The 144,179-nt window shown below is 35.5% G+C and overlaps 1 protein-coding gene across 6 annotated transcripts; it reads right to left on the reverse strand.

Moving 5' to 3' along the window:
* Nucleotides 1-13,414: 13,414 nt before the first annotated feature.
* NRIP1 (nuclear receptor interacting protein 1) lies at nt 13,415-95,291 on the reverse strand. 6 transcript variants are annotated; one of them, XM_081300702.1, is made up of 6 exons: nt 95,074-95,283; nt 77,283-77,364; nt 73,199-73,269; nt 56,572-56,689; nt 27,734-27,938; nt 13,415-20,664 (listed from the first exon to the last, which is right to left on the reverse strand). In XM_081300702.1, exon 6 carries the CDS (start codon nt 20,320-20,322, stop codon nt 16,855-16,857), a length of 3,468 nt encoding a protein of 1,155 aa, XP_081156828.1. In that variant the 5' UTR covers nt 20,323-20,664; nt 27,734-27,938; nt 56,572-56,689; nt 73,199-73,269; nt 77,283-77,364; nt 95,074-95,283; the 3' UTR covers nt 13,415-16,854. The 6 variants fall into 6 exon arrangements, 4 of the variants coding, with proteins under 4 accessions (XP_081156828.1, XP_081156826.1, XP_081156827.1 ...); XM_081300700.1 differs by lacking the exon at nt 73,199-73,269; XM_081300701.1 differs by lacking the exon at nt 27,734-27,938.
* Nucleotides 95,292-144,179: the final 48,888 nt, after the last annotated feature.

The following is a 144,179-nucleotide window of genomic DNA, read 5'->3' on the forward strand; positions in this document are numbered from 1 at the left end:
TTCTTATGGGGTGGGTACTGGGGATTGAACCCAGGAATGATTTATTACTGAGATATACTCCCAGTTTTTGTTTTGTTTTGTTTGAGACAGGGTCTCACTAAATTGCTGAGGCTGGCCTTGATCTGGTGATCCTCCTCCCTCAGCCTCCTAAGGAGCTGAAATTGTAGGCATGTATCACCATGCCAAGTTTCCCTATTATCTGTAAACAAATCAGATTTTAAATTCTAAGAACATTTAGCAGATCTGTCTTATTCTTTGTTGTTCTAGAACCTTACACTATGCTGTTATAGAGTGGGTGCTAATAATTTTTTTTTTCTCCAAATGAATGAATATATGTATGAATTGCTTTTCCTCTAACTAGAATTTCTCTACATCACGGACCATGGCTGCTTTGTCTATGGTTTACAACATCATTTGTTTCATTTTGACTTATTTCATTCCTAGAGAACTTTTCATATGCTTTATTATTTATAATCACATTAATGATTTATTTCAGAATGTATTGAAGTATTAAAAATGATATATGCTAAATGAAATCTGGCAGGTTCCTCCCCCCCCACCCCCCACTTTTTTACACTCAGGAAGGAAATGGGAGTATCCACTTAAAATCCACCCTATGGTGATAGAATAACAACCTTAGAGTTGTGCTTCTTGTTTTGAATTCCCACACCGACAGAGCTGGTCATTTAAAGTGTCTTCTGGTTCTAAGCTTCAAGGGGGAGGTGCGGAGTAGATATTTTTTTTTGCTTCCAAATGAAGAGACACACAAAAACTACCAAAATCAAAGCTCTTTCCAAAGGAAATGAGGATGCCTTCATCTCTGAAGAGGCCTAACTGAAGTCTAAAGGCAAGGACAAGAGAGTATCTCGTCATGACCAGGCAGCAGAGGCTTCCCTTCATGCATATATCCACAGCAGTGCTGCCTCCGGTCTGATGTTTACATAAAGATGAGAGGCAACTGGATATTCTGGCTGCATGCTGGCCCAAGGCAGAGCTGACAGCAGCAGGTAACAGGCACCTGGACGGGGCTCCCCACGGGCCATCGGGGGTTCTAATCAGCTTCTCTTAGCTGGCAGATTTTGAACAGTGGGTATGTTCCAAATGTGTCAGGGCATATTTTTCAAACATCACTGCAGATTCATTCGTTATGTCTTGCCTTTTTTTAGACCTTGACAATAAAGGGACAGTTTTAACCAAAGAGGGGAAAGAGAAGCTAGTGCACACTGATGTTTTATGACATGCCAGGAGCCACAGTGAGATTAACCTATTTCTTTAGGATCTTTGGGACTCTCTTATCTGTGACTCCTTGTTATTTTCCATTCCATGACTACAATTATACCTCCAAAGCGGGGAGAGTCAAACTATACTTTCATGTGTATGTGCTCTGAATTCCTGCATATTTCAAAGTGCATTTCACAGGGAGGCTTTGGAGAAAATACAAGGCTCTGTACTCTGCTCCAGCTGTGGATGTAGATGTGTGTGTGTGTGTGTGTGTGTGTGTGTTTGTGTGTGAGAGAGAGAGAGTGTGTGTATGTGTGTGCATGGCATGTGTGCATATGTTCCAACGTAGAATATAAATACCTCAAGCACAATGATCTTATCTTTGCTTTATCATTCTCCACAGGACAGTAAACATTTGATACTTAACAAATTTTTACACACACATAAAAAAAGACAAAATGTGTCCAATATATTTTGTGTATATTTCCTAGAGCCTATACCTACCCTAGGAAGATATTTGGAGCATTAAAATGGACTCCTCTGTAGTTCATTTATTTTCTATGTAGTAGCAAGGAACATTTTAGCTTCCTAGGGCTCTTTAATACATCGCCACAAACAACAGAAATTTACCGTGGCTTAAAACAACAGAAACTCATTTTTACACTGTTCTAGAGAACAGACTTCCTCGGTTAGTTTCAGTTGGTCAAAATCAAGGTGTGAGCAGGGTTACACTCTTTGAGGGGCTCTAGGACACTCTGTCCCTTGCATCTTCAGTTTCTGTTGATTGCTGGCATAACTTCTCACTGCTTTTCTCTTTTTTTAAACATTTTTTATTCTAATTTGTTATATATGGCAGCAGAATGCATTGCACAGTTCATATTACACATATAGAGCACAATTTTTCATATCTCTGGTTCTATACTCACTGCTTTTTCCTTTACAAGACTTATGATTGCATTTGAATCTCCCCCAGCTAAAAATCCTAAATGTGATCGTATCTACTAGTTACCTTTTACCATCTAAGTAATATTCACAGGCTGCAGGGATTAGAAGATGGATGTCCACTTGGACCACAGTGAACCTTTGCCTTGACAGTCAACTGTGGATGGTGAAGGCCATGTGAAAGAAAACGTCTTCTGGAGTGCAGCAACTCAAAGGAAACCGAAGATGAGAGACACAAGCTATGCTAAAACGAATCATGCTCAATAAAAATCTCAGGCTGAAAAAAAAAAAAAATCTCAGGCTGAGCTTGTGATCCAGAAAGCAACGTGGAGAGCGTTCCTGGACTTGAAAAATAATTGTTCTAAATTTTATAAGTCAGTTGTTTCAAGTTTGGATTTTAGGTCCCTTTTCTAGAGAAACAATAATACTTAAGATGATTTTTACTCTAGAAAACTAAATGAAGCTCATTAAATGGAATTGAGGTACATAAATTGCTTACTTTTTAATTTTTTTTAATTTTTAATTTTTTTTTAGTTACGGCTGAACTCAATACCTTTATTTTACTTATTTTTATGTGGTGCTGAGGATCTAACCCAGTGCCTCACATGTGCCAGGCAAGAGCTCTACCACTGAGCAACAATCCCAGCCTAAAATCATTTACTTTTGTTTTCTAAGAATCTATTCTATGGGAATAATCAGAAGTGCCAAACTCAAAATGTGTGTGCAAAGATGTTTTTAGTAACATGTACCATAGCATAAAAGGTGACGGGAAGAAAGAACTTGAATATGCAACAACATTGACAATTTATGATATGTATGATGTTCCAACATATAAAATTGATGTAAAATTAAGGTTTTATTCTTTGTGTTTTTGGTAGATTATAATTATACATTATGGATTCATTATGCCATATTCATTCATGCACATAACATAATTTGATCAAGTGGTTGATATAAAATTACTAAAAACATGAAAAATGTACATATAGCACCTCAGTGAAGTAATAGAAATATCTGTTTTACTCATAAATCTGTAGTTTTGTCAGGGCTTGAGACACTCATTTCTACTAGAGTTGACATCACCTAAAGCAGCTTAAAGGCTAGAGTCATCTGAAGGCTAGCTCATTGAAATGTACAGCCTCTGATGCCAGTTGATGAGAACATCTACACACAGGGTCTCATTGTGACTGAGCTGTGACCAAGGCCATGTTCCCAGGGGTCAGTCTCCTAAAAGTGAGAGCCAGATAGGAGCCACATCACCTTTTATGACCTAGTTGGAGGAGACTGGCAATGTGACTTTTGCCTCATTCTGTTCATCAAGGCAATCACAAAGTCTGACCAGTTATATGTGGAGGGAAAAATAAGACCTGATTTGGTATGGAGAGGCAAAGTTCTGACACTAGCAATAGTGGCTGGCCATTTTTGTATAAATAGAATCTGCCACATAAAGATACAACTACATACAGACCATAATCCTGACAATGTTAAACACAAATGAATAATTGTTAGAATATTAGAAGAAAGTAGTAATAGCATTTTTTTTTAAAGAGAGAGTGAGAGAGGGGAGAGAGAGAGAGAGAGAGAATTTTTAGTATTTATTTTTTTTTTAGTTCTCGGCGGACACAACATCTTTGTTGGTATGTGGTGCTGAGGATCGAACCCGGGTCGCACGCATGCCAGGCGAGCGCGCTACCGCTTGAGCCACATCCCCAGCCCCAATAGCATTTTATATTAATAAACATAACTGAGCTGGGATTGTGGCTCAGTGGTACAGCACTTGCTTAGAGCATATGAGGCCCTGGGTTCGATCCTCATAAAATAAAATAAAGATATTGTGTCCAACTACAACTAAAAAATAAATATTGAAAAGGGGAGGGAGTAAAATTTTTTTTAAAAAATTAAAAAGTAGAACTATAGAACATTTTTATTCCCTTTTCTGTGTATTTTTCTGAATTTCCCATAAATTTTATGAGCAAATGTAGTTGTTGTGGTTTAAAAATCTAAACAAACTTTTTAGAAAAGAGATATATGAATAGTAGTTTATAAAACACTCTCATATTTAACCATCATGTGATCCCTGCCACAATCCAGTCAATGAGGGTATTGAACTCTCTTTTCAGACCAAGAACTGAGACTCAGACAAGCTCACATCTGATTTGTAGTGGATCTGGACCTTAAGTGCCAGGAGTTTGATTCCAACGTCTTGTTTTCTACTTTACTCAAGTTTCCATGGTTTCTCCTTAAAAATGGGTTGGAAACTGTGTGTCATGCTATATTGGACAATCTTTTCTGCCATCTTGTTCCTCATCCCACAGTCATAGAAAGAGGATTCCTCCTCAATTTTCATGCCACCTCTTTTTTTCCCCCAGAGGTAGGTGTTGAGAAGAGGAAGAATGAAAAACCCTGGAGACGCCTTTGAAAAGGCTCAAAGGAAAGACAGACAATAAGGAATACAGAAAGATGAGATAGGAACTTTGGAGAATTCTCATCAAGTAATATAAAGGAGTATCAGGACAATTCAGAGTCCTGCTGAGTACAGGCTCAAATAGTATTGGTAGGGTCTAGGTTGTTGACCACAGTGACACTAAGATAAGATAAATAATTAAAAAGGAAGCAAGAACAATTTTTCTCACAGTCAACAGTTTAAGCAAGGAAGTTTCTCGAGATGGACTATTCAAGAAGTGAATACCTAGTTCCAGAAACTGTTCATCCATAAATATAGAATTTTGAGAAGGTGGGATTTTCAGTCACGGAAATTATATTTGTTTATAAAATTTATGGGAAATTCAGAAAAGTATGTGAAGAAGAGAAATCTTGAAGAAAAAGTCTCCATTTAGTTTAAAAATGCAAGAGAAATTAAATGAATTAAAATGATCTCAACCAAAATTGTCTTCTGAGTTTTAATTTGCTTCAGCATATGTTTAGGTTCAAATGGAATATCCTGTTTTGGAAATAAAATTTAAAATAAATAATCAAATAAAGTAAAACAATAAAATCAATTAATAAAATGGATATATATAGTTACAATAGTCTTACACTGGAACCTAGATGAAAACAATTTATCCTCAGTCAGCGTCAGCAATGCCAAACCCTAGCAATCACTTAGACCTCCTGTTCATTTTCTTTCCAGTAACTCTATAGAGCTTACAAACTAAGCCTTTCCTTCTGGACTAGTAAATATCATTTGAATCAATAAGACTAGTTAATTTTAGATTCCAACCTATGGTCTATAGTCTGATGAGGGAGGGCAAATATTAAAATATAATCAAGTAACACTTGTATAACTTACTGATTAAAAGATCATCATTCTTTGTGCCTTAAAATCAGATACTACAAGAATCTAATACTAAATGCTATTCAATATTTTGGATTCTTCCTTTTCCATGTATACTCCATAATGACATTTCCATTGATTAATGTGATGTGAGAAATGTTAAGTCTTTCAAAATCCAGTGCTCTTTCCCCACTCGAATGATAAACATGTCCAGATACTGGGGTCTCCACCCTCTTGGATGACAGAGTGAGGATGAGGTGGACCAGATGGTCTCAAGATGGACAGGTCTGAGAATATAAAATAAACCTTGTTGTTCTCCCTGAGAGTTTACTGTGTGATACTGCAACATAACAGCCTATCCTGAGGGATGCAACCAAAGCAAGGTATGGGTTCGAAAATGATGGTTAAGCTTTTCTTGAGTAAAGGAGTGTTGGGAAGTCTAAATTATGGGGAAAAATGATAAAAACAAAGGGTAGAACACTTATATCCACACAAAGATCTGCACAATAATGTTTGTGGAAGCTTTATTCATAATAGCCCAAACTTGGAAGCAGCCAAGATGGCTTTCACTTGGTGAATGGGTTTCATAAATGGATTATTATTTAGCAATTAAAAAGAAGTGAGCTAGTAAGCCACAAAAAGACACAGGGAAACCTTAAATGCATATCACTAAGGGAAAGAAGTTCCTCCAAAAAGGCTGCATAGTGAACTGATGGAGTCTAATTATATAACACTCTGGAAAAGAAAAAAAAAAAAACTATGGTGACAGCAGAGTGAACAATGTTTGGCAGGTACTTGTGGTAGGTCAGAGCAGGGGTGGGTGGAACACAGGACTATGTGGCAGTGAAACTGTGCTCTATGATGCTCTAACAGTGGGCACACATCACACATTCCTCAGAATCCACACAAAGTATAATATAAAGAGAGAACCCCAATGTAGACAATGGACTTTAGTTAATAATATATTAATATATATTAATATGGACTCATCAGTTGTAACAAATACACCACACTAATCCAGATATTAATAATACAAGAGTAACTAAACAGTGTATGGGAGATTTTTGCTCTTTCTCCTCAGTTTTTCTATAAACTGGAAAAAAGAAAAAGAATGCTTTCACTGTACTAAATAACAAAGAACAATTTTCAAAGTGAATATGTAAATACCAGTAGGTTGTTGTATTGAGAGCTGATCTGGTGCATTCAGCTGTGGAATGTTTGATGAGCACAAAGAGTTATGAATCTGAATATTATCTAGGAGAGCAAATGAAAAGGTGAACAAAATGCTTGAGCAAAGGAGAACAGAAGATTCAGGGAACTAACACATAGTGATAAGATGGAGGAAGAATAGGCTTTAAAAGTAGCATGTGATTTAGATCAGAAAGCCAGAAATATGCCAGTCCATGGACAAAAATAATTCCAAATCACAACATTGCTTAAGCAGGTAGCCCTGGAGGAATGTGGCTTTGAGCATACACTTATTTGGTGATCAGCAATGAGACAAGCTGGGAAGATTCACTTCTGAAATTGGGAGTGTGAGGAGCCCAGCAAATCCATTCCAATGAGTAACAGGTAATTGATGAGAATTTAACAAAAATAAACACAACACTGAAAACACTTCCTAAGGACGGACAGCTACTGAAGAAACATTTTATCAGAAAAAAAATGTACTTCATTTTGGCAAAAAAAAAAAAAAAGAAAAAAGAAAAAGTGAGAGTCTATGGCACATTTTTGTCACAGCAATGGAAAGCTAAGAAAAGGTTTATGTTGGTTCATAGTTTGAGGTTTCAGCCCAGGAGCAGTCAGTCACATTGCTTTGGGTCTGGGGCAGCTCATCATGTGAAAGCATTTGGTGGACAAACCGTATACCTCATTTGTGCGGGGCGGGGGGTGGGGGGAGGAAGAGACTGGGGACCCAGTGTCTCCTTCAAGGGTATGACCCCAAGGACTTAAAGGCCCCTCATTAGGCCAAACCTCTTAAAGATTCTGCCACATCCAAATTGTTCCAACCTGTGACCAAACCATGCACGGGCCTTTGAACCCTTTCTAGATCTAAACTATAGCATTGAAGCCTGTTATTCCTATAGAGTCTGTGGTTTCACATCACAGTTCTGCAAGTCTGCCCCTTATCCAAGTGTGAAGAGATGCTGGAAGTAAATCTGATTTGAAATATTTAGGCTCACCACAAACTCCTTCTCGTCATTGTGAGACTCAACGTATGATTACCCTCTATGTAGTTAAGATTAGATCCTTCTTGGTTTTCTCAAGCTGGAAAGGTGCTTACAGAAATGTAATAGATTAGGAGTCCCTTTACCCTCAGCAAAAATAAAGACACTGTACTTCAAACTTCCCTGTCCTCTGAAATACATCTAGCTGTTTTCACAGACCCTCTAGTTAAATAAATACCCTCTTGAAAATGTCTGCTTTTTTTTTTTTTTTTTTTTTTTTTTTTTTTTTTTTTTTGTAGTGTTAGGGATTGAACCCAGGGCCTTAGTGAATGTAAGGCAAGCACTCTACCAACTGAGCTATATCCACAGACCAAAAATGTCTGCTTTTTGATAAAGTCAAGGCCCTAAATTCCTTTTTCCCCATAGCCTTATACCGGGTAGAAATCACAGTGAGTCATGTTTATCAGAACTACTCAGTTAGGGAAAGGACTATTTCATCCCCATTGTCAACCAATCTCCTTATCCTGAAAAGGCTCTAGATTTAAAATCTTCATTGCCATTTTAAAAGATTTAGAGTACAAGAGTGATTTCAACCAATCTCTTGGGTGATAGGGATAAGAAATGAGATTTTAGCTAGTTGTGGTGGTGCACACACCTGTAATCCCAGTGGCTCGGGAGGCTGAGACAGGAAGATCGTGAGTTCAAAGCCAGTCTCAACAAAAGCGAGGCACTAAGCAACTCAGTGAGACCCTGTCTCTAAATAAAATACAAAATAAAAAATAGGGTTCAGTGGGTGAGTGCTCCTGAGTTCAATCCTCCCCCCAAAAAAAGAAATGAGTTTTTTCCCTAGGTAAATAAAATGCAATAATTTAAATATCAAATGTTTATTGTGATTAATTGGTGGCATCAGAATAAAAGAAAATCATATCTATCAGCCCAGATAAGAAACAGATGAGCTTCCACTTTCAATCCATTTAATCACCAAAACCTGGTGATTTGGTCAAAGTAGGTAAGTTATACGTTCATAGCCCTGTAATGAATGAATGCTCACACTGGACACCTAGTTAATATTTGGCACTGGTTTCTTGGATTTCCATACCCTCAGGGACCTAGATTTTCTTCAGGGATCTGAAACAGCCTAATGTTAATTTCAACTTCTAACAATGGTTAGGGTCTTACTATCAGGAAATGAGTTTTACCAAGCTCACCAGGAAAGTATATTCTACCTGAATTTGATTCTTGATCATTTGAGAGACTGCAGTACAGCCAAACATGACATATTACTAAGCCAACTGTCAAGAGTGACCCTGAATTCTAACTTCAGGCCTCTCAGCACAATGGTGGTTGGAAAGGTTGGTATTTGCCTGCTGAGGGCAAATCATGCAAGATGTTCTTGCTATTGTTTGTAGAATGATACAGCAGGTAATTAGATATTTATGGACAAAATCTCCAAAGTTCCCATTCTTCTTTCAAGAACCAGCACCTCTCATCAGAAATGTTAAGTAAAGATTGCATTTCTGCAGGAGATTTGAGAAAGCAAGAGAATACCTGTGTTAACCCAGGTAGATTTGAAGGCCCAGGCTAGAGGCAGCTGGGGAGATTTGGTCTTGTTTCTAGAAAATGGGTGAATCCAGACCTTATAAGTTACTTTGATTCCTTTCGCAGACCAAGGAGAGTTTGGGAATTTTTTTTTTTTTTTAACTGAGTAGACAACACTTTTTCTTTATTCTCTGGACATCCATTTACAAACTGCTGTGAATCAAGACATGTACTAGGTTCTGAGTGTAAAGAGATTAAGAAGACATCCTTCTTACCTTTAGAAGGAATACCGTAATTGTTAGCCATTCTAATGAGTGTAATAAGAGTGGCTTCCACAAAGCATTATGGAACTCTGGACTGAGCAACGCACTGTGCTCTCCAGCAGTGAGCCATGAAGGACTTCTTTGAAGAGTTAATACCTGTCAGATTTTAAAAGTGAATAGAAGTTTACTAAGCCGAGAATGGGAACAGGGAAGGCAAAGGAAGGAGGCACTTCAGGCAAAGAACATTGCATGACTGAAGGCACCCTCGCCAAGAATGCAGGTGTACACAAAAACAGTGAGTTCCTATTCAAAGGTTCTTATTTGCATGATTGAGGATGATGGACAGAAGGGTATTAGAGGGTGGGAAATGAGATGAAAATGTGAACATGCAGGCAGAGCAAGAAGACCTTGGAGAACATGGAATTAAAGGCCTGAATTCAAATTAGACATCAGTAACATATCAGTGTTGTTGTTTTTTTAATTAGAATAATTTTAGCTCCTCTGTGTAGATCAATCATTTCCTACAGTTTTCCAAAAGAAGTATTACACATTTTACTACTTTATCAGGCTCGAAAGACATCTGAGTGTGAATTTCATAAGCAATGAAAAGTCACTGGAGAATTTGAGGCAGATTTGACAGACTCGTACTTTAGAATGATTATTCCAGCAATGGTGTCTATTACAACTGGGGAGGAGAAAGACAAAAGGCAGGCGGGCCAAGTAGATGTGGAGCAAGAACAGAGGTGAGGTACGATAAAGCTCTGAGTGAAGGCACAGATGAGCTGGAAATTTGCAACAGATGATTGTGGCTACCATAATAAAGTCTGCTGAGGACCAAAAATTTTTAGAAATGAATGCACCTTCCAACAAAGGGAACACAAAGTAAATTGGGAGGAGGAATGTGTACTAAATTCAAAATTAGGACAAGTTAAAATTCAGATATTGTAGTTGGACAGGATGAAAATTCACAAGTGGACAATTAAAAGGACACTTAGACAAATAGAAGGAATATGAGTTAAAGTATGGGGTGTGGGAAGACAGGCTAGTATTGCCAAAGATGTTGATGGAAAGAAGAGGGATCTGTAATAGCAGAACAGAGTTATGGTGAAAGAACCTGTTAGGAGACAATAGGAATGTAGCATTATGAATAGGACTCGAAGATATTGGGTGGTAAAAACCAAGGAGATCACATGTCTGTGACTTACCCAGGCCAGAAGGGAAGGTAGTAGCAGGACTTGCTCCAATTCTGACTCAGGTTTGCCCATTTTTTGAGCAATTCTAATTTCTAGTGATTGTTATATTCTTATTACATACCTTCCAGCAAAACACTAAGATAGGTCGGAAGTTTTAAGCACTGTTGAGCATCTCTACTCCCAAAATAGACACATCAGAGTGGACTACAGCAAGAAATTTTTCTTTCAGGGAGCCAGCTACTCTGGCAGGTGGACCTGACTTAATAGAAAGAGCTGGTTGAAGCAGTTCCACAGCCTCCCCTGCATGCTCATGTTGGAAGATCATGATGATTGTCTTTGTGAATAAATGGCCAGATTCTAATGGATGTATGGAAAGACCACTATACCTCTAAAGAAACACTTTATTGTAGAAGTGGGGCAGGAAAGGCATGAGATTGTGAGGGTAAATGTTTAATAGTAATAAGCACCCAATTAGAGAAAAGATGGAGGAAGGCCTTAGCTGGAAATCTAGAGCTTATTGATAAGTTGCTGTGTTCTTCCCACTGGTATTATTTCTTCAGTCCCAAAGGGCCCAGTTGAATTCACATTTAAATCCCAGCACTCTTTTTAAATGGATGACAATTCCCCCCAAAGAAAGGGAATTAAAAGGAAGAACATAGCTTAGAACAGAGGAAATGCTTACATTACACTTTGATTTTGAAGGGGATTATAAAGTTATGAAGAGGAAAAAGGATGTCTCCCACTTATTCCCTCAAGGTTTAGCTGAACACATTTACAGAGGTGACACTTGGGGATATAAAACAAGGTAGTAATAAAACTTACTAGATCAAGGTAGGGGCAAAATGGCAGGTAGGGCTGGCTAGCACACCCAATGGCTGGCCAAGGACTTCAGCTTGATTTGCTACAGAGGCAGCCCTTCAGTTGTGGGAGAAAATTGTAGTTTTCTAATTACAAGAAAATCGTCCTACTATTTCCCTTGTATTATCTTATCAATTAACTAAGGGAATATACAATCTCAGGCACTTCCTTTTCCACAAGCATTCTTAGAGGTGATCATTTTTCTGCAAAAATGAGCAAAACATAAGGTCCAAAGGGATTGTACACATTTTTCTCAAAGTTTGGAGCCCACGGTGATTAAGTTTGGCAAAATAAGAGGAAAAATAGCTTTAAAAACTAGGTCTTTTTGTCAATACAGAATCTGTAAAAATACTTTAAAATGGATCAAAAATCCTTTTCTATTGAACTATACTATTTTAGCTACTGATAGAAAGATTGGAGACACGCATGAGATGGCTTTAAAAGTACAACAGAATTTGTGGGGTTTAATTTCCAATTGTTCTTGCCACCAACTCAAGAGTACACTTTTTTTTTTTTTTAAAGCAGGGGTCTTAAACTTACCAAAGAGGGCATCTTGAAAATATGAAAATTACTGAACCAACCATTAAGAGAACTGGAGTATTAAATTAATGCTATTAATATTAATATTTAAAAGGTGAAGAATTGTTAGAAACCTTGTCTTAAAACTTTGTGCAGTAAACCACTCCTAAAAGTGAGCACTTCAAACCTATTTTCTGGAGTCAAACAGGTCAAGGTTTAGTGATCCCAAATAATAGAAGACAGTATTTGTTGATGAAATCCCCACATTGGATTGATGGGCTGCATAGCATGAGGAATTATCTGATTTGATTTTTAAAATTTCTGCATATTAAAGTCAATAACACTTTTATAGTCAAAAATTGCTGTTAATTCTTTCCTTAAAAATCCCTCAGAGGAAATGCATTACTTGATGCACTTGTCATGTTTTTCCTTATCATATAAATAAAAATATAGTTGTGCACCTCATTCTGATGGTGCATATGTACATATGAGGATCTAATTTTCCAACATGCTAATCATGTATCACAGTGGACTATATTTCTATTACTTGGACATTTTATTTTTTTGAGATCTTAGGGATCAAATCAAGGGTCTTGCACATGTAGGGCAAGTGCTTTCCCACCAAGCCATAGCCCCAGTGTATTTGATCATATTTTAGATGTGTATAAACCCGCTGAGAAAACCTGCATGGATTATATTTTAATGACTATTTTAATGCCAGGAAATGGAATTCATCTTTGGGACATCTTCCTCTTGTTATATTAAGGTCCTAAGCTATCAGAGCGTGTATACAGGCTTCCCCCCCCCCCCCCCTAAATAAAACAGTCTCCATTACTTATATATGTGTATGTATGTTCAGGCACGCACACACACACACATTCATTTTGGAAAACTATTACAGACTATTTCTCCTACTTAAAAAACTGTACACTCTGAAAATTAGATAAAAAGCCATCTGATAAAATCTTACCTTAAAACAAAGTATGTCTAACCAACTTTACTTTTAAATATTGTACAAATTATTTTCTGGTTAAAAATATCTAGTGATCATTCAGATATTGGATAATGGGAGGCTATAGGCTGATTGACTTTAAAAAAATGTTTTTTGTTTAGTTGTCAATGGACCTTTATTTTATTTATTGATACATGGTGCTGATAATTGAACCCAGTGACTCACATATACTAGGCAAGTGCTCTGCCACTGATACACAACCTCAGCCCCTGATTGTCATTTTGAGGTGTGCTTTAACTGTCCTGTTTCTAAATGCCCTAACCTCCCAGTCACTGTCTTCTTTCTCTACTTAGTTTTCTAAAAAGGGCAAAACATCTTTGAAGACCTACGGTCAGTTTCATGACCTGGAACTTTTCTGTATAGGGAAAAAGCTAAAATCCAGAGAAAGTCAACAGAATAACAATCATTTCAAATCAGAGACAATGCATTTTTTTCTCATTTATTCAAATTCACTGCAGGAGTAAACACTAAAAGATTAAAAAACAAAACAAAAAATTCACACTGCAGTATGTACAGTTTCATGACATCACATGAAGAAATTAAATTTCTAATAAAAATGACAAATTATATTACTGAGCAGGTTGCATCAAAGCTTGCTGTGTAAACCCCAGATTCTTACCATAAACGGTAATGTGCCTGTATTCCAGTATTAACAAACACTGGCAGACACCTGGTATAATATTATGTTTCCAATGGGATTTAAAAATTCATGAAAGTAGTTGCGTGAATTCTTTATGTTGAAAAGTGGTTGACTCGATTAAAAAAAAAAAATTAAGACCCTTGGATTCAAAGCACATTCTTTCACAAAGCTTAAGCCACAGAAGTCATGTCCAGAAATGGAATACTGTCATGTTAGGATGAACATCTGATCTGACTTGTTAAGACATTTTGCCAAATGCACAGATGCACAGGATCCCCCATGCACTTTTCATGCAGCAGGTAATCACAACTTAAATAAAAGATTTATTCTATACATTTGTCCAGACTTGCAACTGTATACATACATGCACAATTTTTAAACCTGTCTGATTATATTTACACTTATACATGGAATATACAGGAACCAAAGAGATTAAAAGGCTTTTCTGTTGCATTAGAACAATACAAAATATGTATTTTTCATTAAGGAAATCATTATTTACATCACCTTTAAAAACCAATTTTAACATCTTCATGTAACAAGTCAATATATATATATACATATTACATATATATATATATATATATAAAATATATACTCTCACCAGTTTACTCTTCTGTAAGATACAGTAGAGAATAAACAGGTAATGCTACCTTACTGATGTCAACGGGAGCTGTAGTACCCTTTCACAAATGACTTTATTAGGAAGAAACTGCCTCGATATCTAAAATAGTCCTTGAAAATGTGTATATGTGCATCCTTGTATCTATATATGCATAAATAAATTGAATTTATGGATGTATGCCCTTTCTTACTGCTCTTCTTTAAAATCATTCTAAACTTAAATTGGGGGACATTCTCTAGTAAATCAGAACAGTGTTCTTTGTGGTCATATTTATTTCTGTATTACATATTCTCATTCCTTTGTTAACAACAATAGAAACAACCAACCCATCAACCAACCAACTAAACAAAAAAACAAACAAAAACAGCAATGCTGGCTCTGGATGCTCTTGTCCCTGACCTAAAAGTCACTCCCTTGTAAAAAGTCCATTCTCCCTAACTAAGAGAGAATACTAACATTTTTTTCTGACATACACCTAATGTTCCAGACCTTTCACAATGCCTGAGAAAAATGACTTGCTGAAAAGTTTGTTTCTAAGTGTAGACAATGAGATTGTCACAGAACGGATACAGAACAGACTAACTATATTCACTAGCCAGTGGAATCTTCATGTCAGAATAAGCAGATGCCTTCATCTCCTTGTGATGCAGTATATTTGCTCCTATTACTGTATAATATATCCAGTAACTATTTACAAATCATTTTGAGAAAAAATAATCATTTTAGCATTTTAGAACATATTAGGAAATAACCTTTTTAATACAAAAATTTTAGAAACAATTTCAAGTAGAAGAAGTTCAAATATATTTCCTTCTAATTAATAGTTGTTATACAGTAATTTTTGATGGGTTAGTTGCTAACCTGGCTCACAACTGAAAACAAAAAATATTACCTGGTGAATGAACTGTGGATTATGAAAACTGAACTTAAAAAAAAATAAGACTTGTTTTAAGACTAACATCCCATTGGCTCAATTACATATTAAGTCCTTCCAAAACCCTTTGGATATCTGCTTTTAATTACTATTTATAACAAATAAATCCAATGGAGTTATTGTGTACATTTTCATGGATATGTGCCTTTTGTACTTTTTTGCTAATAAGTCAATCTGAGTTTAGTTCCTTTCTTGGGTTTGAACTAAATGTTTTAATCTTTGTCAGCACTGTTCTTAGGACAATGGTTTTAATAGAAGATAAGGATGTATTCAGGAGAAGTTTTCAAATCATCCTGGAATCACCTGAGTTTGGTAAGTGGCCCTGTTATTCCATCCCTAAGGCTAATTAAGTAGATGTTACTCATTAGAACACATAAATAATAGATTTTCCTGAGATGTTGAGCCAGATATGAAAGTTGTCCCCTCCACCCAATTTTTGTGTCATAAAAAGTATTCTGAACCCGATTTCCAAAGACATAACGGCAATATAGGAACTACAATATTGCAAATTTTGAGTTGACGTATGACTACTGGGGAAAATATAGGCATCAGATAGTTTCTTTACAGACTCATGTTCTGAGAAAAGTCATCAGCAATGGTTCTCAAACATCTAGGGAGCATGTTAAGATGCAGATGGAAGATCCCAAGTCCACTCAGCAGAGATCCTTGTTTTGTAGGTCCAAGATGCTGCCTATGGATCTGCGTTTTAAAACAAGTGCTCTAGATGATTCTAATGCAGGTGGTCTGAGTCCAGCTTTAAGAAATCCTGGTCATAAGACTCATAGGTACCACAGAAATGGTGAGAATCAACTTTTACAAGAGATGGCGAAAATTGTCCAAAGAAAAGCCATTTTTTGTTTCTGTTAAAAAAAATTTTTAAATAGTCAACTATTCAGGAAACCACCTGAAGATAGATGTTAACTTTCCTAATTCTGTAAAAGGAGTATTTATTTAGTAAAGTAGTTAAAATACAAAAAATGGAAATCTGCCTTTTTTTTTTAAAGGATCTATCAAACTTCCCTCAATTTTAATCAATTTTTACTAAATAGTACAAGGTTTAAAGAAATGTATATTGAAAAGGTCTGGGTGGGGGCAGACACAAAACCCTTTCTAAGTGTTTAAAAATAAATATGTTTTTTTAGCAAAAAGTGAAAAATGTAAGCATATTTTTTCTGACTTACTTTTGAATTGGATATGAGATGTGAATCATCACTATTTTTTTATTTAATAATTACCCTTTAAAGAGTTTGAACTTTAAAAACATGTGTTATGCAAGCTGACTTCTGAAATGCAAAATAAAGTACCCTAATGAAGGCAAAAGGCAGCAAAATGCATTAATCCACTATGGATGGAATTTTACATTTTAATGTATGCCTCTTATTTATGATTATAAAAGAATTTCATTCATAGGCTACTCACAGTTGTTATCTGGTGCATACAGAAGTGTTAAACAACCAGTTTGCTAGTTCAATAACTTCCTCATGACATCTAATGTTAAGCAAAAATTAGTATGCATATTTAAACATCACCAGTAACCAATACTTTTCAAAATGAAAAAAAGTTTCAATTATACCATGCTTTTCTCAAATCATGCTCTTATTTATACAGATCTCAAGTTCATACTAAGTAGTTTTAAAAAGATCCAAAGCTTGATGGCAGATTCATTTTATTCTGATTCCTTTTTTATTGTTACCACATTTCCCAGAAGTCCATACACCTCTCCATTTGCACTGTGTGGGTGAGAAGCATTATTTCCCATATGGCTATTGTAAGGGCTTCTTAAATTAAAGAAAGAAGCTTTAGTTTCTGCAGCAGGAAGTAACTCTTCTTTGATTGTAACCTGTGAGACACTTTCAGCAGACGAAGGTTCCCTCCAAATGTCCTTGTCCTGTGTTTCTCGGCTGGTAACAGAATTACCTCCTTTCTGGAGCATGTAATACAGTATTGGGTTAGTTTTGGTCAGTCTTGGAGAGTCTTTTTCATACTCATTCTTATCCGCATCTGTGATAACCCACTTAATGGGTCCCTTCTCACTGGGCATGGAACACCCATTCAAAAGCCCAGATTCTGGTCTAGACCCCACACAGCCCAAGTGCTCAGGGAAAGGAGGGCTCACAGGAGATTTTATCATTCCTGGATATGAAAATGTCCTGTTGTCCATGCAACTGTTGGGCTGAGAGGAACTGTACATCAGTCCATTTAAAGAAGAAAGGCTAAATTCAGGTTTGCTATTGGTCACATTGTTTTTGTGTCCTTTCTTTTTACTGTCAACAACAGAGTTACTCCTGTGTGGGGACAAGTCTCGAACACAGTTTTCTGAGAGAAGCAGCTGTTTCAGAACATTGAAGCTTTTACTCTCTCTGGCCCAACTCCTATGTTCACTTTCGTTGGCTGAACCATGACCAGCAGGATATTTAAATTCAAGATCATTTCTGCTAAATTTCAGCTCCTCCTGGTTAAGCAAGGATCCATAAAGTACTTCTGGAGCACTGTGATTATTTGCAGCATCAACAATGTTATTTTTCATCTTTTTAAATGGACTTTCTAATGGCTCAGTATAAAGCTTCCTTTTCTTAGGGACCATGCAAAGATTCTTTGATTCTAGTGGTGTCAGTTCACTATTTCTGTGACTCTTGTCCAAATCATCTGCCAGATAACTCTCTTGATTCTGTCTCAGCAATCGGCTTAACAGACCATTCTTTGAGAAAGAAAAATCCTGAGGTGAAACAGGCTCTGATTTAAAGTCCTCAGACACTGGTAAGGCAGCTGCGCTTCTCTGCGTGGTGGGATTCATACCTAAGAATGGGCTGCTCTTCGCATCATGGCTCAAGTGCACATTTGTATTATGTAAGTCATCACAAGGCTCAGATTTTATTTTCACCATCAATATCTGTTCACTTAAAGCTCTCTCTGTATGTTCCTGAGTACTTTCATCTCTTACAGGAATTTTTTCTTTCTTTTCACTCTTACCTTTGTTGGGATTTCCCAGAAGCAACTGGAGAACAGTACGTCTTTCTAGCAGATTTTCTATTTCAGAACCAGAAAGTCCTGGTTCCGAAACTGCTGGTTGATTACTGAATGCTATATTTTCCTCAACTGTATTTGTTTTATTTGACAGCAAAGGGCTATTTAATCTATCAATTATACCCACAGGTTTATCTGTGTTTACACTTAACAACTGTTTGCTGGGTCTCTGCTCTTCGGCTGCCATGGAAGACTGCATTCCACACTGTGCCAAATTCTGTAATAGTTTACTGGCACTGAAAGTTGTAGAATTTTGCGCACCTTCATTTTGAGCTGGTTTCTCTCCTTGTGATTCTTTGCTTTTTGTAAGGTCCATCAAGTGGTTAGATGTAGTATTTGCCATCTTTTCAGACTGAGTACTGCAGGCATATGGTGGAGAATTCCATTTGATGACCAGAGAGTGTTGAGAAAGATTGATGGGAGACTCTGCTTTGGCCGATGTAAGTAACGGTGGAGTACTCACTGGAGTAGTCCTGTTTGTACTGGGGCTTTCTATTACAGAAGTCCTTGTATAATTCTGAGTATTGAACTTTGCCACATCACTGTGTACTCCCTGAGGGCTGGTGATTTTTTCTACATTTTCTTCATTTTTATGGCCAAGTAGCAATTGAAGAAGTGTTACTTTCTGGTGTGAATTTAGCTTAGAATTATTTGAGGTATCATGATCCTCTTTGACGTCTACATCGGGGACTTTTGGATCCCAAGTGTTTAGCAAGGACTGAGTTAAATTATCAAGAGAAACAGGCTGGTCAGATTCTGGTTTTTCAATGCGGTGTTTGCAAGACAAGTCTATGGGAACACAGTTGGAATAAGAACTTTCATCACCGCTGCTGTCATCTGTAAAACTAGGATTGTTGTCTGAGTACTCATCAATAGTTGTGGGAGTACTCCCATCCTCAAAAATGCTTCCCCTCTCATTCTGATTATGTCCATTCATTGGCTTAGGTATGGTCTGGCTTTTAAGAAGATGTAAAAGCAAACTATTATTAGCAGCTTGTTTTATGTTGTTTCTTTCCAGTGAGTTCTTATAGCTTGGAGTTTTGGGAGAAGAAGGAACAACACCAATTGGATTTTGAAACGTTGTAGCGTTACTTTTGCTAGCCACTAATTTGCTTGATGTTCGTGCCTGACCATTGAGATGGCTTGACATTCCTTTTGAGATCTGGAAACTGCCTACATCCTTCTGGCCATTCTCTTGTAATCTGGCCATAGCAGCAAGTCTTTCACTTGCTGCTTGATTTGCATTTTGTGTTTTTAAAGCATGTTCCCGAGAATACTGCTGCAGGTGGGCTTCACTGGAGAGGAGTAATGCTAATTGGCTGCAGGCAACGCTAGGTTTAGGTGAGGTGGCAGGACTAGCTCTTTTTTCCACCATGCTTGCAACAGCCTGTAATCTTGCAGCACATGACAAGGGCTCACCCATGACCTTTGTTCCACTCTGTCCAATATGATGAGGCGACTCTACAAACCTGTCTCTGATGAGGTTTTTAGTTACATCAGGAAGATTGGTATCTGGCTTTTGATCTTTAGCTTTACTTTTTTTCAATAAAGTTTTTAAGTGACTTGATGCAACACCATAGCACCTTAAATCCTTTTCTACTTTTAAAGAATCATGACTGAGGGCATATCCTTGCTCCTTAAGGCTCTGCCTAATTTGTTGTGACAGGGCAACAGTCTGCAGCCTCGAGCTGAATGACTGAAGCAAAGAGGCCAGTAATGTGCTGTCCTGTTTGCCTTTAGGCACATTGTCAACCATGCCAGCTAGCAAAGCTTCCTTCTTTACGTTTAAATTTACGATGGAATCAGACAGCCTCTTCCGCTTTGCTGCATTCCAGTCCTCAGAAGACTGCAACAGTCTGGCTTTTTTGAGATGCAGCATGCCAGATCCCTGGTATGTGTGTGTATTGACAACTGGACCATTACTTTGACAGGTGGGAAATGCACTGCCAGAAATGTTAAAGTTCTGATCTTCTTCATTGTGCCCAGCAGACTTTTTGTCAACGGCAGTACCTGATCCCCCTGCAGCCTGATACATTAGTAATCCTTCTAGGTAAGTTAAAACAATAGAATCCTGATGCACATCAGAGCCAAGCTCTTCTCCATGAGTCATGTTCAATAGAAGTGTTCACAAGGGCTTGGTTTCTATTTACTTTAAAGGATGATTTTCTGTAGGTGAGTGAGATTCAACTTTAATAAGTGAGTATCAGTTTATCACCTTCCATAGCAATCAGGTAGAGAGGTACTGTTACATTCTGACCAAGATTTCTTCTGGCAATGACAAGATAAAAGGCAGGTAAATTCCAATGCAGTCTCTCCAGAGTTGATCAACTTCTAAGAAGCAGAATTCCTCAATACACAGGTCTATAGTAGCAAGCAAGCAGACAATTCTTAGTGAATATATTGCTTTTCCATCTTCATCTTTTGTTCTTCATTAAATGCAAATATCAGTAGTCTAAAAAAATAAAAATAAAAATCATTAAGTAGGGGCAAATATAAGGTCATGCTATAATACCTATAAGAAAAGAATATAGCATTTACAAGTTTATATGTGCACATATACATATATAATATGCACATATATGCATTATAGTTGCTTCTTTAGTAATTAATGCTTCAGTGTTTTATAACTGTCTTCTAAAGTCTACCAAGCTTTTGATTTTTCATACGCACCTTTCTGCAAAGTAATATGAATGCTAAGTTTCCTTTACAATTTTATACCTCCATTAGGGAGCTAGAATAGTTTCCTTACATTACTATGCACTTAGGAAGAAACAAAAGCAAATGTGCTAAAAACGAAAGAGATGTATGTGATATGGACTCATCTGATACGTCTGATGAGTGGCTGAGGCCAACAGAACACATTCACTTCTGATATTATTCCCCAAACACACCAGACAATGAATAACTTATTTTTAGAATTTTTCAAAAAAAGAAAAAAAGAAGGAAGCATTAAGAAGTTGAAGATTATTTTGTGGGCCTGTGCACTTATGACAGTCTTAATCATATACGTGAACATTGTAATATAATCACAAGTTTAAATACTTATAGTATTTACCATGACTTTAATATTAAAGAGAGTGATTCTTAAGAAGCTCATTCAGACATAACCAGTGAATGTCTGGGTCCAACAGATATTTTATTAATACTTAAGTCAATGTACAAATAATTTACATAATTATTTATACACAACCCCATAAATTTGTTCCAATTTTTAATAACAAAAAGCGTCTAGCTTTTCTGTTTCTTATTTTTATACTTTTGAAATTCAAAATACATTTCTTTTGAAAATGAGATCATAGTTTACATTGAAGAGAGGACAGACTTCTTTGTTCTGTAATTGCCAAATATTTTTCACTTTTAGATTTATGAACATCAATTACAGTGATAGATCCAAGAACTATTTTGTTTCCATATCACCTCTCTCTTTACAATCTTCTTTACACCTGCTGTCAGTACTTGTACTTATGAACAGATTCACTTAAATTTGGGTATTCAACATAAAGGATGAAATAATAATTTCATACATCATTCAAGTTAAAAAGGGCAATCAGGGTTGGGCATGGTGGCACACATCTATAATCCCAGCAACTGGGGAGTCTGAGGCAGGAGGATCATGAGTTCAAAGCCAGCCACAGGAACTTAGCAAGGCCCTAAGCAACTTAGTGAGACCCTATTCCTAAATAAAATATAAAAAGGGCTGGGGATGTAGCTCAGTGGTTAAGTACCCCTGGGTTCAAAACCAAACCAAAACAAAACAAAAAACCCAAAAAACAAACAAACAAAAAACCCTATACTGTTCTCTCACTAATTCTTGAATTGGAGAAAATCCATTTAGAATACTGTCATATGAAGATAACATGTAGCTATGCTGCTTATACAAGTCAATGGCAGTGTCATCATTCATGTCTACAGTGCTATTAGTCTCTTTGCATTCACCTTCTGTTGGAAACAGCTCCCCATGTCAAGTTTCTTCTCTAACATTCTGGACAGAAAACAAAAATTTGTGAATACTCAATTGTATTTAATAAAAACAAAATTCAGACTTCCTCCATATTATTTTTACATTCTTGAAAGTTGATGCAACATTGTAAAATATGCAAAAAGAACAGTGAAGATGGCATCAACGCGAGGACTTATTTCACTATTATGTCATCTTTGTAGACACTTCAATTATTTTTGTCTGTTTTAGGGCACTTGGAGATAAGTGATGGGCTGATTCCCAAAAAAGTAAAATGGCTTAAAGAGATAAGAAAAATAAGACCACTAAAATTCCATAAAGTTCCTCCAAATTATAAAATGTTCTGACATATATGGTAATAACAAGATACAATGTTTTATTCTATTAAAAACACATTCACTACAATTTTTCAAAAGAAAATAAGTCACATAATATGATCTTTCCTACCAGTTAGAAATGTTCTCTTTAAAAATTCTTAAAATCTCAAGGTCCAAAGAAACCCTGATAATTCATCTCTAAATACTTAACAATATGAAAATTATAAACTATATCCTTTTATTAGTTTTAAATTATAAGCATAAAAATCTTTTAAATTTGATAAAACTGATATTTTACTGATTTATTAGCATGAAGCATGTTTGGTGAGACATTTATTAAAGAAACCAAATAATAAAAAGAATTCTATGGAATCTTGACCATATATAGACAGATTCTAGGAAAATCTAAGTTCAATACACAGATTAGTTTAAAGAAATTAAATCTTAAATGTCCTGTAATAGGCTTGAATTACAAGAGTGTATTTTTCACAGGGGTGCTCTGTATGTCAGGGGGTATGTACTTGAACCATTCAATGACTAACCTACATCCCAAGTCCTTTTTATTTTTTTTGAGACAAGATATTATAAATTGCCTATCTTGCTTTGGACTTGTGATACTTCTTTCTTAGCCTCTGGAATGGCTGGGATTATAAGAATGCCAGCCACCCCACCCAGCTGCACTTTAAAATATGAAAAACATGCACTTGAAAAGTATGAAATTAGGTTGGAGTGTAAAAATTTTAAAAAACCCATAAATAATCTGCATATCAATAGTTTGTTGCCCTATGAGTCTTTAAACTAGTTCAACTATTTCCTATTTGGAAATATTTTATTAAGGAATGAGATTTTACTTAGATAAATGAAAGATGCATTTACTAGAATTACTGTATGTGGGATTGGTTTTGGTTGAGAATAGGTAAATAATAACAAAGGTTTTTCTCTAGTTGCTTTTGGATTCAATCTTACCTGCAATCAAATTCTCCCTTAAAAACACATTTAAATTATGTCACTTGGAATGTCTGAGGAATATCTCACGACTTCCAATTGTTTCCATGAAATCTTCCCCAATTTTTTTCTGCATTATCAGGTAATATCTCTTTGCATAATAAGTTTAAAGGGATTTCAGCAATGCAGCTTCAGGAGCATTTGGATTCTTAGTTTTAAAATACTAAAAACTCAGAAGGGTCACTTAATTGTGACACTCAATAGTAACTCCTATTGGGCAATATTACATATTATATGTGTGTGTATGCGGGGGGTAGGACTGGCATTAAACCTAGTACCCACCTATCACTGTGGATTATTTCATGGATGGCTTTTATATAATGCTTTTATATATAAGAAAGACACTGAGAGATTTCACTTAATATTAGTAGGAAAATATTAAAGTATAAAGAAGATTCCAAAGTCCTACCTATTGAACTTTTTATTTAAATAAATAATAGAGATCCAGGTAAAAACTTTAGAGAATGCTTAGCGTTCTCTAGTGTTGATGTTTTAAAATCTGAACAGGAAACACAAACTCAAGATTAATTTAACAGCAGGATATAACACCAAACATTTTACCCAAATGGAAGAATGAGCTTTCCAAACCAAACGACATGAAAAATTAGAATACCTAAAAAACAATACTTCAATTTCTTAGAAGAAAGGAAAAGTAACATTTTAGATAAAGACCCTGAAGCTTCTTTAAAAAGTGAAGACTGCCAGGAGCAGTGGCTCACGCCTGTAATCCCCACAGGAGGCTGAGACAGGATTGTGAATTCAAGGTTAGCCTTAGCAAAAAGCAAGGTGCTAAACAACTAAAGTGAGACACTGTCTCTAAATAAAATACAAAAAACAGGGCTGGGGATGTGGCTCTGTGGTCAAGTGCCCCTGAGTTCAATCCTTGTTTACCCCCACCCCCCAAAAGTGAAGACTACAGTGAATTCCTTATTCAACAGACTCACAACAGATGAGCAAAAGAATAAGACTGAAATTTCATTTATTAGAATATATTTCTAATTTCTTGAAAAAATAAATTAAAATTAGTATGTCTTTTGATAGAATTTGAATTACTCCAATGTATTAACTATCTTTGCAGTATTACCTTCATCAAAAGTAAAATGTGTGGTTTTACAGTTTAATAGGTACCATAAAAATGAATCTATTTAAAAATCTTCTGCTCAGGCTGGGGTTGTGGCTCAGTGGCCGGGCCTTTGCCTAGCATGTTCAAGGCCCTGGGTTCCAGCCTCAGCACCATATAAAAACAACTAAATAAATAAAATAAAGGTATTGTGGCCAACTAACTAATATATAAACATTCTGCTCAATTTAGGGTCTCAATATGAAATTAGACTTTGAAAGTTTCTTGCCCTCTCCCAGGGGCTCTCATTTTAGGTATATAAATACTCTGCAGAGAAGGTCACATGGAAACCACTGACTGATGCTGCAACAAGTAAGGCAGCCACACAATTGCTCTCCATCCCAACCTGAGGGACTTACATAATTTTGCCCTGGGGAAAATATGCTTCTAAATTCCAAGTCCATCAGCTTTAACTTGCTTATCAGCTGCTACCACAGGAGTAACACAGTGCCACTCACAACCTAGTAAAAAAGACAAGGAGACACTACTGCTTGACTGACTTAAGTGTTCAAAAAAGGGACAAAAACACATAAGGATCTCTTCAACTCCAAAATTTTATTCCCATGATTCCAATTTGGCAAACTGTAGTTATAAAAATGACAAGCATTTTAACCAGAAAGATGATATACTGTCAGAGTTGTGGAAAGAACCCTCGTCAATCTGTTTTGTTGTGTTCTTAGTGAATTCTAGAGGAAGCAACTGGTTTTGTAATAGCCATAGACCTTACCTGCCCAATCCTCCAAAAGTTACTTATCATCACTATTTTTTTAAAGTAGGTCATAAAATTTTAAGTACATGTTTATTTAAAAGCTAAATATGTACTTAAAGTCAAACTGGTACTTTTGCTTACTTCATAAGGACTGTATACTGAATAAAATACAAGGAAATAGTAAAGAATTAGGATCCTTAAGGACATAGATAAATGCAAAAGAAAGATGGAATAATTGTCCTGGTGAAAGAAACAAATATCCTTATAGTTGATATAGCAAAATAAAAGTGGAGAGGGCTTCTTTGTTCTGAATTAGTCTCAAAAGGCTTATGTACATACAACAAATTAAACAAATATATTATTTGCTTTATTCTGCCTTTATAGTTTCTTTAAAAGAATTAAATTAATTTTAACTATATTTTTTTAAATCCAGGAAAAAACTAATTTTTACAGAGAAATGAGATTCATCATTAGCATTAATGTCTATTCATTGTTTTCTTTTCTTAAACAATAGTTTCTCTTTCTATGAAGTTTCAAAATTATAGTATTTTCTAGTCTCTATTAAAATAAAAAATATAATGGAAAATGGTTCTTTCTTCTATTGGAATTGTTTTGAATGTTTATAGTATATACATACAGGGACATCCTTTGAATGGTAAATCCAATTAACCTCAACTATGGTTTCCCTATCCCTAAAATAGATTTTGACATACAGACAGAAGCCCAAGGTCAAGGTCACAGATCATCAAGAAAGATTACCAGCAGACTGATGTAACAGCTGGCATTTGATCAAAGCTCCTAGGGTTTTTAGTAAACTTAGCAGACACTCCTCATTTACTCATAGGGTACACTCTGTTTTAAAAAATACTCCACCCACCTTAAACGTTTTCATTGCTTTTTATTATAATGTGAGTTCTGCTAGTACGGAATCATAAACAAAGAAGAGACCTGTGTGTTTGTTAGAATTTTGAATTTTTATGTGTGTCTATGTATGTATGTATGCATGCTATGCATATGTGCATGCTATCCATATCTGCATATTTTAATAAATACTCTTGGCCATGTTGTAATTTTGAAATTAATGTAATTTATAGATCTGTAGAGGATATAGACCATACTCTCTCACATCTTCAAGCCTTTGCTCCAGTGGAGGTTGAAAGTAATAGTATGTTACAACTTCTTCCTAAACATACAGATTTAACTACAAAGTCCCGGTTCAACCAGAAAAGTTTTATGCTGTATCCATAGTCTTCCATGACAATTTCCAAACCATACACATAGGGGAAGAAACTTCAGTTATCATCAAGGGATCAAGAACAATAAGTGATTTTAACTGAGTATATTATTGAAGAATTCAATTAGCTAACAAAACCATGCCTTTATTGCAGTGTTCAAACAAGATAATGAATTTATTTTAAGTTGCACTGTATGATAATAGTTCTTGCTGAAGCATTCTGATCAAGACATCATTTCCTTTTTTTCTTTTCTTTTTCTTTTTCTCATGATTCTGGGGATAGGATCCAGTGTCTCACACATTCCAGGCAGATGCTCTATTACTGAGCTGCATCCCTTGATATAAAGAAACTATTTAAGGATTAATAATACTGTTGGGGCAAATTTATACTATAAAAGCTTTCCTTGTTTAACAACTATCACCTGCTATACTTTACGTAATTTGTAAATTACCTATGACACATGGACATATAAATGTTCTCAAAATAAAAAGGAAAATATCAAATCAAATTACCAAATTAAATATCATGAGAAAGAAACTTCCTTTACTATGCAGAAGTAGACTGTGGGTATACTGAAATTACGGAAAATGGATGATAATCTGTACATTAAACTTTGATCAGAAACTCCACTGACATTTTTTTTTGAAAACAAACAGAATTCTTTATAAAATAGACTATATTAAAGTTTTTTTTAGAGGAATCACTTATCAATTGACAAAAAATATTCTTTACTTGCTGCTATCTGGGTGAAAATGCTGATTTGCTATGAATGGACCATGTACTTTGATTTTCCAGAAATGATAAACATTATGTGACATCACTCTTGCCAGTACTGGCTCAGAACAGATTTTTAGATCAAAACTTTCGGCAGGATGTGGAAGATAAGTGTCTCTACAGACATAATCCATGGACAAATGGGCACAGCAACAATATCTGTAAAGGGAAAAATTCAATAAAAATGACAAGGTCCCACTACAGATAATTAATAAACAAAACCAAATAATCTTATACACACAAGTTCTGTATCTTTACATATTAGCAGATAACATTAAAATATGCTCTTCAATTAGGAAGATAAAGCTACTGGTATACCATCACTGGGCCATTACTTTAAATGGTTTCACATACATTTAAGAAATTTTCATGCACACTTTCCCCTGACCTCTCTTTTGCTCACCTGTATATATAACCAAGTGTTTGAAGTAATAAACTCAGTTTAACTGAAGAAGTAACTGTTAATCAGAGATCCAGCTTTGTTGTGTCCAGGTCTGACGTGTTCACTCCCTACTGCAGTGATGGCTTGCCACAGGTCTTGCCATGGCACCCACAACACAGAGATACAGACGAGGTAGTTGGGAGCTTAAGAGGAGGACTCCAGTGAACTGGAGGAGAAACAGGAATAGCAGAAGTCTAAGTAACATAGGGAAGGGCTTTTCTGACTTCACTGGACCAAAAATACTTCAGAACAACATTTTCTTGAACACTTAAAATCATCAAAAACAAATACTTAGTATCTATTATTCATATAATTTCATAAAGTTAAATCATTTTAATACAAAAGGACTATATACTTTAGCTTTAAAGAAATCTTGCATCGCTTTTCCAGGTTGGTTAGTTTTTTGAGATAGAATGATGGTGTGTGCAAGTATACATATACACTATACTGATCAATACACTGCTTAGCAGTTTAACTCAATATCAATTATTTAAATCCTTGTATCAATTTCTTTCTGTTTATACTTTGTTTTGCCGTTTGCTCTTTACTGTATTTTCAATTATAGCATTTATATAAAATGAATATCTAGATTTATATCTAGATATTTTAATGGTATAGGATGTAAGAAAGAAACAAGAGAGAAACAGGGTAATACAGATGAAGAAGTAGACTCATTTACTTACTGGCCTTCCTCCCATTTGTCCATCTAATCCCTATCATTATCATCATTTAATGAAATATATCAGAACAAAAAATGCTTAGAGAATGATTTAATATATCATGATTTGATATATTAAATCCCATTCACTTACAATCAAGCTAAGATACAGCCTTTTTGGTTTTTTATGTTATTGTTGTTGTTTTTTGGTACCGGGGATTGAACTCAGGGTCACTCAACCACTGAGCCACATCCTTAGCCCTATTCTGTATTTTATTTTAGAGATAGGGTCTCACTGAGTTGCTCAGCATCTTCACCATTGCTGAGGCTGGCTTTGAACTCACGCTTCTCTGGTCTCAGCCTCCTGAGCTGCTGGGTCTTTTTCATTTCTTAAGTCTTGGCTGAGGACACATCCCCTCTCCAGGAAGCCTTCCCCAAACTATAGACTAGGGGTAGATTGTCTGTGCCTCTATAGCATTCAGGGAATCTTTCAAATCATTCCACTTACAAAAGTGCATTTTGGTCTTTGTCTGCCTACCTCCTGACTACAGAGTAAACTCCTTATGGTCAAGAAATAAGTCTCTGTCATCTTTACAGCCCAGGACAGGTGACTGTAGCATTCCCAGTAGAACATGCAGGAATTCAACCTCTTGGAGCCTTAGTTTACAAAAGAGGTGTGGAGGGGAGGGGTTGTGATCCTAAGGTAGCTCAAGATTGTCTGTGTGTGTGGTATTGGGGATTGAACCCAGGGTTTTACACATGACAGGCAAGTGCTCTACCACTGAGCCCCTTTATTTTAAGACAGGGTCTCACTAAGCTGCCCAGGCTGGCCTCAAACCTGTGATCCTCTTGCCTCAGGGTGCAGCTGGGGTTATAGATATGTGCCACCACCTCTGACTTACCTCTGATATGATGTTATTTCTAATGTTTGGCTTTTAAACTGTAATTATCTTTTGAAGACTAAACCTGAAAGATTCAAGCCAAATTCAACAAAAACAAGTGTAATCCATGTAGGTCTGCCTTGAACACTAATATAGGACAAGTCAACATATCGCCATGCCTTTTGTACTACTTCTTACCATGCTGGCATGTTGCCATCAACAGAAATATAAAACCAGGGAAACCACTTCTTTGACCTGTATTAAAGATTAAAGTTCAGGTGCATTCTTAGTTTTTGTCATGGTATTAAACATTAGTGTTTCTCAGGTCTGAGAAAGCTAAGAAATCATATGGGTTTGGAAGAGATCTAACTTTTGATATGAATAAGACTGAGAAAACTCAGTTTTCTAAAATGTACAGCAAGACACTCTTTAATATGTATTAAAAACAAAACATTTCTTATTGTATTCCAGAAGCTATTTAGACATTTGTTTTAAGCATTTGGCTATCAAATCAATATTCTTTGACTATCATTATAAAATGGATTTGTAAGTACTTTATTCACTTGGATTAATAATTCATTTTTAAAGCTAAACAAACATCCCATCCTCCAGAATACTAGATAAACAACTTCGTAGGACTTGTATAAAATTTAAGAACAGCTATTTTTTTTTTTTTTTTTTTTTTTTTGGTACTGGGGATTGGATTCAGGGTACTCAGCTGATGAACCACATCCCCAGCCCTATTTTGTATTTTATTTAGAGACAGGGTCTCACTGAGTTGCTTAGTGCCTTGCTGTTGCTGAGGCTGACTTTGAACTTATGATTCTCCTGTTTCAGCCTCCCAAACCGATGGGATTACAGGTGGCCCACCATGCCCAGTAGAAGAGCTAATTCTTATGGAGTGAAATCTATTTTCCTCTAATGGGTCTATCGTCACCTATCATTTTCATAACATTATGGCTTACTAAATGATTCTCCAAGTATGACAAAAGCACACCATTTAAAGGTTAGATGAGAGGTAAAAGACAATCTCTTATTAATCAATTATCTCAAATGATGCTTTTTCCCCTTCATAACCTATCTGCTAACTCTGGTTGCCCAGTTTATTTCTGAAAACCTATAGTGACCATCAAGTGTCTTCTAAGGTGGTTATCTCTTGGGATAAAATGGTTCTGGGTTCAATTTCTGGCTCTTTCTATTATTGACTAAATCACTTTAACTTGGGCAAGTTAATCACTCTTAAAGTTTTTATCATCTATAAGCGCACAAAAATGAACACTTATTTCATACAACCATCTAGGGAATGTATATGACCATATTTATACAGCTTGGGCACAGGACAGTGCTAATAAGGGTTGTCCCTCGTTCAAAGAATTTGCTCTATATTTGTACAACTGTAACAATATAAAATTCTTTCTTGGACAGAACTACAATGTCTCTTTAGTCTGATTATTGGTCCTTTTGGGGAGTTAGGAGACAAGACAAATCCTTCAGTTGCCTTTCAAACATTATAACATAGGTGCTGTGTTCCACTAACTGGCTCTCACACCACCATAAGGTCTAGATAAGACAGTAAAACCCCATCGTTGAAAGCAGCCTAGCAAAGGGCAAACAAAAGAAGACAAATGTTCCTGGGTTAGTCTGTGGTAGGTGCTGCAAAGATATAAATTGTTGGTTATAAAACCTCTTGGGGGCTCTCTGCATAGACTACTTACTCCTACTAAATGTTCTATGCACTTAGAAAGCTCTGCCTTTTCATGGGTGCTTTAAACCTTAACCCTTCCTCAAATGAAATACCATGGTTATTTTTTTTTTTAATTCTCCTCATTACCAAACAAGGGCATTAACAGTCAGAACAATTAAGTGACTGGTTAATCATCCAGTAAGTAGCTGATCCAAAACCAAATCATGATCTTCTGAATTTCAGTCTTTCCTATTAAATTGCCACAGGCAATAATAAAAATGGATTTGAAAACATTTGATAGATCACACATGTTTGGAGAACTTTGAGAATTTTAGATTACTTTTCATACTCTAAAATTTTGTCTCTGCTATTTTAAGTCTCTTGTTTTTATTAGAAAGGCCACAAAGTACAGTAGTTACAAGAACATCCTCCGAATTCCTGACACTTCAATCACCAATGAATGATTTTGGTCAGTTTACTTATCCATTCTGGGACTCGATTTCTTTAGCTGTAAAAATGGCATAATAGTATCTACCCATAAACCTATTTTATTAAATGAAATGTATAATATCTAGCATTTTCTAAGCACTTAATGAAATTTAAGTATTCTGTTATTTATAGACATAGAACTAGATGGAAGAGTTTTCTTAACATTTTTCAGCTTGCTTGTCATCCTATATGTTCCTCGATGGTTAAGACTATTTTTGTCTTTGTATTCCTATGCATGATACTTTAAGTATTTAGTACACTCTGTGTATAATGTGAAAAACTTAAAAAAAAATTGGGGCATGTGAAATAATTTACTTAAACTATCTAAATCTTTAATTTTATAATCTTATAAGACAGAGAAACTTAAAGCATGGAATAACTTCAAAGAACCTGTTCACTGACCCTCAGGGGACTGTATCAACCTTGCGAACCTGACTGAAAAGGACCAGTCATCTCTGTGCCTTAGAACTGAAATTCTGAGAAAGACAGAAGACTTCATTAAGGGTGGCCATAATGAGACATTTCATAGGCAGGATAGAGAGGAATCAGTATACTGAGAGGAAAGAAGAAAGCAGGTGTGCAGTGAGAAGCAGAGATGAAGAGGGCAAATGAAAGAGAGAAGAGCAGCAAGTGATTGGCGAAGACTGCTTTCAAGGAGGTGCAGAGCAAGCCTGTCACTGGGTGCCTGTCACTGGGTTCCTGTCAAGCCTGTTAGGGACTGCTGCATGCCTCTATTATATCCCCTAGTATTTAAGCTTGCTTGTGGGGGCTTCTGACCATGTCATCACAACATCACTATGATTCTGTACTAACAATATGCATGCTAAACTGCACCTTTTATTCATGGTCCTAAAGAACTCTGTAAATATCAATGCTCTTTTTTCTAATTTTTCCTATACTAAACTTCATGTCATGGTTAAAGAGCAACATGTATCTCTGAATTTCAAAGGAGGTAGGCTAACACTCCAAGAGGTAAATAAAATGCCCAAGGTCATTCTTAAGTTTGTAGGGGCACTGCTGATAACAGAATTTCAGATTTCTTATTCCCAGGGGCCTGCACTAACCAATAAACCAGCTGCTTCCCTTGATGAAACTAAAGTATGCCAATTATCCAAACTGTGTAGGAAACATTGACCAAAACAGGGGTTAATTGGACATTGGTTGTTTTAATTCCATAATCAGCTCTTTCCCTGAGCTACCCTGGGAGTGAATAACATATCTTTTGCAGGAATGGGAAGGAGGCCAGCACAGGCCATCTGGCTGAACATGTCCTTTCGTCAAGTTATCCTTACAGCTGTGTGAAACTTACTGTGGACTTGTTGAAGAACTTTATGGTACTATTTTCCCTCTGTTCTATTAAATTTAAATGTAGATTAATTTTTATTTCCAATATTAGCCAGCAGTACCACTGATTATGAAGTTGTTACACATACATGAACAGAAATGGTCTGAGCATGGGTGCATGTTTGCACATAGGGAAGAGTGGGTGCTGGGGAGATGAAGTCTGAAAAAAAAAATTTTTTTTTTTTTTTTAAATTGAACTCAGGGGCATTTGACCACGAGCCATATCCCCAGACCTATTTTGTATTTTATTTAGAAACAGGGTCTCTCTCAGTTGCTTAGTGCCTCACTTTAGCTGAGGCTGGCTTTGAATGTGCCATCCTCCTGCCTCAGTCTCCTGAGCAGCTGGGATTACAAGCTTGTGACACTGCACCTGGCTGAAATGTTAAAAAAAAAAAAAGTTGCATATTCAAAAGGAGGGCAATTCAGATGACGGCCAATAGAAAAGAAACAAACCAATTCTTTACACATGGGATCTACAACAAAATAATGGTCTTCCTGTTAATCAAGGGAAAAAATACGCTGTGAAGCAGCACAGGTACCTTATTTCTTTACTTCTCCCACTTTGTAATTTTGCTAATTGACTACTAAGGGACTACTAAATTCAAGAATACTTCTTAATACATCAGAATCAGATGCACATCTATAACATGATTTTAGTGCCACTAGCCTAAGAGCCACTCCAGCCCATAAGTGCTATTTTTTCCCTACTATTCCTTCTTGCTTCCTGATTTCTTCCTCTTCTTTTTTCCATTTTTTAATTCTTCAGGCTTAAATTATTTCTACCTCTCTTACTTATGAACACTTCAGGTATTCAGAACTACAAAGGATCCTGACTGTCAAGAAGGCCAAATTCTTTATGTTGGGAATGGTACAGTGGAGTGAGATGGTGTGACTGCACTTAAACAATACAACTATAAATGCCTAACTGTGAGTCAGAGCTGATTGATCATACAGCTATAGATTGTACAGCTCTGAACAGGGTTCAAGAGAACCTTGAGCATGAATGGATGAAAGAAAAGCAAACTCAGAGAGAACGCCTTCACTCAATATACAACCTCAGTACTGTGTCAACCAATTAGAAGAAAAGGGTCTATGAGAGGAAGCAACAGCAAGAACCATACAAGAGGTGATTGCATCTTAAGGGTGATGTCAGTATTTATGCCAGTATGTGAGCAGTTATCGGAAATGAATTACTAAGTGGGTTGGGTGAATGCTGAAGTTGGCCAGCAAACAAAGACAGGATGGTACTTTCTCAGAGGGCTAGACTGCAAAATATTAGATAAGTGGATCTTGATTCAGCTAACTTCTACCATCCCTAGCCCCTAATTCTAGCAGAAAATGAGCATAGCATCTAATAGTAAGCAGCCTGCCATCAGAGTAGAATCCAAGTTTTCAGTGCGGTTGAGGAGATTACCCTGGGTCAGGAGAGGTCAGCTGTACCCAGCCCTCTAGTGCTTCTATTGTTTCTTTTCATGTTGTAAATCACTGCGTTTTCACATCTCCAATTCTTCTTAAACTCTGGCCATCGTGGTCCTACATTATAGCCCTAGCCCAAAATGTTTGAACAACTGCCTAAAGGAAGGAGTCAGAAATACTAATTATTCTATGGTGGAATAATCAAGAAAAAAAGGCAGGCGTTTCTATTCCTGTAGTTCTACAACTACTTCTCACTCAGTTCCTTCCTCTTGTCATTAACAGGATGGGGATGGGATCAACAGAGGAAAGATGAAATCTGGCCATGCGGTCCAACTCTTGGCACTCTGAAGGTGTGAGGGATTTTTAAGAAGAAGAAAAAAAAAGCATGTGATTTTCTATTTGTGCCTTACTCTACTCATTTGAATGCACACGTCCCAGCAAGATCCTCATTAAGATTCTGCTGCATGATCCTGGGCTCCAGTAATTTTACCTCCATATTATAGTTATTTTACCACCATATTATAAAGACCTTATTGAGAATATTCCTAGTACAGCTAAACCTAATCACTCTGCCTTTCTTTGCTCTACCTTTTAGGACTGATGCTCTTTTCAGGACTAAAGTATGTATCCCCTCTGTAGATGGACTTAAATGTCTTATTTCAACTTCCTTCTTCTCTACAAAAAGAAAGACATTTTCAAGTGTCACTCCAGATTCGTTTGCATTTGTTTTTTTACCATGGGTAATGAAAAGAAATTAATTAAAATATATGCATTAAATCAATCACATTTTCAAAAAGTGAACAGGATATAAAAGTAATATACTTTTCTATGGAAAGGAGAAAATTAAAGGAGACAAGGGGTTCACCATTGTATTTACCCACCCTACAACATCCCAAGAGCTCAGATATGACAAAGATTCACAAAGATAACCCCCAATATGAAACTGGAAGATGACTATAAAAATATTGTCCATTTACATTTAAGATGGTAAGAAACCACATCTAGGATTAAAAACAGTTGTTTTCCCTTCAATAACTTTTTTCTTTTTTCCCTTCTTTGACTATATTTTCTCCTCTATTCTGAAGGTCTTACAGAGCCTAAAGGAGGCCCATTTTTTTTAAATAAACTACAGAGGTAAGGATATCATTTAAACAACATAACCATAAATTCAGTTTGAGTGTGGTTTATAATCGATTGCTTGAAATGGTTGATAAGTTTCTGCCTTCCACTTACATAAAAGAGTATCATTCAAATTTTTACAATCAAAAGCTAACTATTTTCTAAAACAACAATAAAAATATCCCAGTAATAATCATGGGTTTGCCACAAAATAATTAGCAAAGTTGATTTATCAAGAAGGGTGCCTTCCCTCGAAAAAAGTATGTGTATTACAGGAAGCATGACACAAAGGGGAGAAAAAACTACTACCTGATGTTAAAAACATCTACAGTATATACTAAAAAGAAGTACCTAAATTTGGCAATATTTTTCTTTCACATTATATTTAATAGCATAAACATTATGAAGTAGAACTAGTTGGAACCTTTGTTCAGAATAAAAGGCTTAAGTGGAGTTCTATGTAATCAGAAAAAAAGGAAGAACAAAAATGAGATCAGAACACACATAAATTAAAATTTGCCTTGGATCTCTACTTTTAACTATATAATTTTTTAAAAAGGGCCAGCAGATAGCCGATACTTGCCAAAACTTGGCAAAATTTTAATTGAGAAGAGTAAAACAAAAATGGTTAACTATCCTTAAAAAAACAAACAAACAAAAAACTCTGTTCAACAATCAATTTTTAGTTATTATAAAACTGTTGGTATGAAAAACACTTATGCAATTCCAGAGGGGAATTCTGTATTTGGCACTGTTAAGTATTTATATCTTTATGTTATCAGTGATGAGCCTGGAGACAAAAGATTAGAAATAACAAAATCAAGACCAGTATTAACAACAAAAAAAATGGGGCTGAGAAAACTCTTACACTTGACTTCATAAAACTATTTTACTGTATTGGTTACTCACAGGACTAGATATCACTATAATCCACCAATTGTCAATCTGAACAATTTTTTTTAATCTTAACAATTTAAAATTGAAATCTAACAATTCAGATTCTCCGTGATTCACTTTTGAAATAGCTTCATTTTATACTCTCCAACAATGTTCACTATAAAAAAATTCTCACATTTTCATTTCTAAAAGATACAAGAGCTTAAAAACCTAACAATGGGACTTACCCCCTGCTTTGTGACTGGGTGAATCTGTCTGAACCTCAGTTTAGTATGTACAATATCAACTTGCCTAATAGAGAAGTTGTAAAAATAAAAGATGAAATGTATATTCAACATCCAATACAGTGGTCCTTGAAAAATAGTTCACTTTTTTGCCTCATTTTGCTACTTATATCTGTGATAGATATTTATTTAATTGTTTTAATTTGATATCTAAATTAGAACCATGTTATATATTTTATTATCCCTTGGTAGTTTCTTATAAATAAATATCCATGATGAAGTTTAATTTATAAATTAGGCACTATAAATAATAACTTATTTATAATAAGTTATTTATAATAATAACTTACCATGGATCTTAGCAACCTCAGGATGATTTTTTCCTTTCCTTATTAAAATCAATGACTTCCAATTTTATACTTAAAGGAAGCACTTTAAGTCTTCTTTGGCATACCCAAATTGCTAGCATCACTGTGCTTTGAGGACACTATTAAGCAAAATAAGGATTACTTGGACCCAAACACTGTGACACAATGACAATATGATAAATAAGATGGCTATTAAATAAATAACAGGAGGATAGGGTATGCAATGTGGACACACTGAACAAAGAAACAATTTGTGTCCCACTTGGGAAGGAATAAGATTTTATTATACTATTAAGAAGAATAAGCAATCTAAACTTATGAAGTATTCTGGAATTTTACACTTAGCATTTCCAGAACATAAGTGACCTTGGGTAACTGAAAACACAGAAAGCAAAACTGTGGATTGGGGTGTACTACTGTAATCCAAAACCTTGTATCATCACAGAGTAGTGTAATTAACAACAACGACAACAAAAAACGAAGACTTAACAGTTATTCCAATTTTAAATTAAGTGGTGGTACTATAAATACAGCCTCTGATCCAAATAAACAAATGGCAAATTTAAGTCGCACTCATGCATACAGATACATACATTCATACTATATGAAACGCATTCAGATAAGCAGAAATCCTAATATATACTTGAACGATTTGAGTTTTAGCATAGGGTCTATCAGTACTTAAAATATTTACTGTGGTACCTTAGCTTAAGTACTCTAAAAGTCTCAAAGTTTTTTTTGTTTTGTGTTTCCATAAAACATAAAAATAAACCCTATTGCAGAGAAGAGTTGGAAGGATTAGCTGGGCTATATGACAAAGTTTCTTTAACAACAAAATACCAAATAATTACTTGAACCAAGCCATTAAAAACTGTTGCAGTTTGTCAAAACTCTTAAATTAAATCTTTAAAGTTATAAATGATTTTTAAAGTATTACTATTTCCATGAAATATAGTGTTCTAGATGGTTGGCAGAGATTTCATGTTTTATAAGAATTTTAATATTTCATGAATATGATAAAAGATAATTCTTACATATATATAAACCCAAACCAACGCATATACCCATGGCTTATGAAATTCTATCAAAAAAGACAGACTACTTTATCTGACAACTGCTGTGATCACTCATTTAGCTGTGTCTATATTTTTATTGTACCAATTTCCTAACTGGCTCCCCTCCAACACAGTCTCCAAATTGTAGCCAATGCTACTTGTAATGGTGAACCCCTTGATTAAAAACTCATAATGGTTTCCCTTTTCACTTAGAATCGAGTCTGAATTCCTCTCTAGCCTAAGGTCTAGAAGGCATGGCATTAAATGTCTCCAGTAAATCTGACCAACCTTATCTCATGCATCCAGTCTCTTGCTTATTACACCTTTCTAGTCAGGCAATGCCCAGCAGAAATGCAATGAAATACCTACGTTCAATTTTAAATATTTAGTAGCAACACTTAAAAAAATTAAGAAGGTAAAATTAAAGTATATTTTGTTTAACCCAATTTATCCAAAATGTGATGGTATCAATATAAAATTTTCATGATAATTTATATTTCTCTTGTACACTGGCATGTATTCATTTTACCCTTCTGTGTAGCTCAGGTAGGGAAAGCCACATGTGGCCAGTGGCTTTTGTCCTGAATGGCACAGCTCTAGCTACCTAGATTTCCTTTGATCCCAGAACATGGATGGAGCTTTTGTGCTCTCAGGCCTATGTATATACTTGGCTCTTCCTGTGACTGACTCCTTTGCCTCTTTCCATAACTCAATTTAAATGTCACTTACGACAAACCTTTCCCAATGGTCTTTAATAAACCAGTCTCCTGTTTATTCTTTGCAGAGCACCCAGAGAACACAAAACTTCTCTCGTTCAGTAATTATTTTTTCTTGTTTACCTGCTTTTCTTTCCTTTTTTTTAAAAAAACATATTTATCACCTATCTTCCACCAATAGACTGTAATACCTATTACATGAGGACAAGGACTACTTTTATTCTGTTCACTATGAGCATGATTGAGCCATTAACTTTTTGCTCAATAACACGTCTAATCATGTTCCTTGTCTGACCACTTATTTATATACATAATTCTGGGAAACAAGTGGCAGACAGGCATACACACACACATACAATTCATATATATAAATTATGTAAACCAAATAAAAATGCTTATATGGTATAACTGAAAATCCTTATATTTAAGAAATATGTCTTATAAATATCAAAAGAAATGAGTACTTCGTTTAAAATTATAAGTGTTATCTAATGAAAAAGTTAAAACATTGTTTAAACTCAATTCAAATCATAAGGTATGTTGAATATCCCTCCTCTGCTTTTCAGAGAAGATTATCATGCTGTTACTCCATTTGACATTTTCTCCTGTGAAGTCAGGTTACCCCAGTATCCTAAAGATTTACAAAAAATAAATAATAATAATAATAAAAATAATTGCAAGAAATTTCTACAATTAAAGGGAAAAAGCAAAATATGGAAACAACTAGTGACACTTGAAGAAAGCTAAAAAAGTTTAGCTAAAATTTAAACAAATTAAAATTTACCCTATCTGCTCTGGCCTCTCATTTTCCAAATCAATTACTATATTCTAAAGAAGGAGTCATGATTCATTTAGACATTTTACCCTTTCAGGTGAAAAGGTGAACAACGAAAATTATGCAGAGTCAGGTACAGGGACATGTTTCTGTAATTCCAGTGAATCAGGAGGCTAGGGAAAGAGGATCACAAGTTCAACCGGAGCCTGGGTGACTTTCAGATAATTGTCTCATATTAAAAGTTTAAAAATGATGGGATGCAACGCAGAGGTCGAGTGCCTCTGGGTTCAATCCCCAGTAATGCAAACAAAACAGAACAAAAATTTTTTAAAAAATTATGCAGTTTGATACATATTTTTATAATCAATACAAATAAATTCAATATTAATAAAAATTAAATAACTAACCAAGATAGTACATACTAAGGGAGAGGAAATCATATTATTAACCACAGAACATTTGTTAAGTTAAAACTTGTGAATAAATTAATAGGTTCAAAACAGGAGTAAGAATTTTATTTACCATGCTATAATAAATATAAGATGGAAAGAATGTATCAATAATTCTGAAATGCCAAAACACCTCTAGTACATCATATTATAGTGACTTAGTCAAATCCTCTATTATTAATAAAAGGAAAAATAACACATCAGAAGAGGGAGATGGCTACCTTATACTCAGACACATGAACCCACAAAAAATTGTCATATAGATCTAGGTACTACATGTGTCCTCTCAGAAACCTGAAGAGGTAGATATAGCAGTCATCCTTATTTTGAATATGGAGAAACTGCACTGTAGAGATGTTAATTTGCTTGTAAACTGTGTCCACTATTGAACTAAAGGGTCAGGGCTAGAGATATCTTTTTCACTAATGGGGTAGAAAGGGCTAGAAACAGTTTTAACTGCCATCCCTATGACCTGTAAGCTTATAAACTTAGTTGTGAACATGAGACAAGCTCCACCTGTAACCCACACTTCAATGTTCACTAGTTTCCCCACAGCCTCCATGTTTGCTCGGTTTGGTTTTTTAAGAGGATCCCTAGCTCCTTATTCATTTCTTCCCTGGAAATAAAATCTAGTCATAATTTCAGCCCAGGTGGATGAAGGCTTGACCCACTCAACTAGTTTTGTCAGCCCTTGAACTGGGCACTAGATTTCTGGATCAACTTCCTTGGATACCTATATGAAATGTTCTGCTGGGACATACTTACAAGTACCACTCTACCCTCTGAAGTCTAATCTCTCTGAGCAATCTGAATATTTCTTGAATTTCACAATTCAGCATTTAATTATCTTTGAAAGAGGTCAAGCCCAGTTGGTATCCCCCGGGGGGAGGTCCCCATGGTTAGCTGCTTCCTTCTTTAGTCTAGTCATGACTAAACTAATAAAGAGAATATTGCCCTAAGATATAAGTATCTAAAGTAGTTATTTGTGACTGCATTACTCATAAATTTATTTTAGACAATGTAATTCTATATAAAAATCTTTTGAATTTTTATATTATCCAATATTTTGTCACTCATTCTTGGCACAAAAGAATACTGAGCCCACATCCACAGGAAACAATCCACAACTCTGTGTGTGTGTATAATAAATTCTACAGGTGTTCTGGTTGAGTAATGTTAACATAATGTTATTTTAGAAGTTTTAAATGAAATAAAGTTGATACTATGAGGGAAAAATAATCTTCTTTGTTTCCCTAAAACCAGGAAGTTTCTGTTTTGGCTCTGGCTCAGATACTAACCAGCTTTATAAAAGTGGCTAAGTATCAACCTATATAGTGTTCTCATCAGTTAAATGAGCTATTGATACTGATTTTCAAGGTTCCTACTGCTCAAAGGATCCCAGTTTAAGCCTAACTAATGTGGAATAACAAACAATGAAAAGTTTGCTTGTTAAGTGGGCTTAAAAAGTGACACCCACATACAGTTGTTATCTATGGGTAACTTTAACTTCATGGATTACTAGTCGCCAACGTATCAAATATTTGTTTTATCTCTCCAAGACTCAATCTACCTAGATCTTTCTAACTAATGTTAACATACAATTTTCTCGAATGGTTCTAGTAACTGCTGATATTGATTTGTTAGCATAATGGATCGAACGTCACAAAATGAAAATGTAAGAAACAGATTTCATAGCTTTAAAAAAAAAACTCAGCATCACAGATCAGCATCTGAGCAAAAAGAATGGAGGCAACTGAAAGTGAAGAACTCTTAAGGTACACTTTTGGAGGAAAAACAATTTCAAGCTCAGTCACTTAACTATTCTGGAAAATAAAGTCTATATACCCGGTTCTCAGGTTGGTTTTAAAAAAATGAATTCTTGTTCCATCAATGCCCATAACTCACTTAAATGCACACAGCACAAGCTGAAGTTATAAATGGGGAAAGAAATGTGGGGAAAGGGGTGAGCATCTGTTATTCACTCTTTTGACAAACATTTACTGAGCAACTATTATATGCCAGGTATAGGGTCAAGCATTGTAGGTAATTTGGTAAACAAAATAAAGTCCTTGTCTTGTCTGTTAAAAACATCTCCCATTGCACCCACAAAATTTTTTTAAAAAGCCAGAAAAAAATATAAATTTTTCTCCTTTATTTTCTCTAGTTAATTTACCCCTCACACACACAAATATACACACAAAATACACATGCCAAGTATTTCTTTTGAAAGGTTGAAAGAGCCTAAGGTTTTCAAAATTTTAGGGTAACTTTAAAAATTAAAAATTAAACAAATGGAAAGATTTTAATAATTTTTATTTATAAAATAAATATTTTGATTCTTAGTTCTATGGTTTATTTTCCTCCACATTTTCTGAAACTTTTTCCCCAATAAGGAAAAAAACCTCATAAAACTAGTTATCTAAACATTACTAATAAATTTATATCTATATTCAATATGAAACACTGGAATTCAAAAGTTCTTTGAAACACCCAGATCCTTTATAGATAACATGACCTGAAATAGTTAATTATAATCACTGCTTTATGTCAGGGTTGGCATATTTGTATTTGTTATTAATCAATGTTTAAATTGCTCCTCTATTTGCCCATTTTCTACAAAAGTTATCTATGAGTAAGTCTAGATCAATGTCCATAACTTATGTGAAACCTGTATCCTATCTTTATAATTACTCTATAACGAATAGTCATGTGCATGCTTAAATGAAAGCAAAATCTAATCTAAGCAATTTACAGTTATGTATTAATTTAAATATAAAAATAAACAATGGAAAACAACTTTAATTCCATCAATATATTAATATGAGCTATTTTGCTCTTTCTCTTAAATCAAGTGTTCTGATTGTAATCAAAGGATGGGGACAGGCAGCAACGGGCACCTGCAGTTCACATGTGGTAGGAGGCTTGCTTGGACAAGAGGAATTTCTTTCTCTCCTCACAGCACAGAGATACTTGCAACCTAAAAAGTGTTGCTACAATTACCTTTCAAGAAATCCTAAAAATGGTAAAGAGTCTAACTCCAACAACGGGTATTTTAATTATTGTGTAAAATGTTAAAATATTTATTCAATTCATAATAGGCAATCCCAAACTGTACATGATTGAAAAACATCCACAGAATTAAAAAAACAAACAAAAACTACATGAAAAAAAAGAATGCAATTTCTTTCACTGCAACAGAATCAAATATATAGGGTTTATACAAATCAAAATAGCCAACAAATAAAGTAAACAACACATTTATTAATTTTCTTAATATAGTTTAAAGTAGTACACTGGCCGCCTCTATTCTTTTTTTAATGAAAATCTCTTCTTTCTCTGTACCACATAGGACCTTTAAAAATACGACAAAAATAATTTGAAATGATTTCCTAAACTAATTATATCCATAACCACCTCCACGACATCTCCCATTTTGTAGTTTAGATCTTACACTAATAGCATGAATTTCATCTCTGTTTGACACATTTCAAGCAGGGAAGCAGATTAGTGCCTCAGAACACTTTATAGGGTTTCGTTATCAATCAGGTTATGTTCCCAGTGACGCCTTCAGCAAAATTATCTTATTCAAATGAACTCATGAACTAAAGTAAACAAAGCTGTAGCCCACAGCTGACATACTTTTCATTCATTTATTTCCTTTTTCTTTACTTAGAGTTAGAGCACGTGCCATAGAAAAAGTGCACCTTAAATATTCCTGGAGTGTCACAATATGTAATACAATAAAACAGATTACAGCCCTACCTTTCTTTCACAGCAGTGGTGCCAAGCACAGGTACACCGGAGCAATCAATTTGTTCTGCAGACAGTAAGGCTTTCATAGAATACTAATGCAAAAGCTCTTTTCTCTCTCCTTTGCCTTGACTCCCCAATGCCCAGGTCCCGACCAATACAAGGAGGAGGGCGGTGTGTCTTCTGCTGAGATAACCACAACTACTAATCAAGTATACGTGTACAAGGGCACAGGATTAAACCTCCACCAAGCTTGAGTCTTGAGAGCAGCTAAACACATGCACAGCATGGTCAAAATTAAACAGGCACACACACATACATACGCATGCCATGAAAATACAGATGTGTCTACTTCAGTGAACTAATTCATCATACTTTACTACTCCTCGTTTTTTATCTCAGAAGCATAAAATTACCTCCTGCTGAACTAAAGACTTAGATCCAACAGTACTCAACAACAATTGTTTTTCCAAAAATGAGAATCATGATTCTTTGAATTAAACATTCACTATTTTTAAAACAAGACATTTGTATCAATTGTAATATTCAATACAGTTCTTATAGACTTATGCTTTCAAGTATGAATATAGGGTTAATAGACTCAGCATGTATTCTTATGACTTCACGTGTAAAAATGTATTATAAAAGCTTCAGTCTACTTCAAGAAAAGCACGCTCATTACTACTAATAAAAAAATACACAAAGGTTTCCATTTATCTTGAAGTTTTTACATTAAGTGTAATTTTATGCTATTTAAAAAAATTTTTCAGGTCTTAAAATGATCTTAAAAGCATCTTTAACACTTTATAATTAGGGTAACAATGGTATATTTGATCTAATAAATCTAGAGATTCCTTTCAACTAGATATTTCACTTGGCTTATTTTTCTTCCATTCAAAATATGAAAAGGTATGTCAATCATTAGGTAGTGTGATGAGAAAAGTTAAATATTTTTTTGACATCACACATTATCTCATTTTTGGAAATTAAGACAGGCAAATTAAAAACTATTGAAAAGTACTGATAGTTAAAAGGTTGCAAACTAAGCAATAATTTTAAAACATTCTAACTGAAGAAACTTATTAGGAGGCTTCCTAGACCAACTCTATTTTCATGTAAACAACTGCTTTCCACTGTTAAAATAACACATCTCATTCTGCACTCTTCCTTTTTCTAAAAAAAAAAAAAAAAAAACCCAAAAAATAGAATCGGTTAGAACAATTAAGAAATACTAGGAAATTCAATGAAGTATTGCAATAATGTTTAATCGATACTGATGTATTTGTCCTTGACACACTGACCATGTCATCAGGCTACTGTCATGTGATATCATGTCATTTCTCCACCTGGCTCATGACCTTGTCCTCTAAATGACCTAAAGCTTCCCTCAAGTAGCAGGAGGCCCCTCCCCGCTGTCTCAGCAAGGTCGAATGGGTCAGCGTGTCCTCATCTGTAATCCACCACCATTTGTCAGCAGGGAGGCTGGAGGAGGCAGGCTTGCTACAAGGGGAGAATGCCCAATTAGGCAGCTGTCACACAAAGCATAGGCTGCAAAATTATCCCCTGTCAAAAGAAAGAGCAGCTGCGGGTGCCAATTACAGCAACCTTTCAACCCTTTAGGTACTGGAAACTACACAGAAGTAAATGAAGAACAATTAGTGATAACAAATCGATGAATTAGGACAGTAAATTAGAAATTACTAGCAGGTGAGCTTGGGTCATACATGACATTTAGGGCATACCAGACTCCAGGCAAGGGCAAGATGTACTGAATCACACTAACCATTTTCTTGCATATAGATTTGCCCTTCAACATTTCCTTTCTGCAAATCTGAAAACCTTTAAAATACCTATATCTAAAAGTATATATCTTAATGTATGCATCCTTTTTCTTTCCATGTATCTAAAGAAATTGTTTCTTGACAAGAGGAAAATCCCTCCTAATAAGTCTAGTAAACCATTCTTAGACAATCCATCATGTTATCATCTCAGACTTAAATTTTTAAAATATGGCTCATGAATTTAAAATATCAAATAATCAAACTTAAAATACTACACATCTTTACAAAGTACTTGACCCACTTGTACTTTAATAACATTTTCAGAAAATATCTACTTGAAAAAACAACTAGGTATGAATTCTGAGAAAATTTTTCGGCTAGTATCATAATGTTGAGGTAAAATTTATCTACATGATGTGATTCTGTGTATAAAGAAATAAGTGCAGTGTGTTTTTACATATAATTTATATAAAGAAAATATAAACCATAAAGTTAGCTCTCAGATTATTCAGCTCCAGTCCTACAGAGGTGATATGCATTATGTCTCAAGCATAGAAAGCCAGTTCACTTGGATTGTATCCAACTGATGTATTTGGCAGTTAGCACTAGCAGGCAACAAGAGGAACAACATGCCCCACAGCACAGTGAGCCCACAAGGCTATCCAGTGTTTATGGACATGTTTCATCATGCCTAAGAAAGTCACACATGTTCAGAAACAACTTTCTTAAAAGTTTATTTTAAATTAAAATGGCTTTTTTTCCCCTTGGAAAAAAGCTTTGTCTTCTATACCAATTCTTTGAAAACTCAGAAACCTGAATGATATGTGATGTAATTTCTAATGAAGCTGGGCCAAACAGCTCTACTAGACATCTCCAACTGGTTAAAGTGAAGAAGAGGAGATAAAGAAGAACTTTACTCATCACCCCCCCACACACACACACACACATTATAAATAAATCACAGTTGCCAGGGGGAAAATGTGTCTGTAATTCCTAGTTCCTAAGTCAATTCTAAATTTCCAGGAGATAAATGTTATGGGGAGAAAACTTCTCCATTAAGTTTATCTGAGAATTCGATTTATAAATTATGTTTCACCCTGGTAAAAACTGGGCATTTGTAAAAATTGTCTTAAGCTTTCAATGCCACCCTTTAAAGTCAGACATAAATACATGAAATAAATGGCAAGCAGACAGGAATGAAGGAGTTAATGCCTTTAGAATTCAGTTTCCATCATACATGGGTGACTATCTCTTTAAATAATTTAAATCCTCTCCATCAACTACAAAGCTGTTTTGAAGCCATTTAGCTTTGTTCTTTACATGTGTTCTAATTAAGAAATGACCTTGTCATCACACACACCAGAAATCCGGGATTATTTCCTACAGCAAAAATGCACAAAGCCCCCAAAAAAAGAAAAAGAGGGAAGGGGGAAAAAAGACTTTTTCCTCAGTTCCTCACTAAGGGAAGTTGTTGGTTGGCTGAACCGCTGAAGCAGTTTCACTGCATAATTTTTTTTGTTGTTGAATGTCACAGGGCGGGTTAGTGTGACCTTGAGCTGCATCAGCAGCACAGCAAGGGTCGAGATGCCTGCAGGCGCCCTTGTACTGGATTTGCAAGACAAAAACCTTCAAACTGGCTGAAGGACATCTTAAATCTCTTCAAAGGTTTTCCGAACTAATCTGGGCTGCTCTTAGCAGGATCTGTGCCAGTGTGAGAAGCAAAATTAAAAACAAGGTCTTTGACAGGATGTTGTCTCCTCTTAACCCTTCCCAAGCAGAACAGAACAAATTACAAGCATTTGGGGGAGATGGTTTACCTAGAAGCATTCTTTCATAACAAATTATGTAAGCAAGCAATCACAAAGGATGAGGCAGCTATTAGTTCTCAAAAGTAAACAACCCTTCCATTATGCTTATTAAAGAATTCAGGTTGAATTTGTTTCTTAACCATATTTTAGAGTAGTGAATGTGAAACTTAGAGCTCTATTTGTATCTTTTAGATCTGTAGCAAAGTGACAGGTTAAGACTAAGGAAATACTCCTATAAACATTAATTTCTAGAATTCATTTTAAAAAATAAGCTTTTAGTTGGTAAAATCATGAATTTCCTACATATTGCATATAATTTACTAAAATCACAAGTAAAATTATATCACATAATTACTAAATTTCCTATTCTTGATGAGATGGATATATAAGATTGATAAAGGGAAAAAATGATCATAATATCAAAAGTGGACAGAAGCTCCACAGAGTAAAGAACCTCAGTCTTATTATTTAAAAAATCAGAATGAAATTTCCTTATTATGTTTTTATAGTTCCAACCCATGGGCCAAGAGAAAGTATTACTGCCAGAATAAAGTTGTCATGGTTTGAATGTGTTTTCCCAAAATTCACCAGTCAGAAACTTAATCTCAAATTTACATGTTAATGGTATTTGCAGGTGGGGCCTTAGAGAGATAATTTGGATTAGATAAAGTCAGGAGAGTGAGGCCCCCATAATGGCATTAGTTGCTTCCTAAGAAGAGCAACCGGCTAGCAAGCTTGTTTTGCCACCTGATTCCCTCTACCATGTTATAATGCTGCAAGAGGCCCTCAGCAGATACTGAATAAATACCAGCACCATGCTTCTACATTTTGGTCTCTAGAATCATGAGTAAATAAACTTCTATTATTTATAAATTACCCAGCACGAGGCATTTTGTTATAATAACAGAAAATAGACAAGGGTGTTTGATTCTTCCCTTGCAAGCCCTCAAAAATTAACTTAGTAGCTACAGTTGGGAAGTTTTAAAATAAAACAGTCCTAACTCTCAGAAATAGTCCAGTGAAACAAACAGTTCTAATACTTAATATGCAATATTCTAAAATCAGCGCATCTCCATCTGTAATATTAGTTTGCTACCATCAGAGGCAAAGTATATCATGAGTAGTTCTAAAGAGTAGTTAGTGTAAGATATGGAGTTTATTAAGGTTCAATGGGTTACAAAATATTCCCCTTTAAAAAATAGAACAAATAAAGATTATGTTGAGTTTCAATCACTTTCACACACTTGAATTTATTTGGACATATTTTCCCAAATGGCACAGGAAAAGGGGTAGCATGATAAATACGTAGTGACTACATAATACATGAGCATGCATAGTTCATGTGATCTCTTCTTTAGTCACCAAGTAAAAGGACAAGAAGTATATATTGTGCTAACTGCTATGAATGGAGTATTTAAAAAGTGCTCTAGGAACACAGTAGGCTATAACTAGGTTTTAGTTCATGTATGTATGTTCAGGTGGCAGTAAGTGATGGTTGAAGAGTGAGGGCTGGCCAGGCAGGAGAGAATGGCAGCTATTCTAAGCTATAGAAATAGCACTTACAGGACAGAAAAGAGCTGGAGTGATGAAGGAAGGCTGTCCAATGTGACTGCAGATTAGGTTGGAAATACTACTGGAACCAAGGACTTTGAGTCAGGGCCATGCCGAGGAGCTGATCTTTATCTGGTGGGCATTGAACGACTTATAAGTAATGATATGATTAAATGCATATTAAAAATAAAAACAGAAGCTGTGGGGTTGTTGATGGCTTAGAGAGGAGAAGAAACTGTGAACCAGTTAATACAGAGAAGAAATCACATTTGAAATAAGGCAAGGGAAGGAAAGTTGAAGAAAAAGCTCTGAAACAAAGAAGGCTTGTTTGAATACTTATGAAGCAATTTGTTGGTGCTATTAAATGAGGTGTTATTTAACAAGGAAAGATGAAAATTATTAAAACAATTACCTCAAGTCTATGTGTAAAACATGGTTAAAATAATTTAATACAAAATTTTAAGAAAAATAATATTACTGTAGACGTACTTAACAGAGACAGAGTCATGTCCCATTTAAAATCTGAATTCTGTACATCCTAAGTATCAATATTCATTAAGTATTAAGTGAGAGTTTTCTTAATATGACAGCAACATTTACCTTTTCAGAATAGTATGAGGGCTATTTCCTTGGGCTATAACAGCAAGATGCCTGGCTTATGTTATAATATAGTCACTAGAGACAAGAGTTTTATCCAATGCTAATGAGAAAAAATTAATTCAGCAAACATTTACTGAGCGCCTACTATGTTTAGGACACAGAATTAAATTATAAAAACTCCCAACATTCTGTGAGCACCAGGCTGCTAGATTATCACTTATAATGATACTAAGTCCTGAAATTCCAGCTCACACCATGACATCATCATATGATAAAAAGACAACGAATAAAAAGAGCTGTTAGTAAATCAAGTCTGACTAGCAGCCATCTTGGTTTTCCCATCCCGCTGACAGGTACACAATGCATTCCCAGAACTCTCAGGAAAGACCCAGTACCCATGTAATTTGAAGAGTCATTAAATACCCTAGAGACTGACTGTCCTGCTAAGACCTCACAAAGAATTTAACAGAGTATCAGCCAAGGTAAAAGGGTAGAGAGTGACAAAGAACTGGAGTCACTAGGGCCAAGTAAATATCTGCCAGAGAGCAGACTGTACTCTCAGAAAAGGAGTGCCAGCATTGGGGATCAGGTTGAGGCAAGTGGAGGGGAAGGTCACACAAAGGAGAGAAGACTTGAAGGCAGACTTGAAGGGAAGCCTGTCATGCCCCCAAAAGAAAATATCAACTTCATTATGTAAAATCATTACAAAAATAACCAAAGCTCCAAAACCTCTGGAGTAAGGAGTCTCATCACAAAAGAATGATTTAGAGCTCCTAAGTCATAAAAAGGGCTAGCACTTGAAAGGTAGGGTTACTGACAGAGCATAACTAGGAATGACCTTACGAGTATCCACAAATAAAATGACTTCTCCTTGAGTAAGCAAAACCAACACTAGTAATAAGTTCCAGTACATTCTATGTATAGACATTAATAGAAAAGTGGGTAATAAGATAAGGCTTGAAGATGTTAAAAAATATTACTAATCTACATACATAAAAGCTAGATTATTGAAATAAAAATATAGAAGATTCTGCTGACAATTAGAAAAAATGAATTCCTATAAAACAGCAAGTCTCAAAGTAAGGTCCTGGGACCCCCAAAATTCCCACAATCCATTCAGGAGGCATAGGAGGTCAACAATAGAATATTAGAATACTAAAATGTTATCTGCTCTTTTGGTATCTTTCTCTCATGAGGGTACAGTGCAGTCATTCGGAGGTTATAAATGTGTCACTGCTTTGATGGCTAATGAAATGCATCCTTGTGCATTGTTGAATTTTTAAAAGTTTTTTCTCAGTTTAAATTTCTAAAACAATGTCAGGTAATGATTCTCATAAACAAACACGCTCTTGGATCCTCCATGATTTAAGAATAAAACCTGAGCTATATCCCCAGACCTTTTTAAAATTTTTGCTAATTTGCTAAAGCTGGCATAGAACTTGGCAATCCTCCTGCTTCAGCCTCTGGGTTGCTGGAATCACATTGCTCTGTCACTTCACTGGGCTATATTACCTTCTATATGAAAGTTGGAACAAGAAAGTAAACATAACTACAGTTTAAGAATTGCTCTTGGTCTATTTAATAATCAAGAACTATAATTTTGTTTGTCTTTAAACAATTGTCAATTTCATGAATTTCTACTATAACTATGCAAGATAATAAATGCTCTTAATACAGAAAAGTCCCCCAGATCCAGCTGAGGAAAGATTTTTTTTTTTTTTTTTTTTTTTGGTAATGGGGATTGAACCTGGGGGCTCTTTACCATCAAGGTTACCTCCCCACTCTCTGACATAATCTTGCTCAATTGTTGAGGGTCTTGGAGTTCCCTAATTTGCTGAGGCTGGCCGCAAACTTGCAATCCTCCTGCCTCAGCCTTCTGAGTCACTGCTATTAAAGGCATGTGCCACCATGCCCAACTAACCTTTCAAAAAGATTAGGTGGGTAAGGACGACTTGAAATAGCTTTCATTTTTGCACAGTCACTATTCTGAATTTACCATACAAGAAATAACAAATCTACAAATTTGTTAAAAGAAGCAGCTACAAGGATAAGTGATAAACTAGCGTTTATTGGGTTTAATAATATTGTCAGGAAAAAATACAATCAACAACATAGTGAGATACTTCTTAAGCCAAGACATGAACAAAATGAAGAAAGCAAATGAAGCACAAATTTTTTAGGAAAAAACATCAGGAGACAAGGCAGAAAACTGTTTTTAACGTATATACTGTACAGAGGTGGCATGTGAATTGACTGGAGGAACAATCAAGGTTTCACCAATTGAAAAAGAAGCTTTAGCATTCATTGGGGAATAATAAGAGGAGCATCACTCTAAAAAAGGAAGCATGGCAGCATAGTTTGCTACTGAAACTTTATATCTCACAGGACTAAAATTTTCAGGAATTAGAAACTTTTATGGAATGTGACAAAGTAATTTGATGTCTGTTGAGTTTAATGAACAATTTGGACTTACATTCTATGTCTTTTGCTTAATTCCCAATCTGTCATAGATAGAGGCTTTTAAAAAGTACAGTAAAAGTGTACTTTTTAAAAGTTACTAAAAATAATGAGTTACTAAAATAATGAAATGAAATAAGAACATGCAAACAAAAATTGGACCTTCCTTTCAGATATTTTGAGATGCACTAACTTAGTCCGCAATACAGCAGGGAGGGTGCAGAGTGGGGTGGCAACAACAGGATGTTTCAAGGTAGAAGTTTGCCCTGGTGTAACTATGAACAGTCCTATACATAAATGCAAAAATGGACTTCATTGGGGGTTAAAAATTATCAATATTTTTATCTCTAATCCAGAAAGGGAAGATTCTAGTTACCTAAATAACATGCATAATAAGCTCTTCCATTAGAATCACACCAATTTCAGATGTGCAAACCACAGACCACATGGATGAAGGGCAAATGTACAGAGAGGAGAATATCAGGTTTACCACTGTTAATTTAAGTGAAAGACCAGGATCTATGTAAGAAGTGAAAGTGAATAGTCAGTTTGATCAGCAAATTTTTAATTATTTAAATTATTGAATTTGAAACCATTCATGAAAGAGAAAAAAACATGAGTTGATAAGGAAGGTATAGTAAGGATTTTCTACCCAAAATAGTAGTTAGATTAATTTAAATATTAGGTAAAAGACTTAAGGAGAGTTCATTCTTTAAAGATACCAAATTGTGAAGAAATGCCAATCAGGTTAATGCTTTCCATTGTAACAGTAGGTTAGAATTGACTTAAGGAAGGCCTGTTGTCTATGTGCATTTTGCTATTGGAAGCATTACATCATTTTTGATTAGAGAAGTTACTCAAATAAATTGGACTTTCAGGAAGATCTGGTGGCTGTGAGAGATGTGGATAAGGACATCAGTTAAGAGGAAATCACAAGGCTGTGAAATAAGACAGTTGGCTGTGAGAAAGGGAATTAGGAGGGGATGGAAGCAATGTTGGAAATTGACAACACTTGGTTTCAGCCAAGCATCCAGATTTTCTTACCAAGGTTGTCTACGAAGCCAGGGAAACACCAATGAGACAGCCAACTTGGTTTATGGCAATTAATTCCAACTGAGGTGACTTAATAAGATTAAGGATTGATCTTGGTTTCTCTAGTACCATGGTCCCCCTGAAAACCTGAGTTAGAAGTTTAAACACTTACTAAAAAGTGCTATTTCTTAAACAAATAATTTTACACAGTCCAATTATCAGTGGTTTTCTTTCCACACTTTTATTCCCTTGTTAATACGGTACAGTAAGATATTTTGAGAGAAAGACACACACATTCACGTAACTTTTGATATAGTATATTGTTATAACTAGTCAATTTTACTCTTGTTATTGTTAACCTCTTACTGTGACTAATTTATCATAGGTACATATGTATAGGAAACATAACTATAGGTATAGAATGCTGTATTTTCTGTGGCTGTAGAAAACCAGTGGGGGCTTGGATTGTATCCCATGTTCTTTGAGAAATATTTTCTAAAGTGTGGGGAAAGCATTTCCATGAGTTCATTTACTTGACTTTACCAATGTGGCAACACAACTGTTAAAGCCAGTTGAGTCACGGGTTATTTTTTATCTTTATATAGACAGATAACTCTATGTGGAACATAAGTTTCAACACTCAAGATATTTGTTAAAATAGTTATCAACAGGCTGGGCACAGTGGTGCACGCTTGTAATCCCAGCAGCTTGGGAGGCTGTAGCAGGAAGATCAAAGCCAGCCTCAGCAACAGTGAGGCATTAAGCAACTCAGTAAGACTCTGTCTCTAAATAAAATACAAAATAGGGCTGGGGATGTGGCTCAATAGTTGAGTGCCCCTGAGTTCAATCCCTGGTACCCAGTCCCCCCCACCACCAAAAAAAAAAAAAAAAAAAAAGTTATCAACAATACAAACAAGCCATGTGTGGTGGTGCATGTCTGTAATCAGGATCACAAATTTAAGGCCAGCCTCAGGAACTTAGCCAGGGCCTAAGCAACTTAGTGAGACCCTGTCTCAGTGGTAGAGTGCCCCTGGGTTAAATCTCCATTACCCCCCCCCCCAAAGGAATTCTTCCCAGTGAAAACTTATGGCACATAACCATAAAACTCCTTTCAGTAGGAAAAAAATCAGTATATTCAAGAGTTTCAGCTAAACTGATTCATGGTCAATTATCTAATTCTACCCAACATATTCACTTCTTTTTTGTCATCAATTTTTGTCAACATTGGCTAATAAATATTATACACTGAAACAAAGAGAGCACCAAAAAATATGAAAATAAAATAAAGGGTAGAATTATTTTGTTAGTTACTAGACAGGTAATTATTTCTTTCAAGGGGAGCTAACAAGGAGCAAGGAAAATCTGGCTGCCTATGATACTCAAAAGCTATGTAAACACTTCATGTTTTATATGGCTTGTAATATTCATTAACCAAATTCTTTTCTTTTTCTCCCCCCAAACCTCCCCTATGTTCTCTCACTCAAAAGGATATTACTGTTCTTAAAAATGAGTGTTTTTAGAATGTAACAATACAATAAACTATAGAAAAACTCATAAAACACATTAGTTCAAAGTCTTCAATTTTTCATAACCAGTCTACCAGATCCTACTTTTGGGGACATGGTTCACTGAATATTAAAAAACCCACTGAAAAGACATATTTGCCCCAACATCTTCCATGCTTATTTGAACATGGGCTCCTCATTCAAAATGAGGAACTGTTTAACAAAATTTGTTTTACAAAAAATACACTTGACATATTCATAGCTTTTAAAATCTTGAAAAATTTTGAATATACATAAAGCATATAGAAAAATCAATTCATTTTTATGTCTTAAACGATCCTTTTTATCTAGAAGAAATATCTAAATTTGATTATTTTCTAAGAGCAACTCATTGGCTATATATCTTTCCTGGACGACTATCTATGATTTAATTATCCAACTATCACTAAGTGATTGTTAGTTACCATTCTGGTTATCTGGTAAAACAAAGATAATTACAAATTAAGAACAAACTAATTATATCGACTCATGGGAATGCATGTTGTTATAATGTTCACTTTAACAAAATTTAAAGTTGAGAAAGGAGATTAATATTCACTGTTTCATCAAATATATAAAGCAGAGGCTGGGGTTGTGACTCAGCAGTAGAACACTTGCCTAGCACGTGTGAGGTGCTGGGTTCAATCCTCAGCACCACATAACAATAAATAAAATAAAGATATTGTGTCCAACTACAACTAAAAAAATTTATATATATATATATATATATATATAGCAGATTTCAGACTATCAGCAAGTCATTAATGCATAATTATACTTCAATCAATGAACTTGTAGTATTTACAAATATCAACCTAGTTAATGTAAGTTCCAACTTAGAGGAAAAAAATACAGGAAAATGTGAAAAGCAAATACCAACCAAATAATTACTAGTAGATTTAGGCAGTCTTTTTAAAAATAATATTTTAAAAACTTTTCTGGTGAAATTATAAGACGATATAAGCATTAAGGAAAGCAATTAAAATAACTTCATAGGCAGGCATAGTGGTACATACCTATAATCCCAGCAATTTGGGAGGCTGACAGGAGGATAACAAGTTCAAAGCCAGTGTCAGCAACTTACTGAGGCCCTAAGCAATTTAGTGAGACCCCATCTCAAAAAATAAAAAGGACTGGGAATGTAGCTCAGTAGTTAAGCACTCCTGGATTCAATCCTTGGTACCACAAAACAAAACAAACAAACCCCACAAATTTATTATTGGGTTTTCTGAATTTAATCAGGATAGTTCAGGATAGTAATGAAAAGGGGAGCTTTGTCACGGTACAAGCGTATTATGGCTACAGGTGAAGAACAAATTGGGTTTAAAGTTACCATCCCCTTTTTGAAACATCATGGTCAACTAAAACAGTGAATTTTAGGATGCTGTATCTGTTATCCCTCTTCTGATCAAAGTTTTCAGTTAGCTGGTTAAAAGGTAACTCTGCACAAGTAATTATGGGAACATAAACAACCACTATCCCTTTTCCCGACTGACATGAATTGCTTCTGTTCAGGAATAAAAAGCATTAAGGTCTAAGAATGTAAGATCTGACAAATTTATTTAAGTTGTAGCTACACTAGAAAACGGGCGTGTTAATCTGAGTAGAATTAACTACTCACTCATCTCTAGTTCACTGCCCACCTACTTGTGCTAATTCAATTGCTTTATCATTCCCCAGAACTGCCTTGTAAGAGGTAACCACTTTACATAATTCTAAAAGTAATCACACACCTACACGACAATGAATCCACAATAATAAAACAAGTTTCTTTTTTCCTCAAAACAATAATTAACTTTTTATCTGAAACCAGATTTCTATTTCAGGTTTTTATATTGACTATCCATTTTCTGTGGATTTGGTAAAAACAAATTAAGTATCATCAACACAAATACCATTTCTTCTTTCAAGCTCCAAAATCCCTCTCTCCAGTAGTAATTCACTCACTGAATTCTCATGAATATATTTTTATGGCATTTAACCTCCTTTACTTTTGATTACCTTTATTTATTTTCATTTATTCTTTCTTTGTAAGTTCCTTAAAGGTAGGATTTTAACCACATTTCCTAGTGAAGTACTTCACAGAGATAAAGCACATATCTGGTGATTTTAAGCTAATGTACAACTAAGAAAAAAATATGTAAAACATATTAAAGTCGTAATAATATTAAGCCCCATGGACTCTCGAAAAATACTCTCACCGTTTGTCTCCAAGGTTTGAGCCTCTGCTTTCTGAGAAAGGAAATCAAGAAGGCTGTTGAAAACCAGCTCTGATGTCATCTGGAGCCTTCTCAGGTCCTCCTTCAGTCAACTGTGCATCTTAAGGAGAGGGAAAAGATAGTTTGGAAACTATTCTATACCAGATTCAGGACTATCTTTTGTGAAGTTCAGTAAACTCTTCTTGTTCAAGTTCAATGCAGAAGGAGCCATTTGACAGAAAAATATAAATTACTTATGAACATTACTTCATCAAAGGAGAGCAAAAGATCCTTGCTTTTCAGATAACATGTTTCCTTAATTAATAAATGTTTATAGTTCCTAGGTTCTGCATATTAACCTTTGTTAATTTCAAATTTCTAAGAGTGTTCGGTTAAATCAATTAAATTGTTACATTCAAAAAATCCTTAATCCGTCATAAAAATATATTTCCAAAAAAAAGGGGAAGAAAAAAAGACCTATAGTTTCCCTCATATTTTTTCAGTTTCAAAATACCAGCAATGGAACAGGGCATGGTAGTATACAGTTCTAGTTAGTTGGGAGGCTGAAGCTGGAGGATCACGTTAAGCCCAAGAATTCCAGACATGCCTGGGAGACAGCATGGAACCCAGTGTCAAAAACAAAAACAAAAACAAAAAAACACCAAGAGAGAAAAGAGAAAAGTATCAATAACCAACAGTGTACCTTTTCCAACACAAAATCTGGTAAGAAATATTAAATGCCTTATGCCTTATATCTGTACAAAGACATACTCCAATATCTGAAGTAAATCTATTGTATTTTTAATACCTAAAAATTGGAAATATGTATGCCCACTAATAGGCGAAAGAATTATGGCATATCCATACAATGTAATTTTACTATTCCACAACAATATACTATGCTATATTAATGATAATAAAACATGGATGATTCTTAAAGTAATGGATGATTCTTAGTGCAAGAAACCAGACAAGAAGATATATATCCTCTGCAATTCTGTTTGCATAAAATTCTAGAAAATGCAAATTAATCTATTGTGAAAGAAAATAGATCTGTGGTTTTGCCTGAAGAAGGGAGGTATAAAGGGGGGCCGATCAGAAATATGTGCTGTTTTAAATTGTGGTGTTGGTTTCATGGATGTGCATATGTCAAAAATTATCCAGTTTTATAACATAAACATGAGCAGCTTATTGTATGTCAATTACACCTCAATAAAGCAATAAAAACATGGATCAAATGCCTTAAAATGTTTTATGTTCCTTGATATAGCAACAGCAATTCTAAGTCTATTATTTATCCAAATAAAAGAAAACAAGAAGAAAAAGAAAAAGAGCTTACTACAGCATTACACACCTATGATCCTAGTGATTCAAGAAGCTGAGGAAGGTGGACCACAAGTTTGAGACCAGCCTCAGAAAATCAGTGAGGCCCTAAGCAACTGAGTGAGACCCTGTCTCAAAAACAAACAAACAAAAACAATAATACTGAAAATATGTAGAAATATTTAGCTATAAAGATGTTCATTATGGGGCTGAAGATGTTCATTATGGGGCTGGGTTAGCGCGCTCGCCTGGCATGCACGGAACGCTGGGTTCGATCCTCAGCACCACATGAAAATAAAGTAAAGATGTTGTGTCCACCGAAAACTGAAAAATAAATATTAAAAAATTCTCTCTCTCTCTCTCTTTAAAATAAATAAAAGGATGTTCATTATGTACAACATTTCTAATCGCAAAAAAATCAGAAATATCATTAAATGTCAAAGTAAAAACAATTAAACTAATAAGTAAGTAAATCATGGAATATTATTACATCATGGGATACTATGTAGTCATTAAAATATAGAAGAATATTAAGTTAGATTAAATGATATACATAAAGTGATTAAAATAGGAAACAATGTATTTTCAGCATTGTTGAAATTGTTTTAAAATTATACAAAATAAATTCAGTGGTTATGCATTTAGAAATATTTTCATTCATTTGATTTATAGTTTCTAATTCTTTTGCAATAAGCATATATTGGTTTTCTAACAAAAGAAATTAAAGAATGAGAACAGCAATAATCTAAAAGTGTCTAGTCTTTCGTACAAGTATAAAACAAACACCTCTAAGAGGCAACACACGTGACAGATGTAGTTCTGGGCTACCATGCCATCTCCACCAGTGATCTACTAAATATACAGGAAAACAGAAAAAAATGGGAGGAATCATTAAATAAGCTACCAATATTCTTTGCCATTGCCAAAGAATATTTGTCACTCAGCAAAATAATCACAGAAGGCATTATCCCATTTGACAGAAGGGAAATAGGCACTAAGCAAGGACCCAAACTAAAGATCCTGGACACAGACTGGACCTTGACTATCAAATTCTGATAGAAATTCTCAGAGGAGTAGAAAACAATCACTTTTCTATTTATACCTAGAAGGAAGTGATTCACACATGAACTTAAAAATATCCAAGTTTGCAATTATATTAGTACTCCAATTGGAATGTGCCTGGACCTTGGGAATTTCCTTAATCCCCAATCCCCAACCTTGGAAGCCAAACCCCACTCAAGCCCCTTGTCAACATTATCTTCCAAACAACTGAAATTCTAGAATTGTTCTATTTTCACTGACATTTCCTCCCTTATTGAAAAATATCATCATCATCATCATCATCATCATCATCATCATCATCATCATCATCTTGGGGCAGTACTGGAGACTGAACCCAGGGATTTTAACCCTGAGCTATATCCCCAGACCTTTTTAAAATTTTTTGCTAATTTGCTGAAGCTGGCATAGAACTTGGCAATCCTCCTGCTTCAGCCTCTGGGTTGCTGGAATCACATTGCTCTGTCACTTCACTGGGCTATATTACCTTCTATATGAAAGTTGGAACAAGAAAGTAAACATGACTACAGTTTAAGAATGCTGCAAACAGTAACCTCTTGTAGGATTTAACTTAATGAGACTTCACTACCTTTCAGCTAGGTCGTTTCTGGTATAGGTATAGAAAAAAACCAGTCAGTAAACAGGCACATTCAATGAAGAATGCTGCCAACATCTTCAGAGGAACATTATTATTAAAGAGCTGGTCAGTGCCTGCAGATAATGCCCTGAAGCCTAAGAAACCTTTACAACTGCTACTTTTAAACACTCCCAGGACCAAGAACTACTAAATTTATCTAATGATAGCTACCTGCTTCTGAGCAGTTACTATGTGCCAAACATAATACTAATAAGCCTTTTATGAGGGAACTATTATTATCCCATTTTATAGATGAGGAAATTGAGTTTAAGCTACTCCAAATCACAAAGCTAGTAAGAGGCTGAAGTAGAATTCAAACCCTGGTAATATTTTACTTGGCAAGAAAAAACAAAAGCAGCAGGCTCAGCAGTTATTTGAAAGACAAATAACCGACTTTCTCTAGTGCTATGCATATACAATGGTCTCAATTTACATAGTACATTAAAAAAAAAAAACCACTAGATACCAGTATTTGATGAAGCTCATTAGTCTACATTTTCCATCTAAGGAGTTAAAAATATTTCTAAAAATATTCACAATTTGTGCCTGTTATTCTGCCACTTTCTAGAATTGTTGGATTTAATGGTTTGTCTTTATTAAAGCATTCTTATACCCCTTCCCTTTTAAGCTCAATGTATGACTTCATGAAGAGATAAATTTTACAAATATTTAAGTAATAAAAGTTAACATAAGTTAATATAGAATAAACTACTCTCACAGATAACTTCAATGTTTCTTAAATTAATAAATGGGTAAGTTTAATCTCTCATACAAGTCAATGAAACTGAATGTGTTAGATGTGTTTTGAATCATGACAATAGAAACCCTGTCTATAAAATGAAAATGTTTAAATAACATTGTCATACTTATATCATAGAAATGATATGGCAAAACAATCAGAATATGATGTTGAAAAATCAAGATACTATTCACTTTTGTTTACTGTTAAACAAATTAGAAGCTTGGGCACTATGTGCTGGAATTACAACATGAAAAAGAAACCCTCAGTGTATATCCATGAGAAATAGACAAAAACAAGGAGACAGAAAATTAAGAAAATAATAGAGGCATTTAAACAAGACACAGAAAGGAAGCTAACTTACATAAAAAGATACGGGAAAGCTTCTCCAAAAAATTACATTTAAGATATCTCAATATCTGAAACCCTAACCATAAAAACAAAATAAATTCAGTGAAGAAAACTTCCAATAGAAGGATTAGCATGTGCAAAAGACATGGGGGATGGTACTTGCCTGTTCTAAGAACTGAAAGATGACTCAGTGGGTAGCAATGAGCAAGGAAGAAAATGGTAAGAAATGAGATTAGAGTAAGCATAAAATGTGAGCTCAAATCCATTTTATGTTACATGTACGTTACTGAACACTCATGTATACACACAGTACTAAAAAGAAAAAAAAACCATAATATAAAAATTGATTAATTCTAGATGAATAGTTTTGTTTTTGTTCCTTGGTATTTCCCACACATCCCAAAACACAGTTGTACAAATATTACAGTGAAGAAAAAAACAGGATTAGAACTTCTAGTCCAGTACTGAATCAAAGTGGTCTAAGTATATTGCATCGTACCCAAATTTTAGGGAGAAATATTCAGTGTTTTATTTATAATTATGGTAGTAGCTGTAGTTTTTCACTCCCTTCTACACCTAGTTTTGGAATTCATTCATTTGGTTTCATTACAAATGTGCTAGCTCTTGTCCCAATTCTTTTTCTGCATCTACTGGGATGCAGGATCATGTGGGTTTTGTCTTTTATTCTAACAACAATGTATATTAACAGTTTCCATGTTAAAGCAACCCTTCCCTTCTAGGATATATGCCTTTACCTAACATCACACTAACAGTGAAAGACTAATGCTTTCCCCCTAACATCACAAAAAAGACATGGATGTCTGAGGTGAGGCTTACTCAATATAATAAAGCAAAAAATATAAAGACACATAGATTGACAATATCTTGTGGGCTGATACTTTGAAGGAATCTTTTTTTTTTAAAAAAAAGAACTTTTAAAATTAATAAGAATGTTAAGAAAGAAAGGTTGGTTAGATCCAAAACCAAAAATCAACAGCATTTCATGTATATGTTAGCAACAGAAATGGATTTTATTCACTTACAATAATAGCAAACAAAACAAAACAAAAAAACACTTTAAGTTTAACAAATGTGCAAAACCCATACACTTTAAAGTACAAGATAGCTAGGAATAGTGGCACACTTGACTCCAGAGGCTGAGACAGAAAAAACCACAAGTTTGAGGCCAGCCTGGGCAACTTCACAAGACCCTGTCTCAAGGTGAAAAATAAACATGGTAAGGGATGGTCAGTTTTTCCCAAATTCATCTATCAAAATCCATCATAATTGTTTTAAGCCAGGCCTGGTACTATATGCCTATAATCCTACTACTCTCCAGGCCAAAGCAGGAGGACCGCCAAGTTTGAGGCCAGGCTGCACTCTTTAGGGATACTCCGTCTGACAATAAGAGGGGCTGGGAATATAACTCAGTGGTACAGCACTTGCCTAGCAGGCGTGAGCTCAGCCCTACGTTCTCCCCAGAACAGAAGGGGGAAAGATTAATGTCAAAACTTACTATAAAGCTGTGGAGAAACCAAAATCATGTAATACTGGCATAAAGATAGAAAAATAGATAACGCTACAGAATAATCCCCATAAAAACTCTCACATTCATGGTCATTTTATTTTTGACAAATGTCCCATAGCAATTCAATGGAAAAAGAACGGTCTTTCTAATAAATGGTGCTGAATAGTTGAATATCCACATGCAAAAGTAAATAAATGATTAAGTGTAAACCTTTTTTTCACAAATTAGTTACAAAAATAACAACATTTGTTTGGATCATAATCTGAAGCAATAAACTTCAAAACTGAAATAACTCAAAAACAACAAAGCTTCTAGAAAAAGAAACAGAAAATCTGTGAACTAGAGTTAGGAACAACAACAACAAGAAGTTAGGAACAAATCCTTAAATATAACAGGAGCACAAGCCATAAAAAAGAGAAAAATTGAACTTTATCAAAATCTTCAAAAGATATCCATTAAATGAAAAGTAAGCTTGAGAATGGGAGAAAATATTTTAACTCATATACATATAATCCTTACAAGTCAAGAATAAATTAACCACTTTTTAAAAAATGGGCTGAGAATTTAAGAGATATTATATGAATGTCGAGTCAACACTTTAAAAAAAAAGAGAGATGGATGTTCATCATCATTACCAGTTAAGAAAAATACAAATAAGTTCTCACTAAAATTTAACTACGAATTCACTATAAATTATAATTTTTAAAAAACATTGAGGAGGACAGGAAGAAAATAAAACCCTCCTAAATATTGGTGTGTACATAAAATGGCATAGCCACTTTGTAAAACAGTTAGGCAATTATATATATATATATAATATATATAATATGTATAATAATAAAATATATTTTATATATATGAGTGCGTGTGATATATCACACGCACTCATAATGACCCAACAATTTCACACATGGATAGCTAAACAAGAGAAATAAAAACATCCCCCAAACTTATATGCAGACGGTGATATCTCCATCAATCACAATAGCCAAAATTGTAAATAAACCAAATACCCACCAACTAGTAAAAGGACATAAAGTGGTAGCCAAATAAAGGTATTGTGTCCATCTACAACTAAAAAACAAACAAACAAAAAACAAATGGAATAAACTATTTATAAAAACAAACTCAAATATCAGAAACATAATATTCAGTGAAAGAAGCTAAATAGCAAAGCATATCAATATTGTATGATTCCATTTATATATAAAATATCTAGAAAAGCTAAAGTGCAGGATAAAGCAGATCACTTCCAGGATCTGCAGGAGATGGGAGCAGACCTTGTGAATGAGCATGAAGGAACTCTTTTGTTTATTTATGTATATCTTTAGTTTTAGGTGAACACATTATTTTGTTTTTAATATGGTGCTGAAGATCAAACCCAGTGCCTCATGCATGCTAGGTGAGCACTCTACCACCGAGCCACAACTCCAGCCCCTGAAAGAACTCTTTAAAATGACCAAAATGTTCTAAACCTGGACTGTGACAATAGTTGCACACTTGAATCTTCACCTACTGTTGGTAGAATGTACTACATTGGTACAGCTGCTACGGAAAACAGCTGAGCGGTTTTTAAAAAATAACACAGAATCATTGTATTGCATTTCAATCCTAAATTATATATGGTAGGGAAATGAAAATTTATGTCACATAAAAACTCATATGCTCATAATAATCAAAAGGTGCAAACATGTATCTAACAATTGATGAGAAAACAAAGTGAGATAAATTCACACAGCAAAGTGTTATTTGGCCATAAAAAGCAAAGAAGTACTGATACATGCTACAACAGATGAATCCTATTATGCTGAATGAAATCAGTTACCAATAACCATCCGTGTATTGCATTATTTGGTTTACTTGGAACACACAGAACAGGCAAATAAACACAGATAGATCAGTGGTTGCCCAGAATTGGGATGGGGAAGGATGGGAATGGGGATTGATGGCTAATGGGCACAGGGTTCCTTCTAAGGATCAAGACACTGTGAAAGTTAGATGATGGTGCTGGTTGCATATAAAAGCCAGAAATGATGAACTAAACAGTTTAAATGGGTGAATTTTATGACATATGAATTATATATCAATAAACTTTAAAAAGAAGACAATTCACCAGATATTTATTAAAACATTTATTAAAAAGGTTTGGGGCTGGGGTTGTGGCTCAGTGGTAGAGTGCTTGCCTAGCATGCGTGAGGCACTGGGTTCAATCCCTAGCACCACATAAAAATAAAGATGTTGTGTCCATCGAAAACTAAAAAATAAATAAAATAAATAAAAATAAAAAAGTAATTTGCAGAGTAAAAAACTGGAGTTCTGATTTTACTTATTTGTTTTTGAGCTTGTTTCACATTTATCAATAGTTTATGAAGTATTCAATTAATTGCAGCTAAATAACTTTTCAAAAAGTAAAGCATTTTTAATATACCATTAACAAACATAATAACATTTAAAAATTCAACATTAAAACATACTAAGGAACAAAAGTAACAAAAATATGTGAATATTACATGTTCTATATGAAGAAAATATATTGGAAAATGTTGGCAAAGGAACCTAAACAATCTATTTAAATGGAATGACATGCCACTCTTATGACAAATATTTGATAAAATAAAAAGACAACATCATTACCCTACGTACATGTGTGACTGCTCATATGGTGTGACATTACATCGTGTACAACCACAGAAATTCAAAGTTGTACTGCAATTGTGTACAATGAATCAAAATGCATTCTGCTGTCATATAATAATAATCTAAATAAAGTAATAAAAATAAAAGGACAATATTCCCAAATTGAAACATTACATTTAGAGTTATACCAATCAAAATTCAAGACGATCTATAAGCTGATTCTAAAACATCCATGGAGCAGCAAAAGCCCATTACAGAGATAGCATCTAAGCACAACAAGAATATATCAGGGCAAGGTTTTCTTAGGACATAAAAGGGCTAATTTTAAAGCAAGAGATTAATAAATTCAAATGCATTAATATGGAAAATTTCCATTCATCAACAAGAAAAATGAAAAGATGATTTACAGCACCACAATACAAGTAGCCATTCCCCCAAACTCCTTAATATTCAGAATATATGTATGTATGTGTGTACTCTATAACATTTTATTGAAAAACAGATAAAATGCACAAAAGGTCACTCTAAAAGAGGTGTCAGATTCAAGCAGCATGAAGCAGGTGTTCATGGTGGAAGAGATGGTTTGGTACAGGGTTTAGAGCAAGCCCTCTAATTTTTAAATTCTGTACTGTATTTGTAATTTTTCTGTATGTGCTGTTTAAAATTTTTAAAAATATAAAAACTACATATTTGCATGCACAGTACTTAATGAACAGTTTTTAGGACATAACAGATAAAATACATGAACAAGCATTTCATAAAAGAATAATGCCAGTGGTGAAAAAAAATCACATGAAAAAATGTTTGACTTTATTATTAATCACCCTGTAACAAATTAAGTATCATAAAAAGATGCCATTTGGGTCTATTAAATTGAGAAAAGTTATCAAATAGGAGCTTCTGATATATTACTAATAAAATGTAAATAAGTTCAATGATTTTGGAAAACAATTTAGCATTATTTCATATAATTGAATATGTTCTACACTTCTCTTGGGTATATATCCTACAGTCTTGCACATGTGAAGCAGAACACATATGAAATAATGCTGACTTAATGTATGTATAAATATATATATACATATATGAATGTAAGTACATCATGTATATATGTATAATAAATGAATCAATACAGATAATCAAAAACAAAACAACCAACAAAAGCACGACAAAATATATGTCCATTAAAACAAGAATAAATAAATGCACAATGAAATAATTTCCAGCAATTAAAATAAATGAACTGTAACCATACAGCAAAAAGAAAAAAAATTTAATAATTTTTAAACCAACATGAATGAAAAAGCAAATCTTGGGAGACTATACAGAATACTACCATTTTCACAAAACTTAAAAGCACAAAATTAAATAATGTTACTCAAATATACACGTGAAAGAAAAAAGTATTATTAAGAAAATAAGTGACTAACATAAACTTTAAGAAAGTGGTCAGACTGGTGAGGGCAGCAGGTTCAAACAAACTCGAAAGAAAAGTCACAATTTGATGCAATATTAGTGAAGTTCTGATTCTGTGTTTACTGTTGGTTCTTAGGGGGTCAATTTAATATTGGGCTTCACAATTTAAATACAGGTTGAGCATCCTTAATTTGAAAATTTGAAATCTTAAAGACTCCGAAATCTGCAACTTTTTCAGCATTGACATGATGCTTAAAAAGTTTCAGATTTTTGGATTTCTGGATTAGGGATGCTCAATTGGGTAATGTTTATGCAAATAGTCCAAAATGCAAGAAACTCCAAAATCTAAAGATTCATAGAGGTGACACTCAAGTATATTCTTGTTTACACTAAGTATTACATAATAATAATAATGATAATAGGAGCTTTACTTGGTAAGAATCTTGTTTAGGTAAGCATCTCAGTAATTTTCATATATGAACAAATGCTAACTGCTAGGCAATACATTTTCTTTATTTTCCTTTTTTAAAATAAAAAACAAAGGAGAACACATACAGACATATACTCAAGCTGAAAGTAGACTTGCAGAGAAAAACTTATATAGCTTGTTAGAAGAATGAGGATTCATTATTTACTATCATTTTGGCCTGAAAACCAACGCCAATGCTTGCTTACTTTTCTTGCCAACAAACTTTAGAATGGTCTCATGGGAAATGGGTCATTTCATAAAAACCCCTTAAGGTGAGAAATAGGTATGCTAGAGTAATTCAATATGCTTCAGATTCTTAATGAACTGCATTTATTCTATAAATCTAAACAGGCTTTTCTTCCTAGTCGATCAAACAGGCCTGTAATTATAAACTAACCATGGCCAAAGTGTGATGAGAAATGCCTAATCATCTTGAGCAAAGTTTCCTTTTATTATATTCAATAAATATAACCTCTTATATTTATTATATACTACTTTTGTCTCAAAAAACAATTACAATTCAATTTTACCAACAACCCTGCTTTATAGGTAGTGGACATATTATTAAGCAATAATTACTGAATACAGAACAATTATCTTTAAAAATTAAAAATAGCTAGAAATGCTAATGATATTCTATATCTACTTTCCATTTAAGTATTTCATGAGTAACTAGCACGTGAAAGGTACTTTATGCACAGATTGAAAAATCTTAGCTGTATGCTGCATTCTTATCAAATGCAAAGAAGTAAAATAATCTGGTTAAAATTTCTTGTTTAAAAAGAAAGGTCAGAGAAAAGCAATTCCTCTTGATAAACACACATAAAAATGTTGAATTGATTTTGTTGGCTTGGATTCCTATTTAATGATATGCATGACTGCTATAATATGCTGCAAAATATTAGAAAGCTAGGTGAAGTAGATCATCTAGTTGGCAGTTGCATACATCCTTTAGAAGGGTGACAGCAACGTGCCATAGTGAAGACAAACATAAAATGAAGTCCATACCATTGGTTTTATGGTGTATTTATTTACTATATTTTTATAAGCTTTAAGACTTCAGAATTGAGGGATTAATTCATAGAATAAATATATTCAATATGCAATTTTAAGACTAGAATAAAATAACCACTAAACATATATTCAGCATAAATGCTTTTTTGAACACTTTAAAATCACTTTCAGTATTTCCCCTATTTGTTAAATGGAATACAAAATACTCAATCCGTGTAACACTTAATCTATTTTCTATTCTCGTTATTATTCTTTTAATTTGTATTCTATTAAAAGTCATTTTCTATCATTAATGGTCATTGTCATACTTTTTGAAAATAAGTAGGTCTATCATCAAAAATACTTCATATAAACAAATATTTCTTTGATATTTTCATTTGGATGTCTAAAGCATCTCAAATTTAGCCTATCAACAACTGAGTCCCTGTTTATTCTAATCTCAGATTGTATCAACCCCAGTCTTCCAATTGTTCAGGCCAAAAACCTGACTGCCACACCCCGAATCCAATTTGACAGCAAATTCTCAGGGCTTTATCTAAAAATATCCGGAATCCAACTACTTCTTACTGCCTCTATTCATGTCATCTTCATCTTTCCTGGATTATTAAAATAGCTTCCTAATTGTTTTTCTTCATTCTATGTTTAATGCCCCATTGATCTATTTAATACAACTGCCACAGGGGTTCTTTTTGGGTTCTCTTCTGCTCAAAACTGTCTAGTAGCATCCTAAACCCTCTAACCTTATCTCCTATGGCTCTTTCGCACTCATCCCCCACCAGCCACGGGGATCTCAAAATACTTCCTTTTCTCAAACATCTACATCACTATCTCCCATACCAACTCAGTTTTCACTTCTGGGTGAAGCTTCCCCTGAACACAATCTAAAATTTCATGCCCCCTACCACAGATTTTCCATACCACCTTCTCTGTTTCCATTTTCATTAGCACTCATTAATAAGATACCATAAAAGTGAACTGCTTCATTGTATCTATCTCACCAATAAAATTAAGCTTCCAGGAGGGCAGCAATGCTTCCTCTATCACTCTTTTACTCAGTATTTTATTCCCAGGGCCTTGAAGAATAACTGGAATATAGCAGGCACTCCATTCATGACTACATTTCATGGTCTCACAGGAGAGTTTCCAGCAATTAACATAGCTATGTGAAGACACTGTGGTGGCCTCCTCAAAGACACACTTTTTCAGCCCTTTTCTTATTTGCTGGCAGAACATTCACTCTTCTCCCTCAGGAGGTGAATCCTGATTAGGTCAAATTACTCATTTTGACCAATTATGTTTACTCTAACCATAAGGGGCTTAGGCATGGGCATATGAAATAATTTTGTCGAGTGAAGTTTACTGGGAAATGTTTTTCTCACTTAAAAAAACAAAAAACAACAACAACAACAAAAAATAAAAACAGCCTGGGAAAATGCCCACCTTGCAACAATGAAGAGTGCCACTGCCAAGCAAAGGACAAGGGAAAATGTCCCGTGGGTCAGTCCTGATAACACTATTATGACAATTAATTAACTGTTTGTACTCTAAACTTTCTGGTAGGTAAGATGATACATTACTTACTATTTAAGTATCATCTTTTATTACTTATATTTTAATTAACATAGAAATACTGTTCAACCATTCTGTTTCCTTTAATGTGTTATGTCAAACTAAACTGAAGGTGGATTCATTCACCTGATGGAAGTCAGGTGCTTCTACCTTGCCCACCACTTTTTTTATGCTGTATGCCTATAGAACATGTCATATCACAATGAAAACAAGGTATTTTGAGCTATTTTCTGACAGTAATAATGTTATGAACAGTGTGGCTGTTCTTAATGGAAGAAGTGAAATATATGACCAAAGCAAATGTAGCCAAGTGTAAAAGTTTAAAATAATTTAAACAGTAAAATCATGTTCCAAACCACTATGTGCCAAGCAATGCTCTGCAGAATGATAAATACTTATCCAAAAGAAAGAAAAAAAGAAGGGAGGAAGAAGGGAGAAAGAAAGCTGGATGGTAAAGGGGAGGAAGGGGGTATAAGACTAATAAACTCAGGGGATGATGAATTAAACAAAGGTAATTATGTTCCCTTTGTGTGTGTATACACTCCAGAAGGCAGTTAGGGGATACCATTCACTTGAGACATTCTCCTTCAACTCTGAAGCAATCCTAGTCCTAGTGAGTCAGTGATGGTTTGAGTCAAAGGGTTTTGATTTTTAACTCAAACTACTAGTAACAAAGTCAAAACTGTAAATGTCTAAAACTGTAACTCTTCAAGTTCCCAGTATAACTTAACACGATATAATGCCTTTCCATGAAAGTCCAATAAATTTGAAAATTCTTATAAATTTATTAATGAAATGCTCCTATCATTGAATAACTTACTCTAGAAATAATAGGACAAAAATAAAGAATATTAAAAATTTTAACTACAGAATACACTTAATATCTGTAATATATATGGTAAATAATTATCAATATTTATTTGCTGTTATTTTCTAAAAATTATTTGGATGAATTATGGCTCTGAAAAAAAACTTACTAAAAGGAGATTTTTATATCACATATATTTTTGGACATTCTGTGGCTTCACAGTGTTAATACAGGCTTAACTTATACATCTTCTGTGCCTTCTGCACAGAAGAAAAGGGAAGATTTTCCTTTGAAATTTTACATAGTCTCCAACAGTAAGTGAAAGCAATAAAAATTATTCTGTTGGTAAAACTTCAAACACAGTCATTGGATCAATTTACCTGAGACTTTAGTTCAGAGAGGATACCTGATCATCTTAAGGTTTACTATATACTGATCTCAAGTATAAGCCTACCTCCTCCTGGTTCTTACCTCCTCCTTGCTTCTTCTTTGGGGTTCTACAAATACAGGAAATGAGGCAGAAGCACAGAAGATGTATAAGTTAAGCCTGTATTAACAGTTTAAAGCCACAGAATGTCCAAAAATATATGTGATGTAAAAATCTTTTTTTATAACATATAAGTTGGTCTCTGTGACTGCTAGAAATTCAGAAACGGGTCACAGGGAAAGCTGAAAAATTAAACTGAACGTCTCTGAATTTCCTTCTCTTAATGTAAACCAACTGAATAAGCACTACTCAATTTTTTTTTAAAAAAAGTATTTAATTCCAACATTTTATCAGTAACCATGACATCAAAAACAATAATAATAACTACATTCCCCCCCAAAACAGTCAAAGCTATGCATGTGTAAGACATGAGAATAACAAAAATAATTAAAAACTACTGCATACTATGGGCCAGAAACTTCACAAACAATCCTATGAAGTTGTCCCCACTTTACGGAGGAGAACCCTTAGAGAGGTAAGTGATTTGCCTATTATCAATACTAAATAAGTGGAAGTGTTAAGATCACACCTAAACTGTCTGTTCAAAACCACCACACCACAATGTCTCAGTCCTTGTCAACTTTAGTCCACTTACACATAACACTGCTTTGACTCAAATGTGGTGTCCTAAAAACTAAGTGGCCTCAAATATACTTCTGTACCCTAATGATGATGCAACATGGAATATAAGTTTTAAAATAACTACCTGGTAGGTTATTTGCAGTTTTTATAATTAGCTTTTGTAAAGCAGATGCAAATAAATACCAGTTATTAATATTAGTACTAAGTCAAACATTATCATATTAAGTCATTATATATATAAATCAGATATTAATCAATTTCGCAGAGTAGGCGCAGAGAAGTTGAGTAATTTGCAGGTAGATCTGGGATTCAAATGCAGGTCATTGTGTTTTGTTTTTTTTTTAAACACGTTCCACAAACACTACCCAATAAAGCCTTCACAGTGTCACACCAATTGCTTTGGTAATCAGATTCCTGATCATTTCATGAGAAATGGACAGTCTCTTTATAAATCATTGGTCAGATAATCTGTGCCTAGGGCTATTCTAAAGACACAAATATAAGTCCTTGCTGACCTCACTAGACTCTCTAAATAAAAATATATTTCTAGGGTAGTCTAGCCTCTGGCAGTTTCTAGTGCCAAATTCACCAAATACATAACTTTTGCTACTATTAGGGCATAAACACTGTGAATTTTCCTTACTGGAATAAAGTCTATGAAAACCTTTTGCAGGAAAATCTTCAGGACATTTTAAGTATCAAAAAGCTGAGGAAATGTTGATGCTTCAAAATAAATCTTGACCCAGTAAGAACTGGCACTGGGCATTTTATTTTCTTGCAGTCAGCAAAACTTCAAACCTATAAAAATTCAAATAGTAGTTAAGGGCATGCATTTTGAAGTAGTTCCATATGTGGTGAGTCACTTCCAAACTCACTCTTAATATTAAAAACTTTTAAAACCTCAATATGTGGGTAGAAATCACTTTTACAACCTATTAACTGCCATACAATGAGAGGTAAAATGAGTCTCTGTGATGTTTTATGAATTATTTTCCCTGAAAACAGTTTACCCTGGGGGAAAGAATGAATAGTAGTACTGACCCTGATGCACCCCCTTGCTTGGTAGTGCAAACAAACTCAGAAATTATTGTTCCTGACCCTGTACTGATCTAGATCTTTGTAAAAATACAATGAAAACCAGTTTAATCACCCAACAAACATAATGTGCAAGTAGATAGGAGGAGAGAAGAGTTGGAGGAAATGGAGAATTGGGTCAGTAGGTGGCAGATCATAACTGGTTCAAACCTGAATTCGAAAGCATGGACAAGGGGTTTGTGAAAAATCTTAAAAGCAGAGGCAAAGAAAGAAAAACAGAAAATGAGTGGAAGAAAAAGTCCTAACTTACAGAAGACTATGCTACTGAGTTTAAAAACTTATTTTGATTTTTTTAAAAATGCATTCAAATTAACAATATTGACATTAACACATTATCTTTCTGAGAGTACCATGATAATAATATACTTTGTGTATTTCCTTATTTTTTTTTTAGCATAATATTCCAAAGACGTATGTTGTGCACTATTTTACAGATCAGGAAACGAAGCCTAGGCTAAATGATTTGGTAACAGTCTATATGGAGATCCAGGGCTCAAATAATCTTAGTATTCTCATGTCAGCATTTTGCATAAACTGTGGCGATCATTGTGGCTGCTTTTAGTGTCTACAAAAGAAGTTAAAGACAGAAACAGTCTAGTCTGCCCTCTAATCTGTGAGTTTTGCATTTGAAGATTAACCATCCCTGAATCAAAAATATCTGAGGAAAAAAGTATATGTTCTGAACATACACAGACTTTCTTTTTCTAGTCATTATTCCTACACAATAGAGTGTAACAACTATTTAACAAAGCATTTACATAGGTATTATAAGAAATCTAAAGATGAATTAGAATATAAGGAATCACATAAGTCATATGCAAATACTATGCCATTTTATATGAGGAATTTGAGTATCTGAAATTCTAAAGAAGGGACACTCTTGGATAATGAGGGGTGACTCACTAACTCCCTTTACCTGAAGCTTTGGTTTCCATGGATCCAGTTTCCTGAGGTCAACTGAAGTCCAAAAATATTACATGGAAAGTTCTAAAAATAAATAATTTATATGTTTTAAATTGCATGTCATTGTATGTAGCATGATGAAATCTCAATCTATCTCACTCCGTTGCATGTGAGATGTGAACCATCCCCTCTTCCAGAGTATCCACTCTGTATGTACCAGCTGCTCATAAGTCATGCAGTTGCCCTCTCATTTATCAGATCAGTTACTAAATATCACAGTACCTGTATTCAAGTAATGATTATTTTACTTATTAGCGGCCCCAAAGTGCAAGTAATTTGTATATGTCAAAGAAACCATAAAGTAATTATTTTTAAGTGACAAAGAAAAAGTTCTCTACTTAATAAGGAAGAAAACAATCATATGCTGAGGTTGCTAAGAAGCATAGTAAGAACAGATTTTTTTATCGATGAAATCATGAAGAAGGAAAAAGAAATTCATGCCAGGTTTGCTATGGCACCTCAAGCTGTAAAAATTATGGCCACAGTGCGTGAGAAGTGCTTAGTTAAGATAAAGGCATTTAATTTGTATATGTTAGGAAAAAAAAAAAATCCCAAGATACACATAGATCAGTTTCAGGTATCCACTGGGGCAGAGGCGGGGATTTGAAATATATTCCCTGTGGGGACTACTGTATTCATTTAATAAGTTATGCTATAAAAGAAAATCAGCATGCTGATTTTAAAACCTTTGGGTAAAAAGTGAGAAGTGGGATAGCTGGGCCAAATGGTGGTTCCATTCCAAGTTTTCTGAGGAATCTCCATACTGCTTTCTATAATGGTTGCACCAATTTGCAGTCCCACTAGCTATGTATTAGTGTATGTATCTTTTTCCCACATTCTCACCAACATTTATTATTTGTAACTTGATAACAGCCATTCTGACTGGGGTGAGATGAAATCTTAGAGCATATTACAGTGACATAGCCACATCAATTTTGTAAAAAATATTTTTAATTGTAGATGAACACAATACCTTTATTTATTTTTACATGGTGTTGAGGAACCCAGTGCTTCCACATGTGCTAGGCAAGCACTCTAACACTAAGCCAGAACCCCAGCCTCACATCAATGTTTACAAGCAGCTCAACTGACAATAGCTAAACTATGGAACCAACCTAGGTGCCCTTCAACAGATGAACAAATTAAAAAGTATATATATGTATATACACACACACACACATACATATATATGTATATATATAAAACTTATATATGTATATATAAATTATATAAATAAATGGAATATATAAATGGCATATTACTTAGCCTTAAAGAAGAATGAAATTATGGCATTTGCCAGTAAGCGGATGAGCTGGAGAATATCATGCTAAGTGAAATAAGCTAATCCCCAAAAACCCAAAGTCCAAATGTTTTCTCCGATATGCAGATGCTAATTCACAATAAGGGAGGGGGAGCTAGGGAAGAATAGAGTTACATTAGATTAGACAGAGGAGAGTTGGGGGATGGGTAGGAAGGACAGTAGAATGAAACAGACATTACTACCTTATGTACATTAAGTTGCGTGACCAATGTAATTCTACAACATGTACTATCAGAAAAATGAGAAATTATACTCCGTTTATGTTTATCAAAGTGCATAAATGTATTCCGTCATGTATAACTAATTAGAAGAAATTTTAAAAATTTAGAAATAAAGTACAAAATTATTCTTGATTTGCAAAAAAAAGAAGAAGAAGAAGAAATAGAAAGTTAGCATGATACCTCCATTTCACAATAGCCAAGGTAAGAAGAGGTTACACTATTTAAAGGCTTAAAACCTAGAAAAATAGCATTGTGTGGTCACCAGACTAAGTTTAAATTATACGTACTTTCCAAGAAATGCCGTAAGATGCTTTTTACCCTTAATAGAAATATATAAGAATACTTAAATAAAATGATAACTGAAACTTACATACAGTTAAGAGTATCTATTTGACTACATAAAGTTACATACAGCTCAATAAAAGGTTTTTTTTAAAGTATTTTTACAGGGTCTTACACATTATATTTCCAAAATAATTACTTAAAGACAGGAGAATTTGTCTGTTTAATACTCTTAATTCTAAGATGATAATGATAAACTCATAAATGGATAATTTACACTGGATTTAAAAGTGTAACAATCTTCTTCAAAACTGAGCTTTAATGTTTACCTTTTAAATACTTACCTTCAATTTAAAAAGACAACTTTAAACACTACAAAATCCAGCATTTCTGATCATATAATTTCTTTACAAATCAAGTACGTTTGTAAAAATGAAATTCAACTAATATTTGGGGTTTATCTACAAGTTCTATTATAGTCCTAATTTGCTTATTTTACTTTCTTATTTGTTTTTATCTTTCTCCTATGACTGTTAAGAGGGAAAAGAAAGTGCTGTTTTACCAATAGTGAAAAATCTTGAACATGAAAGACAATTTCTATTCTAAAAATTCAAAACAATATGTTGAGGAAGATGAAAAGAAAAGAAAACCTATGTTCATCTAATCCTGGAAATTCTTACCGTTTGACAAGTGATTAAGAAAATCTGTAAAACTGATTTGTATTATTTCATGTGAATATAAATCATGAAATTCAGGTAATAAGGTAAAAACTACCACCTTAATAAATATATTATTTTATTACATAAATTTATGCTTCCTGTCTTCATCTGTTTCTATTCCAAGCAAGACAGCTAGCATAAGTTTTTAAAAAGGAAAGCACGGGCTGGGGTTGTGGCTCAGCGGTAGAATGCTCGCCTAGCATGTACAAGGCCCAGGGTTTGATTCTCAGCACCACATAAAAATAAATAAATAAGTAAGAAATAAATGTATTTTTTTAAAAAAGGAAAACACTAGACAATCAGATCATGAGGGCACTGCCTTCATGGCATTAGTGCCCTTATAAAACAAAAGAAAGCAAAATAAAACGCCCCAAGAGGTCCCTGGCCCCTTTTGCCACATGAGGTTATAGTCACAAGACAGCTATCTATAAGAATGTGGGCCCCTTATCAGACACTGAATCTGCTAGCACTATGATCTTGGACTTCCCAGCCTCTTAAACTATAAGAAATAAACTTAAAACTGTACGAAATGAACTTTTAGTGTATATAAGCTACAGGTCTATGGTATTTTGTTATAGCTGCCTACACATTAAAGTATAAATGTCAAAAGCACAAAGCGGTAAGTTTCTTGATTACCAATCTTCTTTTTTTTTTTTTTTTTTTTTTTTGGTACCAGGAATTGAACCCAGCGGCACTTAACCACTGAGTTACATCACCAGTGCTTTTCATTTTTTATTTTGAGACAGGGTCTATGTTGCTTAGGGCCTCGCTAAATTATGAAGCTGGCTTTGAACTTGTGATCCTCCTGCCTCAGGCTCCTGAGTTGGTGGTATTACAGGCTTGTGCCACTGGACCCAGCAGCAATCCACCTAATACCCTTTCTTCCCAGTTACATGTCACCTACTACAGGATCTACAAGCAGATCAATTATAAGGCTACACCAATCTAAACATGGAGAAAATGCAAAGAGAGAACTTAGTACATGGATCTTCAGAAGCAGACACAAGTGGCATGGTTGAGTTGTCCATGGATCCCATACATAGATCTATAGGCATATAGGTAGCAGCTGATCCCTACACTACATGGTAGAGCTACTGTGGGCAGGAAGACTCTAAGACTGCCTAAATGTTTTAATACATACTTCATACTATCTTAAAAAAAAGGAACTTAATACGTTTCATTTTCAAATCAAGGCATTCTTTAAAATAGTTCTATACTTTTCAGTGTAGGTAAAATATGAACAATTTAGATGATTAAAATAGATAAAACTGGTTTGATCTAAATCAGAATTTTTTTACTTGCTTACACAAAATTCAGATTTGTCAAGACTAAAATACATTCTTCTTCTCTGTGACAAATGTCAAACTAGTTTATCCAGAACTGAAAGCTAAAGAAAAATAAATAACACAATATGGCATAAAAGTCTTACTTTCCTATCATTGGAAAGGCTTTACTGAATTTTTAAAAATGGAGCAATAAGACAAAATACAATACCTTCTGGATGTGTTTCTCCCAAATGTTAAAATAATAGGTCCTGAGAACAAAGCTCTGAAATAGTTCACAATCCAAATATTCCCTGAAAATGAAGAGAAATATGCATTACTTCAAGTGAATCTTATCTCAAAGAATTTCAACAGCTCATTTTAAAATGGAATTTAATTACTCAAATCTTTACGAAAAACATTAAAAAACATGTATTTCGAGATAAAAAGTATTCTTATACATGCTTTCCTTAAGCACAGTTATTGACTACATCTGATGAAACAACCTGTATTATAAGAATTATTCATAAAAATACAATGTCTTTATCTTAATGTAAAAATTGTCACCTATTCTCAAGGATATGAGAAGCTAATGTCAAGAATAAAGAGAAATTTTCCTCAAGGATTTTGGGAGAAAGAGTCCCCAGATTATCTGACAGTCATTACAGTGTTTGAAACACATTTCTTCTCTAGACCAAAAAGAACAAGAAAATATCAAACTCAGAATGAGAACCTCCTAGATAAAGAATGACACTGACATATAAGAAAGTTTACATGTTCAGAAAAAAAAAGAATGGATGAAAGTTTTTGTCCAGACAGAGACAGTGTCTACACTTTAATATTGTAGTGGCTGAGGAATCTTTATCTTGATCAAAGGCCAATGAACAGCAAAGCTAGCTGGTGACAAGGAAGGTGTGATGCTCACTCCCTGATCTCTCTATAGCACACTCCATTTGCTTCAGCTTGTACTAACTACTCTGCTAGAACTCTTAAATTCCTAGCCCATAACCCATGATCAGTTCTCAAGGACTATAGCTTTGACTAAATAAATCCATAAAACTGAATCTAACCTCCCCAAATAGCCATTTTTTATTACCACTTCATTTTACCAGGGCCCTTCAGTCTCCTTGAAATCACAGAGAGGTACCAATTTTTTTTTAAAGTTATGCTCCCTGAACATCCCAGCCAAGTAGGCTTTTCAACCTAAATTGCTTGCTCTGTATCATGCTGATTGTTATTCTCCCTGTGACTGTTGAGCCCTTATGTCTTCTTTGATTCCCTCAATACTTACTGTGGTACAAAACATATAGCTGGTGCTTACTAAATGTCTGCAAAATTCAATTAAAAGAACATGCTTAAGTAAAAACAATTACCACAAAAGGAAAGGAAGGAGGTATGTGGACCAACAACAATGAAAAATAACTGTCTTTATTGTAATTACTTCATTCCTATAAGTCCCCACTCACAGTTCTTCTTTAGTAAGATTTCAAGTATCTACATCAGTGCTCTCCCAACAGTGCCTATATATGGCAAGTCTCCCTTCTGCCCACATGATGCTGGACTCTAGTACCAGTGTGAGATCCTGTACCACCTGCTGTGGCTACTGGACATTAACATAAATCATAAACACAAGTACATATATCAGCAATGCCAAATACATCTTCCATCAGCAGCAAGAAATGTTCCCTATATGTGTAAATTAAAGACTCCCAAAATCATAACCAAAAGCAGAATATTCCCAAGATCTTAGAAGTAGACAAAGGGTATCTCCTTAAAAAGAGTTTAGAAACAGAAAAAAAAAAAAAAAATGAAACTCTGAAAAGACATCCAGGTGATTGCGGGAGGGGGGAAGCACTATCATTTCCTATTAGGACACTACATTTTCAGCAGCTAAATAAAAAACATTACCAAATCATTTTATATAATAAAATTTAACCTTATTTTGACCTTCCTCATAAAGCAAACAACTCTCTCTATCCAATAAGGTTCCATCTGAACTATGTAAGATGATAAGCAATACCTTAATTGCATTCATTTACATGACTTTGAAACTATTCTGGGCTGAAGTCACTGACTGCAAGGTCACTGAATACAAAAAAGTAGAATGTATGCAATTTGTGGAGGAGGAATGATCCACTTCACAGTGTGAAGCACCTTTTCCATCCCTCATTAGGAGATACCAAATGCTTAATGCAATCAACAGGTGCAGACATCTCTATTTAAAATATATCACACACAAAAATCTAAATACACATTGAGAAGATATGAATAAACATGTACATTAAGAATATATTTCAATAAGTAGGTAATATACATTATGGCTTTCTTATTAATCTGCCTAAACAGAAGCAAAAAATATGCCCTTAACAGCATTTAAGATCAAAACACAAAATAGGGCTATTATTTTTTCCATTGTCATACAAAAAAATTCTAAAAACAGAACTCAGATTATAAGGCTACAGTTTTAGGGAAACACTACAAACACAAGATATTAAACATATTAAGAATTTCTGCTTTCATTTGTATGACTACAGAATCCTATGTTCAAGGAACTGGCTTAGAGAAGCATACTTTACATGTCTCAAATCCAATAATACCACCTTAGTAAAAAAAAAAAAAAAAGGAAATACAACAGATTGACAGAAATTGTGATGTGTCACAGAGGACAATGTGCATTCGAAATCTCAAAATATATTAAAACACATAAAAACAAGTTAACCGCATAAAAAGTTACCATTAATAAAATTCAATTCTAACACAAACTAGATATCACTGGCATTTGAACTGGAGAAAAAGGAAGGAAACCAAAAAAGCATAAGATCTATGATCTTCGGTACTTTAAAAATGTTTATAGTATTAACACAAATATAGAACTTCAAGTATTTATTTTAGGTTTAATATAACATCACCAGGAGATTCATTGAAGAAGCTCTGTCCATTAAATTAGGTACATCTTCCATATTTAATTTACTACCCAAGCACTTTTATATTAATTAAGTCAATCTTTTGCAATTTAAAAATGATTTAGTCAATGAGAAGCAATGATATTATAAAACTTATGTTTCTTCATCTTCTCTCCCTACAGAAAAGGCAAGACTTTTATCAAGTAACTATGTATTAGACAAAAATCATTTCAATTGATGCTTCTTCCCAGAGAACAATAAGTATGAATACATATTTAAGTAATATATTCCTAAATAAACTCCAATACCTTGTTATTTTGTCCTTTTAAAATTAGAACCCAAATCATTTCTACCTATAAACCAAGCCAATACACTCTGAACTAGCTTAGTTTCAAAATAAATGTATACATATAGCTAATAAAATATTAGTTACTATTATTATCTATGTACAACTTTCAGTGACCACATCTTCTTTAGGTATTTTAATTTTCTTTCTATAAGAAGCAATTCAGAATCAGACATGGAACTTTGTAACTATGTAAGAGGAAACTCCTGGCTCACATTCTTTGACAAGGATAAGAACCTGTGGGGCCCACCAGAAGCTTCCTCTGCTGTTTCAATGTTACTATTTACATTTTTATTTGAACTGAAATCTCAGATTGAAGATACTCTTCCGATAAAGATAATATTCTTTTTCTTACAAGCATTTCTTTGCCCACACCAAGGTACTGAGTGCTTTATATATATTCCTGAGTTCATCAATTGCGATAATTTCTGAAGTTCTACTTCATCCACATAATATCATGATTTTTTCCCTTGCATATTAGAAGATCTGAAGTCAATTTTTATAGCCACAATCAAGTCTCTGAGTGTATTTAAATGGGCTACAATCTTTAACTGAAATAAACTGTTTTAATGGCATCACACAGCTTCCAATGAAGAAAGAAATAGGCCTAAATTTAGGTTCAGCTACATTTCAATCTCAGGAGACTATAGGAAATCCCACCTAGAAAGCAAGTGTTTGTTAATATATTTTATTTCTTATTTTCTGTATATTATGATGTTCTGACATCTGAAAGACCTTCCTGGCTGGGTAGAGACTATTCCTTTGGAGGCAAGACAATTCTTAAAGATTCAGCAAAGGGCTCAGCCCCCAGCATGCCTTTGATATGCAAACTAACCAGTCCAAACCACACCTCTTTCTTCTGGCTTACACACCGTAAGGGGCAATATTCCTTTGCCTTCACAGCATCCAAGGGCCAGGAACCAAGTAAAATATGGACCACACCTATCTATTAGTTTAACAGTAAGTTATTCAAAAGTATTATTATTATATACTAATATTTTATTACTATTATCATCTACATATAGCTTATTCAAACTAGTCAAAACCTAAATTTGATGATCCTGCACTGCCTCACTCTTCCAGGAGATTCCAATAAAGGACACAGCCTGGGCTCTTCCCTAGTGCCTCCTCACCAATGCTTTTCCATGTCACCCTGCATGGCACAGTATGGCATACTGTCTAGGACCAGAAATTATAATAAACTTTGTTTTTCTGAGTCTCTGTGTCTCCTTTTGTGATTGCACCTGAGTAACCACAGAGAACACAGAATCGTGTGTGTGTGTGTGTGTGTGTGTGTGTGTGTACACACATGAGCCTGTATGTGCAAGTCTCTCTTCATCTCCTCATTTCCCTTTCCCAGGTGGTAACTGAACAAAACATTACACCTTTTAAATGTATGTAAGGATATGAAGTTAAAGTATCCATCAGCTTGACAACACAAAGTTCAACCCTCAGTAACAAAAAATAAAATAAAATAAATTTATTAATTCTGTACAGAAAATTAAATCTTGGACTGACAATGTTGCTCAGATAACATAAAAGAACAAAGTGACTCAAACTATAAGGAACTGGTCAAAAAGATTCCAGAGAATTTGAAACACCTGCGACAGAGTATATTAATGCATAATTTCATCTGGGAAATATTTTTCTTCCTCCCTCACCTGTTCCCCCACCCGTCTTGCATTCAACTCTATAAACAGCAGTTATCCCCCATTATAAAACAGTCGACGGTTACAACAATGAGCCAACCAAGAAAGAACAATATTCTATAACTGACATTTACTGCATTGGCCTTGGACTTCTAATCTTTACCAGACGGGCACACAAATCAATCCATCAGCTCATAAAGGTGTGCTTTTTTAACCTCTAAAACAGATGGGATTGGCCAGAAGTGTCTGGCATGTCAAACTGCTAATCACTGCTGCCCTTTGCACAAAATAACCCACTTAAGTTGAGGCATGGTTGCACTGTAACCGACATTAGTCTGTGGGAAACCCATTTAACTGTCACACACTCCTGCCACTCCTGCTCTCCCTTAATTAAGCCTAATGCCTTATGCTTTGACCTTTTGTTCTAGCCTATTAACCCTATCTAGTACAAGTTCAATTATGTTAAACTAAAAACTTTGCTGTAAAATATTAAATGGCAAGCTCAAAAAATCATAAGGGATATCCTCCCAGCCTTAAGTTTTATGCACTCTGATACTCAATGCAATAGAAAATAAACCCTCAGTTTTACAGTAATGCTGATTTGTACAAAGTTAAGAGGAACCAAATTGTCATTTTAGTTCAACCTCCTTATGCTACAAAAGAAACTGAGGCCAGAAAACATTAAATGACTTGCCCATTTCATAGCTTTCCCACAACAAAGCCATGCTAAAACCTATCTAATCCCTAGCTCTAATTCTTTATTCTCCATGGTATCTCTGGATTAACAGTTCAACCACCCAGCATTAAGGAGCTAATATTTTTTACCATAAATTATTAACTTTCAGCATCCTTTAGAATACATTACACAAATAAGCTTAAAACAAAATAAATGGTGACTTCAGTACAGTTTACAAGTAAATTTTCCTTTCTCTTCCCACACACCAAAACTTTCTATCCCACACTACATCTTTTTCCCTTTTTAAAAATAACCATGGCCAGGCTGGGGCTGTAGCTCAGTAGTGAAGCCCTTGTGTGAGGCCCTGGGTTCGATCCTCAGCACCACATAAAAGAAAAAATAAATAAATACAAATAAAGATATTGTGTCCATCTACAACTAAAAAAAATATTTTTAAAAAATAAATAAATAACCATAGCCATTAAAAACTGCTAAATCCTGAAACATTCACAAGGCAATATGTACAAACAGAATTATTTTCTTTCTGGTGTTTCACTGAAGCTACAGAAAGCAATTACAGCTTGTTACTTATTTTCTCATAGGACAAAGTCACAGGTGCATATTTCCTTCTTTACACCTATATACACATGGATTGTATATAGAAAAAAACAAAAACTAAAAAAATAATTAACATTCACTATAAAATATAGTGAAAACATGTTATTAACACAGAGATATAATATCGTATGCTATTCTTTTCTCTTTCCATTTACTTCATACAACCAGTTAAAAAAAATTTACCATTCTTACTATGACACAGGAAGCAACTTAAGAATCATAACATAAAATTTAAAAATGATATGGCTGCTGTGAGGAAATGCATATTAAGTTTAAATTTTCAAAAGGCTTAAAGTAAGATTTTAATTTTATCTTTTTTGTTGACTTCCCAAAGGCTCATTTTTACCTGTTGTCAGTATTAACCTATATTGTCAGCTTTTTCTTTTAACAATCCTAAACCTTACAGGTTTAAGGTACTTACCCATTATATTGAACATGTAATTTTGCAAAAGCAAGATCATCTAGAATTGTGCTAAAATAACAAATAGGCCCAAAGAGAGAAAATAATACATTTTTTGGTGTGACTAGGGTCTGAAAGATAGGGTACACAAGGTGAATGAATTCATGTTGTTAGAATGATACCTTTAAATAAAAGCATTCTCTGGCATTATCAGGAGGAAAACAAGGATGTATACAATGTGAAAGATGCAGATAGATAACTGGCCAGAGCTAAACAAATACTTGTACAAGGGCAACCACAAATTCAGTCTCATTCACCTTTTTCATTACAAAGTAGTTTAATGAGATATCATGTCTTAGTTATAAGTTTTAGTTTTATAAAATAGAAATTAAATGTGGGTGCCTGCTGAGGAATCCAATGGTAGGAACATCACACTAATACACAGAAGTTCATGTACTCATAACATATGAGCTGACACTAATGAACAATGAAGGGAAAGGAGCTCCAGTACTCAGCACCAAAGCTGGTAAAAGCACAAGGTAGAATACACCACAAAACATAAATGTGCTCACTTTCCTACCCTTTTACTTTAAACATTAGTCCATTAGCTTTTTCTTCTTTTGCTATAACTTATAAGCATGTGAATACATAGAACAATATGAGCCATGAGAGATGTTTTTCAAGTTTACAAAAGACACATAAGGTAATGTTTGGTGAAAATCTTTGTCTTCACAAAACAGAAAGCTAACTTATTGTTAAAATCAGTGCCATAAGTATTTATCCAGGTAATTTATATTTTTAGCATTTGAAAAGAAATCTCACCTAGAAATCTCTGAGCTCCATTTCAATATAAATTTATTTTCTGCCTCCTACCAACTATATTTTAATGTAGTTGAAATTGATGACATTCTAACAGTCAGGAAATTCACCTCTAGTGAAGGCCAAATTCTGAATTTCAAAATATAACTAACGGGCTTCATATACTACTTTAAGTCCTACAACATAACAGATTTTGAATCATCAGTTCTTCTTGATACCCTCTAACTTCTAAGGTTACTGAACACCAAAATTAATTCTAGACAGAATTTTAAGATGTCTCCACCCACCTTCCCTAGTGGGCAAATCCAATGCAATTAAATGGACCAAGCTAATAGGTACTTGTGAAACTGAGGAAACTGAGGAAGACTCTGAAATGTTTTGTTTCATTTTCTTACCCAAAAAGAAAAAAATAAATCAATTAATATTGCCCCTAAAGATTTTGCTAAACATATTATCTAATATAACTGGTTTACTTTTGAAGAAATTTATTTTAAGACAAATGATTTCAAGTGCCAATTAATTATAATGTTACCATCAGTTTCACTTTTTTCCTCAAAATTTAATGACTGGAAAGACAATGATAAATTTTAAGGAAGCATTATTATTCCTTTTGGAAGTATTAATTTAAATAGACTAAAGAAAAATGTAGAAGAGCTCCTTTGTAAGTTGCACATAACAACAATAGCTATTATATAAAAATATATAAAAGTTCTAGCCCTGAGCCAGATTTTACCAATAATTAGGATTGGTACAGTTCAATTCAACAAATGTTTATAGACAGCCTTGTACCCACTAGGCACTGGGCACTGACACTACACTGCTGAATAAGCTCCTATTCACCAAGCTTACAGTCTACTGTGGAAATCAAACATACAACTGTAACTGTTACAATCAGGGAGCACATGAAGCTGAGAGAAAAACATGATCTTGTTAAGAGGATTGGAGACTGTAGTAAGCCTCTAAATTCTTGCCCATTGCCCCATGAGCAATAATATTCCTGTCATTTTGCTTCACCAAGGTCAGGCACATGACCAGTCTGTAGCCCATACAAAAGGCAGCAGTTAGGTTTCTTTCCTTTTGCTCTCTTTCCTAGGGGTGTGGACCCAGATATACTTGGTTCGAGGCATATTATCGCCACTGTGCTACATAGTGGTGTCCCCTCATCTTATTGATACCTTTCCACAAGATAATGCAGGCATTATGTTATCAACTGAACCAAAAGAACCAAGCTCTCTGATAGTTTTAGAAAATTACTTGTCAGTAATAAGTAGAGTTGGCTGCAAGTGTTCTGGTCACTCCAATAATCTGTAAGTGCCTGACTGAATTAATCTATAAATGGGAAGTTCCCCCACTGCTTTCAAAATAGAACTGAAAATGTACAGAACACATAACAGAATTCATATACACACCTATACTATAAAATTCCCCTTTAAAATTCTCAGCCTAGAAATTATATCACAGTTCTAGGTACCAGAATTATGAAATGAATCCTAAGACTTCTTGAGACCTGAAGAAGAAAATTAGGTACCAGAACAGGGGTGATGTAGTAGGCTCCTTCTCACCCTGCTTCTCAAGACTCAGTACCAATTATTAGAGTTCCTGCCCCAGGCTTAACTTGGATTTACTGCTGGATCCACCAGAAAGGTTATTAACCATTCCTTAACACCTGGTACACAAACCTTTCTTTCTAAATCAGCCTTAACCAAAATAAAGAAATATGAAATCAATCAAGATTTGACTTCTCATTCTGGGTCTACCTAATTGTTTAGCTCAACAACTTAATTTTCTCCTTTGTAAAATGCATATAATTATTGTTTGGGAAATTTTAGATTAACAACAATAACAAAGACTATTGGAAAATAATAAATCATTCACCTAGTTATATCACATGAATTCCCCTGGCAATTAAAAAAATGTTAAAAACAGGGTAAAAAGGAAACAAAAATAGAGAAAGAAGAAGGATCAAGAGGGGAAAAATGGTGCATTAAGTTCTAAGTACTTTTTAGCATTTTAGCACTATTTGATTTATAATATATACTAAGGGCACTTTTCCATAAGCAAGACGGCTCTATAATATGACTTGTGTGATAATAGGGAAGTGGGACAGGATTCCTCTAAGACAAGTATACTTAAATTCATAGACACAGAGCTTTTATTAACTTCTCTTCCAACTGGAAAAATTTAAAAGATTCTATAAAATTACTTCAATTTATGAAAGTTCAAGCAAAATAAGTTCAAGGTTTGTTTTTTTTTTTAAAGGAAATAAAGAAAATGTGATATTGATCCAGATCCACCAAGTATTACCATAGAGCAGCTTTCCAAGAGAACTATGCACAACCTTGGTTGTGCCTTAATAATAAACAACCAGACAGACACTGGGAAAGAACCAGATAGTAAATTAAAATTATCATTTCAACCCTTATGTTTGGCATCACGTATATTCAATTTATTTAAATTTTTTTTAAAAGGCATGTACTGGCTAGGGAATTAATATAAATACACATTTAAATACATATCTGAAACAGAAGACTTTTCCCTATATTGTTCACTTGGACAGTATCTCTCTTATTTGGCAAAAATATAATATATTCTCTTAATAAAAGATAGAAGCAAAACATTTCCTATGCAGCTTTCATATGAATAATTTTTTTCCAAAATGCACTTGCCACATCAAAATATAAAGCATACTAGAAAATATTACTTATGTGCACCTGCTTATTCAACTTGTGTCTACAATAAAGTTTCAATTTGTATTTTTCAGGGTCTGGGGAACCACTCCAATAGAGTGGTTTTAGGGTTCTAAATTCCATAAATTTTAAATGAGGCAAATAAAAAGAGGTGGGGAGGTTTATAACTCCACTTCTCATGGCCTCAACAATAAAAACACATACCTGGTGTGTACTTAAAAATACAGTATGTGCCACTAACCTCCTTAAACTCAAATGTCTCCTTCCTCATCACGGTCTGTTCCCCAAAGAAAGCCAACTACTCCTCAGTTTTCTATTTGTGCTTCCTTTCACTATTCACAAATGCACTATTGATTTCTTCTTTGTAGTATAGACTGGTTTATTAGGATAGCATACTTTTTAACAAAATTATTATAGGTGAAGACAGGGCAATAAAAAATAATCATGCTGACAATGGTAAAAGTCAAGAGTTGTACCTTTTCAACAGAAGAGCTATGGCTCTGAATTGCTGTTTCTTGAAGTGGACAAACCTAATTAGCCTTGGGAACACCTGAATTAAGACCACAGCAAGCTATTTTAATGAATTATATCAAGAAACATAGTTGCTTTCACTGCCTTAAAGAACACTGCAATAATTCTGTAGTACACCTTATAAGAGCCAGCAATGAAGGAAAAAACATCCCTACAGCTGCCCTTAGTGACCGTGTTTTCCTCTAGTGACACACAGGCACAGGAGACAGGACAGCTCTCTGCTAGAACTAACTAAAATGCTGTTGAATCATCAATTGGCAACAAGGTGCCTTCCCAGTGAAATTGGTCTTTGAGAATCCAGGCTGGGAAGCTTGGATGGGATGCCTGAGTTTTGTGGCTATCAGGTGGGAAGCAAAGTTTTTTAATGACTTCCTGAAAATCAGTTGGTGAACTGCTTTTTTCAAAGGATGGCATATTCTCATAGAAAATCAAATTAATGAAAGTAGCTGTGTGACCTCAGGCAAGTTACTCTGGGAACTTTCAGAATGGGTTTATCTATAAACTAGAGAAAATGATACTAGGAAACTACCCCTCTCGTTCTACAGATGTTATTTATTACCCAAAGAGATAAAAAGACTTTCCTTTTATGTATATGCTGATCTTGTAGCAGAACCTAAACTAGGAAAAGAATCATGAAATAACAAAACACAAGTAAATATATACATATATATATTTAGTTGTCAATTAACTTTTATTTATTTATTTATTTGTTTGTTTGTTTGTTTGTTTGTTTATTTATTTATTTTATATGTGGTGCTGAGAATTGAACCCAGTGCCTAACACATGCTAGGCAAGTGCTCTACCACTGAACACCAATCCCAGCCCACAAACAACTATATTTAAAATGTTTTTCAATAATCAAACCTGAGCCTATATGACCCATTGTGCAAATATTCCCTTTAGGGGAAAAAACTGCAACAGGGATTAATTCCCTTTGAGAATATTTCTAACTTCCCATTGGGAGTGTTTCATATATTTCCAAATACGTTTTCTTGATATCCTCCACTTTCTTCTGTCCTCCCTCCCTCTTTCCCTTAATTTTTTCCCCAATGTGTAAGTCTACCCCTCTAATATAGATTTACTATGAACTCATAAATTCATGAATGAAAAAAACTTAAAGGAAGTGTGCTTTTCACCATCCAGTTACCATCTCTTAAACATTTCATCTCTCAATTTCTAGAAAGATTTCTCAAGACAGAAGTCCCATTTTTATTCTGAACTTCTGATTCCCAAATTTTAGTAGTGCCCCATGATGTGGCAGAATCCAACCATACTGGGTCATTAAACACCACAACATTACAATACTATTCTCATTTAAGGCTGTTTGTAAACATAACTTCCTATCTTACTACTGCCATGTTACACTGGCATCTGGCTTTTTTAATGCAGAAACATGGAACATGTTTACACATATGTATAGGCAAATTCAACAATTAAAAGCATATAACCAACCATAAGCTAGGTTAGCCACTATGTGACTTAACTTAGCTATTCTCTTACTGTCTACAGCTAATCATCAGCCTTTATCCAGTTCCCTCACACAGCCAGTTAGAATATAAAGTAAAATAACCAACACAAACTACTAACAACATAAGTTCTAAACTCCTTAGTTCCTGAGTTGCCCTCAATCCCTTGCGGGAGAAGAAAATTCCAAATAAGGAGTAGCCCTGACTATCATTTAACAGGTGACTGAGAAATGACTTTCTTAATTAGAAGTCCAAGGGTGAGAGACTCCTTTCCCCCAAAGCTCTGAATAAACACCAGCATCAGGTCAATCAGAGTTGTTCTGTCCCAGTGGTATCTTAAGCTGGTGACTCAAATTCCTAGCAGGCTTCTAGTTTAATATTTCTTGAAACCTTAGGCTTAGTCACACAGAATATAAGGCAAATAAGGATCTCTTCCTTTCATCCTTAAAGGTATTTTTGCTAAATAACACAAAAGTTAAAGAGGTAAGATGGATTTTAATTCAGAGCTTTTATTCCCTGAGATATAAGAAATTAAAATTTTTCTGGGGACAGTGAACCATGGTAAGCTTGTACTTTCAAATACAACTATTAATCCTATAAAAGAAGCATTTATTTCTATTTCTCAGTGTCTTAACAAAACCCTTTTTCCCCCAACTCTGTTAACTGAGAGTAGAAGTAAGGATGGGAAGGAGAGAGGGAGAATAAATGAATGGACAAATGTCATAATCATTTTTCTAGTCAAGTTTCAACATATGCTGATGTTCTTCTAAAAATCATTTTAACCAAACTAATAAGATGAATCTTAATTTATTTAACAAATAATTATCTATACTATCATCTTCAAGAACACACCATCTTAAAACCTGGCATAGTTTTTTGTTTTGTTTTGTTTTGTTTTTAATTTAAGACTACTAAGGATATAGTGGGGACCAGTTTTTCATAACCCCAGTGAGTGATTTTTTCCCTCCATTTTTAAGTTGCCAACTTTTGAAATTTTTCAAATCTATTTCTTATTATATTACTGCTAAAGTTCTAGGCTAAATATCCTTTGCATAATTCAAGGTATTGATTTTAACAACATTCTAATGCAATTGTAAAATATTATCACCCTTTAAAATTTTTTCTTCTGTTTTATGAATTTAAGGCAAATTATGTTTCATTTGTATTGATAACCCATAATACCACAAGTTTCGTAATACTTTACTTGTAACATTTGCAAGAAAGCATTAGTTCTATTTGAATTTCAAGGTTCTATGACTTGAGTATTTACTATTAACAAGTTTTAGAAATTAATGTAACTTTCTACTCCTCTCAGGGCCTGAAAGAAAACTTAAAACTAATTTTCATAACTGTAGCAAAATGAAATAAAAGTGTACTTCTAAATAAACTTCCAATCTTAAAAACCCTACATATTCCAGTATCCATCAAATTGAAAATTTAATTTCAAGTAAGAAAAAAATAGGTGTACAGCGATATAAATATTTTCAAGAAAACACAATAAGACCATGGGTCTCTTAGGTCTCAATTTTTCCCCCTACTTTGAATAATAAGATAATGTTCTTAAAGAAAGGATCTTTCTGTAGTTGTTTATCAAATTATCTCTATCAGAGGTCCCATAAAAGAATTATCCAGTTTACTACCCAAACCTCAGCACTACCACTGTTTTCCATGTTGACAAAGATCCCTGGGAAACTACAGATCTTAAAAGAACAGATCAAAGAAAAGGTGATCTAATATTCATTCATCTTTTTCCAACTCCTGGTTTCATTGTGGTACCCATTTTTGATCCTCTATGTTGGATATACTTGAGATATTTGAAAATAGAGTGTGCTATGCACTAGTGGGGTACTTGTCGTTTCTCTCCCTCAAACAACCATTATTTATATACTATTGCTGGCCCCATAAGCAGGAATCCATTACCATCAGCAATTCATGTCCCCGCTTCAGCATCAGATGCAAACAGGATAGGGAAACAAGATCTCTCTCCTCCATTTACTTTTTGTTCAGTCCAACCTCTCGACATAATCCTCAGCTCCATTCTACTGCTCTGTAGGCTTCATCATCTGACACTCCTGGTTTTCACCTTCTAAAGTCTTGGTGACCATCCTGGTATTATATTTCTGATTGTTGTGTTATCTAAATCCTACTGAATGAGTTTGCTCCTCTTCCATTCCCTACTGTCCCCTGAAAGGACTGCAATTTTAGGAAATGAATCCTGAACAATTCAAACCAGACTAAAATCCCAACATCCTGAAATTCACCCTATTGTAGTCTATTGAAAATGTTTTCTTTATCTTTTCCATAGTAGTCAAGATTTTTTTTTTTAAATAAAAACATTTCTCCAGTTGGAAGAAATAAGTACACAGGTCTTTATTAAGAATAGCAAATACTTTTTCTTTGGTCATTACCCAGGCAAAAGTAAATCGTTATTTTAAAAAACAAAATCCACTCTTGATTGTGTATTGTGTATCAATCACCTCAAAAGGCAGATGAAAAAAGCACATGAGTAAGAAACTTCACTCCACCACAGACAAAAAGCAAAGCTACAAACTAAGGCAATTTTCAAAGAAGAGAAGAAAACATCCAAAGAAGCTGTTTAAGGGAAGGTGGGAGAGGAAAGGGGTAAAAGAAACCAAACTCTTCACTATGAACCTACACTTTAAAGCTGTGTCAAACAATCTAAAGTCTAAAAAGCAAAACTAACCCTATTGCAATTTAAACAATTTTCTTGATAAAAATTAGATGTTTTAAACTTAATTTGAACAGAATTATATTTTAACTTGATACACAAAATTATTATTCTTTCCAGAACACTCAAAATAATCTTTGTTTTAAAATTAGAAAACTAATCCCTTTAAATTCATATATCCTATGCCACTATAATTTAAAATTACGTGTCCATCATGGCCTTTTTTAGGGCCAGTATGCATGGAATCGACACGATCAATAATAATAAACTTCTTCCCACTCATCTTTCTAGCAAGCCAAGGAATGGCATATCTCCTTATCTTTCTATTTGTTCCATTAGATTGACATATTTTGCCTCATCTGTCACCTTTCATAAAACTCTGCTTTCAGAGATGAGTTAATTCATTTTTAGTTGTCCTCAATGTACTAAAATAGTGATGTTTGACAGAATTAATACAGTGCTCTAGTTCTCTCTGTTCAACTGGCATTTAATTAAAGATCTTGGAGGCCATCTTTCTCTGAGACTACACTCTAAAGGAGGAACATTACTTCCTCCTTGGACACTCGGGCAACAAAACTGCCTCCCAGAGGTCTTCCATTTAGCGGACTGCTTAACTACACATCAACTACCAGCAAAATAGATAACTGCTGTATTTAACACAGATTTCACTCTTAAATCTCTGAACCATAACTCTTTATAGTTTATATTCTCTCTAACCTTATGAGTTTCCAGAATATCTGTAGTTGTAACGCTCCCCTGTATTTTTATCATAGCTTTTGTTCTACCTGGATTTCAGAAAGACCTACTGGCATTTAATTTGTAAGATTTCTTGAATACCTGATAACAACACAGAAAATCTTTTGAGCAGTCAGAGCTACCTTGGAGCACAAGCTGAAAATTCCGTTTTAAATTCTTTTGAATTAATATCTTTTGGAGAATAGCCCACTCAACTTGGTATGTCACACTTTTCTATTCTAAAGGTGGCATGGATAATTCAAATTGGCACTTGCTATTTATTACTTAAATAATTGTTCTCTTGGATGGCCTTTTGAAAGCCTGCACTTCCTAATCATTTTTTTACTATATCAGACCACAAGAGACGTGTCAATTTAAACAAACTTCAGGAGCAATAAACTAACAAACAGACTCTAGGTGGTGGTATAGGTTATTTTTTTATCACGTTGTTTTGCTCTTCTATCTGCAAGAGACAGAAGGGCCTTTAGCCTCTACTACACATGTCTTTATTGTGAACTCACATGTTTTAGGATGTTTAAAATAGGAAAATGCAAGTTCTACAGAGTTTGAAGATGCATGTAAGAAGTGGTTTTAAATCAGTCATGTGTTCCTATAGGCATTAAGCCTGACTTTCAGCTACATCAAAGGCACCGTAAGAACTCATCTGTGTAAAAAACAACAAGGAAAAATCCCTTTTAAAAAATATAGACCTGCATGTACACACATCTAGGGCACTTCTAAGGGTAAATTTGGAAAGCAGTATTTCTTCACCAAAGTATGAAACAGCTTCAAGTAACCAATCCTATAGCCTGAAGGGTAGTAGGTGCTTCATTGATTGATTCTCCTTCTTTGTCTCCAGGAACTAAGTCCAAACAGAGAAAGTTAACTATTGGTGATGTAGCCACTACTCCCTAAAAACATATAAACCCTATGGACATTACCAAATCCCCTGGGCAAAACCAGAACAACTGACTTGGAAGTTGAAACATTTCAACAAGCTCCAGGCAGCAACTCATATTTAGGGGCCAGTCAGATGAAGCACCATTTGTTTAAAAAGTCTACTCATTTCACTGTCTCTTCAACAAAGGTAGCAACTGATGATTAAACATTGAATAATCTCATCTGGAAGATGCCACCCACTTGCTAAACCCATGATTCACTAATAAGCAGGTTCAGTGCAATTCATAAATAATGAATTAGCAAAGTCCCTGGCTTCACAAGTTCCCCCAAGAAATAGAAAGTATATTCAGCATAGGTGTATGTAACCCCATAATTATTTTTACTTTGGACACCTATAGATAGCCTCTCTTACTCTAGAAGTTTTCCCCTCACAATCCCACACTTAATTATTTACACTACAGGAGACAATCGTCAACCCAAGTTCCACCAAGTTAAAAGTTCTTGAACCTAAGTCTTAATTTTTCCCAAAATAAAACGTCCCATTAAAAACTTTTTTTAACGTATAAGCATTTGCAATTCTGGTTTTACTTTTTCTAACTACCTTCGGCATCCAATTAAATAACTAACGTTATAGAACATAGAAACTCATGGAATGCTTCAGAGATCAACATGTGTCACAGACTCCCAGCCTGTCCGCCTCTAAAACACAGTTGATTCCTTTGTTCCTTCAGACTGGACACCAACTCTTGATTAAAATTTAAGAACTACTTTGGAAAGGATGGAAAGTCTGTAGAATCTTTCCATAAAACCCTTCCTAAAACTACAATACTCAAATAGTAGCGAGGACACCGGAGAGAGAGAAGCAGCCTCCCGGACTTCCACCGGGCTCACCCTACACGCGAGCCGGTTCTTGGCTCCAGGGTAGAACGAGAGCCGAGGCCTCGGGTCCAGGGAGCCTCACCCTCAGGAGGCGACGAGCAAGTGCCGGCAGGCCGGGCCTGAGGCTGAGAGCGATGTCCCTTTTCCTATTCACTTTTTTCTGGCCGGGAATCGGCTGGCACCGGGCAGGGAGGCACCCGAGCGAAAGGCGGGGAGCTGTGCCCGGCGCCACCCAGGACGCTGCTGGGCAGCCGCGCGGCGAGAAGCGCCCGGACTTGGGGCCAAAGGGACAGCAGAGCGGGGCGCGACCCCAGCCCGGTGGCGCGGCCACCCGAGTCGTCCCCGCGCACGGCGCAAACGACACTCGGCGGTGGCCCCTCGGCCCAGGGCTAGCACGCACGGGCCGGCGAACCCAGGGCTAACTCTACAACTTGCGGCGCCGCTGCCCGGACCCCGAGTTCCCGGGGTGATTAGGACCCGGGAGGAGAGGCGGGATTTCCCCGCCAACGATTCCTCGCCCCCGCCGAGCCCTCCCCGCCGCCGAGCCCTCCCCGCCGCCAGCGTTCGGTCCCCTCGCGGGCCGCGCTGCCCTCGCCGCCCCGACGCCCCCGCGGCCCTGCCGGCCAACGCCAGCGCCGCCGCGGGCCGCGCTCCCAGGCCGTTTCCGGCTGCGCCGGCGGCCGCTCCTCCGAGTCCCCCGCCCCCCGGTCGCGGTCGCCACTCACCCGAGGCCGCCGCGGCTCCAAGCCTCCGGCTCCGTCAGACTCACTCCACGAAGGCGCCCCGCCGCCCCGTCCTTCCCCGCGGCCCGGCTAGCTCTTCGCTCCGACTAGCTGCGCTACCGAGCGCAGCAGCGGACGCGAGGCCACTGGCGGGTGCGCGCGGGCGGGCGGGTGTGGGGCCGGGTCGTCCCTCCGCCTTCGCAGCCGCCGCCTCCTCCTCCTCCTCCTCCTCTTCCTCCTCCTCCTCCTTCGCCTCCGCCTCCGCCGCCGCCGCCGCCGCCGCCGCCGCCGCCGCCTCCCGAGTTCGGGGCTCTGCTGCAATGTCTGCGAGGCTGACTTTGAGCGCCTCGCTCGCCGCCCGCCCGCAGCCGCGCTCCTCCCTCCGCCGCTAAGTCCGCCGCGGCCCAGTCCCTCCCCTCGCCGCTCCACGCCATTCAGGTCTTCAGCCAAGTTTCTTAACCCTTTTTTTCCCCTCCCTCCCATTGTCACCCAGGCCGGAGGAAGCCTCTCGAGTCCCAGCAGCTCGCGTGAGCTGGGGAACCCCTTGTGTTGTGTTTTTTTTTTTTCTCCCTCTTCTTTCTCGCCCGCCCCACGGATGGCTGGCCATGGTTTCAGGGCCCAGAGGCAGCGAAGGGACCGAGTTGGCCGGGAGAGGTGGGTGCTTGGCGCGCCCGAGCCGTCCTCTTTGGGTCCTGGCTCTGTCCAGCCGCCTGGACAGCTCCTCCCTGGGGGCCAGCGATCGTTCTCCTTACCCAAGCCCCAAGGCACGCGTTTGGAGCTCGGCACGGGATCTGGGCTCCCTAGACGCTCCAGGTTCCCTCCCCGCCTGGGTGCTGGCGCCTTAAGTGTCTCCCTCCTCCCATTTCACCCCACAGCACGCGTTCTCTTGGCTCCCTTTCACCCACCACAAAAATCCCTCTTCTTGTAATCTGTGTCCTGCTTTATTCTTGGGGTACACGGGCACTATAACGCTAGGTCACTCTGTCCCCACGTACAGCACCGGGTAGGCACCCAGTAAAAAACGTGGAGTACTCGGAGAGGAAAACTAGGAAGGAGACCTGAGGAGCGCCCGCTCAAGCTCCCTGGACGGACGTAGGACCCAGGAGCAGGGTTTATCTTCTGCTGCTTTGTCACTGCGAAACCTCCAGCGGAGTCTGCCAGCCAATCTACACCATCCCCGGGAAGGATCTGACCCAACTAGACAAGGCAAAAGGAACAGGGCTGCTACTTTTTCAGCAGCTCTCCTCGGTTCGGTATCCGAGTAAGAAATAACAATTACATCACGAGGCCGGGGCGTGGGCGCTGCGAAGAAGCCTCTAGGTTTCCTGCAGCCTGATCTCGCTGAACCCGCCTCTAAATTGGGGGGAGAGGGGGCTACGGATTGGTGAAGCGAGAAAGTGGAGGGAGGAGAGAATCTTAAAGAAACCATAATTTCCTCTTCTCCTTGTATTTGCAGTTTTAAAAATCTTATCCTCAGCGCCCCCCGAAAATCTAAGTAGAACTATTAACACCACCCCCCAACACCTCCCAGATGTCAGGTTTCTTTTTGACGCTAACATCTAGCATTTGGTAGCTCGCCATGAAAAAAATTACCCGGGGAAATGAGTTCCGTTGCCGAAATTGTTTTTGCTTGACACCAAAACGATAAAGTACGGCTTAGTCTCACCCCAAACTCTGAAATGGCATGCCTGTGTTAAAACACTCACTAGAGGAGACAAACGAGTGGATGAGGCGCTCCATTCTTAATAGGTGTTCATATCCTTAAGCATTTGGTAGCATTCGGAAATAAAGAGTTGCTAGTGCACTTAAAAAACAAAAATTATCCAGTCATAAAACTGTATTCTATGCCTGTTATGTAATGGCTGTATTGTGCATTAAACATTTCACTTAACCTCTAAAAATATGAATGATTTTTGGAATGCTTTCTCAATCATGAAAGCAGTTTTTCAAATTAATTCTTCATAAATTTAGTTTAGCTAGCACAGTGCTGGGCACATGGTAGGTATAGTTTACTTAATAGTGATGGCACATTTTTAAACACTTTTTTTACATCATCCTAGTGATTCAATTATGCAATCTGTTGCCATCTAATATAGTCTAAACCTCATATAATAGCATATTTGCATATATCACAGTTCGAAATCTGCTTAAGGCAAATTAGTAAAGGCTGCTGTTCTATAGTGTGTCATTTATTTAGGATTGATAAAAAGCAAACTAGCCCAATTAAATGATCAGCATTATTAGAACTCGGCCCTCTGGGATGGGGGTCTCAAACTTTTTTTTAAAAAAAAAAGCTTAACCATTATACAAAGATATAAATGTTAACATTTTCTTACACAGTGTATTGGATTTTATTTAGCATTTTCTTGAAAAATCAGTGTTAATTTCATTAAAAGTAATTAAAGGCTATCGTGGACTCAAGAAATACTTTGATTTCCTATTTTATATCAGGCTTCTTCACAAGTGTGAAGGATTTTCCCAGGCGGTATATAAGCTATAAATTGCTTCACTGAAGAACTCCAAGATGCTGTAACTTACTGATGATCTTTGCCATTTGTAGTTCTTCCCCATCTCCACCCCTTGACTGACAATCTGCTGTCCTTTCTCTGTTAACAATATTGTTGCATTTAGCATTTGCAGCTTCTACTCTGATAATACAGATAGCCTCACTTGTCACATTCTATCTAAAGTAAAATGAATGGATTCCATGTAAGGGAATGAAGTGCTCACCAAAGAGCAAGGTGCATGCACCTTGCTTGGTGCATAGACATTGGGATGACTATTTGGACTCTCAAATGTTGATTTTAAGAGCATTCTTGCCTCTTAACCTACTTTTGGATCATTGAGATTGCCCACCAAGCCAAGTATTGGTACCGCCTTCCAACATTAGTGTTAAAAATCCACTGCCATATGTTAGATGGCTTACCAAAGCTGCTCACTTATTAATTTATCTTCTCAACCTCTCAGAAATACAATCATTGAAATCCTGAGCTCTTTTTGATAGTACATTAGTGTTAAGTAAATTGTATACCCCTTGCAGAGTTTATCTTAATTTAATCATGTTAATTGTGTAGAGACTGTTTTGACCTTGTTTGTTTTTTAAATCAATATCTAAATTTCCAGCCTAAGAGAATCACTGCAAAGATATTTAGACATATATGTAGTATAAGAATGCCTAGAGAGTAGTTTGTATTTTGAAACCAACTCCCATTTGAACCATTTGTGATGTGAAAAAGATGCCACTCAGTTTGTATACTTAAATATGTGAGTACTGTTATAAGCCTGTGGTTTCTGTGAGATCAGATGCTATGTAGTTCAGTGCCGCAGTCTGGCTGGGCACAAGATCACGAGCCACTCACAGCTTTGTAGATTCAAACAGCAATTCTTTATTCCCGAACTCACACCAAACACGTTCTGGGGAAATTCACGTTCTGCCGCACAATTCACATCCCAAATACTTTCTCAATTCCACGAGAACTCAACGGAAACTCAGGCAGCAGGATACGCCCTATTCCCAGCAGCAATAACCTTAAACCTGGAACTGCCTTAAATCCAGATTGTCCTAAACCGGGAACGCCCTAAACCCAAATTATCCTAAACCGGGATACTTCCTAAAACCTGCAGGATATACCCTAAACCTGGATCCACCCTCGTCCTTGATCAGGGTCACCTTTCTCAAACACACATGCAATGTCACAGCGAATTTCCAAGGCAAGTCCATTTAACATGGGGTACGCTGGCAAGGAAATTTCGATGTGTCATTCCTACTTGGCAATGGCCCTCAGCAGTTCAGGTTCAGTATGCCTGTCACAAAGAGTCTGAGAAAGATATACTTTGGATGTGTTTTCTAAGTCTCTCCTGTATGGCATTTTCCTTACCATTTGAAACTGTATTTACTTGTCAGTATCCCATCCCACTCTAAAATGTGAGTGGTACAGGCACAGGGGCCATTTCTCTCTTATTCACTTTTGGATATCTCCAACCATATATCCCTGTAACCGGAGATATTCAGTAGATATTGGCCAAGATGCTGTCAGCCCTGAGGACAGGGTATTGCTATTTGGAGTATGGATGTGGGGAGAAGTGCTGCAGTCTGGCTGGGCACAAAATCACGAGCCACCACATACCTTGTAGATTCAAACAGCAACTCTTTATTCTCGAACTGTCACCGGCACTCTACACACACGTTCTGGGGAAATCCACACCCCCCACTGGGCTCTGTATCCCAAAATACTCTCTGAATCCCGTGAGAACTCAACTGGAACTCAAGGAGCGGCACGCCTGAGGCAGCAGGATACGCCCTATTCCCAGCAGGATACACCTTAAACCTGGAACCACCCTAAACCCAAGGAGCACCCTAAACCCAAGGAGTGCCCTAAACCCTGATCCGCCCTAAACCCGGATCCGTGCTGGTCCTTGAGCAAGGTCACCTTACATGCAATGTCACTGCAAATGACCTGGGTCATGCCATGCGTCATTCCTACTTGGCAATGGCTCTCAGCAGAGAAGGAATTCAGAAAACATTTTATAGAGAAAATAATGCTTTAGCTGGCTATTAAAAGGTAAGAATTTGCCAAGTAGACAAAGTGGAAAAGGGGTTCTCTAGACAGAAAATAGACCATTGAACAGTAGAAAGGTATGAGAAAATAAAAATATGCATTGAAAATGATTGAACCCACATTATACACTGTAGAGTGAACCATGACACCTGAGGGTAAAATATGTATATAATTGATTGTATGCAAATGGAACCCCAGTAACCCCATAATACTTATGCTATCATTAGTCTCTTGAGTAGTTCTGCTCAATAAAAACAAAGTGAACCACAAGTATGAGCTACATGCATCATTTAAAATTTTCTTGTTGCCACATTTATAAAGTCCAAAGAAATAGGTAGTGTTAATCTGAATAGTGTATTTTAATTAATATAGTCAAAATGTTTCAATGTGTTTATAACATACAAATAGTTAATTGGATATTTTACATTATTTTATTCTTTAGAAGACTAAATCTTCAAAATCCAGTGTCTTTTATACTCAGAACATCTTGATTTAGACTAGTATGCAAGTACTCAGAAGCTACATGTGCTTGCTGACTACCATATTGAGTAGTGCAGCTCCAAATAATATAAAGAATATATGAAATCTGAAATGGGATAGTCAAAATTTTTTAAAAATGAAATCTGAATCTTATAAAGTAAATTTGGTGTCCAAAACCAGTGTTTACTATACTATGTTAAAAAGACCACACTTTTTTAATATTTATTTTTTAGTTAAATTGTGAAAGGGTAAAGTTTCTAAACTGCAAAGCCTGAGTTAAAATGTAAAGGACTAGGTATTGTAAAGTTTCTGAACTGCACACAGAACCTGAAATTCCTGCGGCAGTTAAGACAATGCCCGGTACTGACCATTTAGTTGTTAAATAACCTGGACCCTGTGCAGTTTGGCACGTAGGCATTCAGGGCCCAAACCAATCAGTTTGAATGTACCCCCCCCCCCCCCCCCCGTTTAGGACTGACCTATCACCCCCGCCTGACCTGTTCCCGCCAATGAATCGTGTTTGAGAGTTGTTGTTCAATTTTCCCGCGCCTCATGATGATTTGCTCTGATGTATGCAAAGCCCCCGCCCTCCCCAAAAAGTGTACTTAAGCACTGCTCAACCCCTGCTCGGGCCTCTTAGCCGCTCTCCCTTCTTGAGTGAGCCTGGAGCCCCAGCACACTGGATTGGATCCTCAATAAATGCCCTTTTGCTGTTGCATGAATCGATCTCTTGGTGGTCTCTTCCTCCGACGTTCGCTGGACCCTTACAATTGGACACAATACCTTTATTTTAATTTATTTTTTATGTGGCACTGAGGATCGAACTCAGGGCCTCACACATGTTAGGCGAGTGCCCTACTACTATATGTAGGCTTTTATACCAATTAGAGAATCAGCAAAGTTTACATTTTATGTACTGTGTCTTCATTAACCATACTGTAGTTACAACTACTCCCATCTCTATTAACTCTGGTGGTGGACTGTAAATGTAAACTGTCTTTATGGCAGAAATAAAATGCTATAAATTTTGGGTTGAATAAGCTTTAAAAAAAAAAAAGTCCTAAAACACAAAACTACCTCTATGCTAGTTACTGTTGAGCATCTTTCGAGTTGTAGAAGCCCAGCTAATTGCTTTTTAATTCCTTCATGCCACTTATTGTGAACAACAAAAATCCACCCCGGCCTTTGTTTGAGGCAGTCACCTATCTGAAGCTATAGCAGTAAGGCACATGCAGCTCTCTCAGTACTGAGAAAGGTTTAAGGAACTGAAATGAAGATATTTAAACACATGCTCTGCAGGTTATTGTGTAATTTCCCTAATGAGATTGGAGCCTTTTTATTTTCAGCAGGACTTGAATGCCAAGGACTGGCAAAACCAGGGTACTCAATTTCCACACTAAAACAAATCCTGAAAACTAGAACTAGATCTTAAAAAAAAAAAAAAAAAAAGTCTGAAAATGATTGCATATGAACAGTTCAAAGTTGCAAAAAAGAAAAAAATACTTTTTTTAAAAAAAACCAGATATTTCAATGAAATGCAAACGTCTTCTCATTCCTTCTCAAAACAAGGAAATATCCAGAATGGTTAAGGAGCTCAAAAAGCCAAGAGATCCCAATGAAGCATGGAAAAACTGTCAATTCTGATGACATATCAGTTTAACATGTCCAAACCAGTGAACATAAATATTACATGGACCTTAACCTTCTATGTAGAAATGAAGCATGTACCTCTCATTAAGTAGTCTTGTCAAAAATGAATACAAGCCAGGCACAGTGGCAGATGCCTGTAATCCCAGCCCTTTAGGAGGCTGAGGCAGGAGGATGGAAAATTCAGTCAACCTCAGTAAAAGTGATTCACTAAGCAACTCAGTGAGAACCTGTCTCTAAATAAAATACAAAATAGGGCTGAGGATGTGGCTCAGTGGTTGAGTGCCCCTGAGTTCAATCCCTATTAACATCCCCTACAAAAAAAAAAAATTGAAAACGAATATCAAAGTTTTTTTGGTGTGTGATTTCAACAATATATATATATATATATATATATATATATATATATATATATATATATAACGAATCAATTCAGTAAAAGCATGATCCTGTTAATTTTTGAAGATTATTTTCAGATAGTCTTCAACTAAAGCAAAGTACATGTCTGCATTTCCAAATTACTCAGAGTTCTATAAAGAAGACAGCTATAGAGAAAGATAATGTATATGTTAACTATTTGTGAAATTGTTTGACTGAAAAATAGAGACACTGACATACCTATTTTAGATTTGTTTAAGAAACATACAAATTTTACATATTTTTTCACAACATCAAGCCAAAATTATCTTTACCCTCAATACACATATACATATTCTTGAGCACACAGAACTGTGCACTCACAGTCCCTAACTTCTATACAATTCAATAGGGAAAGAGTAGGCTTTATAACAAATGATGCGGGGATAACTGGTTACATGCATGTAAAAGAACAAAACCACTGTAGTCCTTCCTACCATGTACAAACATTTGCTCAAAATGGAGCAGAAATCCAAATATAAGAACTAGAAAACTCTTTGAAGAATATATAGCAGTAAGTCCTCATTACCTTGTGGGCAAAATCTTCTGTGATATGACACCAAAAGCACAAGTGGCAAAAGAAAAAAAAATAGGTATACTGGACTTAAACATAAAGCATCTGAGCTTTAATGAATACCATCAAGAATATGAAAAAGCTGGGCATGGTGGCACACACCTGTAATCCCAGCAGCTTGGGAGTCTGAGGCAGGAGGATCTTGAGTTCAAAGTCAGCCTCAGCCTTAGTGAGTCCCTAAGCAACTTAGTAAAACCCTGTTTCAAAATAGAAAAGCCTCCAGATGTGGTACAATGGTACAGCACCCCTGAGTTCAATCTCCCCTACCAACAAAACAAAATAAAGACTATTAGCATTTGGTGCTCTGTCCTCCCTCTTTGGTTTCTCAAATGAACATACAATGTTTTTGTACATGGAAGAGGTTCACTGCCCTCTCCAAGGGAAGAAGATCTAAGTCTCTCCCAATATATCATCAAATCTACTGCCCAAGATTCCTGAGTGCTTTATGCAGTCCTCTCCAAGACGCCCAGATTGAGGTTCCTTGTAGACTGGCAACCAATAAACTACCTTTTTTTTCAGCCATGAGCACACTTAGATTTTCAGTTGTGAAGAAGGAACAGAATCATTACATTAAATCTGTCCATTTGGGAAAGGGAGAAACTAATCACCATTTCAAAATAATTATCAAACCTACTAAGCAGGAACAGCCCAGGACTCTCTGTCCTAGCGTTGCATGAATTTCTTTGGTTGACCAAACTGGTAGACCTTGATATTTTTCTCTTCAATGTTCTCTTTTTGCCTTCCCATTGTCATTCTTGGATCTGCCCTTGGGAAGTTCAACTTGACAGTTTGACTCAGTAAATATATTGAAGGTAGGCACAGGAGAGGATAACTTTCTTCAAGGATTTTGAAATATTGCAACACAGGATTGTTTTAACAATCACCAACCGTTGCAGACAAAGTTTGAGATTTCTCAGAGAAGCTAATATCTTCAAGCATGTAGCAAGCTTGATTTGTTTCCATTTCATTCCATGTACAAGCTACCATTGTTGCAAGGCTTGCCAGACATGGTTTTGAAGCCTGTAGATTCTCAGTTTTTATTTAATAGTTTCTGTACTCCGCCCATCCTTCTGGACCTTAAATTAATGGTGGCTACCTTGAGATCATCTGAAATAATAGGCTTCGGGGGGAGGCAATACAATTTATCACCTCCTGCCAGCAATATCACTGCTGCTTTATGACAAGGCAAGAGTCTTACCTCCTGCTAAGCCTGCAGTTTCATGGCCACAGCTCAAAATGTCTTCAATTTTAGGTACAGAGCAGATAACTTTTAACATCGCAAGGCCCAAATCACTGGACTCTCCATCAGAATAGTTAGCAGGAAGAATACCTTCCTTTGCCAATCTTTGCTTCCTTCCACCTCTGCTTCTAGGATAGTAAGAGTTCATCTAACTCATACGATTCTGCTGAAAATAGCAAATGTGAACTCCCACCTACCAACATTACAAATTTTTTCTACTATTTTCCTTAGCATTATAGCATCTTTCAGCCTGTTTTTCAAGGTAAGCAAGTAAGAGCCTAACTAAATATTTTACTACCTACCACATAAAAAGTGGGACCTTCATCATGTTCTGCCCAACTGTTTCCACTAAATCAGTGGTATTTGTACCATGAAGCATCCCATTTCTGGTACCAGTTACTACATTGGCCATGGTTCTTGGCTGTAAGAAAAAAAATTCCTTCTAGATAGTTTAAAACCGAAATGGGATTATTATAACATCATAGATATATAACTTTGCTGGGACCCAACAATCAGGCTTGTACTAAACACGGGAGAAAAGTCTAGCTACAGAAAGGGTCTGTCCAGTAGAAACTCCACCAACCATGTGTCACCTAGAACTAATGAAGATACAGACACTGAGACTTGCATTACAATTCAATAGAACCCCAAACTTCAACCATCTTACTTGCCAAACAGCACTACAGATTCTGCCTCACACTCTTATGTATGTGCCTCTGGTTGAAGGAAATCAGTTTCCCTGAAAAAAATCTTAGTTTCAACTAAGTGTGAGGATTGTATGTAACATTCAGTTTGCCAGCCTCTAAGAACCAGGAAAGCATGATAAGAAGAGCTTTGATGGGCTGGGGATGTGGCTCAAGCGGTAGCGCGCTCGCCTGGCATGCGTGCGGCCCGGGTTCGATCCTCAGCACCACATACAAACAATTATGTTGTGTCCGCCAAAAACTGAAAAATAAATATTAAAATTCTCTCTCTTCTCTCTCTCTCTCTCTCTCTCTCTCTCTCTCTCTCTCTTAAAAAAAAAAAGAGCTCTGATAGTTGTTCAGTATGTCATTCTGCAGTATCTGTCACAGTGGCAAAAGGTTTATTTCTGAGTTTTAATTACATTTTAATTAATATACTAAAATTTGAAGAAATCATGAAAACATTTATACTAAAATTAATAAATAACGTAAAATAGTTTGACTTAATATATTTCCCCTTTCATCTAGGATTCATTTTGTTCTTTTTGTTGTTATTGTTGTTGTTATTTTCTGTGTATGTGGAGGGGGTTGTTGCTATTGCAGTTTGTTTGGTTTACCTTTATATTTTAAAGCCATTAATAACATTTCAAGAATGCTTGATACATATTCCCTCCTGCAGGTAAATGAACCGCTCAGTTCATTTCTATTCACGCCCATACTTTCTATTCTTCCAAGCTTTCCCCAGGGGAGACCTAAGGAGTAAACCATGGTGTGGAGCCATAGTGGAGCTGGTATGTATATATGAGGATCGGGACTGTCTGATGGCAAGAGAAGAATTTCATTTGGAGCTAAACATGGGGTCAAAATCAAGGGGGAATGCAAAGTCAAGTATCCAGTAGAGAGAAGAAGATCTAAGGTTTCTAAAGCAAAGCAAGTATTATTTTAGATTGTAATATAAACAATAACTCACCTAAGGACCATTAAATTGGGTAAATTTTGCATTAAACTTGTTTCATTGTATTCTAGCTCTTGGAAAGTTGACTAACACTGTTAGTTAGTATACTACATATTGATCTTGTTGGAGTACAAAAAATATACTTTTTCTTGGAATAGGCTCTTTGGGTTGTAAGAAAGTGAGGCTAATGCCAATTTACTTAAAAATAATAATTTTTAAGGTATAAAACTCATGGAAGTGAAGGAAATGCTATCCCATCAGTACTTAGGAGACCATAGCTTTTCACCCTGGTGCTCCACCAATAATGCACTTTGATTCTTTATTTACTGAGACCTTGTTTATTGGTTAGTACTTGAAAAAGAAAATTTGATTGAACCTTGTCCAGCCAATGGAATTCTTATTTTATGGGCAAGTGTCCAGATTGGTCTCATCAGCCATCCCCGTGGAGGTGAGGAAAAGTTCACTTAGTACAAAGGATTGACATTCCCAAGTCTGTGAATAGGGTCAGTAAAACTAGAAGGGTAAGATGGGTGTGGGAGATCAATAAACTAATGTCTCCGGTACAGTCATTACCTTCTACACCCCATCAATTAAAAACTGTGACACTGTAACAGCATCATTAATCTTATTTACAAACAGCTTGTAAATTAGTGCTTATGCTTTTGTATACAAAATACATTAAACATGCCTATTCTTTCACCAGTTATTTACTAATTGCCTACTAAAAACACTAGGTCAAGTTCTCTTGATATCAAATTTTAAAAAAAACCTGCAAGTAGAGATAGCTAATATTTTGTTTGATTTTTTAAAATTAAGATATAGTAAAGATGGGTATTAGAGATAAAGGAAGCATCATTCACATTTTGGGAATTCTAGGAAAAGTTTCTTCCTTTGAGGAAATGATTTTTGAACAAAATCACGTATGATGAGTTTATCCACATTTCTTCTTCTTATGGTCATTGCTGATTAGTTTTCATACACAAATTATAACATCTTGTTATTAAATCCTATTTTTCAGGTGTTATTACCCTTCCAGGAAGTTTCATGGTTCTCAGTGTATTCATATATAGGGCTAGAATGGTATTGATCAATAGGGAGCAGATTCAGATCCCTCCTATGGCTTACAGCCTGATTTTCTAATATCCCAAGGTCTTAATGCACATCAGAACTTTCCAGGTGTCTTTAGTAGTAGTGGTTGTTGTTATGTCCATGGTCTCTTCCATGGTATCAAAATTAGTCTTAGACACAGCTGTGAAATGTGCCAACATTACCATCAATATCAATACATACATTTTTCTAATTCACTGTTAGTGCAACATTCTTTTAGATGCCCAGAGGTTTCATGATAGCATTGTATATTTATGCACCAAATTTTCTCTGTTGCTAACATACCACCAATTTTTTCATGGACTCCTAAGAAAGGAGATTGCAATCATTTAAACAATAACACAGTATTTTCTTGTCACATATAATTCTACTTTTATATTTACTGAAAAGTTCACTTAAACTTATTCTTAGAGAGATTTTTAATCTTATATCACTCTGATGTAAAAGTAAAAAGACAATATAAGTAAAAGACAGTCTTAAAGGTATTCTTAAGACATTTTCACATGGAGTTTGTCTTCTAAGGACCACTTTTTGACTTACTCATCAATGTCTACTGTTTTTAAACATAATTGTATTCTTTGTGCCATCAAAAAAAAAATGCTGTTGGTAGAGACTTTCTTAATAGTGCTCTGCTGTTCTTTCTGGAATTTTAATTTTTCCAAGCTCTGACCTCCATTGGTTACGTTTTGTAGATGCACATGAGATGTCACCAACAGACAGTGAGAATAATATATATTTCCATTTCAAAGATGTTAAAATATAAAATGTTAGCCTGGCATGGTGGCTCATTTCTATAATTTTAGTCACTAGGGAGACTGAGGTAGGACAGACTGAGCAACTTAGTGAAATCTTTCCTCAAAAAATAAAAGGGGATGTAGCTTGGTGATAGAGCACCTCTGGGTTCAATCCTAGTACCACCATCAAAAAAAAAAAATCAAATGATAAGTCAATAACATGTGACATAGAATCAAAGAGGGACATCAAATAATACTTCCAAAGTGTTATTGTGCATATTGTGTACATTATGCCTCTTCAGTCTCATTATAATAGTGTAAGATAGATAGATAGATAGACATTGATTATCATTTTGCAAATGAATTGCTGAATGTTCCCAAAGTAAGTAACTTGCCCCAGTGATAGACACAAGTTAATGTATAAAGCTGGAATTACTTGTTAATACTGGAGCATTTTACTTATACCCAGCCTCTTTCTACCATGAAGTATCTTTCATGATATGTATGATCCTTGTCATTATTTGTCTTAGAAATTCAAAGAGCTTACATTGCAATTCTCAACTTCCTACCTATTGAAAAGTGCAATATAACACTTCACAAACTATGATCTAAATAAATGTTTCGAGATTTTCTGCTTTTTAAGATCAAATAATAGTTATCTTCTCCCAGGGGCAGAAATCAGCTATTTGTTTTCTAAACCAAACTTTTCTCATGTTTTTTCTTTAATCCTAGTTTATTTTACCATTTTATGATACTAGAACCTTGTATCACCTGTTATCAAATTTACAAAAAAAAAAAAAAAAAAAAAAAACAACCCATATAGTTATTTTTAGTTGACCAGAGCAACAATGCAGGATATTATAGAAGAAGCTTTGCTACAACTGTTTTATTTCTTGAACAAATTAAAACCTTTGCTTTCATTTACTCTTTGAGAAGCTTGCTCTCTTATAGGTTAACAGATATACCAATGGTTCAGATACACTAATCCCTGCTAACAATTGGCAAGTTATTATGTTAGAGTCCTTAGAAAATTCATAAGGAGTGAATTGAAAAGTAGAAATCTGAGACATTCTATGAGACAATGGAGGGGTTATTTCTTGCCAGCCATTTTTTTTTCAAATTTCCTCAATTACATAATATGAACAAGACATTCTAATTTCAAGATTGGCTTACCTGTGATCAATACTTTTCTCAGCCCATTTTGGAAAGAGTAGCTCAATCCTGTATCAAAGAACCAAATTTACTTTTTTCTCTCCAGGAAAGAGCTGATACACTTAATTAATCTTTCCAGGAAGCCAGAAATGACTCTTATTACTTCTACGCATTGTATGTTTAAAGCATGTATAATTTAATCCTGTTTGAATGATATGTGAAAAAGAATTGACATAAAATAGCAAGAAAGCTCTGAAGCGAACTGAGCTGTATAATTTAGGCATAGGCATTCTTAAGATCACCTTTAAAGGATTTGAAATGCATTGAGGGTGGGAGAAATTTTAGTATAGATTTGAAAACTATCAAACAGCATCTGTTTCCTTCTCCATTTTGATGAAAACATGCTCACAGGGAAAATAGTCGTTTGTCTGTTAAGTCAAACACTAATGAAACATTTGCTAAAATAATCTCTTTAATTTGGACAACATTTGGAAATAAAGTGCACTCAGCGAATCATTTGCCTGTATTTTGAGTGTTCAGAGTTAACAGAGCACAACTAAGTCTAATATGGTAATGGACTCTGCTGAAACCTGGGCATATTCATTTCTCATGATCTGTTGTTGTATTCTACTCTGGTGAAGAGAGATAAGTGACATCATTGCCGCGGTATTTAAGGTTTCCTGATGGTATATCTAAATGCCATGAGCCTGCATTGTCCTATTCCATATGCCCTGTTTCTAAATATCTTCTGGATCAAAGGCACCATGACTCAGATGAGTAATGACGATTAATGATATTAATCAAGTCATCAAAAACGTCAGTAATTAATGTTCATATACTGTGTAAATGCTCTTCGAATTAACCTGTAGTAGTTCATATACAAACACAATACTTCTAGGATGTGAAACAAAATAAATCCAGTAGACAGTACTAGTAGAGCCTATAATCCCAGCTACTTAGGAGGCCAAGGCAGGAGGATCAGAAATTCAAGAGCAGTCTGGGAAATTTAGCAAGACCCTGTCTCAAGATAAAAAGTAAACAGGGATTGGGGAGGTGGCTTGCTAGTAGAGAGCCCCTAAGGAAAATAAAACAAACAGTAGAAATTAGAAATAACCTACACTGTCACAATATGTTATTATTTTGTAAAAATTAGACTGTTGTAGCTGGGCACAGAGGCACATGCCTATAATCCCAGCAACTCAGAGGCTGAGGCAGAAGGATGGCAAGTTCAAAGCCAGCCTCAGCAAAAGCAAGGTGTTAAACAACTCAGTGATAACTGTCTCTAAAGAAAATACAAAATAGCTCTGGGAATGTGGCTCAGTAGTTGAGTGCCCCTGAGTTCAAGTCCCAGTACCTCCCTGCAAAAAAAAAAAAAAAAAAAAAAAAAAAAAAAAAAAAAAAAAAAAAAAAAAATTAGACTGTTTTAGAAATCAAATTGGTTCTCATTTCCGAGCTACTGTTTAAAGCTTATGATGTATATGTATTTGAGTGTATCAATGTATGTACACATAGCATACCCCCCCACACACATATTACAAAGTGCTTTTTTGCCAATATCCAACATTCACAGCACCTTTGGAAAGTAGCTAGTATACACAAATAACACAAAAATAAAAAGCCATACCTTCAGCTTCTCAGCCACTCTGTAAAACTAAAGCTTCATTCGCATGAACAAGTATGAAAAAAAAAATGACCTGCATCTGCCCTTCCAGAAGATAGAGCAGTTAGGGTGTCATGTTGAAAGCCTTCATTGCTTTTGGTTTTTTTGTACTATTAAAAGAAGAGCAGAGTGGTGACCTTATTTAGTAGCTTTTGCCATTATCATAGCCTGAGATGGTCTTCCTTTTATTCTTTGTCTCTAAAGATCTTTTCTACTTGGAGAGTCAGTGCAAATAACATCTCTACATAAGATTTTCCTTTCTGTATAATGTCTCCTAAACTTCTTTGTCTGGTTCATATTGATTTAAATATGGTCACATTTAATATGCCCTTTATCTTGTTGGAGTGTAAGCTCATAGAAGGCAGGAACTTTTTTTTTTCCTTTTTTCTTTTTGCTACCAGGTATTGAACCTAGGGGTGCTTAAGCACTGAGACACATCCCAGCCCCCCTTTTTTTTTAAATTTTGAGACAGGGTCTTGCTAAGTTGCTGAGGCTAACTTTGAACACTTGCTATACTCCTAAAGCATGGACTTTGATAGATTCGGAAAAAGCTAAAATAATGAAGGCAACATCTGAGGTGTCATAATGGAGATGCAATGGGCCATGGTAGAGGTGGTAGTGTTGAATATCAAGCAAAGAAGATGTAAGAGAAGTGGAGTCGGAGGAGCAGTTAGTGACATTGGTTTAGGTCCCAGCATTAAGAACATATTTAGATGCTAGAATACATTTCCATGTCTCCTTCCACATCACTGCCAACTTCTAGAATAGACTTTTGGATTATAGCATGCAATTATGTATCTTTAGAATATATATATGCACACACACACACACACATATATGTTTATATCTATCTATACTGTCATAGAGGCATTACTAAAGTTTACACTTTGACATTATTTCCTTGTATCAATCTGTCCTCATCCTAACTAGAAAAATAATTTCCCATGAATCTATTTAGTTGAGGAACAGGAACTCAAACAATTAAAATCTCAGAGAAAAACTCCAGTTAATTGTTAAATGACTATTTCTTTCCTTTTGGCCAAGTATTCCTGGGGATTAACATGGTGCCCAGGACCCATATAAACTTCAATAAACATTTGTTAAGTGAGTGACTAATAACAAGTAATATTTACTTGAGGTTTATTTTATATATATCAGACATGGTGCAAAATAGTTTATAAATATTGTGTAATTTAATAGTATTATTAATACTATTCCTATTTTATGGATAAGTGAACTTGAACTTGAGAGACTGAATAACTTGTTTAAAGTTACATAGCAAGTAGTTGGTGAAATTGGAATTTGAGCCAAAGAAACCTATACCCAGTGCCAGAGCTCTTTACCCATATATTGTATTACCTCATTATACTGAGAACACATAAGAATGAATGACTGAATGTTGCACACTTGATAAGTGGCAATCATTCTCTAGGTTAATGGTGTTTCCAGGACGCAAAGCTAGTTAATGCAAAAATCAGGGCCCAGGGTACTGCCCATGCTTATAAACAATTTGTTAATGAAACAGTAACTAATTTTTGCTTATTTTTACTTGAAATTGGATGACATGCTCTATCAAAATTTTCCAACATTATTTTTAAACTTAACACATCTACATGATAAAAAGAAACTTAAGATGACGACTACTTCAGCAAAGAATGATAAGCGAAACACCAGATGCTACATATTTTCAATGGCAAAAATATCACTAGAAGCCAGCTGTATCTTCTAAAATTTCATGATGTCATCATATGGCTTCAGGATCTATTTAGTTGGTTCATAATCTTATTAGCTTATCTTTGCTTCCAGTCATGTTCTAGGCCTTAATTGCACAGGTTTGTTTATAACATTGTTAAAATTAGAGGTATCATATTTCATGTAAGAAGCATCTTACAGGATAGTGCACAAAAACTTGCCTCCCTGAGCAATACTTAGTGACCCATTGCAAACTGATGTCACCATCCCATTTTTCTGGAAAGGTCATCGCTTCCTGGCATTGAGTTATCACACAAGTGACTCAGAGTTTTTGATCTTGTTCAACTTTTCCCAAGAGTTCAAGTCTAGGACGGTGATTTCAAAGTGTGATGGAAGCAAAGTGTTTCAGTTCAGCAAGTTTCGATGTCACAGTGAAATTTACCATGTTTTCCCAGGCATCAGTTACACTGCCTGCACAGAGATTTCAATAATATTAAGGGTGGAAATAATTTGGCATTTCCCACACTTCTATACGGAATTTTGTTATCACATCTCATTGCACTACCCCAACTTCATTCACCTTTTTATTTAGTCTAGAATCTACATTCTTCCACATGTCAATATTTTCCTATCCCCCAATTTTAAATAAGTCAATGTCAGATATTTTTTAGAGATCCCAAAGAAATAAAGTTGAAAGTAAAACCACTAATATTTATTGCCCAATATAAAGGACTGATTCCCATGTTCCTAACAGAGCTAGGCTGTGTGTAGGGAACAAATGGCAAGTTACCTCCATAAGACACTAACCTATCTGCGTCTACTAGTTTGTTAGATAAAAACAAAACCATCTTTCTTTCCCTCAGTGCCTGCTGTGAATAAAATCTATTTATTAGGACCCTTCGCTGTCCTAACTCAATCAAAACTGGCTGAAAGGAGGGGAAAATTTTTTTTTAATTAATTAGCTTATGTAACTGAGAAGTCCAGGAGTAGGAGTGTGCTCAGGTAGGGCTGATTTCATCAAGATCTCAAATAGAGTTGTGCAATTCTTACTTCTCTCTGGTACATGTGGCAAGACCCAACTCTTCATCGTGTTAGCTTCATTCTCAGCTTCATTCACAGAGACAAGATGGAAGAAACATGGTCCCCAAATTCCTAGTCCAGCAGAAAAGAGCTAATCTCATTCCTCAAATTTCAACAGAAATTTTCTAAAATCTGTATAACTAGCTTTGATTGGCCTACGTGTGCCATGAGCTCACTGGGAACCAATTCCTGTTGGGTTGGCACCCCAGCCATCCCATCACAGAACCAGAGTGCCCCTCCGGCCACCATAAGGCTCATTCCTTTCACCCTCATTTCTGATGGTAGTCCTGTCCATGGTCTTGGAAGGGCCAACCCTAGCCCAGGTTGCCCTCGATTTTTTCAGCACCTTGGAACACCTCCTAGATAAGCTGAAGGAGTTTGGAAATACCCTGAAGACAAGGCCCAGGCACCATGGACCACATCAAATAGCAACATTCCTGCCAAGACCTGGAACTGGTTTTCCCAAGCACTAAACAAAGTGAAGGAGAAACTCAAAGCAACCTTCTCCTGAATGCCTACAGGACAGAGCTTAAAAAATAGACTCCCTCCATGATGCCCTAGGCCTCACCCCTTACATGCCCCACACTAATAAAAATCCTATTAAAAAAAAAAAAAAACCAGGAAATAAAAGAAAAAATGTGATGCTCTAAAAGGCCAGTTCTGGGTCACATTCAACTTCAGCATTCAGGGTTCATTTTCTCCACAGAAACCATAAGAAGACATTAAGGAGATTATCCAAATAGGAAACAGTAATCAAAATGGGTTGAACAAATATTGAGCATCTACTAAACAACAGTTACCCACTGTTGTACCATTTCAGTTATCCACTGTATTCCTTTATATCTTTGGATATTTTCTCTTTCCAATAGACACAATTGTGTCTATTTTTCTTTTGGATTAACTGCTTCTGAGCAGTCATCTTACATCTGGCCTTTTCGATGCTATTGGTTTATTTGGTTAACATCCTGAGTCCTGACCACATTTCAACACCTGCTATTGCATTTGTTTCTTCATTTTTTATTGTCCATATTCAAGGATAAAAGTTAGAAAGTTGAATGAGTGGCCAGTAAGCATCTAAGTAGTCGTTTTGCAGATAATAATTTGGGAAGATAGCAAAGGAGAAAAGCCAGTTCTTATAGTAAGTAGAATGCATTGATGTAAAAGAATTGGAATGAAAAGAATAATAATTACTTATTAGAACAACTCATTTTTATCACTACACTCAACCTTTTCATAAGGCCTTTTTTATATGTGCAATTAAAAATAACAAATAATTTTATTTGAGTTTTGCCTCCCCTTTATGACCATGCCCACTGGAGCTGTTAATGAGTAGGAAAATGATTAAGTGGCAGGTGGCAGAGGAGCTAAGGATGTGAATCAAAGAGTCTAGATAATGCACAAGCTCAATAGTGAGTGCTAAATAATTGATACATGGGTATATACAATACATAAACAGAGGACACAGACACACAGAGCAAAATGCTGTTGTTGCCTAAAGGTCTCTGGTTACCTGCTACCATCCACCAATAATGACTTTTTATATTTAGTTCTTAAAATAAAACAATCCATGGTTCTGAAAATGCATGACCTAAAATGAATTTGTCTGGAAACCTTTGGATATACTTTTACTTTTCACTTGATAAAATAGCCATTAGATACGAATAAAATGGGCAATAAAGTGTGTCCCATTCATTTAAACAAACCATTATCTATACCTATTATTAGTAAGATAGTTTTTGAAACATCATGGCTGCATGTAATATTATATAAAGATAGACAAAGTATACAAGAAAAGCAAATCTGTCTACAGATACCCAGTTATCTACAGAAAAAATGTACCTGTTTCTTAAGTATCCTACTATAAACAATCAGAGCATTTGCAAATATATGTACATCTACAAACATAAATGTATTATTACATATGTACTTATAAGCACACTATGATACCTTACTTTCATAATAGTATTTATTAAGATTTTCTAATGGTTAAATTACTAACAAAGACCAAGTTTCTAATATGAATTCTAACATTTGGAAAAATAACATTACAGTGGCTATGATAGTAGACATAAAATAATTAAACCAAAACACCTGTTGAATAATAAACATATGAAAAGAAATACAAATTTAAAACCCAATAAGAAATCATTGTTAGCTATCAAAAAAGCTTGATGAAGTTGAATAACATCAAGTAAACAGTAATAAAGTCTATAATGCCTGTGGTCAATTGCTGAAACCTGAGAATCATTTATGATTTTTATCTCTGTTCCATCTACATTTAATCTTTCCTTAATTCTCACCATGTTATTCACATATATTCATGTATAAGTTACATGGTATATACATATTATATACATATATGTGTGTGTGTGTGTGTGTGTGTGTGTGTGTGTGTGGAAATATATATTTCCAGAGGATGTGTCTATGTTGCACCAGATTCCTGATTCACATAAATGGTAAGAAAATAATTTTTGTTTTAAGTCACTATGCTTTAGGGTAATTTGTTACATACAGATATATATGCAATACCCATCCATTAGGAACTTTTTAAAAAATATACCTTATTTTGCTTATTTGTTGTTTTATGTGGTTCTGAGGATTGAACCCATGCAAGGCAAGCGCTCTACTAACTGAGCTACAACCCAGCCCCAAGGAATTTGTTTTTTATAGTCATGGTACCATTTGAACTTTTTAATTGATTATTGTGTTATTGATTGGATGTCTGTTTTCTCCCCTTATCCAAGAAAGCAAGAATATTGTATGTTTTGTTCCAAAAATATTGATATCACTTTTCATAATCCTGAAATAAAGGAATAAATAAATGAATTGATATTCTGGATGGGCAGCTGAGGCGAGTGTAAACAGGTATAAGCTCATTGTGAGTTTATCACCTTTACATCAAACTCTATACTCTTTATCACTCTATATATACTTTATCACTTGTACTATACAAACTCTTTGAATCAGCAATTTTATTGTTAGGAATTTATCTTGCATTATAGAAATTTAACTAGAGTAATGTTTATTGTAGCAGTGTTTACCACAGCAAAATAATGTCAACAACTTATATCTAACAAGTAAGTGTTCCTTTTTAGCACATCCTATGTATCCATTAAAAATAAGGACATAAAAAATATTTACCAACATGGAGGCTATTCATTATAGGTTACTGAGTGATGCAACCAAGTTACCAATCAGAAATATAACAACAGAGCATGTTTACTGAATGTTTAGTGTGTGCCCGTCACTATAACACACCTGTCAGGTGTGATCCCATCCACACACACACATCCACACACACACGCAGAATTAGATGTTGTGTGCGTATGGATGTGTGTGTGTACCAACAGACCTGGAATAGGTCTAGAAGAATGTGTGACAGAAATGCTTACAGTTATTATCTCTAAAAGGAAAAGTAGGATTATTTTCACTTTTGGTTTCCTTCCCTCATTTTTCTACAATGAGAATGAACCTAAGGCCCAAAATGCCAAAAGGAAAGTTGCCAAATGATAAGGGTTATAGATACCAGAGCTAGAAAATGGAGCCAGAGAGACAAAGAGCAGAGCAATAGATCAGGGGTTGGGCAGGAATCCAGGACATGCCTAGAATAAGGAGCTGTTGTTAATGGTTCTGCTGGGATACACTGTCACTTTTCTAAGATAATAAGGATCCTGTAAAGTCTGGGAAAGACTCTGAGTAGTACCTTGGTCAGGCACTGATGTGATCAGTCATTTATATATTCTCCAAACTGAATTGTTCTGGTCAGTTGCAGTAAGGTCTGGCTGGGCAGAAGGTCCCCAGGTCTGAGGAGTATTTAGAGAGATTTGTGTTTCATTGGCCCTGCTGTTTTTTGTGACCTGGTGTCTGTTTGGTACTGATTACTCAGTAGTGAGACAATATGCAGGTAGAAACATTTAAAGAAAGAAGCCCCTTCACCTATCTACAAGAATTCTGCTTTCCTCGGGTTTCTTAAGCAACAGTGTTTAGGTGTCTTGCCATCACTTGCCTGGAGACTTGGCTGAAATTTGTCATCTGTTGCTAGAATGTCCTATTTTATAAGCAGTGTTGATTTCAGAGAAGTATGTTTCTAGAAATGTGGGCATGGAGATGTCTTTTGTTAGGATGCTCTTGCAGCATCAGCTGCAGTGTTAGTGGAAGGTTAGATGATATCATCATAAGGGTCAGAGTTTACACCTGTTGGAATGCTGCAGGTTTGTCCCTGGAACAGATTACCCATCTCAGTTCCTGAAGAGATCTTTACTGGGGTTGTAGAGTAAAAAGGTAGGGCGTGAACCGCTGTTCATATTTATAAACCCACAGAAATTGTAAGACCCTCAACTCTTCTTCCCTTCTGTGAGTAGTTAGTTATACTTGTGCCGTTCTAGGAAATCTACCTCCAAACTGCTCAATTTGTATTATTGATATTAGTGCAGAGATTATTTATAGAATGTTTTCAACAGTCCCAATCAGGAACCTGAAGAAAGCTCAGTGATATGTATACAAAAGGTGTCAACTTTTGTGATTCTGTTTGGTCCAGAATCCTTAGAGTCAACTGTTGGAACACTTAATTGAATTACAGTGCATAAAAAGTTTGAAAAATTATCATCCATTTGTCATCCTCTCAGATCAAGGGTTTGGCTGGTAAAAACTCAGGAATCAGAAAGAACCAAATGACCCCAACTACCATAGAGCTGGTCCTAGTATATAGGTAAGGATTTCATTATAGCAGATGTGGTAAATGAGCAGATCTTTCCTTTTCAAAAGGAGGAGTGACATGGGATCTCATGAGTTTTCTATATGCCTTTGAATATGTAAAATTAATATACTTGCTAAGGAGACACTCATGTGAGAGGCAAAATCACCAGCATAGAGTGATCCCATGCAAGTTTGTGCTATCAGATTTCCCAAACTGGATTCCCCGTGGCATTGCCTAGTCACTTGGGAATTGATTTGTTTTAGAAAAATTGCTAGGTCCATTGGATCAGTGCTTGCCAAAAGTAGTTATTTCATGACTCTAAGTGCATCAAGGATCAAAATTGGATGTGGCTCCCCTCTAGCTTTAATTCCATGGGATGCAGAACATTTGCTTCTCTTCTCCACTTGGGCTGTGATGAGGTATGAAACAGGGTCTGGACTGCTCCTTTCCTCAGTAAGCTGGGTGGCTTTTGGATCGGAAGCATGCACACAAAGTAGCCATTATTCTAGTTTGACCACTTCTATTCTAGGAGTGGCTGCAGCCAACAGTCTTTAACTTTTTAACTTTGTTTTTTAGTGCCACAGTCTCTACATACCAAGTATGAAGATCAGCTATAACCTTCAGTAACTTGCTTGAAGAATAGGAGGAAGGTCCAAGGTAGATTAGGGTTGGCAAGGTTCCCTACGTTACAGACAGAATGGGCAATGATATTCGAACAGGACTGGTAGACATGTTTAACCAAATTGTAAATAGTATTCTTTATGTCAACAAGGGCCTGCTAGTTAAACCATTTAGTGTAAGACCTTCAACTCTTGGGGAACAAAGTGTCACTACTGTAAATTGCATGTACGGACTGAGGAGAAGATCAATAAATTTCTTGAACTATTTATTTTAATTTGAGCACAAACCATCTATAATGTAAATACTTCTTTTGGTAATTTTTTTCATAAAATATAAATGGTACCTAAAAGCCAACAGTGCACTTGTGAAGAGATTCAAAGTTAAAGATTGTTCCACAAAATATTAGTGCATCAGAATTAGACCTGAAACTAAATTCTCAAACATCCAATATTGAGTCTTTTACCTGGCTAGATTATTGACCACCATATAGCTTACATTTATCTTATTGATCTAGTAGATAAAAAGAGATGAAATTTCCTGGAAAAAGAATGGCTATTTCCTTCAGTATCAATATTTTTATTTGACATCTGTCAAGTCATACCCACATTTGTTTTTAGTCATTCTAAGTTATTAAAAAACTATTGTTTTATGCTATCATTTCAGGATGCAAAACCATTGATCTTTCTGGAAAAATTACAATAAAGCATTTTTGATCACCCCTTCCCATGACCCAGCTCTATCCATCTTGGGGGAAAAAAATTTCTAAAGAAAAGATGTAGGTCATTATCAAGAAAAATGGTTCTTCAAAGCCCTATTGATTGCCAAAAAAACTATTACAGTGAAAAGAGAAATCTTCAACTACTCCTAAAATAATTGACTGGACATATGTTATGTGTGACCCAATGACACAAGAAAGAATTTCATTTAATCAACAAAATAGATCTTTCACATAAAAGTTGGTGTCCTATAATGACATACAATAATCACCAATTTTATAGTGGACTTCAATATTAAAGAAGCCTTTCTGAAAGAAATTGGATTTTAAGTGATGTCTTTTTTTTACATCATCATATTCACCTACTGTCCAAACTAAATTGTCTCAGTCTGTTGCAGTGTGGACTGTATAGCTGGAAGGTCCTCTGGTTAGAGAAGCATGCAGAGAGGTGTCTGTTTCACCTAAACATGCTGGCTCCTCTAATATGGCATCTGCTTGGCATTTCCTACCTAAGACTCAGTAGCAAATTGAATGTAAAGGATGATCACACACAACTGTTTGGAAGAGTGTTTTGTTTGCTTGTTTTGGGAAGAGTAGATTAAAATTCAAGAATCTTTGGCCACAATCTGAGCATGTCACTGTTTTTGGCCTTGGTTTTCTTATCTAAAAAGATGAGAAGGGAATTGAATTGGACAAGGTTTAATTCCCTTCTCACCTTGAAGAAGCTATGATTTTATTAATGCACACTAATATCTCTTCATATGTGAGCGGTGGCCATGTGTGTATTGAAAGTCAAAAAAAAAAGTGATCTTATCTTGGGTAACAATGCAAATGTATAAAGTTGTAAAAATATTGTTTTAACTTTAAATATGTATGGGCTGGGGATGTGGCTCAAGCGGTAGCGCGCTCGCCTGGCATGCGTGCGGCCCGGGTTCGATCCTCAGCACCACATACCAACAAAGATGTTGTGTCCGCCGAGAACTAAAAAATAAATATTAAAATTCTCTCTCTCTCTCTCTCTCTCTCTCTCTCTCTCTCTCTCTCTCTCTCTCTCTCCTCTCTCTCACTCTCTCTTTAAAAAAAAAAAACTTTAAATATGTGCATGTATATGTGTGTGTGTAAGAAAAAAAAATTCTACTCCATTTGAACTAATCTAGTCTTTCATTTACAGTTATCAGAAATTAAAGTTTTGTGAATGATTTTTTTTTCAACAGCAATGTAAATGAAAGAATGTAGCTTCTTTTCTGTTCACAGGAAATTTTTAGGACCTGGCATTTTGTGATCCAGCTGAGAAATATGAAGGCTTGTATGGTAGGGAAAGAAAGAAAGATGGGATGCTCTCTGTCTGCTGATTGGCAGTCTACAGCCATTCAAAACTGAATAAATGAAGTTTTAAAAACCTGTCAAAATGAAAACTTTAAAAATACATTATCAGCCTTCAAGCATTATAAACACATAGTATTAAGTAATTAGAATAATTGCTGTCCTAAAAAATCAGTACTATCCATTATTGATCTCAAGCCTATTTGAATAAGTTTTACAAAACAAATATTTACCTTGATTTTCTCATTATCTTGATCCTGAAATTGATTCTGTCTACATGTGGGCACTGAATCAATTACTTTTAGTTGAATCTCTTTTTTTGCCATCTAGATCATTTAGTTATGTGCAGTTGATCATATTAGTAACCTATTCAGCCTGATTCAGTGAAAAAAAAAATTGAAATCCCCAATTAGCTATTTTGCACACACAGGACTTCCTCTACATGAATGCAGGACAAAGATTCACTTTACATCCATCATCCATTCATTTAAACTTTCCAAAAATTTTCTGGATTTTATGACCACAGACCAGGAATTCTCAGGTAAACTGTTTTATTTTCAGATTGCCAAAGGAATGAAAAATTCCATATATAAATTAATTACATTCAAACATTCAACTACTCTTTTGCTTTGTTTCTTTCTTATACACACACACACACACACACACATATACACATGCACACATTTAAAGTTAAAACAATATTTCTACAACTTTATACAAAATTTTTGAAAGTTTAAGAAGAACAAAATTTAATTGTAACTCTTACTTAAATTACCACACTTTAGTTTGTTTTTATCCTGACCTTTTTCTAAGATATAAACATATATGCACATACATAAATACAAAACAACTCCTATCTACATATTGTTTATTTGCATATATGAACATATATGTAGATACACACATCATATTATATATGTAGTTTATTTTTGGATTAAGTATTATAAGTAATCTAAGGATGATTTAAAGTACATGAGAGGATATATGTAGGTTATTGGTGAATACTATGTCATTTTATATGAGACTCGTGCATCTGTGGATTTTGATATGGGGTGGGTAGTAGGGCTCCTGAAACCAATCCCCAAAGATCCTGAGAAACCCCTTTATTAGTTATACTAATCTCTTGTAGTTTTATGAATGTTTGACTGTTTTTATCATTTTTATATGCCTTAAATATTTATTTAAAAAGTCTGCTATAAAATGTCAGACTGTAAATTTAGATTTAAAAGACTACAGTGTTTCTTGGGGGGAGGTGGGTAGAAAGGAGGGAACTGAGAAGGTTTGGTGGATGATGGGTGATGGGTTGTGGGGGCAGGGAATCCAGACTAATGGTTCTCAGAAATTACCTCTGAAGGGAGGGCGCATCTTCTTATAGCTGAAGAGGATCTGTGTTCTGACATTTTACTTGTCAAAAGGAAGGCGTAAATCATACAGATTTGGCTTGATGTCTAATAATGCCAAGTGGACATCTCCCACATGCCCTAGGCCTGCCAGAAGTAGAAGAGTCATAGTCATCTAGTACCAATGTGGCTGGAAAGTTCATCCCACTATGCTCTATCACTCCTAGTCCTAAACCTGTTACTCTAAGACACATGTCCTCCTCCCCAAAATTAGCAAAAAATCAAACACAAAAATTATTTCTTGGCAGAAAGAGGTCATGTTATACACTGGATTGGCAATAGTGGTGAAACTGGCACTTTGCTCACCACTATTGGGAATGAAAGTTAGGGCAATTTACCAATAAGTGTCATGAGCTTTTAAAGGACTGTATTATCTGACCTAGTGAATAATCCTAAAGAAAGAATCAGATATACAAAGAAGTTGTTAACACTTTGTTATTCATAGTACAGACTAATAGAAATGGCTTAAATGTCGAGTAATTGTAAAATGGACAAATTGTCATCACAAGCATACAATGGAATATTCTACAACCATTAAAATGAAATACTCTGCACCCATTAAAAATTACACTATTGAAACATATTCTCAATACATATTATTCAATGAAAACAGCAGGATACAATAGATATATAACGTTGCTAATATTATAAAATATGTATGTAAGTTTATATATACAAATGATAGACAAAATAATAAAATATGATAACCTTATAATTTTTATTTGCTCTCCATACATTTCTATTTTACAACTGTCCTTAAAGTATACATTTTAATGTACATGATAAAAAAAATAAAGTTTAGAAAAATACCAAAATCATAAACATTTTTAACAGACATTTCATGTAGGAAGGAAAATGCTCTAGGACTCAACATTCTAGAAAATGTCTTTCTTTTAGTGATTACTTTTTGTGTCTTCTGGGTTCCAGGTTTGTGTAATGTAAAACTGGGGGACAAGGCACAGTCTACTTAGTGAATCTGTATGCTTCATGAACACTCACCATATGAAATCCTTTAAAATCTGTGCCCCCTCAGCTGCAGCTCATTAGTCCACTTCTTGGGTGACTCTCATTCACCTGCTCATTTTCCTGCAAATTCTCCTGGTGACCTAGGTGAAAAGCATTGTTTCCTATTGCACAGCTTTAACCGTGTGGTATTGCAATTGTGTGTCCCCACTGGTCCCACTTGACTACAAACCTCTTGAAGTCAGTTATAGCACTTTACTATCTTTTATCTCACTAGTGCCCAGCACAATTTTTGATACACTATCAATAAATATCTCTTCAGTAAATGAATAAATAACATGTACTGTTGAAAGCAATTTTGAAACTGGAAGTGCTATAAAATAAGTATTCCTTACATTATAGGTGCAAAGCTCTTATCGTTAAGCATATATCAGCGAAACCACATGTAGAAATTGAATCGGTTCCAGATTATAATGGTTGTTTGTAAATTTGAAAATTTGACAGAATATTCTGGAGGTTTTTAAATGAACAAGTTTTCCTAGGCAAAACCTCAAGGAAAAGTCAAAACAAGCAATATTTTTGGAGACACCTTGAAAAAGAAACTCACTAGAATCCAAGTAAAACGCTTAGAAAAAAGTGAGCAATATCAACATTTAGGGAGAAATGCTTAGCTAGAGCCACCATTATCATACAATGGTTGTTAAGCATCCTTACAGAACAGGAAGGAAAATTATAGCAAGCCACCAATGGAGTCACTGGTGTTGTTATGAAAGCTAATATAACATGAGATGCACTCGCATCCACCACTAAGTGTAAAATGCTGCAGTGGCCAGCAAACCATCTAGAAGCTCAGCTCAGATGAATCCAGGCCCCCAGAAGGCTTTGTCCCATTTGGGGATATATATATATATATATATATATATATATATATATATATATATATATATATATATATTTTAAGTGATTTAGAAAGTTGGAAATGAACCAGGAAAGAGCAACAAAAATAATTAGTATTGGCAAATGGAGCTATGGGGAACAAAAAGGGAAAGAACTTGGAATTATTTGATCTGGAGAAATTGCTGCAGGGTGACTTCATAATCATTTTCAACTGTTGAAGGGGTATCATAAGGATAATAGGTGCCGGTGACTGAGGGTGCCAATTAATTATTTTTCTTCTCACTTCCTATCTCCAAATTTCTAGAACCAAGCTGAGAATAGATCAAAACAATAGGGTGAGAATTCACGGACAGAACCAGCTTTATTATTTTTAACAGGAGTGGTTTCTCATGTTAGAGAGGGCTTGTAAGGTTTTCTGTTACTTTGCTTACTTTCTTTATTCCACTCTCAATCCTATGTTCACTGCTCAACTCCACACGTTAACCTAGAGCCCAATCAAAGGGAGTTGAGTCTACAAGGCAAGACATCCACTGGCCCATGCATGTTTGCGTCAGCTTTACTTGTAGTTCAATGAACAGAGAACCACGAGAACAGACCAAACCAGAGCACTGATTTTTGTGACAGTTATAGCCAATAAGATAATTAGTAATAAAGAAAAAGAGAGAGACAGACACACAGAGGGACAGACTGGAAGTGTCCTCTAGTGCTTTTTCCCAGGAAGGGTAGCTCCAGGGTTTTGATGTCTGCAGAAATTATAGTGAGTTGAGTCATAAGCATGACAGCTTTCCCCTCAAGTACAAGAGCCAGAAGATTCCCATTTCTTGATATATAAGCCAATTTACCAAAAGGAAGACTTCTTTTGAAACCAAGAATAAAGTTGAATGTTTCCAAGAGAATGATGGAAATCTCTGAAGGACAGTTTATAATTTTCTGGAGATCTCCTAGCAATTGCAATCACTTAACCAACATTGCTCAAAGTGTGTTTCTGTAGTCATGGCTGCATGGGATGTTCAAATGGATCACATTTTAAAAAAAGGATTCTGTGGTCAAGTTTTCTCAAGAAACACTAGGTTAAGCCAAGTTAAATCATATTCTATGCTGAAATTATAACAAAGCTTTAAACAGTGTAATATTTATTGTCACTCTCCTTGTTTCCCAGATTACCATTCTCCTCTTTCTCCTCCTCCTCTTTCTTCTCCTCCTCCTCATTTTCCTCCTCCCCCACCTCTTTTTTTTTTTTTTTTCTGGCAGAGTATATCACTTGGCTTATGTTTTGTGAAATACGTTTTGGAAAACCAAGCCTCAGATGATTTCATTAACCTAATATGGAGACAGACAGAAATGCTGGATCTTGTCTACAAGCCTCTTCTAGCTCTACTATTTCATGACTAAGTTTGGTGTAGTGACTCATATTATTACACACTCTAATCATAACCTTTCATTAAGCTTAAACCTACAAGTGATTAATGCAAGTTTATTAATGGAGATGGGGCTTGGATCCAGCTGACTATATCTCATTGATAGACAGTATGGCTTAGTATTAATGTGTACTGACAAAAGCCTGAAAAAATGCACAACCCACATTCATTTACAAATGTTTTCTTTGTCCATATTTAGCAGAAACATGGTGGTTGCTCAGAGGGTTACAGTAGGGTGATAATGAAAGTAAGTTTAATAATAGAGGAATGTGACTATTTCATTGCCTTTTATAATTGTATTATGCCTTTACTTAGGTAGGGCTGCACAATCATCTTGGGGACAGAAGAGGAAAAATTCGTGGTTGTTTCTGCATAAAAAAAAATCATATTTGACTTTTCCAAGGTAACATAATACCACATTAGAGAAGAAAAAAAATATCCTCTGAAAAGAATTGGTATTATTAACCCCAAATCAGCCTGTGGTATCTCTTGTTTTATTTTAAATAAGAGCCTAATGCTAATTTTCACATTCTGATAATGTTCTCTGTTGAGTTTTCTTTTCTCGTGGATAATGAAGTGGCATCTGAAACAACTTACTCCATTCAGTTGGGTGCTTTGGCAGGAAGTGGCTGATAGAAATTGCCTCCATAGGCAGGGAAACCTGCTGAGGCTGCAGGACTACTGGAAAGAGGACTCTCTCAGCTGCTTTAAGGGTTTTACAGCTTGGTTGGTTAGTCCAGAGGATGGTAATTAAAAGATCCCTTCCAGGCAAAGAATTGCTTCAAGAAAAAAAAAGCAAGATTTATGAGTAAATTAGGAGAGCTTCGCAATTCAGGTGCCACATGCTGCATGTCGCTGGGTGTATCTGAGCGCCTCTGAGGAAACCCAGAGTCCCTTTTTATTTCTTGAACAGGGATCTTAAAAGATCTTGAACAGGGTTTCTTAAAAGTTCTCCTGCTGTCAGCATGTGGGAACCACCTTTTACAAGAGAGCGCTGAGAATGAGAGAGCAGATTGTATTTCCAGCTCTGACGTACTTCTTTTGGCTATATTGTTTGGAATCTGCCATTTACACTGACGATTTATCAGCCACCTTGCCAGTTCTGTCAGTAGGGAACTGGGTATGAGGCCCATCTTGAGTGAAATAATGAGAATGAGGTATCTGCTAGGTAAGTGAAAAGTCAAATCTGATCAGACGCGTGGTAAAGTCTAGCCACATATTGCTGGGAGTGGAGATAGCCAGGCCTGTGCTCTGAAGTTTTCCAGAACAGAGCTAAATATACACATATTTCTATTGCCCTTAAAATCTCCAACCTTTACGCACTTTACTGAGAAATTTAATGCTTACAAATAAAGCTACGTACCTGATACATAACCCAAATCTACACAGAAAGTAACCATTCTACCCAACTAGAATTCATCAGGTTAGCAATGACCTGGGATAAATTAAAAGAACAAGGTCATGCAATAGGATCTATGCAGCCCATTTGCAAATAACAGCTCTGAAGACCACCAGACCAGGCCAGCTAGGAATGGATCAATGAAATATTCACAGATTATTTTAGGGCTTTGGAGAAAGATTTTTTTTTAGGTTATACTATAAATAAACAGCTGGGTAAATAAGAAATAACATGTTAAAAACAGCAATTAGTCCTTTACTTCCCCAAAGGCTTATAATCTACTTGTGATAATTAGTACATTAGCAGTATTCTCCAAAGCCAAGGAGAGTGTAAATCATTTTAACACAAACAAGCTGTCCCAATATGAGAGTTTTCAGGACCCTCAGTGAAGGAGTAAACATACTTATTAAGAGATGGTAGTTGGTTAATTGTGCCATATATAAGGAGAGATGAGAACTTGGGGTAATATCAGCAAAGACAAACATGGGGCTCACAGACAGGATCCTTCAGACTCCTCAAATAACCATCCTTGTGGTTTTTAATGGTAATGTAAAATAAAGACAGGCCAGAGAAAGATAGGCAAGGGAAATGAGTAGGCATTTTACAGATTACAACTCCAAAATGACCTGTGAGTACATGGGAAAATATATTGCATGAGTCTAATGAGTAGTAAGGAAAATGGAAAACAAAGCAACAAGGAGATACCACTGCTGGCCCATCAAATTACAGAAACAAATAGTTTACGTTCAGTTGCTGGTTTGGGATGTGGGGAAAAGAATGTCCTTATAAATTGCTGTAGACATGTGAACTGCTAGGCTCCCTTGTGAAGCACTTTGGCAGTATCTATTAACATCAAATATGTATGTGTTTATATGCACACATTTGTACTTCTCTTTCAACATTCTTGCTTTGAGACACATTTCTATAAAAGCAAAAGTACCAACATCCGAAGGTGTCTATTTCATCATTATTTGAGCTAGCAAGAAGACTGAAAACAGGCTGAATACCTGTAAATAGAAGACTTATTGGGCAAATTGTGGTACATTCATGATGAGGTTTATTGCACATTCAAAAGAATGTGTTAATTTTACTCCTTGAATGATTTCAATAATGTATGGCTAGGTGGGAAAATCAAGATGCAGAGAAGTATAAGCAAAATGGATCCATTTGGGGAGTATAATAGCAGTCTTTATATGAGTACATACGTTTGATTAGGAGAAGGCTGTGGATGGAAGAACGAAGGAAAAAAGAGAGGAGGTAAATCAAATATAATTGTTCATGGGATTTAAAAATCATATTATGATTATATTTAAATGATAACACAACAGGTCTATATACATGCAGAAGCATTAACAGATGGTTACAGAAACATTAATAGGTTTCTGAGAGATGGAACTTCAGATAAATCTTCCTCTTTTCCTTATAAATTTTTGTATTTTTGAATAATGAGCTTATATTATTTTTCATCAGAACAATAAATGGTAATTGTGATTAGCTAAAAACCTTAACTAAAAGTCCACTATTGTTTCTATAAAATAGTTCATGCAGTTTTAGTATGAATTGTGCAAATTCCCAGTGAAGGAGGTGGAAGAGAGCCTGGGGAGAGCAGCGTTTTAGCCAAAATGTGCATTCTTTTTATTTCCTGCACTCTGGATCTATTCAAATCTCATCTCCTACCGAGGGATTCAGTGCAGAACTAAAATATGATGACTTACTTGGCAACAGCAAAAAAAAGAGCATTTACTCAAATGCAATAAAGATAAGCAATAAGTTTCAGTGATGCATATAGTATGTTCTCTGCTCGCCTGCTTGTTCTTTCTTCTCTCAGCAGAAGTTCAACTGAAAATCAGCTCAAACAGCAATTTGCCAAATTAGCTAGTCACCTCACTCGTGACCAAATCACACCCTACAGAGAGATGCTGAACCCCAAGCTTTCATTTCCTAGAATATATATAATTTGAAGAAACTTTCACTTAAGTGTAAGGGTAGACTGGCAAGTTTCAGTTACCTGAAAAATGAGATTTAAGAATAATAACCATAGTTACTTCCCAAGTTATTTCTCCCCCAAATACCAACCTTCCAAAAGTAGCTCTGTAAAAACTATACATTTGCCTTTTTTCAGTCCTTTTCTCAACCTTAAAAGAGAATTATAAAATGTATATGCTTATTGAAATCCCCAAAATTATAGGAAGAAATTTAAAAAATAAAATTTAGATAAATCAGTTTATAATATATGTATGAGGCAATTTGATATTTAATCCAATCAACCTTTACCCATAGAGATGAGGGGTATTTCTTGTTTTGTGTTTTGTGTTCCTCTCTCCCTCTCTGATTGACAGTGGTTTGCTCCTATAAAAGCTCTGAACCACTAAACCAATCATTATGCATAGAATCAATACACAGAGTATAGGGTATTCTGATTGAGAGTATTCTGATTGGCCAGCATGATGCAAATGTCAACTCTTTGGAGGAAGAAACAGTGTCATACAAACTGAGTTATCAGGAAAACAAGAAGTAACTAAAAAACAAAGACACAAAATCAAAACAAAAACAAAAACAGTTCAGTTATTCTCTGTGTTGAGATAGCCCTGAGTAGTAATATTTCAGGTGCTGTTCTAACTTTAAAATTACATTTCATTTCCATTTAATATGTTGTTATTTTTATGTATTTTATGTGGGCAAATGTAATAGACACTTAGGTATATTGTAAAATTTTTTTAATTATCTAAATTTTCAACAATAACTAAAATTTAGAATATTTTAAGTGCAGAAGAGAAGCTGCTCTGATTTTCATGACATGCATTTTGAATTGTTTCTCGAGTAGAAATAGTCATTTGTACCTAGCCACAGTCATGATTGACAAGATTTCTTTGTATTATTAAAGATATCACATCTGACCCCTGAATAGACCATTCAAAAAAGAAGGTGTTCTGCTGGGTGGATAAATTAGAAAAAGTCACTTTGTCTTCAAGCTGACAAGTGGATAGTGAGATATGAACAAGTATTTGCCAACACCCACACTCCTGGAGGCTGCCCGGGGTTTACCCCACCCTAACAACCCGGCTGAGGACCATTTTGAGCCATGCACATTCTCTGAGCCCCACCTTGCAAATAACAGCACCCATTTACAAAACTTAGATACACGATGTAATCTCTTGCTGTGGAACTAAGTTGTAGGCCTTTGCAGGATCAAATATCTGCCCAGTGCCTTCCATTAGATCAGATAGGAAAGAGACTGGCCCAACATACTAATGGAAGTGCTTTACAAATTACACTGTAGCAAATGAAATAAATTGTATGGGTGTCAATTTAGGAAAACCTTTTGTGCTGTATCTTTGACTATACTTCCTATTAATCTTTTCCATTTTATGATTGAAACATAGTAACAACAGAGATTGTGGGATGGGAAAAAAATATCAGAAAAATAATCTTGGGTATTTCTAAATTGCCCAGTTTACATTTTATAACCAGGTCTACGAAGTGAAACCCAAAAGACAGAAAAAAGATTTACTGCATATACGAGTTAACAATGGTAAATACTAGCATTCAAAAGTTGGTGACTTTCTTTACATTTAATGTGGAATTTATGAATTCCTATAAACTATTCATGTTTTACTTGCATTCTTTCAGGTACTAAAACACTTGTTTTAATACAGCATATTATTATCACAATCTCCAAAGTAAAAAAAAAGCTGAATACTCAGTATCTTATAAGAAAATAATATTTGTTTTTACTTTCATGGCATGAGGCAGTAATGAGGGGGGAAAGAAGCTAATTTTATAAACTCAACACTGAGAAATTACATCTCTTTCCTTTAACACCCAGTTTGTGACTTTCATTTTACAATGTTTGGCTTCTAATCTCAAACTTTCCTATAAGAGTTATACATTTAGAACATGAGTCCCTAGGGGCCAGGGTCAAAGTCCAGGCCAACAGATTGGTGCTGTTGTCCACATGGCAGCAATAAAAACCCAATGTCTGTCGTAACATCCAGTACTCACACCTATTTAAAGGTCTAATATCTTCAAGTTAACGCTCTTTACAAGGTTACCTTTTAGTGACACAGAAATTTCCAATTTGATTTTTAAATTCTATGTATTATTAAATTACTCTTTAGAAGCGTGTAGTGTTTTTAGTTCTTGGACTAAATTGAAGAAATGCCACAGTCCTCTCCATAGACGATAGTCTCTTTGTCACTGCTTAATGATGAAACAGACCCGACATTGAACAACCCAAAGATTCATTGACTGAAATAAAGGTACCCAACCTATCATTCTAGGCACAGAGTTGATTAATCAGAAAACCATAGTTAGAACTTCTATCCTGCATTTGACAAAGAAAACTCTTCTCAATGATTTATTTTTTAAACCCCTCCACAGAAGCCATACGAGTCATATGCTGTGATCAGTCCACAGTTAATCTTTCACATGTTCATTTGTCATGGTGAATATGCAATAAGTATTAATACTCAGAACTAATGCAAAAGTGCTGCCAGCTAAGTAACAGCAGAGAAAGGCTCAAAGATCCATGAGTTCAAAGAGTAAATAAAATATATGAGGATCCTACCTGATTTCCATTTAAACTAGGTGTAGTGGGGATTTTGTAAATTTCTGGATGATAAATATCCTGAACAAGAACCACTGAACTTATCTAGATTATCTATCTATACTGATGTCATCAAGTAAACGTCAATATTGTTCTATGTGTGATTTTAGGCTTCGTCTTTGTCATATAAAATGTATTCTTTGTGTCTTTCCTTGGCCTTTCAGAAGTAGAAGGTAAAATAAACAGGGTGAGCTAGAATTTTCCCTTTACTTGACTTAGCATGGGTCCTCCTTTCTCATTTTTGCTTGGAAGGTATTTGTCATAGTTTTGGTTTTCATACAATATTAGCAAAAAGATAAATGAATATTCCTTTAGTATCACTCAAGAGAGTACTGGAAGTCCCTTGGTTCTGACTCCATCTTGAACTTATGCAATTTCTTCTTTAGTTCTGTGAACGGAGGTTCACAAGGCCTTATGCAGGGTCATCATTTCTCTTATGAAAATGTTTTTTCTGTTTATTTTTTCATTTTGGCATTGCTTAAAAGAATTCACAAGTCAGTTTGCTTCAAACATAAAGAATAATTATATTGTAGAAAAAAATAAGTAAACTGGTATGAATCTGTCAGGAAAGACAAGGGGTGATATGAACAAAATTGAGTTGTGACTTTAAAAAGTGTCAAGTAGCAGTCATTGAGGCTAATTATTGAACCAAGATGAAAATCCATATGTTTGGTAGAAAACTGGGTTTGAGTTGATGTCTATTTTTCTTTAATAGGGAATGCAGAAAAACAAAATAAAGATAAAGGTAGCAGTAGAGGAGCAGTATGGGTGCTACCAAAAGATATTGAAATGTTGACTCAGACAATATATTGTGATTTGGATAACATAAAGGAATGTATCACAAATAGGAAAATAGCTTCTATGGTTTCTAGACTTTGAGACCGAATCATTATGTTTTCAAGAGAGATTCCACTAAACTATTATTCGATTTCTTTGTGTAGTACATAAGTGATCAAAGATTAAAACAAAAGAAACAATATATTGAAAATGTGTAGTAATTGCACATACAGGTTTGGATTTTGTTTTGATAATCAAGTCCAAAGACACAGCTCTCTCAATGTTAATCCAATAATGAAGATAACACTGGTATAGAAAATACTTAATAGAGTTATCACGCCAGGCTGCCTGTTTGGATGACACAATATTAAAGGTATCATTTAAAAAGAAAAACTTCCTATATCAATTATCAATTAACAAGAAATTGTTCATTCTGATGAGTGTTGAGAAGAATGTTGAGAAACCTAAAATACAAAAAGCATGACATGGTCCCTTTGCATGTGACTCCACTCTCCCTTTTTCTTATTGCTTTGGGATTGTCCATGCATGGATGATGTCATCAATTCTTCAGAAAGGTTTACTTACATGATATGATCCCTTTTCAACTAAGAAACTTTTATAGTTGTGTGCAGTGGGAGATGTCAATAATTCCAGCAACTTAGGAGGTGAGGCAGGAAGATTTCAAGTTTGAGGCCAGTCTGGGCCATTTAATGAGACCCTAACTCAAAATAAAAAATAAAAGACAGAGATGGGGGACGTAACTCAGTGGAAAAGCATCCCTGGGTTTAATTCCCAGTACAAAAACAAAATAAAAAAATGAAGAAACTTCTATATTAAGAATGAATAATGGTAAACAGGACATCAGACCATCACAAAGATAGCAAAGGAGCTCAGAACTCAAACTGAGCCTAACTGCTAGCCATGGTAGCTGTGTGGTAGACATTGTAGTTGTGTATTTTCTGAAAGTTTCTCTGTGCCTCAGTTTGCTCATTTCTAAAATAAGAGTAATGCTAACATATGTTCCTAGGATTTATGTGAAGGTTATGTTTTGAGCAACTAATAAATTTCTGATGTTAAAAAAAAACAAAAGAAAGAAAAGCACTTTCAGTGCCAGGCACATGATATGTGTGTTGTTACCTTCTACTATTGTTATTATTGTTTTAAGAGAATTTGAGAAAGACACTAGGCTTCCATTTTAACATGTGGATAACAGAATTACTTTTTATTCTAGCTTGTCACAAATGCAGTGAGAGCAAAGGTAATTATGGGTGAACTCCAACAAATCTAGGAACTCTGAACCAATGAAAATGTAGGTTCTCCCTACTGTAGAAATTGTTTTTTCATTTAGAGATGATATCAGCTATAGCTGATTTATTTACCAAACAAGCATTTATTGCCTGCTTAATGTAAACCAGGCATTATTCTAGATGCAAGGGATATAATAGTGAATAAAAATTACCTGAAAAAAATGACCTTTTGTGAAATGATAGGTAAATTGTTTTTCACCATGAAGCTCGTGGTCCATGAGAACAAACTGTCTGGGTTTTTATAATGTAGGTTTTTGGGGAAATATGAAGGTGAAAATACCTAAAAACTGAAAGTTAAAGGTCATAAAGAGAGGCAAGGAATGTGACAGGTAAGGAGGGAAGAAGCCACAGGTGAGGTTTTTTATTTGGGAATAAGAACCTGTAATAGATGGGATAAGCTTTTCCCGTTCCACTCCTTCTTCCTTTCTTTCCCTTCTTCTGGGCCCCACTGTGCATTTATCTAATATGGTCTCCATGACTCCATCCTAGGTGGATTTAGCAAATGCCTGAGGGTCCTAACTATGATGTAGAACATTATTTCTATGATAAGTGCTAATATTTGAAGTAACCCACTTGCAGATAACATTTGGGAGCACAGTTCACTTGCTGGTTGGAGTCTGTATTTGTATTATTGTTATTATAATTTTCTCCTTCTGATAATGAGTGTCATGAATGTGGTGGAACAGATGTTGAAATTTTCATTTTCTTTATGTGTCCTATGCTCATTCTCCCCCCCCCATAGTTATTATATAGGTTTAAGCTAGTAACTTTATTTTTAATAGCAAGTTCCAAAATGTTTTAGAGGAGAACAAAAGGGACAGATGGGTGGTTTATACTTGAAAATAAACTAATTTTCCAGAACATGGTTTGAAATTGTAGTAAAGAGACTTGCATATAATCTAAACTGGAGAACAAAAGAGAGTTGGAAAGTGGTCTGTCCCTTTCTTGATAATTTGCTACCACAATGGGTTAGTACATGGCAGCACATTAAAATATAATCCTTGTCTCATTCAAAAGAAAAATGCCAAGTGAGAAATGAAACACAAAAGGCTGATTGTTATTCTATGAGAAAAGAATTGTCTGGAAAATTCTAATTAGAAAATTGGCTTTGACTTTTTTTTTCTTTCACAATGTTTGGAGTAACTTTGTTGTTGATTCAAAATTAGCCTTTACCTGGATCAACCACTGTCTAAATTGGAAATTCAAATAGCAGAAAATAAAAATATTTGAAATTTTCACATGCAAACCAAAAATATCATAAGATGCTCAATTTACAAAGTTACAATAAGGATATCTGAGAAAGCAATGGTATAAGCCCGCTTCTATCTAGCTACTCCAGACTAAACTACCAATAAAGTAATATCAAGTTTTCTTACATAAGAACTTATTTTAGAAATATTTCAGCGCCACCCTTGGCTTTCTATAGAATTTCTCTGGTGCCGCTTGGCATTTGTTTTCTGCTACTAGACTTCCTCACTATGTTGCCTGAACTAATTTTGTGAAAGAGACTGGGATCTCATACCCGTCTTTTTGTGTAGTTGCTTCCAGAACATACACATTAGCATTGCAAAATTTTGGAGGTCCAGATGTCTCCTATACTTTTCATTTGATTTATACTTTAAGGATTGGAAAACTTTCAGATACGAGCTGCCATGCTCCCATTCCTGTTCTTCTGGCAACTGAGGGGAGAATGGGGATAGTAATCAGGATTAGATAACCACCACCCCTGTTCCAAAATGTCTTCTCCATATTGTTTTAGGGGTTTACACTTGTTCATTAATCTGTGTCGTCAGATTCTTTCCTGCTATAGGTTTACCTCACACTGAGGAATTGAAATTTGGTGGAGATACAAGAAAAGGAAGTGGGAGAGAGACAGACAGCAAGAAAGCATGCATATGCATGCCACAGTGGGGGTATTTAACAGCCAGCATAAAGAAGTGAAGTATTTTGAGTTGAGAGAATGAAATTTCTACAAGATTGGAGCAGGGTTGAAAACAAACTTGGTATCACAGTGTCAATGATTTCTTATCTCTTTGATGTTTTATCTAGGCCCTGGGAGCAGTAAGAATTGTGAAAGTCCCTGAAAACCAAAATACCACTATCTCTACATGTAATGTCCTCTTTTTCAGAATTTGTTCCAACATGTTTTGTTGGGGAACTACCCAGAGAAAGGAGAATGTGAAGAGACACTGCATTGTACCAAGGCCAAACAAAATAACTGAAATGTTCTTCTTGACAAAATGGAAGTAATCCAATAACCACTTTTGATTGTCTTGAGAGGTGTGAATTAATATTTATATTTCTAGTGGTCCTAGATACATTTGTGAAATACAACATATTCCTTCTTGGCTCTGGACTGACTTTCTTAATGACCTTGTCTTCATATTTTGACACTTAAATCCTCATCTGTGACTCTAGAAATGATTGCTCATGTGCTGTGTCATTCTTGGAAATATTGTCTGGGCACCTCTCTGTTTTAGGAAAAATATGAAAAGCTAAAGATGCTCTGCTGAACACGGAGTGGTGCCTTTTAAAAGTATGTATAGAGTGAGAAAGGCTAGTATTAAACCCTATGTTACACCAGTGGAATTCTTTAATAGCCATGCTGTTAGTATTAAATAGGACATGCCATGAAAACATGTAACAGTGAGAGAAGAAGCTAATCTGGAGAACCAATCAGATTTACTCGGCAATGATCAAAGGGTGAGACAAGACACTGACAGTGCAGTCAGAGGGAAGGACACGGGTGAAGACACTGATGGGCTCTTTTTATACTTTAACTTTGAAATAATTATATACTCTTAGAAAGTGGCAACAATAGTACAGAAAATTCGTCTCCAGTCTCTCCCAATGGTGGAATCTTGTATGACTATAGTATAATATTAAAACCAGAAAACTGACATGGGTACAATACTAGTAATTAGACTATGGTCCTTGATCTGTTTCCACCATCTTTTTCAGGCAGTTATGTGTATGTATGTGTGTGAGAGCACACATGCATGTGTTTTCATTCTATGCAATCTGATCTCATGCAAAATTCATGTACTCACGATCACAATCAGGATGTGGAACTGTCCCATCACCCCAAAGGATCTCATCATGCTTAGCCTTTAGAATCACACCAATCCCTCACCCCCAGTCCTTATTCCCTGGTAACTACTAATTTGTTCTCTATCTATCTCTATAGTATTTAATTTCAAGGAAGTTATATAACTAAAATTATCGGTATGAAAAAAGATTGGCTTTTTTCACCAAGCATGATCCCCTTAAGACCTATCAAAGTTGTGTTATCAATAGTTTGCTCCTTTTTTTTTTTTTTTTTTGTACTGGGGATTGAACCCTGGGCACTTATCCACTGAATCACATCCCCAGTCCTTTTTGTTATTATGAGATAGGGTCTCGCCAAGTTGCTTAGGTTGCTGAGATTGGCCTTGAACTTGCAATCCTCTTGCCTGAGCCTCTGGAGCTGCTGAGCTGCTGGGATTATAGAAATGCACCACCACACCCAGCAATTTGCTCCTTTTTATTGTTGAGTAGTATTCTATCCCATTGATGCTTCAGCATTGAATCACTCACGTTTCAAAAGACAGTTGGGTCCCCCATTCGATCTTCAGCACCACATAAACATAAAGGTATTGTGTTGTATCCATCTACACCTAAAAAAATAAGTATTAAAAAAAAAAAGACAGTTGGGCTAGTTTTAGTTTGTGGGTATTACAAAGCCACAATGAACATTTATGTGCCCTAATGCATTTTAAGAAATGATAAAAAGGAAATTCTGGTCACAAAGGGAGGTTTGTTGGGGACCTGATCATGCATAGCCCCAAGTTCTTTCTGGATGTAGACTATAAAAGTGCAAAAATGAATGAATAAATAAGTAAGAGGAAACTGAATGTAAACACAAAGTGTTTTAAGGACTCTCAATTTTGGTGTTATATCAGATATCCAGATGGCTGTCTTTTATTTTCCATTTTTTAATCTAACTGTTTGCACATAATTTAGTGGTCAGATTTGAATACTAGTTTACAGATGGATTGGGGGTACTCTGTACTTGAGCTAGCTCATTAAAACATAATTCTAAAAACAGGCTTATAAAAACTTTTCTTCCCTCTGTTCACTTAAGAAAAAACTTATATTTAGCATAAGAATTTTATCGGAAGCACCAAATTGAAAGCTATCAGCTCAGATTCTGCAACCTAAGGAAGGTTTTGCCTAGTGGTATGTTGATTAAGAAAAACAAATTGACAAAGCATGAATACATTGGATTTTCTTTAAATCAGCAGGCACAGCTTAACAGGCTATGAGATTTCTCAGCCAAGTCAAAGGTCTGCCACCAAATGCAAGATGAGAGTGCAAAACCATCAAGGAGATATTAGAATGAAATCGGCCCTGACTTAACTCAATTTAACAATATAATGGTTCTTGAAGATATGATGCTTATTTGAACCTCAAGGGCTTCTGCCTATGCAATTCCTGCTCCTAGACTGTCACCAACCTGAATGCTACCAGTCCTCTAGGGTACAGCTGGAGCTTATCCTTCCAGGAAGCCTGTCATCATGCCATACCTTTCTTGACTGATTTCCTGCTACAGCACTAGGGTCACACAGCTTACTTCATGGACATCAAATTATTGCATGTCTTAGTCATACATGCTCAATCAAATCTATTAATGCATTTAAATGTAACAGTAAAATATCAAAATGTAAAATTTGAAGTATGTGAGAGGGAGATGGGGTGGAAAGACCTACGTTATCATTTCTCTATGTGATCTCTTTCAAAAATTCTTCTACGTAATGGTAATAGTGCTCAGTGTTTGGAGGTAATAGTGCTCAATGTTTCTACTTGATAAGTGTTTAATTTGTGCCTACTCTTTCCAAAAGTCATTTGGACTCTTAAAAACATCTTATATCCATGGGTCCAATAAACCTACTTTAAAAAATTCCTGCTAAGATAATCATTAGAAATATAGACAACGTTTATGTATGAGGGTTGGTGTGTAGCTCAGTAGTAGAACACTTGCCTGATATGCCTAAGGCCCTGGGTTCAATCTGCAGCATGAGAGAGGGGGAATTCTATATAAGATTATTTGTTGAAGCATTATTTGTTATATATAAAAATAGAAATAATCCAAAAGCAAATTTAATAGGAATTAGTATTGAAAGAATAATTAATGACATTAGAAAATTTCATGCTATAGTAAAAAATGGCAATACAGAGTTCATACAGCCATATATACCCTATTTAAATTAGACGAAATCCTGGCTCTTAATCTTGGCTCTTTTCTGTTCCTCCTCCCTTACTGCTTCTGTCAACATTTCTACAATATTCCATTTGCATCTGGGAAAGTTGTGGTTTGATTTTTAAATTGATATTCGTAAATCAATGGAAATGTAACTGATGTGACACAGCAATCTCTATACGGGGTAAAAATGGGAGTTCATAACCCACTTGAATCAATCTGTGAAATATGGTATATTAAGAACTATGTAATGTTTTGAGCAACCAACAATAAAATAAAATAAAATAAAAAGAAGTGGCCACTGGAGAGATGCTGGAGGCCAAAGTTCTGGGCGATCCTCTGGCACACGGTGCCCTTGCCCGAGCCAGGCGGCCCTAGGATGACCGCGCGCAGGAGTTTGGAAGCCATGGCCTTCGTGAGGAGGCGGGCGGCCCAACAGGCAGCCCAGACAGCGGCCCCGGAGGCAGCCCCGGGAACTTTGTTTCTTGGCCCCTGCCTCAGGCACCCTCTGCTCATGCGGGGACTCTCCTGCCGCCGTGAATATGCTTTGTATACAGCCAGAGATGAAAAATTTGTGCTCTATATGTGTAATATGAATTGCAATGCATTCTGCTGACATATACAAATAAAAAATAAGAAGAAAAAAAAAGAAAAAAAAAGAAAATAAATTGATATTCTGATTTCTAAGTCTAATACACACTTATGATTAATTTCAAATAATAAGAACAAAATACACATAACATCAAACACAAATCTAGAAGAAAGAACAGAAGTTAATATTTTAGCAATTATTCATTGTACATCAGCTGTTACTTATTACTGTGCTAGTTAGAAGAGATTCTCATTGATAAAATGACAAATTGTACCATGGCTTATTGCTGAGAGCCATTGCCAAGTAGGAATGACGCATGGCAATTTCTTTGTCAGCCTACCCCATGTTGCTTAGAGGAAGGACTCTCCATTGTGGAAATGGGCTTGTCTTAGACTCAGGTCATTTGCAGTGACATTGTATTGAAAGGTAACCTTGCTCAAGGACCAGGGCGGATCCGGTTTAGGGTGCTCCTTGGGTTTAGGGTGGTTCCAGGTTTAAGGTGTACCCTGCTGGGAATAGGGCATATCCTGCTGCCTCAGGCATGCCCGCTCCTTGAGTTCCAGTTGAGTTCTCACGGGATTCAGAGAGTTTTTTGGGATACAGAGCCTAGTGGAGGTGTGGATTTTGCCCAGAACGTGTGTGTAGAGTGCCGGTGAGAGTTCGGGAATAAAGAATTGCTGTTTGAATCTACAAGGTGTGTGGTGGCTCGTGATTTTGTGTCCAGCCAGACTGCGGCAGCTTATGTTATATATTATGTTGTATATAAAGCAACATTATTCTTGTGTTAGACTTTGGAAGTCAGATTGTGCCTGTAGTAATTGTCATTCTTATTCTGCGGAATGCAGTTGTGAGATACTGGAAAGTCTTTTCAGCTTTTAGAATCTTAGTTCCTTTATCTGTGAAATGAGTATAAGCTATTTGTCATCCTCTGAGGGTTATTTAGGCATGTAGTATGTGTATGGAGTTCAGAAGTTTCTCATGATAGATGAAAAATTGGAAGCATATAACCTAAAGACTTCTAGATACAAAATTTTCAACTGTGATTTCATGACATTTGCTTCATTTCCTGCTATATTGCTTCTCCATTTGTCAGTGGTGACCAGTCCTCTGCTGAATTCCCTCCAGGTTGTTTTAATGAGTTCAAAATGTTTATAGATAAAATTAGGTCCTATCAGACTGGCAAATGTTAACTCAAAGAATGCAGAAAAATGTTAGGTTGAGTCTATGTTTCCCCAAAACAAAACTGTGAAGTTATGAATGAGGTTCTGTTGACAGCAGTGATATGGATGTCTACTATTTTGATGGATAACAGAAAACAAAATTTTTTTTCTTCTATAAAAAGCGATGACTGGTGATGTTTGAGTGAATGCCATATTTTGACTCTTAGAATTGAGAGTTGTACTAACAAATACTTTAGACAAACTAGTTTATATTTTTAAATTTATTTATCAAAATTGGCAAAAAGAATTTCATGAAGTAGTTAGGGGACTATTTTTTTCTAAGAAATTTGCAGGGTCTCTTTTAGGGGGGTACTAGTGATTGAACTTAGGGGCACTCAGTTACTGAGCCATATTTCTAGCATATTCTGTTTTTTTAATTTTTTTTTATTTAGAGACAGGGTTTTACTGAGTTGCTTAGACACCTTATGGTTGCTGAGGCAGGTTTTGAATTCTCCATCCTCCTGCCTCAGCCTCTCAAGCTGCTCAGATTACAGCCTAGAGCCACCGTGCCTGGAATGCAGTTATTTTATTTTAAATTTTTCTAAAATATATGAGCCCCACCTTTCAGTTATCAATTTTTTTCTAAAATATATAAACCAGGCACCATGGCACATGCCTGTAATCCCAAGGGCTCAGGAGGCTGAGGCAGGAGGAGGGAGAGTTCAAACCCTGCCTTAGCAACAGTGAGGTGTCTAAGCAACTCAGTGAGACCCTGTCTCTAAATAAAAAATAAAAAATATGGTTGGAGATGTGGCTCAGTGGTTGAGGGCTCCTGAGTTCAATCTCAGGTATCCTTTCCTCCCCAACAAAATAAATAAAAGGAAAATATATGAAATTGTTAAAAAGGGACAACTTTTCCAAAGTGTGTGTGTGTGTGTGTGTGTGTGTGTGTGTGTGTATATATCAGTCAAAGAAACAACTAAGTGATAAGAACAAGAATCTGAAGTTTGTAATATGCAGTTTGGCTAACCTGTGTAAGAAGAATTAAGAGGTATAGCCTTCCTGAATACATGCATATCCTATTTGTTAAAAAGTTGATATCTGAAATTTGCTATTATAATTTAAAGCATGATTGACCTGCAAAAAGAATTCACTACAATATCAATTATACACTGCATGTATTTTCTCTAATTCCTTCGTAGTAAATTTTATTTGTGGTACAAACACTCTTTGTATATTCCAAATGCTTTCCTTACTTTGTTTCCAATAGTTTTGTATAGAATATGTAGATAAACAAAAATTGAAATGGAATTACTGTAAAACCATAAAATATAAAATATATGATCACTAAATATTTTGGTTTAATGGGCTTGGTGTTCTACTATACATTTATATATATTTACGTTAACTCACTCTTAAAATGTCAAATGAAACTCAAAAAACTGTTGTGTTCCAAATGTACAACTATTAATTTTATGGCTTAATATCTGATTAAATTTAACTATGCTTCTAAGAGTGTATAGATTCCACATATTAGATGGGCTGACTATTTAATTCTATCATTTTAAGTGGAATTGAACCCTATCTTGCCAAGAATTATAATATCCTGGAGGAGGGGAAGAGAAAGGAATGAAATGACTGAAGATATTCGAAGGCTCTGGGAATCTTAATAGCATTTGTGATACTAACCAAAGCATTTCAATGTCCCCAGTATCCACATACTGGATAAGAGAATATAAAGATGAAAGGAGACATTTTCAATGACTTTTCTTGTATTGATACACCTGTAGTAAGTGTGATAGACTTTGTTAAAACAGAAGGTCTGGGTACCAGGAATAGGTTTTCAGGTTGGACTCTGAGGCTACATAACCTCCAGTGAGATATTCTAAGACTATTTCCCAAAGGCTACCTTTTGAGGTAATGACATTCTTGATCTGAGAAAAAGGGCTCGGACAGGCTAACACTCAGAGCTCTCAAGAATCTTGCTGACTGGTTCATTAAACAGAACTGGCAACTGACTCCCAAGATAAAAGTTCTTGATGGCTGTCCAAGCAGGAGGAGGGTGCTGAGTGACACATATAAATATACAAGGGAGAAGGAAGAGTGAGCTCCAAGGGTCGTGACGTGCTCGTATACTGCTTGTGGAAGAGGTCCTAGGTATAAGAGCTCAGATTACATTCCGTTGAATTTGTTCACCACAGAGCCAATGGTTAGAGTTCCCCACCTCCCAACCCTCCAAATGGGAGAAGGTTTTTGAAAACAGTGTGGTCATAGAAGTGGATCACTTTACTGGACTACTACATATGTTCTTTCACTGAGTTCTACTACAGGCTTCATGAAAGACTTTGAGAAAATTTCTTGAGGACTCTCTTTAATAGGAATATGCACTTCAATTATTTGAAGAACATTCTGTATCTATTGTCTCACCAAGAATTTGTTGATTTATATTATGCAAATAAGAAAATGCCTGGAGTTTCTCAAAATAAATATACAAGGCAAATAACTAACATTTAAAATTCAGCTTTTGTAAAGATATAATTGGATAACGTCTAAACAGTGGTTACCATTTTCTAATAGGTATCTTTTTCTTTTTCAGAATAAATGTATCTCAAAATTTACATGGTTTTAAATTTTGAAGGGGTTATCTCAATGGTCCTTGATTCCATTTTAATTAATTAATTAAAATTCAATTAGAGATTTGCTGAGGGCCATTACCAAGTAGGAATGACGCATCGATTTCCTTGCCAGCGTACCCCATGTTAAATTTGCTGTGACCTTGCATGTGTGTTTGAGAAAGATGACCCTACTCAAGGACGAGGGTGGATCCAGGATTAGGGTGTATCCTGCAGTTTGAGGAAGCGTAGTAGTATCCCGGTCCTTGGGTTTAGGGCGTTCCCAGTTTAAGACCTTGGGTTTTAGGGAAGTTCGATGTTGAGGATTATTGCTGCTGGAAATAGGGCGTTCCTGCTACCTGAGCTCCCGTTGAGTTCTCGTGAGATTCAGAGAGCATTTTTTGGGAAAAAAGCCTCGTGGAGTAGGTGAATTGAGTGGCAGGAGAACTGGGATTACCCCAGAACGTGTGTGGAGGCCGGTGTGAGTTCGGGAATAAAGAATTGCTGTTTGAATCTACAAAGCTGTGTGGTGGCTCGTGATTCTGTGCCCAGCCAAGACTGCGGCAGAGATTTGAAGAGATAAAAATATTATGATATGCACGATATCCTCTCAAGTTTCATAAAGTCAATAAAAGTTTCTAGTGTTAGAGGTATCTGGAATGCATCTTTAGCAATGGATTTTCTGGGGGGGGAAAACAGAAAATCTGATGTTTAAAAGTCAACTTTCTGTGGAGATAATGTTAACATCCATGTCATCATTAATGGTTTGTTAGTGTATTTCATTTTTGTTTAATAAAATGTAGTCTCATTGTCTTCACTTTTTGCACTTTAGTTCTTTTCACTAAAAATGTTTTAAAGACATTATACTTCAACTACTAGTCATTATTATATTTCATTATCTTACTAGTAAGTTTATATCATTTGAAAAGACTCTTAAAAATTATCCTATTTATAAGAAGATAATTTAAAATGATTTCTAATTGCTTTTACAAATTTATGTTTTCAATAAAATTTTCATTAAAATGTTTATAAAATTTTTATACTTGTCTAATTCAAAGAAGAAAACAATGCTTATGTTGTACGTTTCAACTCATTTGACAATGGTTTTCACATGCTTTTCCATTTTTCTGTAACAATGGAAAAATGACTGGCTTAATAAATTGAATTTTAAATGATTCTACTGGAGCATTTACATAACCTTAAAATGGCTATAATGGAGCCAAAAAGTAATTAAAGCTTCATACATGCACAGTGACATCATCCAATCAACTATTTACATTTGTGTAGTTCAAAGTAAGAGGACTTGGGTAAGCCCTAATTCATATGAGAAGAACAGATAGAATAATAGACAAATGAGAAGACAGTTTGAGGGAAAGTAATTAATGTTGGTAGATTAATGCTAGA

The sequence above is a fragment of the Spermophilus citellus genome (assembly GCF_964194105.1).
Source record: "Spermophilus citellus genome assembly, chromosome: 7".
In the NCBI taxonomy this organism is placed as follows: Eukaryota; Metazoa; Chordata; class Mammalia; order Rodentia; family Sciuridae; genus Spermophilus; species Spermophilus citellus.

Bases quoted from the DNA above. Each gene is read 5' to 3' on its own strand.
- NRIP1 (XM_081300699.1), bottom strand. From the start codon at position 20,322: ATGACTCATGGAGAAGAGCTTGGCTCTGATGTGCATCAGGATTCTATT.